Source organism: Mauremys mutica, chromosome 5, assembly GCF_020497125.1.
Source record: "Mauremys mutica isolate MM-2020 ecotype Southern chromosome 5, ASM2049712v1, whole genome shotgun sequence".
Classification (NCBI taxonomy): Eukaryota; Metazoa; Chordata; order Testudines; family Geoemydidae; genus Mauremys; species Mauremys mutica.
In genome coordinates, this window is record NC_059076.1 from 37,156,774 (window position 1) to 37,300,952 (window position 144,179).

The 144,179-nt window shown below is 42.1% G+C and overlaps 1 protein-coding gene across 1 annotated transcript; it reads left to right on the forward strand.

Annotated features, from left to right (window-relative positions):
* Window positions 1-38,996: 38,996 nt before the first annotated feature.
* On the forward strand, window positions 38,997-97,110 carry TACR3 (tachykinin receptor 3). The gene is made up of 5 exons (XM_045019356.1): window positions 38,997-39,472; window positions 66,624-66,812; window positions 67,733-67,883; window positions 95,282-95,478; window positions 96,795-97,110. Exons 1-5 carry the CDS (start codon window positions 38,997-38,999, stop codon window positions 97,108-97,110), a joined length of 1,329 nt encoding a protein of 442 aa, XP_044875291.1.
* Window positions 97,111-144,179: the final 47,069 nt, after the last annotated feature.

Consider the following 144,179-nt stretch of genomic DNA (forward strand, 5'->3'; position numbering starts at 1 on the left):
CTACTCTAAGACTCAGAAAAAAAAGATCCTGGCCATCCTATTGCCAGATTAGGTATGAGACCGAGTTAGAATTTTTTTGCCAAATTTGAAGTTATTCAGACAGGGCGTTCTTGAATTATTACAACCTGCAGCTAGAGGAAAGGCTGGTGAAAGAAGTATCTTGCAGCCATTGATTGTATTTCCTAGAGATTTGTAGAAATGTTGCCCCTCACAAATCAACTGATCATAAAAAATGAAAGGGCATCTTGTCTCATTTTAGCACTAAAAAATAAATTGTAATTGTGATGCTTTTTGAGGTACCCAGGGCCGAGTCATCTTGTTGCCCACCTGCCCCCAACATGAGGGAATTTTGCCTGTGTCAGCTGGGTGTTACTCCCCAACACAACCAGCCTGTCAGCCACTTAAGCACTCTCCTCTGGGCTATACCAGCCCTTCTGGTTGACAGCAGATAAACCCCAGCCCCCGGGTCCCTTCAAACTGGCCCATGTGATATCCAGCCCCTGATCACTGGATGCCCACAGAAATCCCAGATCCTCAGTTCCCAAAGGAACAGTCTATTATAGTTTAGCAGTTTTACCTTGGACCACTTCTCCTGTATCACACAGAGCACCTGAGTTCAATTATAGTAAAACAAAAGGAAGTTTACTTAAGAATAGAGACTGAAATAGAAACAAGTGAGCGATGGAGACAGACAAAACAAAATCATAAGATATGAATTCGGGCCTACACTTAGTTACCTTTCCCTAGCCAATAAAGTAGATTCTCACTCCAAAGTTCAGTCTTTTGCAGTGTTTGCTGGCCCCTAGAATCCAGAACCCAATCTTTCATGAAGCATCCCCAGTCTTCAAGGTGCTTTCTCAGTGACTGGATGCAGAGAGTCTTTCCCCTCCCTATGATATACCATATCAGTCTTGTCTTCATATACAGACAGGGTGAACCCATGGCTGTCATATCATTCCTTTGTACTGCCATGTGGTTTCAATGTTTGTAGTTTGTGTTTGGTGATTTTCCATTGACTTTTCTGAGTTGTTGCCACAGTGGACAATTGAGCAATATGTTCCATAATCAACTGGCCGGGGAGGGTGACAACTCCCCTCCTGCTTGAATGGAGCAGCACTGAGACATGATCCTCTGGTGACTTGCTTTCACTCCAAGACCATAAGGCATAGTTTTCACTATATTTACATTATTCCTTAAATGTTACCCATGTATACAGCTCACAGTGATTATGAGTATCAAAAAGTTACAAATTTTCATTAGAGAGCTCACATACTACCCTTTATGGATAAATACCATTTAAGTAGTGTAGTGGGTGTAATGGGTTTGCCAGGTCTGAGACAGGAGTTGCTTGTGAAGAACAACGAACCTTTTGTCAATGAGTCTCCATATCACGTAATTGACAATGGCCTGTTTGCCAGCTCCGAACTCTATGCTTTTGAAGACACAGCATGAATTCAACCTGAAATTCCAGAACTACCCTGTGTTCAGAAAGCTATGCAGTAAGAAGCTTGACCTCAGCATGTTGAGAGATTATTCCACCCCGCCCACACACCCTTTCTGATCTCAATGATTTTGACAGAGAAAACTCCCCCCACCTCAAAACTGAGCTCGACCAGAGCTCTTTAGATTCCTGATCAAAAGCCCTTTGAAGTCAATGGAAACATTCCTATAGGTTTTAGTGGGTCTTGGATAAGGCCCTAGGAGCCAGTTATTCAAAGGTATTTAGGTGCCCAGTGGAACTTTTATAAGTGCATAGGCATTGGAGTTAGGGGTTAGATCCACATGGGATATGGACATTGCAACTTTTAACTCCTAAGCAACCTGCCACCTCATGGAATCCTGAAAGCCTGAGCTGTTTTGTTTCTCCATGGCTGTTGAACAGAAGTATCCTGCCGCTGTGACTGCCAATTGGCAAAACTTTGGAGTTTACATGGCATACACAACCCAGCATTTGAAACAAAGTATGCCTGGCTATCTGTTGTGTTTAGTGCACAGAGAGGAGAGAGAGAGAGGAGAGAGCTCTTTTCCACTACTAGGAGATGGATTAATATTCTATCATTGTTTCTGTTTGCTGTCTACTTTTCTAAATCTTGTCCATAACTGAGCACTGCTTTCTCTCAGGAAATGTTTTTTTAGAGGTCTCAATTGTAAAGGACAGATGCATGATGATCCAGCCGCAATGATCAACCAGTTGTTTGCCCAAAAGTCATGTTATAACACCATTCTACTTTATTTTATATTTTATTTATTAATAGTATTCCTCTATACAAGAGCAGTAGTATTTTGTAATGAAATGCAAACATACACCCATTTAAAATTCCACTGTAATTTGACCCTCAAAAAAATCACTTTTGAAAAAGGAAATTAAGTAAAAAAATCATTTTACATATCATGGAGAGCACCTGTCTAACTTGTCATTCAAATTAAAGAAAACTGTTCACATAGCACAAGTAAACAGTAGTGCCCTCGTAAATGCCAAGATACTCTTATTGAAAACTGAATCTTTCTTTGATGAAACATATTCATATGGAAGAAAGTGTGGCTTTAACCCAGGTCAATGGCAAAACTCCCATTGACTTTAATGCAGCTAGGATCTCAGCCTGTAAGTAGAAGGCCAAATTTTCAAGTTGGGCAAATTGGAGATAGTTATGCTGATTTACTCTAGTTGAAGATCCATCTTGTACTTTAACTTTATTCCACACAAAGACATCATATTCAGTCTCTAGGCACTGCCACTCAGCCATCTCTGAGCCCCTTAATAAAAGGAAGCTAATAACATAATCTGCATTAAGTGGTCAATATGCCTGAATTAATTCCAGAGTGGGACTCAAGCCTAAAGCGAAGACATAAAAACACACAGCTCTCTAGACACATTAGAGTCTCTGGCAGATGAGCAGGCAGCAAGAAGTTTGAGTGTTAGTCTCAAATTAACAGAAATGTAAATCCTTGGATCATGTTTCCTAACGGGTATAATCCTGTCCCCAGATCTCCAAGTCCTCTGCTCTTCCAGTTTAAGTAGTTGGGATATTATTGGCTTTGACCGAATGGCTAACTGCTTTTGAGTCAGGTCAGTAGTCAAACCCCAACAAAGTCCTGAATTCACCCAGGGAAGCGGTGATGGTAAGCACCTCTGTATTCACACCCGGCCTACATGCTACTGCAGTGGTGTTTGTACAAAATATGCCTTGTTAAGGTATTTAAAAACAACACACTGGTCACTATTGTAAAATGGATGTGCTAACATAGGTGAAGTTATAAATTCCCTCTGTATAATATTACTAGAACACATTTAAGACAAAGACAGCTTAACCTAGGTAAAGGCAATAAACAGATTTGTCCACCTAGACAAAGGAATGTAGGTTTACCTCAATTTATATATTAACCATAAAAACAAAGCTATCAAGCAAACAAGCGGGGGTTGTCTTGAGCCTTAACTCAAGAGACAGAATTAACATGGCTCCTGCACCCCAGGTCATGATAACCCCTTACTGGTCTGGATTGCACCCCAAAGTTGACAGAAGGGCAGCAGCAAAAATAAAAAAAAGGTAAAATATTCTAAACTATATTCTGTAAACTGATATGCATTATATTTTCTATGAAAGAAATTGTATTTTTGTGCATCTACTGGCTGTATATTTTATTCAAGCTTGAACACTCAGACGATATAATGCACACACTAATAATGGCAAAGTCACCACATCATTTGAAGGAAATGCAGCCCCATTTTATTGCCATATAAAACTATGCATAGCAGGATCTGGGACATTTCGATATTCCACTTGTCTTGGATCTTGTTTTTGGCATAGCTAGACAAAACATCTGAGGGCCTGCATGGCATAACTTTACAAGCTTAAAAAATAGTATAGCTCTTTTAGAAGCTCTAATTATTTTCTTATTAGCATATGCTCACACTGTAATGTTGATAACTTTCTGAATTCCTTTGGTTCCTTGGTGAAGAACATGTTGTTCTCAGGTGCACTGAATTGCTCTTTTTATGGTGTGTGGGGTTTTTTTAAAGAGTGCTAGTATGTATTCTTAAAGAATATCCTAAGAAAAGAAAATGTCTTTACTAAAAGTTTAATTGTAGCATTTCTATTCAGATCAGATAATTTCATTAAACAAAATTTAAAGAAACTTGATCGCATAGGTGAAGAGAAGAAAGCAGATCTTCAGCAAGAGTCACAATGTCAGTGGACCAGATTTTTAAGGTATTAGATGCCTAAAGATGCAGATAGGCACCTAGTGGAATTTTCACTAGTGCCTAGGGCCCAGAGCCTCAAAAGGTGTTTAGAGACAGAACTCCCAGAGAAATCTGAAAATCTGTCTCTCTTGTTGAAGTTGTTCAACTATAAATAGAATAATTAATATTAATTGGGTCAGACTAAGTGTAAGTGACTCTAGTCCAGAGGTTAGGCACTCACCCAGGAGGTGAAGAGCCCTTGTTCAAATCCCTTCTCCTTATCAGGGAGAGGAGGGAAGTGAATCAATATCGCTCACATCCTGTGTGAGTATCCTAACCACTGGGCTAAAAGTTAAGGAAGGCTCTCCCATCATATCTCCTTGTGGATCCACATCTAACATGTCTAAAATGCTTTGAGGGTTCAAACATTTCAAGGTCTCAGATGTAGCAGTGTCAGGTCCTATGACTATTTGACTACTAAGGATTTCAAGCTACAAATTTAACTCAGCCTCACTATGTTCTGGGAGGAATGTCCTCCAGATATTAAATAGTTGTCTCAGGATGAAAGATTCAGATCTTGATTCAAAACTTGGTAAGCTTAGGGGTGTTCGGGTACTCTCTTTTGGTTCAGGCTCATGTCTAATTTTAAGGGATGCACTTTCCACCAACAGAAGTCCAATAAAAGATACTGTGAGGGTTTACACCCCTTGTTGCCAGGCAGCATGGCCTAGTGGCCAGAGTCCATGGAGTTGCCCTTGGTTACAGCACCATAGGACCTTGCCACTGGCTCAGTGGGGAGATCCTACTGAACCACACTGAGGCTTACCGGGGGCAAGGTATCAGTCCATCACACACACCCCTCGGGTTGCTTCCTACCATCTTGAGGGTCGGGGTCTCCCACGAATCTCCAGGTTCTCTGCAGGTCTCCAAGTCTGTCATGTCCTCAGGCCTTTCCCGCAGCAGGGCTTCATGCTGGCCAGGGGAAGCTTCAGATCCCAGCGAGTTCAAGGGTAGTGGCTGGTCCTCCACTGGAGCTTCCTGGGTAGGTCCTTCCCCTGCAGCCGCCAGCCCAGACTGAGCTGGATTTCTTCCTTTTATACTCTCTGAGCACTTGGCGCATGCCCAGTATGAGCAGGCCAGAGCTACTGGTCTGATGCTTCCACCACCAGAGCTACTGGTCTGATGCTGCTGGGGCAAGTGTGGGGCAGGGCTGCCCCATCACAGATACTATCTCACCTAGCTTGTCTCTTGCATCTCCACTGAAAGCAAATGGAACTAGGTCAATTTATACCAGCCAAGGAAATGAACCAAAATATTTATTTTATTTTAAATACACTGGTTGTGTTTCAAGGCTTGCTTTTCAGTTGCCAGTGGCTATATGCTATTTCTGTCACAAACCTCATTGCCATACTTGTGTTGAGAGGAGCAACAACTTCAATGATAAGAAAAAAGGGAGCTACATTAGGGGGAAAAATTAGCTCATGCTCCCTAAAAAGAGGGGGAAAGGGTGGGGAGAATGAAGGGGGGGCAGTAAGCTTATATGCATCTATTACAAAGCAAGGGGTTAGAGTTAATAAATCCAACAAGTCCATAAAACCACACAAGTGATGAAATGTTACTTAAAGGACAGTCTGCGTGGATCTTTCTAGCTGTGCTTTTTTATTAGCAAACAAACATGTCAGCAAATGGAACAAAAGGCAGACTTTAGAAGGAAAGATTTTGAACATTTCAAAAGTACTTTCTGAGTAGAGGAGTGTTGGCAGATTTGTCTTAGTTCAAAGCAAATTAAATTTTCCTTCAAAAGTGAATCGTCTCCAAACAACAACTTTGTCCTAAGAATAGCAGAGATTTTTAAAGGTGATTCAGGAGAATTTCCATCTCTGTTCACTGGAGCATTTTTTACATATTACCCCTAACAGGACCATTTCTAAGATAGCTCAAACAACCAAAAAGCCAAAATAATCTACAGTTCAAAGTAAACTTCACCCTACATATCAGAGAACTAAACTGTTCTGTAAATTGTTGTTTTATTTTGAAAACATACCAGAGTACTTAAGGGAGTTAGGAGTCCAACTCATTTCAGGATGCCTAAATCCCTTGGGCTCTTTTGAAATTCCTACCTTGTGTTACAAGTATAATTTTTCCTCTTAGGTCTTTAGCTTCTCTTCCTCTTCTTCTGTTTGCCCTGGTCTTACATATATTCGCTGCTTTCTCTAGTTGCTTTGTACCTTTCTCCCACATTTTTGCTTTTTTTTTTAATTAATTCCTTTTAAACAAATACTTGTACAAAGACAAGGAACAATACTTGTCTTGTGTGCACAGAATTCAAGACGAAGACTTAAGACATGCACAATGTGGTGACAGCTGCGTAGACCACTACAGGGTGCTTTCTAATGGAAAGAAATTCCCATTTAAACACACTGGGCAACTGTAGGAGCACACCCTTTCCTCTAATCTAGAGTGTCTCCCTATGTTCACAGTACAGCACATATCCCCACTCTAAGAAGCCCTCCAGGTCTTCTGGCCTCATGGCCATCTGTCGCCTTGCATGGGCTAATTCTCCAACTAAGTCACTGCTCAGTAATGCACATTGGACAACATAATCCCAAATATACATACAAAATGATGGGGTCTAACTTAGCTATTACCATTCAAGAAAGAGCTCAGGGAGTTGTGGATAGTTCTCTGAAAACATCTGCTCAATACACAGCAGCAGTCAAAAAACCTAAAGGATTGTTAAGAGCCATTAGGAAAGGGGATAGATAAGAAGACAGTAATTATCATGCCAGTATATAAATCCATGGTATGCCAACGTCTGGAATACTTCATGCAGTTCTGGTTGCCCCAATTCAAAAGAGGTATATTTAGAATTGTAAAAGATACAGAAAAGGGCAATTAAAAATTATTAAGGGTATGGAACAACTTCCACATGGGAGAGATTAAAAAGATGGGCTGTTTAGCTTGGAAAAGAGACAAATGGGGGCTATGACAGAGATCTAAACAATCATGAAGAGTGTGGAGAAAGTAAATAAGGAAAGGTTATTTATCGCTTTGCATAACACCAGAACCACCAGTCACCCAATGAAATTAATAGGCAGCAGGCTTAAAAAAACAAAACAAAAGAAAGTACTTCTTCACACAATGCATAGTCAATATGTGGAACTCGTTGCCAGGGGATGTTGAAGGCCAACAGTATAACTGGGTTCAAAAAAGAATTAGACAAGTCCTTGGAGGATAGGACCTTCAATGGCTATTAGCCAAGATGATCAGGGATACAACTCTATGCCCTGACCACTAGATGCTGGAATAGACAATAGGGGATGGATCACTTGCCCTGTTCTATTCATTCCCTTTGATGCATTTGGCATAGGACACTATCACAAAACAGGATACTGGGCTAGATAGATCATTGGTCTGAGCAAGTATGGCCATTCTTATGTTCTTAGTGTAGCCTCATTCAAAGTACACAGAAAAGTCCAAAAATAAGGAACTCACAGTTCAACAGCATCAGCCTCTGCCTAACACTCATAGTCCTTTACCATTTTCCCTCTCTCTCCTTAATCTGGGGAAGAGGCAGCAGAACCCAGGTTCATCTGTCCACTGGGTTCCATCTTAGACCCCTGTTCAGAACAGCCAGAATTAGCCTGTCTCTAGTCCCTTGCTGTTCCCTCAGCAGCTTCCTAGCTCTGTGGGCTTTCCAACTTCTTGTTGTGTCTCTCATATTGGCTTCTCTAGTAGTTCTCATTCGTTTCTTAGCAGAAGCTTCTTGCCAAAGTCCATCAGTCGCTCTGGAAGCTACCCCCACCTACCTGCCTTACAGCCCTTTTATCCTCACACCTGCTCTGGGGCTGCCAATCAGCTCTGGGTGAACTGATAGACAAGTTTTTGTGTTAACACTTTGGTTGCCAAGCCAGCATGGGATGTATAGACTCTGACAGCAATACTGCAGCTTATGAACCAGGTTTACTAGTATGATTTGGCTTCTTTGTGCCACTCTGGTGAAGAAAACCAGCTGTAAACCTGCTTTATCCAGCCACTAACGCCAGCTTTATGGCTTCTTTGTGTCACCAGAGTGGCACAATGTATCTGGAGCATACCAGTTAGTCTTGCCCTCTAGGTCCAATCCTACAGTACATTGAGCGACCTCATCTTCCCACACTTTGCACCTTACGGGATTGGGTTGTATATTATCTCTTGCTAGGTGTTAGTTCAATTAACCATGCAGGCTATACCAGAGAGGTGTCTGAATTCCTTGTTCATTGTTTTTATGAGGATTATTCCTCTGTCATTCACTGTTAGAGAGATTACGAAGAGTTGGGCCAGATTCTGCACTCAGGTGTATTCACTGAAATCAGCAGGTTTCAATGACTGTAACTGAGGGCAGAATCTAGCATGGTATATCTGAGGAAGGAGTACTGTGGAAAAGGAGAAAAATACACATTCAAAACTGCAGAGAGATGTCTACAGTTGAGTATGTCAAACCAGAAAACTGTACTGCAGGTTTCTCTGTGCAATAAACTGAGAAAAACTAACAAATTTATTTTAGCATGAGCTTTCGTGAGCTAAAGCTCACTTCTTCGGATGCATAGAATGGAACACACAGACAGGAGATATTTATACATACAGAGAACATGAAAAGGTGGAAGCATGCATACCAACAGGCAGAGTCTAATCAATTGAGATGAGCTATCGTTAGCAGGAGGAAAAAAAACCTTTTGAAGTGATAATTAAGATGGCCCATAGAAGGTATGAGGAGAACTTAACATAGGGAAATAGATTCAATTGGTGTAATGACCCAACCATTCCCAGTCTTTGTTTAGACCACAGTTAATAGTATCTAGTTTGCATATTAATTCAAGTTCAGCAGTCTCTCTTTTTTTGTTGCAATTTTGCAACAAAAAAACTTCAAAAACAGACTCCAAAGAGAGACTGCTGAACTTGAATTAATATGCAAACTAGATACTATTAACTGTGGTTGGTATGCATACTTCCACCTTTTCATGTTCTCTGTATGTATAAATATCTCCTGTCTGTGTGTTCCATTCTATGCATCCGAAGAAGTGAGCTTTAGCTCACGAAAGCTCATGCTAAAATAAATTTGTTAGTCTTTAAGGTGCCACAAGTACTCCTGTTTTTTTTGCGGATACAGACTAACACGGCTGCTACTCTGAAACCTGAGAAAAACTCTGGCTGGTGTGGAGCCCATAAGAAGCAGGCAAGCTGTGCATACCAACCTTCCAAGAGGCTCAAGAAATGTGGGACACTGGGAGATGGGTCCCAGTGTAGGTGGGGATAGTGTTTCTCCAAAAGTGCCCCTAAAGGACAGTGAAAATATAAAACTAAGACATGGTTACAACCTCTCACGAAATCAAGCATCATCACATATGGCACTTCCCCTTCCCAAACAACAGTTATGGCTTTTGGAGCTATCCTTAGATAAAGGACCGCTCTTTACCAGTGTGTTACTCCAGTTGTACACAAATGTAATTTTGGTGATTTTCAAGCTATGGCACACTCTTTCAAGTGCAAAATAAAGCACAGAAGGAACCTAGAGACTGCCAGGTGAATTAGTACAACAGCAGAAAAAGCAGTGGATGCTCCATTGCTTTGAACATTTAAAAGTAGACTAGGCAAAGCACCCTCCCAGGACACACCCTATAGACCTGCTAATACTGCCCGCAGCAGTAGTGGCTATCCCACCTTGGGGTCATTGCTTATGTATGTAATTTACAGCACTGAAGCTGCCATAAACTATGCCAGGGATAGCATAGAACCAGCACAAGACTAGGGACACCACCACTCCCAGATGGCTACTTTGCAGCTCATCTTGCTCCTTACTGTGTGCAGCTGAGGACTGAGCCAGTTATAATGTTGTTAGAGGACCAGGTTTTAACCCTGACAGATACGTAGGCCAAACAGTTCCCTAACATGGTTCATATGTCATTCCATTGGGTGTTATAACTGAACAAATAAGTCTAACACATTAAGATGTTATGACTATTCCTACTCTTGGAAAATTGCCAGAGGCCATAATTTAGGTGGTTAATTATACACAAGTGTCAAAATATTCCTAGCAGATTGATTTCTATTCATTTACTCTGGTCATTTGAAAGTGATCAGACTTGACAGCACATAGTAGAAGATGGTTATCTTCTTTGGTTAAAGGAGACAAGTAAAAGAGAAATAGATGGCAGTTTGGCATGATATGCTAAAACTATCAGCAATGTCACCCCGACACTTTCTCAACAAAAAAAAAAAAAAAGAAGGCAGAAAAAGTGAAGTCTCAATAGTTCTTGAAATAGAGGTATTGATTGGTTTACTATCAGAATGAATGTTACAACTCATATTTGAGACTGTATGTTACAAGCACTATTGAGGATCCCTTTTGCTTTTAAAGTGTCCTTTGCCAAATATGCCACTACACTGAAACGGTTCTGGTTGGTTTTGTGGAGACTAAAAGGAAACCTGTGTTTGTACAGCACTGCTGAATGCCACTGGACTCTTGCATGTCTGTTCAGGAAATACCAAATACTTTAAGATTTGACTTGGTAGAATGATCTTTTAAGGGCAGCAAGAGAGACCTATAAGTACAGATTTGAGATTCTCCTTTTTCACCTGTTTCAAAACCAAAAGGGAGAATAGACCATAGGCAGATGAATAAGAACTATCGTTGTGTTGTGAAAATATGTCAAAGTGTAGCCTTCTGGAGCAGAGATTGTCTATTCTATGTTCTTACAGCACCAAGCATAAAATGGCCATCCCCACCCCCTTCCGGAGGGCGGGTTAACAACAGTCCTTGCACCTGCCTCAGTAGCCAACCACAACCCCCAGAGTCTAGCCTCTTATCTCAAGGGCCGGTTGCAGTTTGTCTCGGCCACCCTACTGCGGGGTCAGGTGCAGTACAAGTGGGGGGGGGGACCCAGGCCCCCCTCTGGATCCCAACCCAGGCCCAGGGACCCGCTAGTGGCAGCCTCCCTGCCTTCCTTCTCTCCCCTTGTCCAACTGTCCCTGGGCCACTTCCCTTCTGGCCCCTTGCACCCTCCAGGCCCTTTCTATCAGGGCCCGCAGTCTGACAGGTATTGGGCCGGAGTCTTTCTATGCTTTCCACCCCTCAGCCTGCCCAGCAGTGCTCTGTCCAAGGTGCTGGTCTCCTGCTCTGGAGACAGACCTTCCCCCATGAAAGTCTGGGACAAATTACCCATGCCGCTCCTAGGCAGCCTTTATATAGGGCCTAGCCTAGCCCTGATTGGTTGGCTCTAATCTCGGCCCTGATTGACTCTCAGTAGGCCCTTCTCTAATTGGCTTCTGGCCTGCACAGCTGCTCTGGCCTACTCTAGCCCTCTCTCTCATGGGGGTGGGGCCTTTGCCCCACCACACACCCTCCCCCTTAAGAATGCTCACGGAGGGGGGGGAGAAGGAAAGGGATCCTGCAAGGCATTCATTTCCTCTCATAGGCCCTCCACCATCTGGAGCAACCTGCTTCCTACTTCTAGGGTCTGAGTCCCCACTGTAGACCTCCCTGGTCCTATGTGGGTTCCCACTTCTGTTTTGGTTCCCACATCGGGCCTCCCAGCCCCTATGTGGGTTCCCTCTTTTAGGTGGGGCCTCTCTGCCCCAGCCCCTTTCTCCCTAGGGGCCTCGGTCTTCACCACCCCTTCCTTGGAGCTGGTCCCAGACTGAGCCCTTGTCTCGGACACTCCCTTTTTCCTCCTCAGGGGGCAGTGCCTCTTTAAATGACCTCCTTCGTGACAGTGGAAGCACTTTTTGGGTCTTCCCCCTGCCATGGCCCTACTCCTGCTTGTTTGGGCTCTAGCTCTTTCTTCTGGGCTGGCCCAGGCCTTGGGAGCCCTGTAGCGGCACTCTCTCTTCAGGTGTCCCGCTCCCCACAGACCCAACAAGCTGGAGCCCCCCCTATTACTCTCACAGGGGGTACCTTTTCTCTCACAGGGGGTGCCAGTAGGGGCACTCCCTCTGGTAGTGTCCCCGTCGCCCACAGGCGAAGCAGTTCAAAGATCCCAGCCCTGGCCTCTCATCCTTGGTGCAGGATCTCTTGTTTGGTCTGGGTGCCCACCCCCGCAGCAGCTGGAACAACTCCCTCTGCTGCCCGGCAAGCCAAGCCACCCAGGCCCTCCAATACAAGTCTCTTTTCTCCACCATCCTGTCCCTCGGTCTTTCAATGTGGCACAATCTGCCTAGTCCTCGCACTTGCCCCTTGTATCAGAGGCAGACCACTATGCCCACTCTCTAGCCCTCTCTCTCATGGGGGTGGGGCCTCGCCCCACCACAAGACACAATTCACATTAGTGGAGAATAATTTGCACATGTGCAGATGCCCAGTGACTAAAATCAGAGTGGAGACAAGGCCTTTGTGTTTAGTCAACTTTGGATATACATAACCATTAGTCTGGTATCCCCTGGTGAGCCAGGAATGCTTGTGTCTATGTTAGGAAAAAGATTTTATTCCCACGAGAGTCTAGATTTGAATGATAGCTATAATCTCCCTGCAAGGGAGCAACATCCTGTGGGAAAGGGGGTGTTCTGCAGAGGAAAGAAAGCAAATAAACAGCAGGAAAAAGAAGAGACTCAGTTTGGAGAGCAACCAGCATTGTTACCCAATGTATTTTAAATGAGCATTCTCCTCTCACATCAGTACTGATCCAATGACTGTTGCTGCCAGCAGCAGGGAGCGGGATCCTTTTAATACGTTCACTGGGGATTGATCCTGTTGTTGGCTCTGCCTTTACTGGCTATCTGTGGTGTGGGGCTCCTTTTAAATGAGTTCACCTCTGTAGCTGAAAGCCCTGGGGTGAGAGTGGAGCATACTGGGCCAGAGCTACATTATTGTGCTAGCTCCCAGTCCTGACTCTCCTGTTTTCCAACCCCAGTGGTGGCAGTGGTGCTCGTGGTACCACAGGGTCAGGAGTCTTTTAACAGGCTTCTCTTCCCCGCCCCCAACCGCCCCCCAGAAATAGGAGAAGCACACCAAAGCCAAGCCACTTCAGTGGGTCGTTTGGGCATCATTTGTTGGGTCCCAACCCTAGCTCTACCTCTGCTGCTTTTAAATGATTTAACTTCTGCTTCAGGAAATCTGACTAAATCCACAAGCCTGCCTTAATAGCAAAATAAGGGCAAGCATACAAACTAGGAAATACATATATTTTATGTCAACGAGTGAAATGCTGCAAAGGTAGATACATTTCTGCACAGTTGGGCTCCTCGTAGAATTTATTTCTGAAAACGTTTTGCAATAGCTTGTTGGATAAAACTAAATAAAGGGCCAGGAGAGGGATATGCTTTCAGATAGGAATGCAGGATCAAATGTAGTGGCCTCCTCCCTCTAGAAAAAGTCTGATAACCACCACAGTTCTTCCTTTAGAAACGTCCCTTGAACAGTGCTGTATTGTGTCATGACTGGGATTCAGGAACAGTCATAAGTTCAAGGTAAAAAAGAAAAACAGATTGAAACAGAAAAGGCCATTGAAAGTCATCCCGGTTAACGCTGTTTCGTTGTTACCTTGCTGATCAATTAGGGAACATGCTCATTTAAAGTTGTGTAATGCTCCCTTCATCGTTTGGCAGCCACCTGCTTTGTCCACTGCTTGCAGGAAGAGCAGCCCCTTGCAGCTAGCTGGTGGGGGCTTGTAACCAGGGTGGACCAGCAGCCCCCCCATCAGCTCCCTGCTCCCCTAAGTTCCCTGTGCTGCAGCTGCCCAGCAGGCTAGCAATCAGCAGTCCCTCCCCCCCACTGCCATGTGCTGCTCCTGCCCTCTGCCTTGGAGCTGCTCCCCAAGCCTCCTGCTTGCTGTGCAGGGGAAGAGGAAAAGGGGGGCTAATGTCAGGGTGTCCCCCTCCCCCTGCACCCCACTTACTCCTTCCCCATATAGAGCAGGGAGGGGACAGGCACGGAGAGAGACAGAGAGAGCTTGGGGTAGCAGCTGCTGTCTCAAATTCCTGATCCACTTAAAAAGACAATACACTTAAGAGTGGGTCAGTTTACTTAAAGGGGTGGTGTGCATCTCTCTCTCTCTCCCACACTCAAGGTGTGTGTCTGTCTCTGTCTGCTATGCTTTCTCCCCTCTCCTCCATTCCTGCTGTCTTGTAGAGTGTGAGAGGCTACATTAACAACAATGTGTTAATCCTTGAGGGCTCAGCCCCAGTACTAGTTGTGAATGGCTAGCCAACTACAAAAGCAATTTCTCCTCCCTTGGTTTTCACACCTCAATTGCTAGAACAGGGCCTCATCCTCCCTGATTGAACTAACCTCGTTGTCTCTAGCCTGCTTCTTGCTTGCATATATATACCTGCCCCTGGACATTTTCACTACATGCATCCGATGAAGTGGGTATTCACCCACGAAAGCTCATGCTCCAATACGTCTGTTAGTCTATAAGGTGCCACAGGACTCTTTGCTGCTTTTACAGATCCAGACTAACACGGCTACCCCTCTGATACAAGACGCAAATAGGATTTACGTCAATGTAGTAGCTGAGCTTAAAATTACACTCATTCCCTCACCAGGGGGTACCTTGACTAGCTACATGGAGGTTAAAAATTGCTTGTGACATGACTCCAGCAGAGTTTTACATCAGCATAGTTATTTGTAAAAACTCCCTTTTTTGCTATGAAGACAAAGTCATAGGAAACAAGCATGAAGTTGTGTATGGCCTTGCTAGCTGGAATGCTCTGTGCTAGAGGTGCATCTACAGATTTTTTTTTTCTGAAAGAAGAGAACGGAGGTTGGCATCTAACTGAGCAGCTGTTCCAAGCACAAAAGTAAGGAATGAGGGAATATGTGAAGTTACCAGGTGAATGAGGGAGACAAAGGGAGCCACTGGGAGAGCAGAATGGTAACAGTATAGGAAATGGGAGCGTATATAAAAGTCCCTAAGGGATCATTTTCCACAGGATCATCTCCTGACATCCTAGAAGTAGCACAGGTGCTCCCCTCCGCTTTTTCTTACTTTTTTAACCAAACACCCTTATTCCCCGTGATTGGAGGCCATCCTGGATCACATCTCCTGGCAGCATGGCATGGTTCTGCATGTATTCCACCCTCGGCTCTTGAAATGATTTGCTCACACACTAGAATACTTAAGTAAGATCCTCTCTTGTGGGGTCTTATTTATTAAGTCCTATGAAAATGCAGCCCCTTAGTCCCAGACCTTATTCTCCTTTAAGCCAGGAGTCTGACAGCCCCCTTTCTTGAGGCCTGTGCTCTGAATAAGGAAGAGGTCCTCCCTTCCTTTGTTCAGGAATCCCACAGCCCTTCTTCGTGGGGCCTGTGTCAGTAACTTACATCACTTTCCCTTCCTTGTGCCGGGAGCTTCATAGCCTTTCTTCTGGAGCCTGTGTCAACAACTCAGGAAGACTGTGCCCCTTGGTCGGCTTCTTGGAGCCAGCCTCTCTCAAGCTGTCCACGCAGTCTCTCTCCCTGTGCTTCTCTGGAAGCTCCTCTTTTATCCCTGTGTTTGGGACTGTTTTAGCCACATGACCTACCTGTCATAGGACTGTGCTAACTTTTCCCACCTAGGAAGGGAAGCTGAGTGAGGCACAGGTGGGGCTTGACTCACTATCTCTTAAAGGATCCAGTCACCCTGTGACATGCCCTGCTCTCTGAGCAGGTTGGCATCAGGGTTCTCTTATGGCTCTTTCTTCTTTAGCACACCCAGGATTGAGAGAAAGAACTGCTCTTTTCCCAGTTTCCACATGCTGACCTAGTTTGGAGAACCACAGACAGGTGATGGTAAGTTTTTCTGCATGCTTCCCCCTCCTCCCAGTACCATTTCTCCCTGGGAGCTCTGCAGGTATCTGCTTGGTAGGAGGACTAAGAGGAAAATACAGCAGGAGGTGCTGAAGTAGAGAGGGGATGGGTGTGAGAGTAAGGGAAGCTTGCAGTACTTTGTGAAGGAGAAGAAAAGAGAGGTTCTAAGCTAGGCACAGGAGCAGACAAGGACTGTTGATAGGCAGAGAGCCAGAATGGGTGCCTGGGAAAAGATCACATAGGAAATATTTGGCACCAGACTAAGTAATGACAAGAGAAGCAGGACAGAGGGATCTGCAGTCAGTATAGCTGTGGATAATCGGAGGAAAGCATCCCAAGGAGTGGTGGTGATTTAAGGGCAGGCCTACATTATGGGGCTAAGTCGACCTAAGTTACGCAACTCCATCTACGTGAATAATGTAGCTGGAGTCGATGTACCTTAGGTCGACTTATTGTGATCTCTACACCGTGCTGGGTGGACTTACCTTATACTTCTCATTCAGGTGGATGGGAAGTCAAAGTAGATGGGCAAGCGATCAGCGGTCAATTTTGCGGGTCTTCACTAGACCCACTCAATCGACCTGTGATGGATCAATCGCCGCCCTGGTAAGTGGAGACAAGCCCTAAGATGCCTTCCCAGAAAGGAGTGAAGGAAGAATTGGGCAAACTCTGAGCATGGAAGAGTTAGGCTAATTGTCTGCATAAAAGCAGCTGAAACAATTACCCAGGTTTGTGGTGTTCCATCTATTACTAGAGAGGATTGTATGGAGTGGTGTAGCTGTGTTGGTCTCTGGATATTAGAGACACAAGGTGGGTGAGGTAATATCTTCTATTGGCCCAACTTCTAAGCCCACTTTCTCACTAGAGATGAATGGCAGATACCCAATGGCATCTGCAACCTCTTCTACCTACCTACACCCATGTCCTCTCCCTTCACCTGTCACAGTAATGGAGCAGCTGTGGGACATTCTTTAGTAGTTTCAGCATCCCAAACAAGAAGGGGAACTAGCCAGACCTCCAGTTTGCTTAGCACACGTCTGCCCCAATATGAGGGCCTGAGGTATCTCAGCCTTGAAGCACAATTTGCCTTCGACAAACTTCAGCTATTGATTGTCAGATATTTTGTATCTTAACTGTTGAATGAATTAAGTAGTTGTGTAAAAGTAAATCAAGAACGGATTATTTTATTAAATCAATAGGCTGAGTCCCAATAACTTCACTGATGATCCCAGTATTTGCTATTCATCTGGATAACAATAAGCTGTAACTGGGGCCAAGATTATCAATATGATCAAAAGACAGGAAATACATGCTTTCCTTATGAAACATTCTTCACTCAAGAACAAAGATTTATTCATGGGATTTCTCAAAAATCTAGAAGTTTCCAGTTGCATGAGAAACTTTTCTAAGGAACCAGAGCATTTTTCTCAGACAAGAAAGAGAAAATGGTCGATCACATATGTGACAGGTTCCCCTGGGGTGCCACCTGGAACTGGGGTACCACTGAGCCCTCTGAACCACCAGCCTGGGCTCCCTCTCACACTGTGCTGCAGTAACAAGCTGCAGACCTGCTCCTGGTCCTACACTTCCACCAGCATTCACACAGGCAGAGACACACCCAGCTGAAATAACATGCAGGCTCTCTGATCAGCCACTGCATGAACCAACAATGGAGAGGCCGCAGCCAAGATAATCTCCAGAACACCCCCTTGGAATATAACCCCAACATTATACCATCGTGCACTGCACAGGGAACTCTACAAGGTAAGCTCATAGAGTTCGCCACTCCCTCAGTGAGGACAGGAAATGCAACAGCCCCTGCCCCTTGAGCTATGATTCCCAAGCAACTTTTCCAATGACATCTTACATGCCCCATCTTGTACAAAATGCATCATTATATCATAATCAACAACTAAGAAGAATATGGGGTGCAGTGTCACACATACATTCTCCACCACTGTAAGTTACATTTTCCTGTAGAGATAGATATTATGGTGGGATCTAAGCAGCTGCAATAAGGTAACATACATGCGTGAGCTATGCTGTCTATGCCATACCTTGTAACACACACTGAAAATTCAGACCACATTCTATCTATGAATGTGCATCCCTAATTGCAAAGCTATGTTCTTTTCTCCCCTTCCAAATTTCAGAGAGACTCATTTGTCAGAACAGGTATCTGCTGCTAGTGATCTGACTTCCCTCAAATAATTCAGCTTGATCTAAAGGCAGTGTGGGGACAAGAGGAAACACAGGCAACCCGTTTTTGGAGGGGAAGTGATTTATATTAATCTGTTTTTTGAGACCATCCATATGCCACTGGATTGTTGTTTCAAATAAGCAGGGGGAAAGAGTAAAGCAGAACCAAAGAAAGAATATTTCCATACTTGTGCTTGAAAAGAAATATAGGACACTTAGTATAGAAGAAACTACATTTGGGAAATAATTATTTTGGATCTACATGGAAGGCATTCTGTAGAAAAAAAATATTATTAATATTAATCCCCAAATGTTCCTTCATTGTATTTCAGTTCAAAATCATTTAGGTTCACAAAGAATGCTTTTTTGACACAGGAAATAGAGGTTCTTTGAGTAGGATGACTAATGTTATACTACTTTCATAAGAATGGATAAAAAAGTCATTACAAGAGTTAGTGATAAAATTGCTTCCCCTTTAAAGTGTTCCTGAATGGAGAAACATATTTTCATTTATGACGGAGAGCAGTAATTACCATTTTACTGAATCACCATTAAATTCTCCAATCTTCTGCCCACCTCCCTAACATGTACAGTGATGGGGCCATCATGAATTACAACACAGAAGGCCCCTTTTTTCAAAATTTTGCATGACAAATGTTCATCTAAGATGGTGGCATAGGTCAGAGCATAACTTGGTCAAACAACTTCCAGTACTTTCATCCAGTTTAAAATACTTCTGCAGTAACAGTTAAACTGATCAGAATTTGTTTTCCCATGGAAAGAGTCAAGGAAAAAAATTCATTAATATCTTCTGTTGAAAGTTAATTTCTTATTGAAAAAAATGAAATTAAATGTTGGTGGCCACAAGCCAAGAATGTTTTAAGCTTAAAAACTGGAAACTTTTTGATAAGAGATTTGACAGTCAACATGTTCCACATATTTCTTTTTTACAAAGTTTTATTTACTCAAAACCCAGTTCATTAAAAAACAGTTTCGAGGGATTTTTTTTTTTTTACCAATCCAAGTAATAACAGAATTGACAGTGGAATTATTCATTCAAGTACAGTTTAGAAAAGAAGAATGCATGGATATTTTCCTAATTGTTTACACAAATAGGGTACACTCGATAATACTCCATGTCAGTGAGTGTTAGACAGGTGGGTCTTGATCTCATGTCCATTCAGATCCATGGGAATCTTTTCACTGTCTTTGTATCAGGCCCACAGAGCATTTGCATAATTATGCCCTTAGACAATTGAGAAACTTATCAATTTCTTAGCATACCAGGGCAAGATTGTACCCGGAGCTGTAACTGTTTTTTGTACTAACATTAAAATTTCAGGAACTGACCTTTTTAGGCAGCTCTCCATCCCATCTGCCACCAGAGCAGCGCAAAGCAGATAGAGTGAGGCCCAGAATCTGACCCCTAATCTTAGAAAGGCTTTGGTTAACTGGGGATTCCCTTTCATAGGGGAATTCCTGTGTGATGTAAATCCAGCCTACCCAACTCTGTCACTTGCCTCATGAGTCCCGGGCATGATGGAGAGAACCACCGGCCATAAATGATGTGCATGTGTGTATTGGAGGAAAAGGATCATGGCCATTACTATAATGTATGGAAAGTACTTGCAGCTTCCACCAGTCTGTGCAGTTGCCCTACACTATGCCATGGGATGTACTCTGTTTGCCTTTATTCCCTCTTCAGCTTCCTATGGGAAAACTTTGGCTGTGATCAAGAGACCAGAATTTCACACCAAGAGCCCAAATTCAAATCACTCTGAATCACATGGAAGCATTTCTTTTGGGAGTACCACTGGAGCATTTTCCAATAAAATATACATCTTCTCTGGGAAAACATACTTTTAGGACACAATGGGCAGCCATTACGCAAAGGAAATAAAGGCAATGTGAACTAAAGTGCTTTTTGTTCCCTACTTCTATAGCTCCCAGCATGCCTGACTGAAATCCCTCTCTCATCCTCTTTTTCTCAGTACCATAACTCCAGGAAATACTAACTGTAGAAAAATAGTATTTGGAACAACTAATAGCACAAGCGTTAGCAATAATGGTGTCAACACTTTTGTCAATATTGTTAAATTTATCATTACGTTGAGAAATCCTGAGCAGTTACATTAAAGAAAAATGAATTCAGTTATTTACTGTAATTTCCCTTCACAAAACATGATACTCATGTAAAACACATTATGAACATCTGTGTCCTTCCTGATCTTATTTGGCTTATGCCAGCTCTTCCCCTCCTCCTCCTACAGATCTAAAACAAGATGTGCTACAACTAATGACAATACTGAGCCTTTCATTAGCAACAACAATTATAGTCTCATTTTCAAAAATGTTATTGTTATTAAGATAATCAAGTACTGATTAATGTTCTTCTACCTCATTTGGCCATTGCTTGGTGTCCACCACATTGGTGATATTTTCATTTCTGGCTTCATCATTTTTCATGACATGACTAACTGGGGAAGGATGATTTGAGGCATTAGGAGATTCATTTTCTGTTTTTCCCCAGGGATAACTGATTTTGGAAGTATCCCATGGTCTCAGTGTAGAACCTTAGTGTGTCTGATTGAACTTTAAGGATACTGTTTGGAAAAAATTAACAATAGTTGCTCTGTAATTTTATATATATATATATATATATATATATATAGTCTCGTTATACCTGGCTTCATTTTGTTTTATTTTCTTCTGTAGTAGAGAAAGACAGTAGTGTAAGAATAGACATCATGTTACTAGAATCCAAGTGATTATGCTAATTAGGTCATGTATTGTTTGCATTCTGAAGCTTCTGCTAAGCTCTGAGAATGCCTAATGTGAACTATGTTTCCAGAAGTCTAAGCATTCTCAGGCCTAGTCTACATTTAAGTTTTGTCAGTATACCTATACTGCCAAAACCTTCCTACTGTAGACATGGTTTATATTGCCCCCCCCCCAAATACTTCCAAAATTACATCTATTCTAGGGCTTGTGCTGTCCTGGAAAAGTTTAAAAAAAAAAAGTAACCTCTGACACTACTATACAAGAAAATTTCTAGTTAAGGCCTAGCCTCAGTCACAGCTGGGGGCTCGTGCATTTCAAGCATTGAACTTCTCTTCAATCAGCTTGCCCTCCGAATGCAAAGATGACATGGTGTCAGATGTTATATCAAACTGGAAATAGAGCGATTATACACTGAATTACACAGGGAAATCTTCCCCCAAAATGTCATTGGACTGAACAGCAATATTAACATTTTCTCATCATCCTGGAGAGAAAGTACCTAAAATGCAGGATAGGCAATGCTATGTTTTGTATGGTACAATAATGTGCAGCTCTATCATTTTACATAGGAGGAAAAGTAGAGAGTGGACAAATTTGAATATTACAACACCAAAATTACATATGAGAGAGACTTGTTTTGATTTTTAATATGGAGCACTGGCCAGCACAGTATTCTTTTACATGCATATATTAAAGGTAGGGCTCTTTCTAGAAATGTCCTGTGCGGTATTTATTACAACTCTTCCCCTCCCTGCCCATGCCCAAATTCAACAACATATGATTTCTTTTGAGTCTAGCACCAGTTGTAAATTACCTACATGAAGCTAGTAAATGTACTTTCTTCCATGTCCTGGAAGAAAAAAAAATCTATAAATCCTTCCATCTTCAGGGTTGTTGTTTTTTAAAATTTTTAAGCTTTCAGCTCCCTAAATATATGTTGTGACACTGCACCCCATATTCTTTATATTGATATTATGATGATATGATTGTCATAATTATGATGCATTTGTACAAGAAGGTTCATGTAAGGTGTCATTGGAAAAGTTATGATTTCCTTAATATGATTATCCTGTTGTATGCATGTATCATTTTTATATATGAAGTTATAAAGATTGACTATGGATCTGTATTTCAAATGGGGTTACTCTGGAAAACACTCACAGCTAGCCTTTCAGGTACAAAAATGAAAAATCCAGACAGTTTTAATGGCTCATCAACAAAGACAATAGGCTGTGGAATAGCTTAACTTTCCTCAGAAAGCTCCAGGTAGCCTGTAAGTAATGGCAGCTATTACTCAGCGAGGTATGCAAGAGCATGTGACTAGGCCACATGACTCTGAACTACATTTTTGGATGTCTGTATTTTTCCACAGACTAGTCTAGGAACCAAGTTTTGAAACAAAGGGTTCCCGCCCTATTCTACAGCTATATAAAGCAAGGAGTGACATCATCAGGGGTTCTTCATTTGCCACACAATATGACTCCTGGAAATACCTGAGGAACAAAGACTGAACGGGGGGAAGTGCTGGACCCAGGGTAAAGAGATTTCTAGCCTGTGTATGAAAGACCTGGGGATTCCAAGCTGTAAAGCAAGTCCAGCTTCTCCCTTAAGAACCTGAAGTCTGCTTGTATCATCAGCCAGGGTAAGAATTTGCTAATTAATAGCCTATCCTTCTAGTATCTTAGACTTAGTTTCCATTTTTGTTTATTTATTAGATAATCTGCTTTGATCTGTTTGCCATCACTTATAATCACTTAAAGTCTATCTTTTGTAGTTAATAAGCTTGTTTTTGCTTTATCTAAACCAGTGAGTTAGACTGAAGTGCATGGGAAATCGTAGCTCAAGGGGCAAAGGCTGTTGCATATTCCTCTCGATGTTGGGGGCGGGAGTGGCAAACTCTATGAGCTGATGTTGTATAGTTCCCTGTACAGCCCAAGATGGTATAATTTGGGGTTTATGTTTGGGGTGGGGGTGCCTGGGGACCTGAGAGTTACCTTGGCTTTAGCCTTTCTAGTGTTGGTTCATGCAGTGGTTAGTCAGAGAGCCTACATGTAAATGCAGCTGGGAATATCCTTAACTGTGTGAATGCGGGTGGAAGTATAGGACTGGGAGCAGATCTGCAGCTTGTCACAGCAGCACAGTGAGAGGGAGTCCAGGTTGGTGGATCAGAGGGCTGAGTGGTACCTGTCACAATATGTTCCCCACATAATTTTTCAAGTTGACGAGGAGTTTCCCACATTGTCCAGTAAGAAAAATTATTATTTAGCATTGTCTAGTAAACAGATATTGAACAATGTTATGGTGGCCCAGAATTGTGAGGCACCCACAGGATGCAGCAGGATTTCCCAACTAAACAAGAGGCAGTTGCCTTGGTTTTCAACGATGAGGAAGAACTATTGCAAAGGGGCTACTTTTTCTAAAATGTATGGATGGAAATCACTTGTTGTTCACTAGATGTCTCCAGATTAATTTAAGTGTAAGGCTTCAATTGACATGAGTGGAAGTTAGATCAGGCCCTAGTTATTTAACAGAGAGAACCACTGTCACTTAAGTTAGAGAGTTTGGCCATTCACTTCAATGGAATTAAAATCAAACCTAGGCCTAAGATCTACCTATGTGGCACTATCAAACCCCGTATAATTATACTAGTCACTACAGGCCAGGAGAGAATGACCTACTAGACATTTTCCCCATGAGACAGAGAGTTGTGAGTAGAGCTATTAAAAATACAGAATATTCAAGCATTTGGATAACCCCATGCCCCAACTCAGAAAATATTTTTTGCAAAGAATGTTTCATTTTTGACCAGCTCTAATTTCAATGCACTTTTTCTCTCTCTTCCCTTTCTTATGCTTCTGCTATTTGCTTTCATGCTTAAACTTAAATTGGTACTGAAAGTTAATGAGACACTTAGTCCAATACCAATTTTTCATCAACCCAGTTGTCTGAACATTTTACAGTTTGATCATCCATAAATCCTTATGATTACTTGTGTGTAACTGGTCACTTAGTTACATAGTTATCATTTCTAGGCCTTGATCGGAGGATTCAAACGGAAAAATAATTAATGGCAAATACCGAATACTTTTTCTCATGCACAAATATCCTTCTTTCCACATGAATATAGGCAATCAAATGAACAACATTCTGGGTTCTGTTTCCATGTTGTCCAATTATTTGCAGAAAAGAATCTACATATGCAGATTAGTTTAATTTATCAGTCTATTTTAAAACCAACAAATCACATTATTCTGAAGATAGTTAAAATAACTGCATAAAAGCTCTCTCAGCATGTCTCTAAGAAATTGCTATTGTTTAGAAGTGGTAGGACCATTTTTTACAATATGAAATTTCAACAAAATATACTGTTTCAAAGCCAAAATATGTGGTTCTCTATTTAAATGAAAATAAATGTCAAAACCCTGTAAGTTGCTCTGAAATGTAATGGTCATCCTCTGGTCTGCTCTACTATAGTGGATACAATGATATTTTGCAATTGTGAATGGTAGGGCACATGGTCTAGGTTGGAAGTTTCCTGTTAAGAAGTGGTCCACATTAGGAAAAGTTTGCTCATCCCCACTTTAAATTATTATATCAATCAAAGGGACTACAGGTTTGCTGGAAGTTTGTAGGAAAATTAGTACCATTGCTTGGTTTTCATGCTATGGACAGAATCCAGGAAAGTAGAGTGGGAATCTCACTTAAAATCAGACCTTCATTTTTCCATCTTCAAATTATATCAGTTTTATGTAAGCATCCACATATTTAAAAAGTTGTAATTACAATATCAGATTTATTATGCCCATAAGTCAGGAAGACAGGCATAATGAGGAATACTGGAATAATTCAGTTCGCAACATGATCTGAAAAAAATACACATTTTGTAAGATTTACTCTTCCATAAAGTAGACAAAAACAGGCTATAGCTATAATGCCAGGGTATTATAATATAAGAAATATTAGCCTCTACATGATTTTGATTATAGATGGGAAATTGTAAGAAATACTTTTTTATATGAAATGCCTGTTTTACTGCAAAGAACATTTAATCCATCGTGATACTTCAGGAACCACCTGAAGAAAAAAATTATAGGAAATGTTTTAAATAAAGGAAACAGCTGCCACTATCCTCTTGGTTCGACACTGGAATTAAGACAATCATGGGAACATTACTGTCTAGATGTAATGTCATCTGGCTATTCCTTATATGCTTTGTAATGCTAAGAACAAGAGACAACCCCTAAATCAAGACAAACTCATTCAGTGAGAGAACAGCTTAATATTGGTATTACACACAGGGGCGGTTCTAGCCATTTCGCCGCCCCAAGCACGGCGGCACGCCACGGGGGGCACTCTGCAGGTCGCCGGTCCCGTGGCTCCGGTGGACCTCCCACAGACGTGCCTGCGGATGCTCCACCAAAGCTGTGGGACCAGCAGACCCTCCGCAGGCACGCATGTGGGAGGTCCGCCGGAGCCACCTGCTACCCTCCCGGCGACTGGCAGATTGCCCTCCACAGCATGCCGCCCCAAGCACGCGCTTGGTGTGCTGGGGCCTGGAGCCGCCCCTGATTACACAACAAAATATTGGTGAGTGATTTTTTTCATAAAACATATTCTGAACAACCAAATCAAATGAGCCAAGTTCAAGTGCCCCATAGCACAAATGCACAAGGTTCTCTACAGATAAATAGAAAGCCTATATTGAAGTAAATAACATCTGCCAGTTACATTCCATTTCAGGTTTCCCCACAATCTTCCTTACTTTTTGTGGACCCTTCCTCCTGTTTTGCTAAAATAAAATCCTTTGCATCTTCAGGTGTTCAAAATATGTACCTGTAACTTGCATCTTCTATTCTTAGCCCTGGCACTTGAAGACGTGAAGGGATGTATAAAAGAGTTCAAGCTGTTTTTTTAACAGAACAAACGTGTCTTTTTTGTGGTCAGGCTGGAAGTATATTATGGAAAACTGCCAATACACAGTCTATTACATTCCAGTTTCTTTTTATATCTTTTCACACAGTCCCTGATTTTACCCATGACTAAGACAGTCCTGGGATTCAAGGTGCAAACATTTTTATAAGAGGGATCCTTATGGCAGAATTAATCAATCAGAATAAAGTTATCTGAAAGCCAATTAAGGGCTAATTTAGCCAGCTCACCAAGCTCCACTGCTCAGGTACACTAATGATCCTTAAATTTCTTATTCTAGTAGCATGATTTCCAAGTAAATTTGTCTGTCAATCTGGGTACTTATATGGCTCCATAACCATAATATTGGAGCACCTTCAGACACTATTGGGTCAAGACTACAAGCCTCTATTTTATTTTGTTTTCTCCTCATCTCTAGGATTAGACCCCAGACACTGCACTTTCCAGTTGGATATTCTGCCATTCACTTCTTTCATTCTCGGGGAATTCCATTCCAGTTTCTTCTCAATTAAATCTATGGATTTGGAGGTTTTTTAGAATTCAGAACATTTATGCAATTTCTCTAAGATGCATGTTACAGCTGCTTGAAAATGTGCTACGTTCAATTTTAATGAAGAAGAATCAGCTATATTCAGGATGAGGAAAGTGGCTGGCTGCCATTTTTATTCACTGATGTTCATGGCTTAATAAAAGAACATTTTTCTGATACAGATTTAGTGCAAATCAGCACATGTAGCAGTTGGAGATGAATGCTCAGAGGTAAGCACCATTGGCTCCTATACTCCTAGAAGGAAAACAGCAGAGCCAAATGAAATTCAGAATTTCCATCCCATAATAAATTCTGACATTTCAATGTTTTCATTCCAAATCAGGGCAAGAAGTTGAAATTTAAAAAAAAAAAGAGAGAGAAGAGAGAATGGAAATTCTGAAAAAAATTCATTTAAAATGTCACAACATTTCATTTTTACACTTTCAATTACTGTCCGTCATTTAACATTCCAAAATGTTTCATTTCAGTTTGTGGAACTGACCTGTTTCAAGTCAATTAATATTGAACTGCGTTTTCCTACAGTGGCATATTGCCTCACGGGAGTTCTAGTTCAGGAACCATCCAAATCATGCCCAACAGGAGGTATTGAGGATGAGCAACTGCATCACATGCTTGCACTCTGCAGCAGAATCCAGCCTCATGCTCTGTGAGCAACTAATATCTTTCTTCACTGAGATTATCTGCATCAGATGGGCTTCTCAGGAGGGATGGTATAAAATTCCATGCAAATCCCCAAGGCCACCTAGGGAGGAGAAATCCTCAAGATGCTGCTTAAATCAGCTTTAGGTCTGCATTCCACTAGCACAGTGGAACAAGGCTGCTTTAGTTATGTCCTATGTGCAGGAACTAAAATGCATTAGCGCAGATCTAAACACCATTATGTTTTCACAAAAGTGTTCAAAGTTGTTTTTGTTCTGCACTAGACCAAAACCAAAAATTGACATAAAATGCACTTGTCATTTCCTGGTCAGCGCTAATTGCAAATATTCAGCCTTACAGTACGTCCTCTCCTGGACAGTGTGTCTGAGTTCATATTCCTCCTTCCTCTCATGTCTATTCATGTAATTACTCCTGCGTTAGATAACCAATCCTACAGTCAGCAACAGGTGTAAAGAAGTCAATGAGAGCTGTAGATCCTCACTTTTGAATATGTTGACCAATGAAAGTCAATTAAAAAGGTTTCTGACCTCAGCAGGGATTGGATTATGCCCTAAGGCAAGATTTTCAAAGGTATTTATGCACCTCAACAAGCAGATAGGTGCTTTTTAAAAATCACTCTAGACACCTATGTGCCTAACTCCCATTGGCTTCAAGTACCTCACTAAGCACTCATCTGTGTCTTTAGTTGCCAAAATACCTTTTTAAAATCTGGCAATTGTGCCAGCTCTTCAGTTTTGTAAATCCAATTGTCTTGTAGGAAGCTTACATACACTGATGCAATCACATGTTACAGGCGGAATGGACTTATTCTAAATCAGTGATGCCCAGCTAGTGGCTGTGAATGATGCTATACAGACAATAATGATTACTTAATAATACAATAGCTACCTGGGTTGATTCTGAATTCTGCCAACCTGTTGCAACTCTGCTCATGCACACACCTTAAGAATGAACTCAGGGCACAACTCCACCTGTGTTGGGACAGGCACTTCCCAGGTGAACGCTTGCATACTTCATGCTATTTGGTTTTTAGCCATCACAATCATGTTCTTAGACATGCTAGGATTTGAAGCAGAGATCGATCCTTTTGTGGAGCCTCTTTTACCTGCAAAAGAGTCATGGGATCTGCTGGACAACCATAGGGGTAAAAGAGCAATTAAGAAGGATAAGGTCATTACAGAGTATGATTAAATACTTAAATGATTTCTTTGCAGAATATTAAAGAAGCTAGTTCCAACAATGGCATTTACCCAGACCTCCCTCAAAGGAAATGGTGGTGGGGAAATCACTTCAAATACATTCTACCTTATGCCACTTCCAAAAGGGAATCTTTTGAAATAGAGAAAAGGCTTTGAAAAAAAAAAACAGCTCTGCAGCAGAAAATTGAACAGAGGTGAATTTGTTGAAATGAGATTATGTATTAAGGCTGACATCAAGCCCCCAAAATTACCTCATTGTGCCAAAAACAAAGGAATTCTTCTGTATCAAGTCTCCTCTGGTTTCCCCCTGAACTCTCCACACCAAGAGACCCAGAATTAAATGATAACATATTTTACATTGATAAGTACATGCAGGAAACAAGCTCCTGGAGCAGATACAGCCAACTGCCAGATTAATTCATATTTCTCTGAATTATTTTTATCAAAATTATTAATATTCCGCTTTTTCGGGAGCAGACATCAGCAGCTTCTTGATATTGTTGTTTTATTTGTCAAATCAAAAACACTGGAGCAGATTAAAAATACTGGGACAATCTCGGCTCTCAATTGCACTTTGGGAAATCACATTGAAATCAATGAGCTTGTGGCATGTGCTAAATTAGACAATCCCAAAGCTATGACCATTCTGTGCTGAAGATTTTATTTAATGCAAAAAAAGTGTCACATATTAAAAATATTATCCCATAAATAAATCTCTGTACTAGGGAACAAAGCTTGGGGAAATGTGTGTGTCTCTCTAAACACAGGAGGAAAGTTTTTGGTAAATGTTTCTCTCCAGACAAAACCGTTGCAAGGGAAAATGAAATGTCTTTAGGGAATACTTCTCTTAAGAAACCCCTTGTAATGCCAAATGCTTCTGGGGAGATTGGGAGAAATTTTTTCTGCAAATTAGGGTCAAATTTGGTTAATAGTTTCAGCCAAAAAAATATAGGGGAAAAAAGTGTTTTGAAACATCAAAACATTTTTACATTTTCTAAACAAACCATTTCAGAGCCCGGGTTCTAGCCCAAGCTGCAATGTCCACACAGATATTTTTAGCTGATAGCATGAGTCCTATGATCCCAAGTCTGTGAACCCAGGCTCTGAGACTCACAGCTGAACCTGCAGATGCAGCAGGTAAACAAACCGGCCCGGCCCGCCAGGGGCTTTCCCTGCACAAGCGGCAGAACAAGTTTGGGAACCACTGGTGTAGACGTACCCTCTCTTTTTAGGGCCTGATCCAAAGTCCATTGAAGTCAGGGGAAAGATTCCCACAGGGAAAGACTTCAACTGGCTTTGGATTACGCTCATAATGCTGATCTATTTTTGAGAACTCTGAATGAAAATCCTAGTCATTTGAAATGTATTACATTCAATAAACACTTAAGCTAGAAAAACAAAAGCATTGTTCAAAGTCCACCTTTATCACTATGGATTTAGCAAAACATAGCACTGTGACGTACAGTAGGGATGGCTTTCTCAAACTATTTGCTGCCTTTGTTCCTTTATCCGTGGCACCATTATTATTATATATATGATGAAGAGTTAGGGCAGAAGAATGCTATAGACAATGCAAGTACAAAAATGTATAGAGTATACAAAAGTATCTTATCACATTTTCATATGAAAATCCCACTATATTAGGATTTCCTGCATTATATTAAGACTGTCAACTTTAGCCATATTTTGGCAGGCCTGGCATCACACCGCCCCTTTGTGGCAGAGGTGGGATGGGGTGTCGGAACCTCGCCACTCTCAAGTTCATGCACCCGTCTCTCTGTGGGCAGCTGGTTGCGTCCTAATGGCCTCCTTCCACACAATTACCCCTTGGTTGGGGTAGTGGGCCTAGTGGCTAGAGTCCGAGTAACTCAGCCCAAACGTCTGGGCGGGGTGGCCCAATGGCCAGAGTCCATATAAATTGCTCCCCGCATTGGAGCGGCACAGCCTAATGGACAGAGTCCATACAATCCCCCTCACAAGCAGAGTAGTGCGGCCTAGCAGCCGGAGTCCAGGTAACTCACCTCAAGTTTCAGGGCAGTGTGGCCTGGGTCCATATAAGTTGCTCTCCGAGTTGGAGCAATGCGGCCTAATGGCCAGAGTCCATACAATCCCCGTGGTCTGGGAGGGGTTATGGGGGGGAAACCTGGGCCTGCCCTCTCCACCAGGTCCTGACCCAGGGCCCTGGTAGTGGCAAGCTCCCCTTGCCACCAGCTCAGCAGGGATTCACCCCTAACATGTTGAGCGTCTGTGCAGCTCTAACACTGTTTGCCTCTAAAGTTCCCCTGGGTCACTTCCTACCATCAACACCAGGTTCTCTGCTTCAGGGGGTCCTCCAGTCTGTTCTCCTCCTATGGCCATCAGGTGCATCCTGGCTTGGCTGGCCTCCGGATCCTGGTGCACAGGCTCTCCCTCTTTGGGAGCTGGCAGCATGCCTCCTTCCCCTCCAGCGGTCCACCCAGACTGAGCAGCTCTGCAGGCTTTTATACCAATTCTCCAGTTGGAGCATGCCCAGCAGAGCTTCTGGGGTGTGGCTTCCTCTGCTAGGAAGGAAGGGTTAACCCCTGTGGTACTAGTGTGGTGCCACTCTGCCCCGTCACACGTATCCAAAAACTTTAACAGTTTTGATCTCATTTGTATAGAAATATTATAAAACCAATAGAAAATGGGTGTGGTTCCTAATAATTTTTACAGCACTATACCCTTCCTTACTGGGCACTGAGCAAACATAACTGCTGTCTGACAGTCAGTAGTTTCTTTGATTCTGCAGTGATGCACAAATCTTGCCTCCTCCTGTACCGGTGTGTGGGAACCCTTCCAGAAAAGCTAGCGAGCTTCTGCTGCATAAGCTAGGAGGGAAATAGTAAGAGAGGGGGTGAGAGGGAGCACACAGGGAACTTGTACCCCTGTGAGACAAAGAAGTGGTGGCTAGGGATCAGGTAGGGCTGGAACTAGATGATCGGTCACTACATAGTCCCCTGGTCCACTCTCTACTGTGGAGCATGGGTACTGGGGCTGGTGAAGCTTTTCCAGCCACTAGGTAAAGTATCGTCTGCAGAGAAGCTCTGCTGTTGCTCTGTGGTTTAGACAGAATGATTCCTGTCATCTTCCCCTCCCTCCACCCCCACATGTACACATTCCCACACACTCCCTTGTAGAGTTCCCCCTGCATCCTGCCGACTTACTTAGGCTTGGCACAGAGAACAGGATTTTAACATACGTGAACAATATCCAGGAATCAGCATCCCAACAGATTTCCAGCTGTTTTATAAGAACAGCTCCATAAATAAAAGCAATAAAACTATTTGTTCATAACCCAGGTAGGCTGACAGGCTCATGATAATAGTGTAGTGCAAACAAGCTGCCATAACAAATAGGACAGTGCTAAGCATTTCTGAGTGATCGCAATTCTTCCACTGTAAAAATCTGAATGAAAGACTGATAAACAGTGAATTTCAAAACAGCCAAGAAGCAACCCAACTGAAGAAGACTTTTGAAGTATCAATGCATCTTCTGAAAGGTTAATTCCTTGAAGCCCTACCCCCTCCCCCTCACCTCACTCCACTCCACCCTACGCGGGGAATTAGGTGAAAGAGGCTGTGTCTACATTAGAGAATGGAATCACAGACAACTGATCAGGTGGGACAGCACCATTGTAAATACCAATGGTGTAGTTTATCCACGGTACATAGCAATGCTGTGCTGGGTGCAGTTTTGCTATACACCCATACCGTTGCAGTCTAGGTATATAATCCCACTTTTCCTGGTGCAGCTCCCTGAAGCAGTGACTTGGGAGAGATTTTGAAAAGACGTTTGGTGCCTAGGGAATTGTGGAAGATGAAATCAAACTCCCAAAGAACCAGCATAATTTATAAGACTTAAGCATTCATCCTGACTTCCATTTTGTGATAAAGTTTCCACTGCATGCTCAGTATGAAAGGTTTCTGCGCTGGAGCTTTTAAAAAGTAGCTACAAGGTGTGTAGGGCAGCTATAATGAAATCCTGAAGGATGTTCCAGCAGCATATGCAGAGAATTTAATCTTGATCCACCTGGTGTTTCTTTACTATTCACAAATACATAGGAATCCTTGGGAATACAAAATCACAAATGCTTTTAATTTGGGGAAAACACAATAACCAAATGTTTGCATAAAATAAAAGTAACAAAATAAAGAGTGTATGAGGAGTACAGCTAACCCCAAACTCTTAGTCAAGGGCCAAGAACTCAGTCCTTACTCATTAACCTGATTAGATCTAGTGGTGGCCTAGTGGTGGTCAAGTGGCTGATAGGAGACAGCTTTACTCACCTGTCTGCTTCAGTGCATTGAAGGCAACAGCACTCAGTTCTGCTCCACTCCTTTGCTAGTCCCATAGGGTCAAGTACACTTCCTCAGTGTTCTAAATCTCTGGGTGTGGGAAACTCCAAACACAGAAGGATGCAAGATAGTACCCCTAGCATCTCAAGCAGACTCTCAGTAAATCCCCAAAGGGATCCTAAATCCCAAATCTGTGCACACTTGATCTGGCTACCCAATCTCAGGTTGAAAGCACCACTGGACCTGTTGTCCAGATTAGAGTGGTCCAATTCCAGGGCCAGCCTTACCATGAGGTGAACTGAGGCGGCCACCTCAGGTGCCAGACTGTGGGGGGCGCCACTAGGACCCAAAGTGTAAAAAATTGTGTCTGCTGCCGGTGCATATGTATTCTCTCGGCTTTAGATGCACAGAGATGGTGGAGTGCTCTGCTGGAGGAAGGAAGGCACAAGAGACATAACAGGCAGGCAGGAGAAAAGGTGACAGGGAATAACAGAAAGCAGCAGGAGCTGCAGGGAGAGAGAGGAGGAGGAGCTTCTTATGTACCTCTTTAGCACCCCCAGGAGCCTGGACTGATTAACACCAGCTTCTCAGGGAGCTTCCTGTTTCCTACTACTTCCCGGAACCCACTTGAGGAGAACAGGCAGTCAACTGAAGAAATAGGAGCCAGTTAGGCCCTTAAGATGCTGATATCTTCTCTCACTCAGGCCCTGCTACCAGCCTGCTTATTTGTCCCCTTCAATTGAGTGTTGAGAGCCACTATAGCTGGCACAGAACAGCAGTCATGAATGAAAGAAGAAAACGCCCTTCTGGGGCATTCAAAAAAGAAATTAAAAAAGGAAGCTTTTCTATCTAAGCAGGAAGGAGCTCTCCTGAGATACATAGACACAAATGTTCACAATGAGCCTTCTGGCCCCAGTGAGGATGCGAGTGGTGAGAAGATGCCTGATCTTCCAGTTAGGGTACAGGTGACCTGGCAGCTACTGGAGCATCCATATCTCCATCTCAAATGGATGTAACCATGCACATTCCTGAAGAAAAGTGCATATCAGACAAGAGTGTGGTGGAGGCACAAGATACAGCTGGCTGCTGAGTTTAGTTCCTTAAGTCTAGACGATCCAGGACTGAGGGACTTCCTTGTACTGCATGAGCCACAGCAAGTGAAAAACTTCATGTTCCCAAAGACAATGAAATAGAAGTTTCCATCCAACACATTACTGGCGTGAAATCCCCAATGGTGACAAAGTGGAGAGGCCATGGCTTATGTACTCAAAAACCCAGAATGCTGCATACTGTTTTTGTTGCAAACTCTTCCAGTCTAATGTTCCAACCACATTGGGTTCTACAGGAACAAAGGACTGGAAAAATCTGGCTAGAAATCTGGCATGCCATGAGAAGGCAGCAAATCACCAGAGAGCATTCCATAGGTAGAAAGAGCTTGAGATGAAACTAAGGTTAAAGGCCACCATAGATGATCAGCATCAAGAGAAGATTGCATCAGAGTCTCTTTACTGGCAAAATACTCTGAAAAGTCTCACTGCCGTTGTGAAAATGCTTGCTACCCAAAACCTAGCACTGCATGGCACTTCAGATCAGCTGTATGTGCCAAACAATGGAAACTTCCTAAAAATTGTGGAGCTGATGGCTGAGTTTGATGCTGTACTACAGGAGCATCTAAGAAGAGTCACCACCCAAGAAATGTACACACACCACTACCTTGGAAAAACAATTCAAAATGAGATCATACAGTTACTGGCAACAAAAGTCAAACAGAAGATTGTGGCAGATCTGAAGTCAGCAAGATATTACTCTGTTTTTCTGAACTGCACACCTGACATCAGCCAGACGGAACAAATGACTTTAATGGTGCATTTTGTAACAACAACAGAACCTAGTGAAAATGTCCCTGCAATGGTGACTGTCAGAGAGCATTTTCTAGAATTTATTGACATTGATGATACTACAGGAGCTTGTATGACAAGTGTGTTTCTTAAAATGCTGGAAGATACGGGAATTGCGATAGCTGACATGAGAGGTCAGGGCTACGATAATGGTGCCAACATGAGAGGAAAGAACAGAGGAGTGCAGACACGGATCCAAGAGTTAAACCCTCAAGCTTTTTTTGTCCCATGCAGTTCTTATTCATTGAACTCGGTGGTCAGTGATACAGCATCATCTTCTAGTGAGGCTGCTGAACTTTTTAATTTAATTCAAAGCATCTATGTATTTTTCTCTGCATCAACTCATCGATGGCAAATTTTGAAGCAACATCTGGGAACATCCTCTCTGACACTGAAACCACTGAGTGCCACATGATGGGAAAGTTGAGTGGAGGCGATAAAGCCTATCAAACACCAAATTGGAAAGATAGATGATGCCATAGTTGCCATTATGCTATTATGTCATAATGCTATGACAGGAACTGTTTGTGGGAAAACAGTGGCAGAGGGAAATGGAATCACCAGAAACATACATAACTTCAAATTTCTGTGTGGCTTAGTGTTGTGGCATGACATACTGTTTGAAATAAATGTTGTAAGCAAGATACTCCAAGGTGTTGACCTTGATATATCTGGAGCAATGGAACAACTGGACAAAGCAAAGTCATACCTACAGTCTTACCAGTCAGATGAGGGATTTCAAAATGTTCTGAAGAGTGCACAGAAGTTGGCAGAGGAACTTCACACTGAAGCTATTTTCCCACCCATTCAAGAATACAAGAGTCACCGAAGAAGACATTTTGATTATGAGGCACAGGATAATCCCATAAGAGACCCCAAACAACAATTCAAAGTTGAATTCTTTAACCGGGTGCTAGGTTGTGCAATACAGTCAGTTGAACATTTCATGCAGCTCAAGGAACATAGCAGTATATTTGGGATGTTCTATGATATTCCAAAACTCCTCATTATACCTGCAGAAGACCTACACCAGCAATGCAGGGCACTAGAGACAGTGTTGACATATGATGACATGCACAATATTGATGTGAGTGATTTAGGTGATAAACTGAAAGCCCTTTCAAGAGACATTTCAGCAGGATCAACTCCAAAGGCTGTTCTGGAATATATGTGCACAAATAAGATGACCACCCTCTTTCCAAATGCTTTTGCTGCTCTGCGCATATGTCTAAACACTTCCTGTAACACTTTCCAGTGAAGAACGCAGCTTCTCCAAGTTGAAGTTAATAAAAACACATCTACGCTCCACAATGACACAGGAGAGGCTGGTCGGCCTTGCAACCATCTCAACAGAGCATGAGCTGGCCCAGACCGTGGACCTTCAGCAGGAAGCAGTTCAAATCTTTGCAACCAACAAGGCACAGAAAGCACCACTTTGATTATTCAAACAGATAAAAATGCCAGTGTTTACTATGCAGACAAGAAAAGTTACATTTGCTGTTCAGGCGTTTGAAAGTTGTGTTACTTAAAATTTTTGAACAAGACATTTTAAGTTGTTAGTTCTCCTTTATCGGGGTAGGTAGCAGAGCAGTACCATGAGAGGAGTAGAACAGGAAGAAGGCAGAATTGAGACTTTCAAAGTTTTGGCCCAAGCGAGGGGGCATGGGAGCGTCATTTGAGCTCCCCACCTCAGATGCCAAAATGTTGTGGGCCGGCCCTGTCCAATTCTCTCAGTGGACAGGCATTCTCACACTCATCTCCCCTTTCAGGTATCTGCTCACACACAGCAAATATATCAGTTTTGGGATGTGGGGGTAAGAGGAAAGTCTGTGGGTAGAAGCACGTTGAGGAGAGTAATATCCATTGGGCCACTACACTCCCTTCCACACTGGTGGCCAGGCAGCAAGCAGGCAGGAATGAAGGAGTGAATGAAGTCTGGCTCTGCCCCTCCCAAGCACCAACGTGTACAGTTGAGCCAACATGTGAGGGGGGGGAGCAATCTTCTCAGTATATAGGGATGGAGTTGATTGCTTCCCTATGAGAGCAAAGAGGGAACCAGGAACCAGATTGGTGCTCTGAGTCATAATCTGGTTCCTGATTTGCTCCTGAAACAGTGCCACTGCCCCTTAATTGGGGCTTGTGGCAAAGTCACCACTGAGTCCATTACAGAGTACTATTAGCATGTGTAAGGGTGACATAATTTGGTTATAAATAAGCGGAGTGCAAGAGGGGTTGAAAAGGAAAGAATGAGTGTGTCCAAATTACAGATATACTATAGAATCACATAAACAGACTTAAAAAATAAAGTCAGTGCACTTGAATTAGGCCTTTGTACCCAATCATTTGCACTATTATCTGTCAAAACAGCGAAGACTGCAATAATCATTACAGCTGGCCAATCCTGCACTCCTTACTCATTGAACTCAGCATTTCAACACTCCTGCAACAGACTCTCACGGGGCTTGTCTTCACTGCAACGTTATCTCGGACTTGCCTGGCTCCCATCCACAAACATAACTCTCCCCCTTCAGCGCAGTGGTGCTTTCAACCTGAGATAGCCCATCCATCCTTGGGGAGAGACTTAAGCCTGAGTAATAGTCACACACTGGCAACGCTCACACTGACAATGAGGACTCAGGCTGAATCGTTCCAGTGCTGATTGTCCTCCAATGCCTTCCCACAATTTCCACCATGTGCCCAGAAGAACAAACAAGTTCTCCCCCATTTCACTGGCAAAGAATCAGAACAGCTCAATTAGCTGCAGTGCTAAGAACCACTGGATATGATGCACACAAGTGAGTTCTGTATCAGTGTAGAGGCTACAACTCCAGTATGGCTTTGCAGTGTGGCTGCTCGCACCTAAATGCCAATCCCCCCCAATTAACTCTACAGTGAAGGCATGCCCACAGTCAAATAAACACACCACATTCATTGAGTAAATACATCTGCCAAGAGAGAAAACAAAGTAATACTTCATCTCTGACATCCCAAAGAAAATATATTCTGATGCCAAGTATTAGTTCTAAATTGCTGAAGTATGGAGTAGAATGGCAGTGAAATGCACTCATTGCCTGCACGGTGCAATGCCTCAGATAGTCGGTGTTTGACGGATTTGATAGTGCCTTCCAATCAACATCTGCACGAAGCAGAATCTCTATGCCAACTGCAGTTACACAACTAAGAAATATGTCATTTCAGGCATTACATCAGGTTATAAACCCAGCTGCTTTACCTCGTCCCATTGAGAAATTGACAGCAATCAGTGAAGATAGCTATACTGATTGCTCAAATTAATAAAAGGTGCAAGAAGTTCAGGTAAACAAAAAATGTTTACAATTGCCCAGTGAATTCAGAGCAGGTAGGATTTGTACAATATAAACAGTTATTATAAACCTGGACTACTGGATTTTTTTTCAGTACAAAGAAAATAAAATCCTGCTGATTTCCCCAGGTTTAGGAAAATTTTACCTTACTGTCAATTCTACACAAAGGGGTATATCATGTTATCAATTGAAATCAATAGTGGCTGAATAAACTGGTAGCTTTATAAGATCCAAAGATTATTCTTTGAGGAAAGATTCATTAATTTAAACTTTATAAATGTTTCCTGACAGAATTAGATATTACATGTAAAGAAGTGCAGTAGAAAGCAGCAAGATTTATCATTCATTTATCTCATGAAGAACGTCATTGCTTTAGATCTGTAACAGCAGGAATAAATAGCATGCAGTCAAATGAAAACTCTGTGAAGGAGGAGGGGGGAAAGACGAGCATAAAAAGAGGATCTTAATAAATTGTTCTAAAGAATGTGTTAATACAAATCAGGGATGTATCTGATGTCCACTAATACTGCCAGCCAGACTGTCTGCTGCCCTTAGCAAAATGCCCAGCATTTCTCAGAGAATGTTCTGACAGAACACAGAATGGAACTGACAATATAGTGTGTTTTTATTAGCATCTGAGACTTGGAATGTTCAATTGATTCCAACAACACAGAGCCCTACAAAGCTGAGGAAAGAGTATAACAAAAAAACAGGCATGAGCATGAAAGGGTAAAGAGGGAAGTGAAGAGAGGGGAGAGAGGGAGAGGATTTATTCTCCTTGTTCCTTCCTTCACAGCTACTGAAAGTGGATGCTGCTGACAGTGAATGAAAGCTGGGGAGAGGAGGGGGGAGAAGAGAGAGAAAAAAGTGTCATCACCCCACTCCCTTTAGGACGCCGGGGAACACACAATCCTATAAAAGGTGCCTCAGCTCCTGATCCCCTTCTCCTTCAGCAAAGCAGAGAGAGAGCTGGCTGCACAGAGAGGGAAGGGGACAGCGTGTACTACTCACAAGCAGCAGCTCTCCTGGTGTAGCATCCTTTTATAGTTTAAGCAGCATAACCACATGTGGTGTTGCTCAAGCCTGCTCTGATCCCTCTCTCACTTCCACTAAGCTGTTCTCATTTTGTTGATCAACTTTTTTGGGGGGGGGGAAGAAGTGGGGGAGACTTTCATATTGCTGGGACGAGGGAGGACGTTCAAGATGACTTCTATACCTGCATCCAGCTGGAGTGCAAATGAGAGCAGCAGCTGGAACACGAGTTTTTCTGGGTCAGGAGGCAACTGGGGGCAGCCTCTGGGAGCTCAGGCTGGTAACATCTCCTCCCCTTTAGCACCCGCAACAGCTAACTTCTCCAACCAATTTGTGCAGCCCTCCTGGCGCATTGCCCTGTGGTCTCTGGCTTATGGCGGGGTGGTGGCCGTGGCCGTCCTTGGCAACCTGATTGTCATCTGGATCATCTTGGCTCACAAGCGTATGAGGACAGTGACCAACTATTTCCTGGTGAACCTGGCCTTCTCGGATGCCTCCATGGCTGCTTTCAACACCCTCATCAACTTCATCTATGCCCTGCACAACGAGTGGTACTTTGGGGAGGCTTACTGCCGCTTCCACAACTTCTTCCCCATCACTGCAGTCTTTGCCAGCATCTACTCCATGACGGCGATTGCTGTGGACAGGTGAGAGAGGGGAGGGGACAGGTGGAGATGATGGGGTGGAGACAGAATCTCTCTTCTGAAAAATCCCTGAGGGAGAAAGCCAAATAGGTGAGGGGGTTGAGTGATTAATACTGCACCCAAAGTGCTCTGTGTGGAAATCCTGCTGTAGTCCTTGTGTCTGTCAGACAGATCAGCATGGACACTCCACTGTGCCTTTTCAAGATCCCTCTCTAATGCTCATTTTAACTCTTTTTTCTCTCTGTCTGATTTACCTCTCAGTCTCTCTCCTCGTCTTTTATTCCCTCTCTCTTAGTCTTTCTTTCACATTCTTTTCCTGTGTGATGACTTCAGCAGCTGTCTGTGTTCCCATCCTTTCAATAATGATTGTGCTATGCCAGCGCCTGCTCTGGGTGTGCTCTTTACCCAGGGAGATGCTCTGTTCATACGGTCCATGCCATTGTGCTACACCCTGCTGCTGGAGAGTTTGTACTAATGATGCGATTAGAGGAAGCATTTCAAATTTCCTTCTTTATTTCTGCGGCTGGCAGTCACTGAGGACACATCCCAAAGAAGCATCTGCCTCTTCTTTGCTTCCTCAGCAGAGGGAAAGCAACCTCAGAGTGTGTTGTCACTAACTCCCCTAGCAGGAAGCTTCTTTCAGCTTTGCCCCTCCTGATCTTAGCTAATGAAATGATTTACATTGTCATTTGTGTATACCAGTAGGGGTGGCTACAGGAGGTATTATGTTTTTAATCAAGTGTATGATTTCCCTCTCAATAATCAGAGCAAGGAAGCCTGTGATCATGAGAGAAAATAGAACAGGGACAAAACTTCATCCTGATGTTCTTGACACGGATGGGATGGGATTGATACAGAGGTTCCTATTGACGAGAGAGAGGACACCATCAAATCTCTCACAAAAATGTTTCACTAGATTGTTCCCTGACTCTTGCAAGATCAGTCTGTGGCTCTCCCTTAGGAAGCGCTCCCTTCTTCCTGATTGCTTTCACATATACTGAATTGAAAGGGAGACTCGGCACTTCCTTCATGAGCCTAAGCAATTTAGTTTACATTTAGAAAAACTAGTAGCTTAAGATTGCAGATCTGCAGCAATAGATAGTGTAGTTATTTCTAAGACTCTTTACTACGTGTTTGTTACTGCAGTGCATTTATAACTTTTTAAATGCAAGAGAGTACATAAGCTATTCAAAATCATGTTGTGTAGGTTTGCTCACTTAACATGCTAGAAAATATGAAACTTTGGGGTGACAATTTTTTCAAAGGTTCAATCACACAAAGCTTTACAAACACGTGCAAAGACAGCAGCAGCATTCCTACAGAGCAGAAGATCAGAATACTTCTTTGTGAGTTCTACTAAATTGTAAGTCTGAAGGCTGAATTCTCAGCCACAAGAACTCATGCTAGGTATGGCTGACAGAAGAGTGGTTCTAAGCCACCTTTCCACTTCCTCTGCTCCTGGGACCAGTGAGGGCCATTCTACCAGCCCCAAATTGTAAAAAGCACCCTGTGCTCTGACTTTGCTCCTGCTATCAACTCACTGTACCTCACCTACAACACACACCCCTCTGCTGAAGGGGACGTAGAGCAGCTGGAATAAAGCCAGGCATGCCATCCTTATGACAGCTGAGGATTCCCCAACTGCCCATTTAGGGCTAATTTAATGTCCTCAGTGCTCCAAAGAGTCTTTAGTGGGTACTAAGGATCTTGCCCTAAGATTTCATTCATAACTATCCAGATGCCTTGTCTGCATTTTTTGGTGAGAAAAAAAAAGATGTTGCATTACACCAAATATTGCTAATTATTCTAGGAGATTGGAAACAAATATGAAGTTGTCCTGTGTTATAAAGTCCTCAAGAGAGAGAGAGATTGGTGTATTTCTAGAATGAGTGAAAAACCACCTGCCCTGCTCCACACTGCCTAAAACTTAAATGCTTGGCTTGGTTTTAACAGGTTGAAAGGCACACAAGTGTTTGAAATTCATGAGGTGCCATTCTTCCCTCTGACTTATTTCTGAGAACAAGTGACTGGGCTCAGATATCAGAACAGGGGCTGCCACCAGAAGAAATCTCCCTCCCACACAGGCACCTGCACCCAGAAAAAAACCACAATCTACTGTTGGGGGGGTGCAATCAACTGTGCAACAAGTCCTTTTCTTGCCAGAGTATAAACAAATATTCAGCTCTCTGCAGGGTTTATCAAAAGTCTTTTAAGACAAAAATCTCCCCCTTCTGAGGCTCAAGCAGGAAAGCAGCAGCCACTACTGCCTTCTTTTATACCTAAACAGCTGGCCAGACACCCAAATGCACATGCTCTGTATCTTTTAACCCTTCCCCACCTGCTTCTACAGCACATCCCTGCAGACTCATAAGGAAACAGTTTAGCTGGGAATCCCAAGGAGGATCCAAGGCCCAACCCCTCATGGGACCCAGATAGATAGCACATCCATCAAAGGACATTGTTCTCAAAGAGGTCACTTCCTGGAGAAGAAATACAATGTTGGGTTTCTGCTTGCCTTCATGAAAGATCTCGTGCTTTCTGCCAGAGCCAGGTGCTACACGTCTTAGTTCATTACTGTCTGTTATATACTTGATTTCCCCACATGAAAGACACTATAGAAATGCAAAGGTTACTTTACAGCTATTTTATTTATAAATCACTTCCATGTAGTGTGCCAGGGCACTTAGGAAACAGCACTGAAATAAAATACAATACAATTAGCATGTCGAGAAAACAATGTTAAGAAAAAATATTTAAGAACCATATGCCAAAGCATCACATTTAAAACACCGGGGGCAAATGCTACACAAGGTCTGACATTAAACAAACAGCTTCTTTTGCAGAGGTGTATATGTCCCATATGACTAGAAGCTATTAAAATCAAGGTTCTGAGACTCAAAAATGCATACCTGTAACTAAGTTTTATTGATTGTGTGTATTAGTATTCACACAGTACAGGTTATTCTTCACTGACCCAGGTGTCATTAACTATCAGGAAGGGCATTGGTCAAAGTCTCAAATGGTGTGGATTTCCTTCAGTACTTCTAGGACTCTCTGTTGCTTGACTAAGGCCTGGGCTACACTACCCAGGGGGTTCGAACTAAGATACGCATAGCTGAAGTCGAAGTATCTTAGTTCAACCTACCTGGCCATCCTCACAGTGGCGAGTCGACTGCTGCAGCTTCCCCATCGACTCCGCTTACTCCTCCTGCCGAGGTGGAGTACAGGCATCGATTAATGGATCGATTTATCATGTCCAGACGAGATGCGATAAATCGATCCCCAATACATTGAACACTACCCGCCCATCCGGCAGGTAGTATAGACGTACCCTAAGTCAAGTTCTTGGATGGATGTGCTTTATCAATTGTGTGTTCAGTATGAAGTCACTGGAACCCATACCGGCCATCCCAAACTAAGGTGATCTCCTCTGTGAAGCTGATAGAGGTGCTGGGTTCAGAAGTTGAGGATGAAGATATTTTGGGTTAATGAAATTATTCACAGTCCAAATCAGTTCAATGTGTAAATTTAGCAGCCTCTAACAGAGGAGAGTGTAGGCTAAGATTTCTGAAGAGTGATTTGCTTGTGTGCTATTTGTGATGCCTCTGTTCCAGGATGTGTGTGTATAGGATATAGCCAGACTCTGCATCACTCATTTCTCCTTCACTCAAAAGCCAACCTTCAAGGCCCCCGAATTTGCTACTAATCAGCAGAGGGGCAACATTGGCATCAGAAGCAGGACACTGATATGGGAAAGAGAGGTGTGTATATATAACAACTGATTTTTCCCCACCTTATTCATATTTCTGATAAAGCAAAACAAGACCGCCAGAGAAATAAATGCACAAAGTCTGACATAAGTATCTTAACATACATTCTGGATTTCCTAGTCTGGAGATTCATGTTTCTACTTTGTATTTAACTTGTACCATCGTGCCTACATATGAAGAGGTTCACGCACCACAAGAGCACTTCCTCATGGGTAGACTTGGCATAGCAACTCTCTGCCCATATGGCATTCCCTGCTGACAGTTGCTCCATTACTGGAGTGGTCTCTCTCCCCAAAACTCAGCCCGAAGCCCAGGCATGATTTCATACACCCCTTTTTGGGTTACAAAATCCAATAGGACAACAGTCCAAAGGCAATCTCTGGATAGTGTTCAATCCCAGCTCAAGGGTTGATTCCACTATATCAGTAGCTAGGAGAGGAGCCCAGCCCATCTACTACTCTGGGTTCTAACCTAAGGAACCTATAACTAGCAATCAAGGTCCTCAGTACTCATCCCTAGGCTCCTTCCTGCCAACCCTCCCTATCTCCTTTTGCTCCAGGAGCTTACTCTTCTCCCCATGGTTATTTCACCCCCTCCTAGCTTCTTACCAGACTGCTTACTCCAGGATAGGCATTCAAGCCTTATGCGCCCCCTAGACTTCCTTCTTGTCACTGAGTCACCCTCATCCCAGGCAGGGCCGGCTCCAGACCCCAGCGCGCCAAGCAGGCGCGTGGGGTGGCATTATCCCGGCAGGGCGGCATTTGGCTCCGGCGGACCTTCCGCAGTCATGCCTGCGGGAGGTCCACCGGAGCCCCGGGACGAGCGGACCTGCCGCAGACATGACTGCGGCGGGTGGGCTGGTCCCGCAGCTCGGACGGAGCTCCCGCAGGCATGCCTGTGGATGCTCCACCGGAGCCCTGGGACCACAGGACGGTCCGCAGGCACTTCTGCCCCGGCCGCGGGACCAGGGAAGGGCGGCGTGAGCGGCGCGGCGCTGCCCTGCTTGGGGCGGCGGAATTTCTAGAGCCGCCCCTGATCCCAGGAAGTGACTAGAGCCTCCTTCCATTGCAACCCCTTCTGTTTTTCAGTTTCCTGGTTTTATACTATTGTCCCACCCCTTTCCCCAGCTGGGCTTCATTCTCAATTAACTCTGGCCCTCCTTCTCTCAGTTGAGGCAGGATAACCTAACTGGCCTCTCAGAGCTGGTGTGGGGTGCGCATCCCCACACTCTAGGGCTATGCAGTTTTATCTGAAAGCAGGCAATTATGACTAGAGCTGTGTGAAATACTTGTACTGAGCCTCAAACTAGCCAGAGCCTGTAACTACAAAAGTTAGAAGCCAGTGAACTTCCCTCCCTGAATTACACTCCATTGCTACCATTCCCTCCTACAACCCCCATAATGTATTTCATTGGACCTTTAGATGGCTTAGGGCTTAATCAAAACAAAAAACAAAAACAAAAAAAACAACAATGGGATTCTTTTGGCTGATTTCAAAAGGTTTGGCTCAGGCCATTCAGGAGACATTATAGGGCTTGTTGGGGAGTAGTAAGGGGTCCCTTTGGCACAAGGGTTCAGTCTAGGGTAGGAAGGGGCATTTTGTCAGAGTTTCAAATGAGCCTGCAGGGGTGATTTGTCTCCAACCCACAAGAACCAAACTGCAGGGTTCAGTAGATGCCAGGAACCTCTTTGCAAAGCAAAACATGTAAAGATTCCACTGCCCTAATAACCACTCCTTTCTTAAACAAAGAGGAAATAATTAATCCAATCCATTTTCTACAATATAAAATTACTGTTTTAAACAGAAAGAAAGTGACTAATGTGTTCTACCACTGAGCTACACCATTCATTTTAACAAAAGAAACTCTTAAAAGTGCAGCTCTGTGCTCATGTCTTGTGTTCTTGTACTCTACTCAATATTTTCTTTTTCCTCTGTTGCTTCACCCTTCTCTTGCTGAGCAAATTTATCTAACACTCTATTTGAACATATTAATGTTCCATACATCACTGCTTTTGCTTGTGAACTAATTACATAGTGTTAGAGCTCTTTGTTTGCTCCATGTAAATAATCTATGCTTGATGTTTCTCTTGGAAACTGAAAAGCTTGTTTTTTTCCAATAAATTCACACTCCTTTCATAATCAGGCCCTCTTTTAGACAAAACTGTTATTGCCTTCATTAGAGAGACAAGGTGTGTGAGGTAATATCTTCTATTGGATCAACATCTGTTGCTGAGAGAGACAAGCTTTTGAGCCACACAGAGCACTTCCTGACAGTATGATGGCATCCCAAAAGGCCTGGTTTCTGAAAAATCTTCCTCCTAAACAGTGCATTCAAGAGTACCGGTTGCTTTGGGGGAAAACACACAAACAATCCTTGATTTCATAGTTTTTTATACGTCAAGATTAATCATCTTGATGAAAGTGAATACATGATTGATTTTATATGGAAGTTCAATATATTTTGGTTTGGTTCAATATATTTCTATGTGCAATAACTAGCTATATACCTACTTCAAGAAATTACCCTGCTGAAATTGGAATTCTTCATATCAGGAATATTTTGCATATGGTGAGGTGTGCTCTCCACAGACAGCAGTAATGTGTAAAAGGTCTCTCAATTCCTTATTTTTATTTTCCTTAATGATAGCATTGGATTCATACCATAGGCCCAACATGTCACATGGCCAGCCCATTGCCACATGAGCATTTTCAAAGCATTCAGTTCATGATTCACCTTTGTTTGATCTTAAGTCTAATCATAGCATATTACACACACATATACTTCCATGTTTTACTAACCATCTTTATTTTTCATTTCATCTGCTTTGAAAAGTTAAGACCCAAAATGGAATCTACTCAACATACACCTCTACCCTGATATAACGCAACCTGATATAACACAAACTCAGATATAACGTGGTAAAGCAGTGCTCCAGGGGGGCCGGGCTGTGCACTCCAGTGGATCAAAGCAAGTTCAATATAACGCGGTTTCACCTATAACACGGTAAGGTTTTTTGGCTGCCAAGGACAGCGTTATATCGAGGTAGAGGTGCAGTTATTTATTCTGAAACATACCAACCCTCCAAAACAACATTTGTAGCAGAGAGGGGTTTTTTTCAGGAAAGCAATCTGCTAACAAATCTGGGATGCAAATTCTCTTTGTGATTGTTGGAAATGCCTTGCCCCATTCCTCCCACTACATGTGCATATGATTACCCTTTCTGTCATGTCTGTCTGTTTGATTTATTCCTTTGAGAAGCTAAAAAACTCTGTACTTTGACATCTGTACTCAGAGAATATCTGAGTATCCAGATAGTTAATTTCATCAGCTAGGTCAAAGTTAGGTCTCTTGCTTTGAATATCACTTTAATATATTACTCTCCTAGGATTTTATCACAGCAACAAAAATATTCACTTAATAAAAATGTACTTGTATAGTGCCATTCCACCTGAATATCTCTAGCCACTTTGCAAATATTCACAGTTTATGGATTAGGCCTCTCAGCGTCCCAGGGGTATCAATTAGTGTTTCCCCCCATTTCACAGATGCAGACAATAAAGCATAGAGAAGTCAAGGACTTCTTTTTCAAACATGTCCTCTACTTTTGACTGTGCCAGTTTTTGAGTGCCCTATCTGAGACAAATAGGGCTTGATTTTCAGCACTGCTGACTGTCTACATCACCAATTGACTTCATGGCATATTGTTTTATGTTATGTCTACACTAGCACTTTTGTTGGTAAAACTTCTGTCGGTCAGGGGTTTGAAAAAAAATATAGGTGACACCAGCAGCAGTGTGGACAGCACTATGTCAGCAGGAGATGCTCTCCTGCTGACATAGCTATGGCCGCTCGTTGGGGATGGTTTAATTATTCCAATGGGAGAGCTATCTCCCATCAGCATAGAGCAGTTACATGGGAGACTTTCCAGCGGTGCAGCTGCATCGGTACAGTTGTGCCACTGTACGGTCTGTAGTGTAGACGTAGCCGATGAGTTTGAACTCTCAAATGTAGTGACATCCAAAAATAGCAGACATTTTTGAAACTGAGACCTAAATGAACTGGCCAAGGTGACATAGGAAATATGTGGCCCTGCAATGTTCCCTCTAATTTTTTCCATCCATGCAGAATGAATCTTGTTATGTGCACCAATATCGAGGTAATGTGTGGCTGTGCACCACCAATAGAATCAAAATACCTAGATATCATTTTTTTTCAAGTTACCATAGGGATAATTACTCCAGCCACGACAGGTTAGGCATTTTATAATTCACTACTCAAAGAATTAAATTTAAGCATAAAAGAAATAAAATTATGAAATGCATAGACCAGTCAAAAAAAAAACTAAAATAAAAGCACTTAGAAAGAATAGTATTACAGAGAATATATGTACATTGCAGGAAGTGCCAAGAAGTAACACCACCACCACCACATGTGTTGGGAGGTGAGTGTGAAAGAGACATAGTGTGTGTGTCAGAGACTGGGGGTGGGGGGGCAGAGCAGAATTGCTGGCTTTTGGAGAAGTCTGTGAGAGACCATGCACTGTCTCTTTAAGGCACTCATACCAAAAGGCTCAGACCACAGCAGCTCTCCTGCTCCTGAGCCCTGTCGCCCTTCCCCCGCTCTGTGGAGATGGGGTACACTCTGACATCAGCATCCCCCCCACCCCACCCCTCCCGCTCTGCAAAGCAAGCAGGAGGGTCCCGGGAGCAGCTGGCCAGGGGCTCCAAGGTAGAGAGCAGGAGCGATGCAGCTGCAGAGCAGCAGTGGGAGGGGCACCTAAACACACACCGTGGTGTGCCCCTCTGCCAATTAAGTGTGCGGCACTTGATTCACTCCTGGGCGGCCACACAACCACACAGCTTAGAAGGGAACACAGTGTGGCGGTGTCAGAAATAGAACATGGGGCTCATGGATCCCATTTTTCTGGTTTAGGTAAGAAGACTATCTTTCTTCTCTTTCCCAAGGCCCCTACACTCAGCTCCTCACTTTTTTCATTCTTCACATTCCTACTTCATCCTCCGAATACATTGCACCAGATTGTTAGCTAGTATAAACTGGAATAACTTTACTGAAGCCAGGGGAGCTACACCAATTTACAACAGCTGAGGATCTAGCTGCCTTAGCCATTCAGCTCTCAGAATCATTTTCCTGTTAATTGTTCTACTTTTAGCTCCTGGTTTAGATTACTTCTGTTCTACTCTTAGATCTTATCATTTACAATTTAACACTCATAATTTCTGAAGATCTATCAAATTAAAAACTCCATTAGCCTTCACCAACACAATTTAGATAATTTGTTGGTAGATAATTAGGTTGTTTTTTGTCCTCAAAGTCTTCACTTGCTTTTGAAAGAGGATATAATTTACAAGTAGAATGGTTTAGTATCATTAATATATTAGATCTTGCATAAATGGAAAATATAATTTCTTTTTTATAAGCCAAGACTACAGTAGAAAAATATTCTCATATATACCATAATATTTTGAAGGCCATTTAAGACAGCTGATTTTTCCCCAAAAATAATTTTTGTACATTCTAGCCTTGACCCTGCAGGGGTGAGGTGCTGATGAACACCTATAGCTATCACATTTTTCACAATTTTATATAATTTAAATAAGATTTAAATGGATTCACTATTTAAGGTTCTGGTCCAACTTCCAATGATGAGTTAGAATTATTGATAATATCTGAAATTATTAATATGGAAACCACCAAACACTAATTTAGCCATAAATTATTTATTAAATCCAAAGGCCAAATGGTACTTATACAATTGCTCTAAGATGCCTAAAAAACCTAAATAATAAGCAATGGACTACATCCAAACAGTCACAAAACATTTATAAGCATTTGGCAAAGGTACTTACCAACGGGTTAAACCCAGGGGTGCTTAGACCCACATTGGTCAGCTCCAGTGTGGTCAGGAGGGTATTAGCAATGAACCCTTTAAGAGTTTCCTTTTTATACCTTTTAATAAACAAGTGATGTAATTGCCAATTACTGACGTTAACTAAAAAGCAACTTGAGACGGTTCACCCTTATTTCCGGTCTTAATCCAGATAAGATTTAAAACCTCATTACTTCCCAAGGCTTTTTCTCCCCTCTTTCTTGCTGCCAACAGTTTTTCCATTGCACCAGGGTTCAGATAGGATTTAACACTGGTGTGAGGGTTGGGAAGGCTCATTTTAAGACAGATTCTCTTTGTTTTATTTAAAACCATCTGCAGTTCTTCCTCTCAGTCAGAGGCCGTCCTTTTAGAAATTTCCTCTTATCTCATGAGTTACTCTTTGAACCAGACATCCTCCCTACTTCATTTCTTCTGGCCTTATGACTTATTATTTTCAAGGCCTTTCTTCTATTTGCTAATCAGGGCCTTTCTTCACAACACATATATTTCCTAAACCAACATTAAAATAACCCTAATTCTTTAATTTCATAATTATCCTACAGGTTGGGATGTAAATTACACAACATTGGTATTCTGCCTCCTAATAAAATTATTCACAACTGCATGAAATTTGCATTTATGTGATGGTGCTGGAAATAAGAGATAGAATATAATAATTTTGCTGAAATAAGCTTTTTATACCAGAAATTTGCCAGAGTAGCAAATTTTTATTGATTTTGACTGCCCCCAAGGTTCAGATTTTGACTGCCCCCAAAGTTTAGGGGGTGATACTTTTATGCCCATCTCTAGCATACATACATAATGAAACACAAAATATATATAGTGGAATCAGGAGGGTCAGAAGAAGAAGAAGCTCTCCTCAGCCCTTCCAGAGCTGGGAAGGCTGATTCTACGAGACTTTTTCAACACCACCCTGCTGGGTAGTGTGCCTATTTTAAAAGGAATCTCTTTAATCTGAGGAATTAAATTAAGGCTAAGTAAATACATTACCAAGGACATATTGCAAATCAGAATAGCCTGGAACGAAAGATAAGACCACAAAGGAAACTGCAGCTCTTTAGTGAGGGAAATTGACACTTTTTCATAACTAGCTTCAATTTTCCCTCATCTTTGAGAACTGAGGGTGAGAGGAAGATCACCTTTAGTATCAGAGAGGAAATCTGCTTTATCTGCCAAGGTCTCTGAAAATCAGATTTTCAATCCAATATCAATTTTGCCTAGGATTGCATTATAAAAACTTTTTTGAACTTCTCTGCAATCCGCAAAGCCTCGATCAATTGATTTGTTTGAAGAGGTGAATAGCCTGATTATTCCAACCTTCCTTCATGGTGGGGACTGCGGAAATTTCTACAAACTTTACAAACACAGCCCAGAAACTGAAGCCAGGGTGGGTGGGGTGAACTGCCGCAGCCTGTTTATTAAGTGATGTGTTTAAAACAGGCTTAGGATCAGCCTCGTTTAGACACTGCCTTACTCTCCTTGCCACATTGCATTAGCTGTAACCCACAGAGGTACTCCAGCTGGAGCTCCCTCAGAACAAAAGAAAGAGCTGCCCATAGAATGTTCCATGAGTGGCCCTCAACTTAAATATTAGCTATCCCACTTGGTCCAGAATAGCCAGGATTTAGTGATCTTCAGGACAGGCCCAGCTATTTACTCAGGCATTTGGGGAAGGAGAGACATGATAGGGGCTGGTGTGTATGTGTATGTGTAAGGAAGGAGAATATTATTGTTTATTTTTGATTTGGGGGTGGGGAGAAGCTGCTGGCTTTAATTTTGATTGTATTTTTAAATTGGACAAAGAGACCAAGGGCCTGATCCAAATCCCACTGAAGCAGTGGAAGAACTCCTGTTGACTCCAGTGGGCAGTAGCCTCACAATATGGGGGCAGATTTTCGGCTGGTTTAAATGGAAGAGCTCCATTTACGTTAATGGGGCTGTGCCCACGTACATCAGCTGATGATCTGACCCACTGTTTTTAGGTGAAATATTGAAAAAACACTCCTTTAATGGGTTTTTAACACATCAATTTCATATGTTACAGACCTACAATAAAATGCCTTATAACTTTTATAAGTTACATTAAGTAGATTTTATGCCCATTAAGTAGATTAAGTAGTGCCACTCACATGTGCCCAAATACAACTCTAAACAAGGGCTGCTATAAAAAACTGACACGGTGACACACATTTTCACAGACAAAGAACCAGGTTGCCTTGTGACTGTAACTGGTTATTATACTGTTCAGGCAACTACTTCTGGAGAGAATATGCAATTGAGAAATTAAAGGAGCCAATGCTGAGTTTCTGTAAAAAAGTAAATCATGGACAAAATCCATCCATGAAGTCAGTGGAGATACACAGAGAAGAATTCAGCCCAGAGTCTTTGGCCTGGGTTTGGAAAATTCAGAAACCATGTTACCAGGGTCCCACCTGCCCAAAGCTGCAACTGTAACTTCTCTTACATCAGGTGGTCTCTAGTGTGGTGGGGGCTCAATGGAAATGTTCACATAGCTTGAAACAGCATTATCCTTTCTTCTAATTTACCATTGGTGATAAAGGGAGATGGCCCTGCCCAATTTCTGGCCTCTTCCTTCGCTGTGACAAATATCCCTACCGTGTGTCCAGAGGGTCTGTGCATAAAGGAGAACTCACACACCAATCTAGAAGGCATATGGCCCATATGAACTGAAAAATTGTAAGTGAGCATCCATATAATTAGGAATGTTTTCACTTCACCTACAAGTTATTGTTCATTTAGATGGGATTTTCAAAGGCATCAAAAGGAATGACCAAATCACACTGACTTTCAATGGGAGTTGGGGATCTAACTTAGAGATGGTTGAGAAAAGATTCTTCCCACCTGCACCATGAAAAAAAAATCTATTTTTTCTAATTATATAAAATAAAATTAAAAAATTCAGAACATATTCAATTTTCAGTTGCCAAGAAGTATAAAATATTCAGTATTTGGTTTATGATAAACCCTCCCACCCCAAAATCCCAAATTTTTAAACCAAAACAAATGTATTCACAAATTTCTGATTTTGTCAAAAAGTTTTTTTCAAAAAAAAAAGTTTCAGCTGACAATTTTTGACCAGCTGTAACCTAGCAAGTGTTTTTGAAAAATCCCACCCACAAAATCCAACCTCACTGATTTCTTTGTCCCACCCACAAAAAAAGTCGCTCATTTCAAAACCTCACAAATACCCATTTTCGCTTAAAGATCTGATTTTACATTCGCCTGTACTTCTCCCATTGTATCCAAGTACTGAACATATGGTGCTTATTGCATGTTGATTTAGTACCAAAGCAATATGTCAGACATGTGGTACTAGTTATGATGCCGTCATTTTAAATCTCAGTCCCTGAACTCTGAAGTTATACATTGATTTTATGGGTTGAAATCAGACCCGTCAAGCTATTTAAACATACGGTGTTGAAACTTCAGTTATTATAACAGATTATCACTTAATCCCTTTAAAAGGTATTAGTCATTAGAAATTCTGAAACAAGCAGTTTTCCATATAGCAGAGAGCTTTTCATATTTAATAGACTCCATGTTGATATCTATCTCTGCCTGAATTCTATTCTGACAAACCAGTTGAGACATGTATGTGCAAAGAACCCTTGCCAGCTGTTGCTGCCTCCTGCCAAACTCACCTCCAGCAGCTTTCCTGTAGTATAACTTTGCATGAAATTGGGAGCTACATTCTAGAGCATCACCTATTTCACCTTGTCCTTGTCCTTTTATTTCACAGTGTGGAGATCTGAGGTCCAGGGAAGTGTCTATGGACCACAGCTATGTGCACATACCTAAAAATCCTCAGACATATAGTGGTGCTAAAGTAGAGGTGGGCAAACTTTTTGGCTCAAGGGCCACATCTGGGTATGGAAATTGTATAGCGGGCCATGAATGCTCACAAAATTGGGGGTTGGCATGTGGGAGGGGGTGAGTGTTCCGGCTGGGGGTATGGGCTCTGGGGTGGGGCTGGGGATGAGGGGTTGGGGGTGCAGAAAGATGCTCCAGGCTGGGACTGAAGGGTTCAGAGAGTGGGAGAGGGATCAGGGCTGGGGCAGAGGTGCAGGCTCCAGGCAGTGCTTATCTCAAGCAGGTCCCGGAAGCAGCAGCATGTCCCCCACTCTGGCTCCTACATAGAGGCACAGCCAGGAGGCTCTGCACATTGCCCTGTCCACAGGTGCTGCCCCCGCAGCTCCCATTGGCTATGTTCCCAGCCAATGGGAGCTCTGAGGGCGGCGCTTGGGGTGGGGGCAGCGTGCGGCGCCCCCTGACTGCCCCATGTGTAGGTGCCAGAGGGGGGACATGCCGCTACTTCCCGGAGCCACGCGGAGCCACAGCATGCGGGGTCCGGGGCAAGCCCCCAAACCCACTCCCTGGCAGGAGCTTGAGGGCCAGATTAAAACATCTGCAGGGGTGGATTTGGCCCCCGGGCTGTAGTTTGCCCACCCCTATGCTAGAGTTATGGATGGTTGCAGAAGTGATGTGGTATGCAGGTACCATGAAGATATGCATTTGTGTTCATCACCTGTATAACCACTGCGTCTGCTGGATCTGGAAGATATTGGGTCAGTGTGGTGCAGGACATGATGACATGTCTAAGCATTGCTGCCATTGGCAGAGGGAGCTTGAGAAGTAGGCGATGGCTCTGGAGGAACAGGTCAGGGCCATAAAAGATGTGAGGCAAGGTTCTCTTTCTGCACAAGCACAGATGGCTTCCAAAGTTGCAGAATCATCATGGTTCCGTTGCACAGAGAACACACCACTTGCACCAGTGTGTACCAGGGACAGTACATTTTATATAGCAATCAGGGAGGTTTGAGCAGGAGCAAGAAAAAAAAGCAAGGTGTGGCTAGTAGGTCTGCAACTATACAAATCTGTTGGCCAAGACCCCTGTATAGGGTGAATATGGAGGTTGCAACAGCTCCAATGCTCCACAGCCTACCAACAAGGTGGAGAAAGAAGGATTCTTTCCTGTCCACCCTGGCATTAGTGCGCTGTGCTACTTATTTGAACTTGGTATGTGGAAATAGGATCTGGCCCTATTGTAGCATTCTTTCAGGAGGACAGGGATATATCCCTGGGACCTGTTCCTGCCCCACTGCCAAAATAGCACTGCCTATTGTTGCTTTAGACCAGCGGTTCTCAAACTGTGGGTTGGGAACCCCAAAGTGGGTCGCGACCCTCAGGGGCGGCTCTAGACATTTTGCCGCCCCAAGCACGGCGTCATGCCGCGGGGGGCGCTCTGCCGGTCGCCGGTCCCGCAGCTCCGGTGGACCTCCCGCAGGCATGCCGCCGAAGGCCGCCTGCCGGCCGCCCCCCCCAGCAACTGGCAGAGCGCCCCCCGCAGCATGCCGCCCCAAGCATGCGCTTGGCGTGCTGGGGCCTGGAGCCGCCCCCGGCGACCCTGTTTTAATGGAGTCACCTGGGCTTCCATTAGACTTGCTGGGGCCCGGAGCTGAAGCCCAAGCCCAAACCCCACCACCCCAGGCCAAAGCTGAAGCCCAAGGGCTTCAACCCTGAGTGGCAGGGCTCAGGTTACAGGCCCCTTGCCTGGGCCTGAAGCTCTTGGGCTTTGGCCCTCCTGCCCACGGCAGAGGGGCTCAGGCTTTGCGCCCCTCCGCCGCCTGGGGCAGCAGAGCTCAGGTGGGCTCAGGCTTCGGTCCCCCCTCCTGAGTTTATGTAGTAATTTTTGTTGTCTGAAGGGGGTCGCAGTGCAATGAAGTTTGAGAACCCTGCTTTAAACAATGCAAAATGTATGTCTAAAGCAGCTGAAGAAAAATTAAATTGGGAGCCTAGGTCCCCTCTAGGTTTTGGAAGTAGCAAATGTTTCACTGTTCAAAAAATTGTAAAAAACACACTTTTTGTTTATTTTAAGCCAAATGTTTCTCCCATCTGCCCACGGGAAGTCAAAGTTTATGTATAGAAAGAATAGCCATATACAAGTCTTTTACAACAATAAATGTAGATAGGGGCGAGGAATCAAATTTTAGTTACCTTTCATCATAATTGTATTCATATACGAGTACGTAGAAGCAGTACTGTGACTTCCATTATATCTTTTATTCAAATATGTTGTGTGTAGAGGAGTTGTGGGGCTCGGACATTGTAATCAGAAATATTTTGTTGTTAAACTGTAAGAAATATGATAGTGGACTTATCTCTTCTGGGATTTTGCAATAAGACATTTTCTTTTAGAGTCTTCTAAAGTGGTATTTCCAAAGAGATGAGTCAAGGAAGCTGCTGTCTCCCAAACATGCTATTTTCAAGATACAGTTTATGGGTAATTAATTTTATTTGCCTCTAGTGTAACACAATTGTACAAAAATATGTAGTTGCCTTGATCTCTACATTGATGAAACTAAACAACACAGTTGCTTTGCACTAATGGATGGAATTAATATTGTTCTAGCCCAGGTCACTACATGCCAGAGACAGACATTGACATTGATGTTGTGGGGGTTTATGGTTGTTTTCCCCTGATTTGCCAATTAGATCAGAGAGCTCAGATGAAAACCAGCTTCTCCCTGTCTGTGTAGCAATTTTATTGTGAGTCTCATGATATTTGGTGTTTTTCTTATAGCCCCTTGTGATTATATGAGTATCTCAGGTTTCATATAAAATTAAATTTCTAGCCCTAACAGTTGAAGAGAAAAACAAATATGTGAGGCCAAGTATCAAAAGGCAAAAAACCACAAAAGAATATCACATGTATTTTTTTTGTTGTAAAAATCTCATGATTTTGGGGAGTGAGTAATAGTGTTCTCTCTCTGACAACAAGTGAAATAAGCTTCTGCTGATCTTTCCCCCCATATGGTATTAGGGTCAGCCAATCTAAGACACAGGAGAAAGATTGTGTATTTTACTCTGTGTGAGCTTTGTGAACTCAGAATGCGCCTGCAAACATTCATTGCTAACTAGATAGATAGTTTGGGCACAAACAACATTCTTTGTTTTCTTCTTTGTTTTGCATTGAACAAGATTGTTTTTATATCTACTTCATCACATGTAGCCAGGAAAGTGAGGTTGCCCCACCACTCTTTCCAGATATATAGACAATGTTTATAACAGTCTCTCCCCTCAAATTTCCCTATCTGAAGCAGGAAATATCTGATAAGTTCAAACCAAATGCTGACCTAAGAAATTCAAATCTGACAGTGTGTCTCAAATTTCATTTTCTCAGTGACTTCACTTATAATAATAGGAGATATACCTATCTCCTAGAACTGGAAGGGACCTTGAAATGTCATTGAGTCCAGCCCCCTGCCTTCACTAGCAGGACCAAGTACTGATTTTTGCCCCAGATTCCTAGGTGGTCCCCTCAAGGATTGAACTTACAATGCTGGGTTTAGCAGGCCAATGCTCAAACCACTGAGCTATTCCTCCCCCTACTTACAGTCTAATGATAACAATTACAAGGCTTATTTTGGATTTTCCACATATTTCACTCCAGGTTGATACATTTCTGTCTTCTTGGAACAAGGATGCAGAATCATGGGGCATTTCTTCCTGAATACTTTTTTTTCCAGTTCAGTTATGTCCATGTGCTTCTCAAGGATCTGCCAGCCAGAACCTGACACTACACCACTTTCTGACCATGCACATGTGTGACATTTTTGCCTAAAGAAAAGAATATGATTTCAAATGTGAACATTTCCAGTCCTCCTCCTGAAGAAGTAAACTAACCCGCCCCCTACACTCCATGTTTATCTCCTAGTCTATGGTAGATGTTTTCTATTAAACTTGCTTCCACTTTTGGACAGAGATTGAGCCAATTGGCGTCAAAAGTTTGGGTCCTAAATTCACATTTAAGCGCCAGAAAAGAAGTAGCCTATATTTCAAGGTGCTGACCACCTACAGCTGGCATGAACCTCAGTGGGATTTGTGGGTACTCTGGAGTAGCAGTAGAGTTCCTGGGCTTCCACAGTTACCAGAGAGGACAAGATATGGTACATCAGGGAGTTTAAACATAGGAACTTCCTAGCTAGGGAGTTCTCTAAGTGCTGCTTAAAGCATGGATCTTTGTGTCTATGTCCTTAGACTACATGGTTTCAGAAATGAATGAATCCCTCTCTCTAAAGATGGAGTAAAGGAAAGATGAGACCCCCAAATTCCAGAGCACTGAAAATGGAAAATCAGGCAAGAGACTTGTGAAAGGAAGGAGGCAGAACCTTGTCCCAGCACAGCAATGGAGCCCAGAGTACAAATGGCCCTGTGAGAGAAGTCTGATTTTGGCAACCCAGGCAGCTGAGATCCATAGATTTGAGCAAATCTAGATGACTTCTGTTTTAACAGAGAAAGCACAAAAATTCCATGTAATGCCCTGATATTTGCCATGGGTGATGCTGCTGCTGATATACTGTGCACACTGCTCCTTATTGGAGGATCCTAATGCCACTATATAAAGCCATGGTGTGCCCACACCTAAAAAACTGCATGCAGTTCTAGTTGCCCAATCTCAAAAAAGGTATATTAGAGTTGGAAAAAGTACAGAGAATGGCAACAAAAATTATTAGGAATAGGGAACAACTTCCATATGGGGAGAGATTAAAAAGACTGGAACTGTTCAGCTTAGAAAAGAGACAACTAAGAGGGTGAGATGATGGCATGGAGAAAGTAATGTAGGAAGTGTTATTTCCCCCTTCACATAACACAAGAACTAGGGGTCACCTAATGAAATGAACAGGCAGCAGGTTTAACACAAACATAAAAAACTACTTCTTCACACAACGCACAATCAACCTGTGGAACTCATTGCCAAGGCACATAGTGGAGATCAAGATATAAGTGGGTTGACAGGGGATAGGTCCATCCTTCATGAACCCACGCTCTAGGTGTCCCTAAGCCTGTAACTGTCAGAAACTGGGACTGGACACTCAATAAATTGCCCTGTTCATTGCCTCTGAAGCATCTGGCACCAGCCACTGTTGGAAGACAGGATTCTGCACTAGATGGGCCGTTGGTCTGACCCAGTATGGCCATTCTGATGTTATCTTCTTATGAGGAAAAGATAAAATACTCCAGAGTGAAAGAGGCTTTTGATGCCCATTTCACAGGCAGACAGAATATTACATATGAAAGGGCCAAATTTAGTAGGAGGTGCCAGCCCCAAGGGAAAAGTCTCAGACTTTTATTACTGCAGTTAATAGTCTTGTTTAACATTCAAAATATGGAATAAAAGAATTAATAAGAGACACAAGTTTATCAGCATAGCTTCAGTTAGACCCAGCTCTCACACTAGCAAAAGTAAGAATCCAAGAAGCTGTAAAGAAACAGCTTTGTCACTTGCATACTAACAATATATGGGAAACTGCTTCAGACAAAATGGACACAGTAATGAGAGAAAGACCCAGATGTGAAAGGAGCAGTCAGACCAAATTTATACCATAAGAATAGTGCACAACTGGAGAAAGGGAGATCGAAGAAACCTCAGTAGGAGGGAAGCTTAGAAAAACTATAGAAGATGTGGCAAGACATAACTTGCAACTATGTCCAGCTGGCAAGGCGGAAGGTAGGAGATGCCACAAAATGGGACACTGGGCAATAGCATGCAGATCGCCAAGAGTAGTGGAAACAATCCAAGAGGGAGTCTTATCAGATAACAATGAGTGCATACTTCTAGAGACTATATTTCCAATAGAACAGAGAACACCGGGTGCACAAGCATGAATATCAATGGTTGAGATGGTAAATTTAAAATGGATACAGGGGCAGCAGTAACTGCATTCCCAAAAAAGATAATAATTGATTCCAGGATGGAGCTCTGCAAAGACCAAATAAGATTCTATGTGGGACTATGTAGTAGGGTGCACTCTGGTCCTGTCTTCTAGCATCACATAAATGACTAACTCCAGTGATTGTGTATCCACACCAGGCTATTTATTTATGTTCCCTCCATTAACACCTTTATGGTCCTGTGCAGTAATGCTGTAGTGTCCCCTGTGTGTCCAGCCCTTTCCCTAGGGCCTAAGAGGACCAGAGATCTCCCTTTCCAGGGATGTCAGTGAGACTGGGCTTTGCAAGCCTAGTTCTTCTCTCCCTCACTTCCTTCCTGTGCCCTTCTTATCAGTCTTGAGCTGATGGGCTAATTGGTTCTTTAACTCACCCAGCCTCAATTAATTAGATAATTAACTTCAATTACCCCAATCAGCCTTCTCCAGAGGAACTAATTGGTGTCAGGGTACAATCTCACTTGCTGACTGTCACCAGCTAGTAACATTATATTGAATGTTTGTGGCCAGTGCCGTGGGAAACTGGAGAAAGGACAGAAAGTTCTTCAACAAGTAATATGTAATATAAAGATAGACAACTCCTCTACTAGGATTACCAGCAGTACAAGGACTACACCTAGCAGAGAAACTGGAATGCATTAATGGCAGAAAGTAAGCTATGCAGAAGTTTCACAGGGCTCGGATAGCTGTCAAGGGAATACAAAATAAACTGGTGCCATCAACAACTCCTTTTGCTCTTACAGCCCCATGGCACATTCCTATACCCTTGCTAAGGAAAGTCAAAGAAGAATTAAAGAGAATAGAAGACATGGGGGTTATTTCCCAGATAGAAGAACCAACAGACTGGTGTGCAGGGGTGGTTATAGTATCAAAGCCCAATGGCAAAATCCAGATTTGTGTAGACCTTACACAACCTAGTAAAAGCATGTGCAGAAAGACGCACACTTTCCGCAGTTGACCAGACATTAGCTCAGTTATCAGAAGCCAAAGTCTTCTCAAAATTAGATGGTACAGCACACACCTAGCAAATCCCTCTTGCTAAAGAACCTATGCCATTAACTACATTCATTACCCCGTTTGTCAGAGTCATCTTCCATTTGGCATATCTTCAGGACAGAGGAAAAGCACTACCTGATCTGAGACCCAGGAACAGGGTTTGGCTCAAAAGCTCTCAAACATTTGGAACTATTCAGAACTTAGTGGAAACTCCCAGATCCTACCTAGTGGAGACTCCAAAGAGGACTTCTCTGGCAAAATCAGGTTCATCTTCAATATTTTCCAACACAGCAAAGAGAGGATCTGGGTCCTGTGAGTATTTGTCAGGAAGTGAGCCCCCTCCACAGAGAACACCATGCACAAACTCAACAGAAGTGAGAACACACTCTGGAAGACTGATCAAACCTCCTCAAAGACTTGATCCTTAGAATACTGCTCAGTGCTATTTAAATACAATTGATAAGAGGACATAATTGTGTAAATAGTTTTAAGGAATTTGTAGTTTATTTTGAACTGTTGTGTGTATATACATGGCTTTATAATTATATTCTAATCCTTTATTATAAATAAATGGAGATGAATGTTTATAGAGTTTATGGTCCTCCAGAGTTACCAGAGAGGATCAGGATGTGTTGGCAGCAGGGAGCTTAATAAATGTAGGAATTCAGGCTAGGACATCTTCTAGTTGCTGTTTAAAACATGGCTCGTTCTGTTTATGTCCTCCCACTACAGGTGCTCATCATCTTTGAAAGTCAGGCTGCTTATAATTTGTACTTTGTTACTTGTCTGATACATTCATCCTACTCTAAGACATCAAGCTGAACTACATACATGTGTACACTTACATACATTAACAATCATTTGAATCATTCTGAGAATTCCAGAGGGAGGCTCCTTTTTTTGTTTACATTTTATGGTCTCACTTTATACTAAGGGTACATCTATAAATAATTTTAAAGGGTTAATAGTAATTCATAGATGTTTGCTCAGTTGTTATAGAGTATTGAGTCTAACCAGTAACTAAACAGCCTATAACCAGATAAAATACTTTTGACTGACTTCACGTAATTTATCAGTTAAATGATTCAGTGATGTTTTAAGCATGTATTAACCCTTTATAAATGATCACTTAACATAAAGTGTACTTATGTTATGTTAACATAGGAGCTGCTGACTCAACTTAACATAAAGCTCATTCATATGATGAAAGATTTTGAAGTGTATTTCGAAGCCATTTTAGAGTCTTTCAAGTTGGGCTCCCAAAATCATCAGATACTTTTGATAATTTTGGCCATAAAAACTAGGCAGCGACAGTAGTTCAACATCCAAGGGCACAATCCTGGAAACCCTTACTCATGTGGGTAGCCCTTGCTCACTAGAGTCGTCCTATGAAATCAGTTATGCTAAATTGCTTGAGAATGGATTACTCTTATGAGCAAAGGTTTGCAGGCCAAGGGTTGCATGTGTCTGTTGTAGGTGGAAATAAAAAAATGCAAAGGTTAAGGGGTTATTTTGGTCATTTAGAAAATATCTTAAAACCTCCAGGTTGCTAGCTTGAGTTGCTATTCCCAGGCATCCCATGGAGGATTCTTTACTGCAGTGTTTTTAATTAGATCCATCCACAATTAGGATTCTTTCCCTTCTATCCTTGAGTTTCTTAATTACCAGTCAATCCAAATACCAATGCAGTAGACAATATTGGGTAACCAATCACAGCTTTGAGGAAAAGAGCCTGTGCACTGTGAAGAACTGTAGTGGTCTCTGCTGCAGATAAACCTCTTTTTATGCAAACTTTATAATTTTCTTCTAATCTCTTTCCTCTATCAGCATCCCAGTTACCTGATCCAACTTATGCTGACTAGGTTAATTTCTCCCTACCCCCTACATGAGTTTACAAGCAAACTGTAAGTAAGCTAGACAAATCATTTAGCACTTTTAATGGATTCCAGCTGTGACTGCAGATGGGTATTTGTAAAATTCAATTTGGAACTTGGCATTGTTTTTACATGTATGTATTTTTACTGCAATTGTCCAAATAATGTGTTAAATGCGGGAAAATTGCTCTCTATTTACTAACACACAGTTTGCAGTCCCCTATGCATGTTAGCTGCCTTTTCCCCCCATCCTCTGAAGGTTGTAATACTCTTAACTGGACTGAATTAGGCTTTTTCTGTGAGGTGATGGCATTTAGCTTGTTTTAGACATACACATTTCCTGGTTCTCTGACATTGTGGGTTATAAGTAAAAAAGTATTTACTCAGTTGTTTCACAATTTAAAAAATGTGCTAAGGAGACTTAGCACTAGACATTTGAAAGCAAACTGATTTTTCCTTTTCACACAAGTGAAATCAAAATAAGGCTGAGCTATTGAGAGCCTATTCTCTGAACATAACACCTGCAGATCTGGGACTGAATTGTTGGTCCTGTCGTTCCAGACATACTATACAGGACTTTAAACACATGAGTCAATGGAAAATGTACATTATGGATCATCTATAGAAGGATTTTATATTATTTGTGAGCAGTAACAAGCCAATAGAGTGCAACACTCACACAAATATAGAGTGTATCTGATTTTGCTCCAACTGAAGTCAATGACTAAAACCTCTCATTAATGTTATTTGAGTCAGGACTGGACCTTTAATGATTTCTGAGGAGTGAGACAGATTTTCCTGATTTAGGGGACTAAGAAGCAACTACCATACAATAAATCCTGGAGCTTGGCCAGACAAACTGAGCAGACCTGAAGGAAACAAGATTTGTCTCTCTTTTGAGCACAGCAGATAAGATCAGTCCTGAAGGAGAAGGAGTCCAGTGTCTCTGAAAACCATTACACATCAGGTATTCTGGTGCTTGCTCCAGCTCTGATTAAATCAGTTGAAAGACTACCATTAACTTTAATAGGAGTTGGGTCAGTCCAAACTGAAAACTAGAAAAATTTTCAGTAGACATATGATTGCTCTAAATATGGTCACAATAACCCAAATAGCAAAGTTTAATGATGAAAGTTAAGAATTAACTGCCACCTAAAGATTCTTAAAATCAGAAATCTAAATTCAGAACTCACTGCAGAGGATGAATAATTCACAAGTCATTCCTGCAGGTGGTGACTTAATTGAATTTTTCTTTAATACACATATTTACTTGTCATCAGTTCTTAGCTGTATTTACATATATCATTTCTAGATATGTATATCCTATCTTGTAATTACTTTCCAAGTGTTGATTTGGTGTTTATGCTGGATGGGATAATAACAGTTTTCAACTGGCTGTTATGATGAACAAGCATAGAGTTAATTTTTTTTGCACTAAATCTTTTCTGTTGATTTGCATTTCTGATTCACAAACACACACATCCCATTTATTTTTGTTGAATTAGTCATTTGCGGCATGATTTTTCAGAAGCACAGAATATCTGCTTGTTCCCACTGGTGCCAAAAGGCTTGTGAGGTCCAATCTGGAACCAAATGACATCAGTGAGAATTTTTTGCCCTTGACTTCAGCGGGAGCAAGATTGGACATTCTATGGCTCCAATTCTATATTCACTGCATATCAACAGGCCTATTGCTTGGAGCCCTGCTTAAGTAAATTGGCCTCTGCATGCACACAGCAGTCCCCCCATGCACAGCCAATTGAAGAATCAAGGCTTATACTTGCGTGACTACATTGCACTCTGTTGGCTGGTTGCAGCTTAGATATATACTAAGAACCCTTCTGTTGCTGATAGCTAACATACCTTTTCCCTTAAGTCAAAATGTTGAGCTCTTTACAGAGGTCTGTAGGTTTCACCCCCAGCTCTGCATGTGTGTACTTCAAGTAATCTGTAGTGCTAGAAACTACTGCAAAATTATTAGTGGCCTCATTCTGAGAGGTACTGAGCACCTGCTACTCTCACTGACTTCAGTGGCATTTGCTAGCACTCAGTACATCTGAAAATTAGGTTGAGACAGTACATAGGGTTGAAAGAGAAAGAAAGAAAGAAAGAAAGAACAAACTGATGAGTAGGCAGATGCTAGGGGTGTTCACTGGAGGAGAGAGAGGAGAACACCATAATAAATCCCTAGTCATAAATTTGCTGCTGACTTAGTATTTAACTTTGTGACTGGTAAGCCAGTGAAACCTGAACAGACATGTCTTCTTTTTAAGAGTTCAAAAACAGTTAATGATGAATGATCCATATTCCTCTGGGTTTTCTTTTCCCCTTAAGAGGCTATGCTTAATATTTTCATAACAGATAAATACTATGTGGAAGTGAGCATAACCTCTAGTGTTGTTAGTCTACTTGTGATTTGCAATTTACACAACAACTGCAGTTGTTGGTGGGGAAAAAGCAATAGTTTACGAAACCCATCAGTAATTTGGGATCAGAGAGCTGGCCAAAACTACAGATTTCCAGTTCCAGGGAAATTTGGAAGCTTGGTTTTGTTCTGATTTGGACTGAAACAATTTTTTTTTTTAATTTCCCATGAATCTGAAAAAGTTTCATTTCAGGAACACTGACACATGGTATTTCTAAAACAAAATATGCTCCCTGGGATCATAGGAGCTGCTGACTCAAATAGATAAGAATGTCAGTTTTAGGGAGCAGCTGCTGGGGTTTGGGGGGTCTGCAGCTCTGGGGCAGCCCTACTATGCAGACTGCCCTGTGCCAGGGACTCCAGGGCTTCCTGCTTAAGAGTCAGGCAACACAGGGAACCAGTACCCTCATAGCCCTGGGGTCTCCAGGACCTGGGCAAGGTTGCCCCACAGCCACAGACCCGGATGCTGATCCAAGGACTTCCAGGCTCCTGGCTCCATGGCGGAGAGTTTAGAAGCTCTGAAAGCCTCCATGGCTCCAGGCTTCCCATTTCATGGCTGTGAAAACTTTAGGGCATCAGATCAAATAAACGTACTCAGTAAGTCCAGGAGCTATTTTGCTTTTCACAAAAAGGAAATACTTCTTTAAAAGACGGTGATGGCCCATGCCTTGCAACATTCTCATTAATAATGAAAAACAACCCTTTGTGAATCAGTCTTTTAATTTACCAGTGTTGGTAAATGAAATGGGGGGAGGGTGATCAGGGAATTTAGTGGAAAAGGTTTTAATTTGGAACTCAGTTTAGAGCTCAAAGCAGAGCTGTGCAGAGATATGTAAAACGCACATTAAATATATAGGTGTGGACTGGAGGTCCTGGTTCTGATTTGCTTTTTCCATCAAGAGGAGATCAAAAGGCAGAAAGATTTAAGTTAATTTTCACTCTTTAAATCACACCTCTCCCTAGACCCCCTGCTCCTTCCATCATGTTCTTTATTCTGTGTCCTCCTGAAGAGACTGTAATTACTGAAAAGCTGCCTTTTCCTATTTTTTGATAGTTTTCTATGAGGTACCACCTTAAACGTATAGCCAACACAATTACAGGAGACCCAGATAGATGCTATTCTGCCTCAGGCATCACTAACAAAATCGCAAGAGGTTGCAAACATTTTCCTAGCTTAGCCACACATTTCTACTAGTGCCTTCATCTTTTGTGTTGTTTGGGCAGGGGTGCACCAAGAAGATAAAGTTCCTCTCACCGACCTCCCACCTTGCAGGGGCCAGTCACAATCTGGCCTTGTTTGTATTGTTGATTGCGTGAAACTGAAGGAAACTTATGCCTACTTAATAAAATGCATGGGTATGTGTCAGTTTCTCTAGATACAGGGCAGCTCTTAAAGTAGACTGTAGCCATATGCTGGTCTTGGACACCAATGTAACTTTTACAATGTGGTCATTAACTTTAAATTTAACAACAAATCTGTTGTTTGCAGCAAACGATTACTGAAGCATCCTATCTTGATCACGAGCCAAACGTGGTTTGTTACATTACTACAGGCATTTCTGTGAGACCACCGTTGTGTTAATGTAAATGGAATATACAGGCCAAAGCGTTAACATAACCCAATCACTGTCCAACATTAAACAGTGTAAAATAAGATTTAGGGTTTGGTATAAAACGTCCTCAGCCTTAGTACCATGGCAGGTACACTGTTAAAACCCCTTTAACCTTTTACTAGCTACAGAAAAGTAGGGAAAACTGTTAAAGTATTTGGAACATAAAATGTTCGTTTTAACAACATTCCTTATTCCCTTTAGCTGGAAATTAAAAAAACAAAAACAAAAAACCACCTTCTTTGCCATGGTTTTAGCTCCGTGGTTCTCCTCCAACCTCATTCTTAGTTACAGACCGTGTGTTCTGGTAGTGTATGTCTATACTGCAATTAGACATGCATGACTGGCCCATGCCAGCTGATTCGAGCTACAGGGCTATTTAATTGTAGTGTCAACTTTTGGGCTCGGGCTGCAGCCCAAACTCTGGGACCCTCCCACCTCACAGGGTCCTAGAGCCTGGGCTCCAGTCCTAGCCCAAATGTCTACACTGCAATTAAATAAGCCCTTAGCCCGAGCCCTGTGAGCCTGAGTCCACTGACACAGGCCAGCCAGGGGGGGGGGGGTTAATTGCAGTGTAGACATATAGTAAGACCCTGAACCAAATTCCATTCAAGCAAATGGGGAAGAAACCCTCCCCACACACTAACTTTAATGGGAGCTGGGTCAGGTCACTGATCATTTGAAGACTATAATACCATTGGGCCCAAGACAAGAAAATAACTATCTTCTTTTCACTCCTTTGCACAAGCTGGTTTGATACAGGAACAAAGTCATCGCTGAAGATTTCTCACATGAAGGATTTTTGTTTGTTTTTTGTACAGATACATGGCCATTATCGATCCCCTGAAGCCCAGACTGTCTGCAACTGTAACGAAGGTGGTCATTGGCAGTATATGGATTTTGGCTTTCCTGCTTGCATTTCCCCAATGCCTCTACTCCATAACCAAAGTGATGCCTGGAAGAACTCTTTGCTATGTAGCATGGCCAGGTGGTCCAAAACAGCACTTTACGTAAGCTTTTCTGCTTTTAAACGCAGGCATGGCTAGATCTAAACTGCAGGCTTATTTTAATTTTGCAGCAGGACGGCAAGAATAACTTGCAGGCCGAGAAACCAAGCCCTGTATCTATCCCATGCTCACAATGTGGGTTACAGAGATTTTCAGCCATATCCTCATCTGGTGTAAATTGACATAGCGCTACAGAAGACAATGGAGCTACACTGATTAACACCACCTAAGGACCTAGCCGTTAATCTGCATGAGTTTGGGATGGTGCATTACTTATAAGTGACAAATTTATATGGAAGGAGATCTTCTTTCCATTTACCTGTCAAGACCAAAGTTAAAATTCTGTGTTTGCTCTTCAATGGCAGTTCACTACACTGCCACAAAAACTAGGACATATGTTATATAGGTTTTGGAGGCATCCCCGTGCGCTGCAGGGTGAATGACAAAGTCTGTACTCTGATCTCAGTAGTTGCAGATGCCAGTTTTTCAAATATTTTAATTTAAAAAGTTGTTTATGGGTACAGTACTTTATTGTGCAATATTTGGCTACCCAGAAAACTGGTCTCAGTAACACTATTTTACAGTGTTGTAACTCTACTGATTTCAATGAGATACTCCTGATTAATAGCAGTATGCGTTCAGAATCAGAACTATAGGTTTTAATAATGAATTCAGATCTTAAAAAGTTTTCTGTCGTTCTGTCTGCTTTTAATGCAGTTTACTTAAGACTTTTATGACTGACAGTAAAAAAAAAATACTGGGCCAAATCTCCAGCTGGTGTAAATAGGCACCTGTTTACTCCATCTGAGATGCTGATCCTTTAAGGTAGAGAAAATATCTCGTTTATTTCTCAAACATTCAGAAAATTGTATCTGAATAGTCCCTCTCAAAGTGTTTATCAGTTCAATGCTTTTTTATTGCAGGTATCATGTCATTGTGATTGTATTAGTGTATTGCTTTCCACTGCTTGTCATGGGTATCACTTATACCATAGTCGGAATTACCCTCTGGGGAGGAGAGATTCCAGGTGACACATCTGACAAATACCAGGAGCAGCTCAAAGCTAAGAGAAAGGTACTGTTCCATTAAACCTTGCTAAGTAAATTTATATTGATTTTTTTTCCTGCTGAAATCACTAGCAATTATGTTGTAAAGTATTGGAAGTGTTTTATTTCAGACAGAATGGCATTTGAGACAGTTATAAAAGAACTCTCAATTAAAATCGCAATTGATTTTGACAGGGTTTTTTTTTTTCCAGTGTGGTTGTTGTTCAAACAAATGATGTAAATGTTTGGATTTTAACTCTTTACTCCAGTTCCAGGGGGCTCTGAGTAACATTTAGTCAGGCATACAATTGTGTCCTTGAGATGTGAAACAGAAGGCCTGCGTTATTAACAGAACTAAAGTGATGATCCTGGAACTTTGGGTTCAGCTTTGTCTGTTCTCTGAACAGTAGCTCTTTATTGACCTGATCCAAAGCCAGCGGAAGTCAATGAGAATCTTTCTGTGACTTAACAGGTTTTTGACCTGGCCTATTTCAGTACACAGATAAGAGCTGCTTTACCTATTCATCTAATGAAGGCTATACATTAGAAATTAGCACCTTTTATAGTGAGAATCAACAAACTGAGCCTTTCAATTATTTTTTCAATGTATTTCATTAGTTGTAATTATTTGTATAATCAATATTTCAGCTTATACGTTGTTAGTGAACCATTTACTTTGACAATTCATTCAGTAGTTGTGCAATTGGTTACGTGGATCAGGTTGTATTGTTTCTGCTTCTTAAATGAATAACAGAACATTCTAAGTAGGATAGTAACCGAATAAATAAGCCCTTCTGTTATTCATTTTCAGATAAAGAATTATTTGTGCTAAAATTCTTTAAAATGGATTTGCAAACATTGGGCCCAATGATGGGACCCTAACTTGCTTTGGTGAGCACATACTCAATTAGTCTGACTGGTCATCCCAAAGTTATCCCAACATTTGTGAATAATGAACAGAATCCCATGAGTCATAACAAACTGAACAGAACACTTTGTGAAATACTCGTGAATCAGTTATTCCAACTCTCCCACCAGCTCTCCATCACAATTAAAATTCACATAGGAGGACACCACCAAATTCTGCTTGCTACTAGTGTTACAGTGTTGTGTCTTAGACAGCCATGACCTTGGAATACAAAAATTATGTTAATGTAAATAACTATCAGCCTTAATTAAACCCATCCATACTTGCTGGCCATCTACATATAAAACTCTGGCTTGCTACCACTCCACAATAGCGGGGGGGGGGGGGGGGGAGAACTCCCAAAGTCCGATGCAATATGCATTAAACCATAGGATGGATTCTTTGGTGCTTCCGTTGTTTCAAAACCATATAAAGGAACATAGAAGGAGGTTCTCCCAGACAATACAAGTGATCACACTCTTCGAATAGAGGACCTAGGAAGGGAGAGGTCAAGGCTTCCCGGGGTGTTTCTGAGCCCAGGATACATCATATAGCCCTGAGTCCCTCTTTACATTCATGTATTGGTAGCACAGCTGTGTCGCAGGGGATAGGGTGATCATACATCCCTTTTTGGCCGGGACAGTCCCTTTTTTAAGCCCTATCCCAGCCCTCCCAACCTTTTTGACAAAACTGGGCATTTGTCCTGCTTGCTCTTGCCAGCTTGATCAATTGACAATAGCAAATGGGACAAATTCCCAGATGGATTTGCTGGGCAGCGAGAGGCAATGCCAGGCTCAACACCACTCAGGGAAGGGGGTGGGAAGGGCCCCAGGTGAGTGGCTTGGGCTAGCCCCACCTGGGGGGATGGGGGAAGGCTCAGGCTAGCAATACGTGGTATCCTGTTTTCCCTTTGGGACATATAGTCACCCTACAGACCGACTAATGCAATGTCTTCTTTGTATAGGTTGCAACCAGTTTCACTCACCCAAGTCCTGGATGCTTCAGGGCCGCCTGGGGGATGGGGGGCGGGAAGTGAGGCAATTTGCCCCAGGCCCCGGGCCCTGCAGGGGTGCCCACGAGAATATAGTATTCTCTAGTATTGCAACTTTTTTGTATGGAAGGGGCCCCTGAAGTTGCTTTGCTCCAGGCCCCCTGAATCCTCTGGGCAGCCCCAGGATGCTTAAGGAAGTTTAGGCTACCACCTGCAAGTTGGACCCATGTCCTTAATAACGAGTAAAACCCAGTGTGGAAAACATTGGAAAGGACTTTGAACAGCTCCTTTCTGGAGGGCAAAGTGCCAGCATCTCTTAAAGAAGCAAGTGTTAGGCCTGGCTCAAGCAACCATCTCTTAACAGACTCTCTTACCAGTTATTGCCTTAACTCTATTCTTGTGAGAGTGGGGGCGGGGGGTTAATTTTAAACTAAGTGAAAACTGACATGCAATTATCAAGGAAATCTGGAAAATGTACTTAATTGTATTTTCCCCCAAGAAGCTAAATGCTTTAGATTCATTTCAAGGAATATAGAAAGCATTTCCATAGTGCTCTATTTAGATCTTTAATGGGGTCCTTATCTCCCATAGGAGCGGGAATGAATCTGCCATTCATAATATCACCCATCCAAAAACAGGTTTCCTATGTTTACAAAATGAACTTTATTACAAAACCCTAGCAGTGGAAACTCTTTACTGGGCAATTATCAGGCTTATTACCTATACCTCCTCATTAGGTCAGAAAAAGAAACCAGGAATGGTGCCAAGGGTTTGACAGTGAAGATAAACTGAGAAATGACTGTGTGTAACGAATGCAGTTTGCAAAAGGGAGTTTGGAAGGAAACATTAAATTCAAGCTCCTGAACTAGGGGAGCCAAGCCTTCCCACTTTATCAAAGAAATTCAACACATTTGATAGTAGTGGCTAAATGAAATGAACAATTTATGTTGAACGCCAGAAGGCTTTGAAGAGAGTAGCTGGCATTTACTTTGTGTTGCTAATAGTCCAACTAAATCCCTTCAATCCTTTAAAACAATGGCCATTTAGGACTTTAAATGAACGCAAGAGACAAGAAATGCCTCATTAATTAAAGGCTTTTTAACATGATGGCAAGCCCTTGTTTTCATTATGCCTCTCCACATTATCTCTCTGCCTACAATGGGCATATACTGGAATTCATGCTTTGCAAATGTACAATAAGAGGATTAATAGTGCATGGGACGTAAAGTAACGGCATCAGCAGTGTTATTAATGGAGCCCTTAGACAGTTCTTCCATTACACTGCTGTGGTCTCAAGTATGATTTGTGAGGCAACTGGTATTTGGAAAGAGGAATTTGTAATTGTCACTCGAAAAGGCAAATTAATAGATCAGGCTCCAAATTAGGTTCTTATTTGTTCTTCCTGCAACACTCAATAAAAAAAGCTACAGCTCTGCCTTTATTCAAATGAAGAGAAACTTGGCTAGTTACCTGCACTGATTGCATTTTATTATGAAGGGTAAATATACAACAGCACTAGGGGAGTTTGACATTATGCAGTGAGGTACAGATTACTGGGAATGGTGGTCAAAGCATATGAAATGCTAACAGTTAATGAACAGCACATGTAAGACTTCTAAAGAAGTCATTAGAAATTTGCTAAGAAAATGGTTAACACCTAAACAACATATCAAGTTATCAACAGCTTTGAAGACATTCCCATTTTCTGTCTATATGCAGCACTGCAACACACCCACATTCTTCTCAAAGTAACTTCCAAATTATGTGGGAATTCGAGGAAGATCACCTTACATCTAGAGATGAGTAAAACCATTCCTGGTATTCTGGAGGGCCCCAGCTTTGCGGCATTTCAAAAGTTCAGGACAATATGGGTGAATTTTAGAGAGTATCAGTTTCCAAGAGAGACAGAAGAGGATCCACCACCCACATGATGTTCCAGCCCAGGGCCAAATTAACCTGTAGACCAGTGGTCTTGCCCCCTCTCCCTCACTCCCCCCAGCTGCAGCAGCACCTGCCCCAGTATATGCTCAAAATTTGAACTAAGCCCTGCCCTGATATTAGAACTGATTTTTGTCTTGGATTCCCCACACTCTCCATTTGTGAATCTCTCAACTTCCTGTTTCAGCCAGGGCTAGGAGGAAAGGACAGAAATATCCCAACAGAGGCTATTGATGCACTATTTCTGGCCAAGCCAAGACCAGAAATTACTGGAAATGGGGTGAGAGATTTTTTTGCTAACATATACAGGTCTGCAGGATACCGCTACATATACATTTGAACGTTTGGATGCTTCCCTGAATCTAATTCAGTGGCCAACCTCTTTGAGGTTTACCCAACACCAATCTGAACTTTAGAACAAGAACAAGACTGAGACTTGGGAGATATTTTTCCTTCTTATTAAAATCTTTGCCATGAGAATTGATTCATGTTTCTCGGCTGTGCTTTCATTCTATAATCATTTCATGAGGAAATAATTTCCATGCTCAATTGTCTGTAGATGAGAAACTTTGAATAAGTATATAAATATGGGGAATTATTATTAGTGTCAAAGTCACCCTAACATTAAAATGCACATTCATCCCTAGCTTGTCAACCACTACAGTGTTCTTTATTTTATTTGTTCATCAATTCCAATTCCCCTCCTAACTTTACAGAGACTGTAAAAAGGGAATAACCAACATATACTGTAAAGGTCAACCTAATAGCTTGCTTCTATCTATTCTGTGAGAGATGATTGTAATACAAGTCTGGTACAACATTTTTGTGACAGATTGTTTCGTAAGATGAAGTAAGAGTCTTGGGCCAATGATTAGACCAAGAATAGGAAATTCTATTCTTCAACCCTCTGCATTTTTCATCTTTTCTCTAAATTTATCTTTACCTATTAATTTTATGCTAACGATACTCCACTGTGTGTGTGTTTTATGACAATTTTCATGACTCCAACACTTGACTCTGTTCACATTCTGTCTTCTCTTGAAACTGTCAACATGCAGCCTCAACTCAACTTCCTTCTTCACTCCAGTATAAATAAAAGCCAGACGTGGTCTGTGCTCAAAATGTTTAAGTGTTTGTGATCCTATGAGCCTGGAAGTACATATAATGTTTTGTACTGTGTCATAGTATCCCAGGAAGTAAATCGGTAAGCACACAGGTGTAGTAGTGTCAATTATGTGAACAAATTTGGAAAGCTAAATATTGAAATAGTGGTTAAAAGAGGGAAAATGCCATAACCACTAAGATGAGACCTGTCTATTTGATGGATTAACATACTATGTGTGAGATAAGGAAGCCCAGAATAAAAAAATATAGGTATCTAAGATTGCTGTCTAAAGACAAAAAGATACTCCAAATAGTTTGTTGATTGTTTGGATTTAATAAAGTTGTGTGGCTTCTCAAATTCACATCAAGATTATGATCTTTGATGTGAATTTGAGAAGCCACACACTGTGGGAAGCCAAATATAAAAAGAAGACAGAATTACTTGTTTCTGAGGCAGGGTTATAATAACGAGGTGAAAATTGCAAAACTCGCCCAGAATAAAAGAGTGACAAGTTATGGTAGGTAAACAAGACATTTTAAATATTTGTTTTCAAGTGACTCTCTAGAGGCTCAACACAACCTTAGATTAAGGCACCCCTAAGCAAACACTTTACAGTAGTGTGCTGAAAACAAGATTGAGTATAAATTTTAAAAATATCAATAAAGCACACTAAGAAATAGCCACTTCTCCACTCTCCACATGTAACCAGACAGAATTCTGCTAGACTCACCTAGCATATAGAATTGAGCCCTCTCTCCATCACAGCTATAATATTAAGATTGTGATCCTTAAACTCATGAATGAGAAGCTATTTATGAATATAGCTCAACAAATGAATCCTCAGGAAATATTCTTGGCTTTTCTCTGACATTCCACACAACCCATACAGGAAGAACAGGTTGTCCAAGTTATAAGCATACACAGACTAAGGCATTATACAATGCTATTATATAGCACTGCAGAGAATCTATTGGTAATACACATTCATGCTATCCTGTATGAAATACACAAAATACTAAAGAGAAGTAGGGGTGCTCCTCTCTGACATTAGACAGTAGTCTAAAGAGTTTTCACATGTTGAATTCTCATACTTTTTACTTCAGTGTTAGAATTCTCATCACTGGCAACATTAAATAACATTTTTTTTCATGCTCTCACAATTTTTGATCAGCGAAGGACCCTTTCCCTTCATTAAGCTACTGTTTCTGTTTTCAGAATAATTTACATACTATTTAAACTAGATGGCAGGCATTCTTAGTATTTTTTTCCTCTGAAAGCTTTAGATCCTGCCTCCAGTTAAGAGCCATTCCATATGCCATTCAAGTGTGTCTACGTAGATAGAAGAGAAATTATTTCCTTCTTGGAAGTACATTAAATTATGTATTTCCAGCACATCATTACAAAATTTCGTGGCCAAGTGACTGTCACCTGCCTTGACCTGTGCTATTCCTGTTTTATCTGCTACTACCATACCCAGAAGTTATTTCTGGAACTGCCAGCCTCAAAAGTTGTATGCAGTGTTGTTGTAGCCATGTTGGTCCCAGAATATTAGAGACAGAAAGTGGGTGAGATTATACTTTTCATTGGACCAACTCCTGTTGGTGAGCGAGATAAGCTTCAAAGCCATACACATGCCATGATCTTATGCATTTGCCACTATCTCTTTAAACCTAAAGTAAGATACTGCTTGGGAAGCAATGCTTCAAGTCAAATCACTTTTGGTGCTTGGTCCTCCTATGACAGGTTTCAGAGTAGCAGCTGTGTTAGTCTGTATCCGCAAAAAGAACAGAAGTACTTGTGGCACCTTAGAGACTAACAAATTTATTTCAGCATGAGCTTTCGTGAGCTACAGCTCACTTCTTCGGATGCATAGAATGGAACACAGACAGAAGATATTTATACATACAGAGAACATGAAAAGGTGGAAGTATGCATACCAACAGGAAGAGTCTAATCAATTGAGATGAGCTATCATCAGCAGGAGAAAAAAAAACTTTTGAAGTGATAATTAAGATGACCCTATGCTGCATCTCAGACATACGTCATTGACACAAGCCCTTTTTTATTCTGAAAAGGAAATCAAAAAATGTTTTCTCTAAATAAAAGCTTCTTTATCTGTAAGGTAACACCTAATCTTTCCATGAAAAGATAATCTTCCTTTCTGTAGAAAAGATGATAAATAGATGTGCCTGCTATTAAAATGTGTCAGGGAAAGATAATGGTATTCATTATGTGAACAGCTTCCTATAGGGTGTGAAAAGGAAAAAGTCAAAGGGTTAAAGCTTCAATTAATGAGACAATTTTATTATCCCTATCAAGATTTGCCAGACTTATTCTCAAACCTTCTCAGCCTCTAAGTCAAATAAAGCAGTGGCATTACATCGTAGATATGCAACATGCTGGAAAGCAGGGTCAGTGACTATATATTAAAACTTGTTAAGAATAGAGTTGGTAAGAACAGAAGACATAGCTACAAGACAAGAAACTACAAAAAGGACATAACATAAAGTGGACAATAGAATTTGTTCACATGTGTTGACAGAGAGCCTATCTCAAAACCTGAGGCTGTTACTGAAGTTCACGCTGCCACCTATTACATCCATCAAAATTAATTATGGGATTCATTAGGCCATTAAACTTCAATGCCTCATTCACTAAATGTGAACAAGCAGGACAGGTAGCTTGGGTAATGAAGCTAGATGAATGAACTTTGGACTTAATGAAAATTAATTTCAAACTTATGGTATGTGAAATTAGTATCAAGGATGGATGAGCACCGAAGCCATGGAGTAAGTCAACAAATGCAGTCCTCTTGAACTGTCCTTTTAAAGCATTGTCTACGCTAGAGAGCCATAGGTAATTAAATTGGTGGGATAGCACCTGTTAGGTGGCAATGAGGTAACGTATTCACAGTAACCAAGCTATTTCAAGTGAAGATTGGTTGCAGTTTTGCCCTGTATCTGTATGTCACTGCAGTGGCACTGCTAACTGGGTATTCCTTCCAGGAGCAATTTAGTAAGTATGCTCTTTTCATCCAAGGATGAGTTTCAGCCTTTTTTTGATTAAAGCAATTTTATCATCCAGGGGCTAAAATAATTTACACCTCGCTAACTGCAGTACATTATCTATGAAAGACAAACTACTGTGAATTTTCTTCTATTGGATCCGTAAGTAATAATTACAAACATTTTGTCAATTTCTGATCTAACATTAGAAAATGTTACTTGGAATGAACACATGAAGTTTAAGTAGAAAAACGTTTTAGATTATTGTAGGCCTGTAAAAATTATATTGTTCAATGCAACATCCATAAATCCTTTATAGTGATTAGACTAGTAATGAAAGTGCTTCCACAAATGTCCTGAATCCATAAGTGTCCAGTGGGATGTGAGTCTGGAAAAGCAGCTGCTTTTACAGCCCCTCCCAGGAGCACCTGGGGAATTATTAACCCCTTATTTTTCAGACCCAGGGGAATGCTTCTGAATCCTGTCACAAATCTCATTTCCCATGCTTTCATGTAAGTCTCTTCCACTCTATCAAAATTAAAAAAAAAAAATCTTCCCAATAGAAAGTATTTATCTGTGTTTCCAGTATTCAGTCCAGACTTACAAACACCCCATTCATTTCCATGGCATTTCTCATGCAGGTTAGGATGCTCATATGAATAAAAGTTTGCAGGACAGGGACTTTTGAAGAGCGTACTCACTGCTGGCTTGCCTTGTCGTGGCATAGCAGGCTCTCCATATTTGGCTCTCCCTGCCAACAAACACTTTGAAAGAGAAGACTATGATTAGTGCAGGGCCAAAGTGTTACTGGCTTGTGGATAAGGGGGAAGAAATAGATGTGATATACCTGGATTTTAGTAAGCCTTTTAACACAGTCCCACGTGACATTCTCATAAGCAAACCAGAGAAATGTGGTCTAGATGCAATTACTGTAAGGTAGATGCATAACTAAGTGAAAGACCATACTCAAAGAGTTTTGTAAATGGTTCACTGTCAAACTGAGAGGGCATATCTAGTGGGGTCCCACAGGGGTCAGTGCTGGGTCCAGTTCTACTCAATATCTTCATTAGTGACTTGGATTATAGAACAGAGAGTATGCTTATAAAATTTGCACCAAGCTGGGAGTGCTTTGGAGGACAGGATTAGAATTCAAAATAACCTCTACAAACTGGAGAATTGGTCTGAATTCTACAAGATAAAATTCAAAGATAAGTGAAAATATTTCACTTATGAAGGAAAAAGTCAAATGCACAACTACAAAATGGGGAATAACTGGCTAGGTGGGAGTACAGCTGGAAAGCTGTTGGGGTTTACAGCGGATCACAAATTGAATTTGAGTCAATATGATGCCATTGTGAAAAAGACTAATGGTCTGGCATGTATTAATGACAGTTATATGTAAGACCAGGGAGGTAATTGTCCTGTTCTGCTCAGCACTGGTGAGGCCTCAGATGGAGAATTGTGTATGATTTTAGGCTCCAGACTTTAGGACAGATGTGGACACATTGGAGAGGGAGAACAAAAATTATAAAAGTTTAGAAAACTTGGCATAAGGAAAGGTTAAACAAATAAGCTTGTTTAATCTTGAGCAAAGAAGACTGAGGGGGGACCTCATCAGTCATCAAATATTGTAACGGCTGTTATAAAGAGGATGGTGATCAATTGTTTTCCATGTCCATTGAAAAGAGCAGACGTAATGGGCTTCATCAGTAGAAAGGGAAATTTAAGTTAGAAATTTTTTCCTAATATATAAACTATAAGGGTATTTAAGTTCTGGAATAGGCTTCCAAGGGGAGGTTGTGAAATCCCCATCATTGCACGATTTTTAAGAATGGGTTAGACAAATACCTGTCGGGGATGGTCTAAGTTTACTTAGTCCTGCCTCAGCACAGAAGGTTGGACTTGATGACTTCTTGAGGTCCCTTCCAGCCCTACATTTCTATAATTCTGTGACTCATCCTTCCAGCCAGGTCACTTATAGTCACTCCCCCAGGTAAGAGAGTTCACCAGCCTCACACTAAGTCCAATTCCAAACTTACTAGTCCTTTTGCCCCAGTGTCTTCACACCACCTTTCTGAGTGGGCCTGTAGGAGAACCCAGGCCCTCCCTTTCCACTGGGTTTCAGGCCAGGGAATCTATAATAAGCAAGCAATGTCATCTACTCAGACCCATCCTGCTTCTTCATTGGGCTTCTTCCTACCTTAGCCAGCCTACAGACTTTTCACGCAGCCCCATCCTAGGCCCACTGTGTACTTGTATTCTCCTCATGCTCCACAGCCTCTCAGGGTTTACCCTACTTTCAGGGCAGGGGCTCCCAATGGCTTCTCTGTTTGCCTCCTGGCCTCTTGCCAGAGATCTCTACTCAGGAGAGGATCCCAAGGCTAACTCTTCCCCTGGGCTCCCTTTTCAACCCTGCAGTCCCTCTCTTGGCAGTCCTGCAGAGTTCTTTCCCTCCCCCACACTCTCTCTCTCTCCCCGCAGCTCCCACTGGACTTCACCCCCTTCTACTCTGGGCTTCTTTTCTTTATAACAACCAGCTGGGACTCATCTTCCACTGGGCAGAGCCCACCCTCCAGGTACAACCTGGTGGCCTCATTGAATGTTCCAGCTCCAATTAACTATTTCAGTGCCAGTGTGTGGGATACACCGCAGCCGAGGGAGCTTAACTTTATTTTTATTTATGTTCATCACAAGCTTTTTTAATGGCTGAGGGCCAAAATACCATGAGCACAATTCCCAGATGGTGAAAATATGATAAAAAACAGATATCCTGTTATTTTTGCCCAACAATTGGCTCCCTTCGGCATTAAAAAACATGAGAACTGTAAATACAAATACAGTATATACAACTCTATTCAGGTGTTCCTGAATTCCATTAACTTGGACTTTATTGAGGTTCCATGAATAACCTTACTATTCATAATGATAACATGGCCCCAAGCCTACAATGACATAAGGCAGTATGGTTCCTACTCTGAGATAATCCTTTAAAGTGTTTCAAATAACTTATTAAATCCTTTCCATCATATTGTATATGAAGTTTAAATGGACCTAATACCCACTGTAAAAGCAGTTCAGTGTTATGCATCATACTTTTGGTTTTACTGTTTCACTCTTTGTGCACTCAGTAATTGCCCAGGAAAAAAAATGAGACATGAGAATTTGTTAAAAGACACCAAAATTAATATACCCATACCAAAATGTTTTAGGATAATTCTACGGGTTTAGGTTTTTCGAAGGATGAGATTAATCCTCTCGTTTTCATAGGTGATCAGACATCATTTGCTTTCTCCTAATATCTGTCCCTTGCACCTGACAGACCTTTTTGGCCATTAATTTTAGAATTTATCCATAATTATTGCCTTCCTGCAGCAGAAGTAAATGAAGTCACACTTGGTTGATTCTTTCTATATCAGTGTGAATTTTCAGCTCCTAAAATGTACCACTTGACACTTCTGGAAACCTGCTGTTTATCCACAGAACAGGTACAGCACAGTAAGCAGCAGTACACGCTACCCCACATAGCCCTCCACGTTTTCCTAAGCAGAAAGCACCACCATGAGTAAGACGGGAGCTACATGCTCCTGTGCTGCAGAAGGTTTGAGCAAGCTCTGCAGGATGTGACTGTCACCTTTAGCCTGTGCAGTATTGTTGTAGCCATATTGGCCTCAGGATATTAGAGAGACAAGGTAGGTGAGATCATATCTTTCATTGGACCAATTTCTGTCGGTGAAAGAGAGAGAGAGAGAGAGAGAGAGACATGCTTTCAAGCCACACAGAACTCTGCTTCAGGTTTTCTTCAGGGCCTTTAGCCTATCTACTGAGACTGCTAAATTAGCAGTAGTACTGGTATGGCAGCACCTAGGATCCTTTGTCATGGATGCTAAATGCTGTAAAAACACAGAACAAAATGATAGTCCCCGCTCCAAAGCGCTTACTGTCCAAGACGAGAGACAACACAAATGGATACACACAGATGCGGGAGTACAAGGAAACAATGAAACAAAACTGGTCGGCATCACAGGTAAGGGTCCCAGCACAGCAGCATCCTAACCACTGTCAAGTTTTTTGTACACATCATGGCACTGGAGAGTTTTAAGGAGGATAATGAATTAGTTTTGCAGATGTTTAGGTGCAGCTTCTCCCAAGCATGAGGGGCAGCATGGGAGAAAAAACGGAAGTGCTTGTTTGATTTAACAAGTGAGCAATGGCGATGGTCTTATTGGAGACAGGAGTCACACTCTTGATACTGAATCAGAGATGACAAGACAAGTGGTGATAGGTCCTGAAGGGCCTTGTAAGTGAAGACAAGTAGCCTATGTTTGATGCAATGGAGAAGAGGGCCGGATGACATGGTCAAAACAACGGGCTAAGAAAATTATCTTTGCAAGCAGCATTCTGAATGGATACAAGCATGGCAAGACCACATATGACATGGCCAGAGAAAAGGATGTTGCAGTATCTGAGAATTTGGACAAGAGTTTTAGCTGTTTGGATGGATAGGAAAGGTCATATCTTAGATGTTAATACAGAAAGAATCTGTAAGACTTTAACATAGTCTGGATGTGGGACCTACAGAGAGAGGGTCCAAGTTTTAAGATGGTACCCAAATTATGGGCCCAAGTGACAAGTAGAATGGTGGTGGTGTCCACAAAGTCTTAGAAAGGAGATAGTGGTACAGGCTTGGGGGGTGGGGGATTCATAGCTCTGTTTTAGCCATGTTGAGTGTGAGCTGATAGCTAGACATCTACAAGGAGATGCCTGAAACAAGCAGGTTTCAATTAGACAAGAGTTCCAACTCGAGCCTGATGATGTCCACTGGGAAATAGACTGAGATCATTAGCTCATTTCATATAGAACACCAAACAGCCACCAAGTGGCAACAATTTTTGGTCAGAACCTGAAGTCAGATTCTCTAACAAAGACATTGAATTAGGCGGTATAGGATCATTTTAATCCCAGATTTTTAAACATGTATTAGACAAAGCCAGAATAATTGATCCCTCCTCAACATGTGAATCCTAAATCAATTGTGTTTAGTCACATAGGCCTCAATTCAGTAAAGCACTTTAACTTTAAGCACAGGCTTAAGTGATTGCTCTATAGGAATAGGACTTCAGCATGTGCTTAAGTGTTTTGATGAATTGAGTCAGACATTTCTTAACAATAGAGTCAAAATTCCTACACAAAAACCAAATGATACTGCCTCTGTACCCCTACACCTTCCTTGTCCCAGAGAGTGACAAACTTTCCCAGCAGCCCTCCCCCACCTCTTTCCAATTTCCTGCCTTTATAACCCCAGCCCAGTGTGGTCCTCTTCAGCTGGGCTCCCTCATCCCGTCAGGGGATTACCTAACCACCAGAGTCCCCCCAGCTGTGGCCCATAGAGTTAACTAGCCCAATTCGCACTCCACATTAACCTTTTCCAGGCAAGTGTGGGGTGAACACCCCATCACAGCCAGCAGTGAGACTAGAAACTCTGTTGGCAAAGGGAAAAGCCGGGTGCTGAAAGGACTATTACGCTATTGCCACACTAGCCAGCAAAGCTGGGCAGGCACGATTGAAACACATGATGTATCCTGTTAAAGGTTGTGGCAATGGTCATTCCCAAAGTGCCCTCAGAGGTGCTGTTCCACACTTTGGGTGCAAATCTACTATACCTAGCAAATTGATGCTACTGTACAGTCCCTTACTGAATAAGAAGACGAGCCCTTCAATACAATAAGTAAAACTCTGACATCATTGACACTAATTTGCTTCTAACTCAATTTAAATGCAATACCGAACACACGCTTTATGGGAGTGTTTTTGTTTTGTTTTTGTCTCTGCAGTAATAAACCCCTTTGCTTCAACCTTTTGAAGAAAAGATGTTACTACCTTTGCAAATGCACAATTATGGTGGAAATAAAAGAATAGGTCTAACTGCGTTGCAGGCTGCATTAAGCCATGTATTTTGAAAAAGTGCTGTTAGAGGCAAGTGCTGCCTTTATCTTCAGGCAACACAGTTTTGTTCACGTCAGAAGGATAGGGGGGATAATAGCTCTTTTATTAAATGTTTAGCACTTTTTTCCATGACATTTTCATATAATTATAAAGAAATACAGTAATTATCTTAAGTAGTTTGTTATTGTATAAATTTACCGGGCTTACTTCTAAAAGCAGGCACTTAATTCAATTTAGTGAATAAATGAAAAAGGCCTTTATGGCCACTCCCTAGTCATAGTGCCTGCAGGTCTCCAGGGGTACCAAGCTATGCAGGCTACTTTTAATTCTAAGGGAGTTCTTCCCATTGTTAGAGGTCACATGATGAGATCCCCATTTCTAGAGCTAAAATGTGCTTTCTGCTTATCTGCATGGCCTAGATTGATTGATTTACCTATCTCTTCACATTTATTTCCATTTGTGGCAATCCGTGTTCTCTAGAGGTGTCAGGGACCCACGTGAAAGACCCCCTAAGCTTATTTCTACCAACTTAGGTTAAAAACTTCCCCAAGACACAAATCCTTCCTTGTCCTTGGATGAGTACTGCTGCCACCACCAAGTGAGTTAGACAAAGATTCAGGAAAATAACCATGTGGAGTTCCTGTTTCCTCAAAATATCCCCCCAAGTCCCTTCACTGCCTTTCCTGGGAAAGCTTGAGAGTGACCAAGGTGAGAACAGAACAGACCCTTGGGTTTTTAGGACACGAAAAACCCAATCAGATTCTTTAAAAAAAAAAGAACTTTATTATAAAGAAAAAGTAAAAGAAGCACCTCTATAAAATCAGGATGGAAGGTAATTTACAGGGTAATCAGATTCAAAACACAGAGGATTTTCCCTCTAGGCAAAACTTTAAAGTTACAAAAACAGGGATAAACCTCCCTCTTAGCATAGAGGAAAATTCACAAGCTAAAACAAAAGATAATCTAACACATTTCCTTGCTATTACTTACTATTTCTGTTATATTAGATGCTTAGTTCAGATATGGCTTAGGGAGATGTATTTTCCCTGCCCTGGTTCCTCATTGACCTGGAGAGAACACAAAAGAACACAAAACAAAAACCTTCCCCCACAGATTTGAAAGTATCTTCTCCCCTTATTGGTCCTTTTGGTCAGGTGCCATCCAGATTATTTGAGCTTCTTAACCCTTTACTAGGGTAAGGAGGGATTTTATGCTACCCTTAGCTGTATGTTTATGACAAAAGGTGAAATTCCTGCCTGTGCCAAGGGCCAGCCCAAGGCTCATGCACCATTGTTAAGTCCGATGCTGAGAGCTTAAGTGGAGAACAGGCCCCGTGGTGGCCCATTTCACAGGGATGAATTTCAACCTAGGTAGAGTACAACATTCAGAATCACAACAACAAATCAAAAATGTAAAAAAAAAAGAAAAGAAAAGAAAAGAACAGTGTGATCAAGATCATTTTAACAGTGTAGACCAAAATTATGGCTTTTATAGCTGTGGAGCATTGCAGGAAGTAAAGCACCTCATGCGCTCTCGTGATGGCAGGAGGGGGTATTATGAACCTACAATGGACACTGTGGGAGTTGACTGAAGAGTGAATAAGCTGTTCTCCCGCTCTGACTGTGCTTTTTTGCCAGGGCTTAGTAATGGGATTGCAGGTCACGTAGACACACCCAAGATAGCTTTAATCTAGCTGGCTCAGGTACTGAAGTAGTGAAGCTGTGGCAGCACAGAATTATGTGCGGCCTGTACAAGCCTCTCGAATGGCTAACCCAGGGGTGGTCAACCTGTGGCTCCGGAGCCACAGGAGGCTCTTCAGAAGTTAATATGCGGCTCCTTGTATAGGCACTGACTCCGGGCCTGGCGCTACAGGCGTCAACTTTCCAATGTGCTGGGGGGTGCTCACTGCTCACCCCCTGGCTCTGCCACAGGCCCTGCCCCCACTCCACCCCTTCTCACCCCCTCCCCTGAGCCTTCCATGCCCTCACTCCTACCCCTCCCCCACCCAGAGCCTTCTGCACACCACAAACAGCTGATTGGGAGGTGCAGGGAGGGAGTGGGAGGCGCTGATTGGCAGGGCTGCTGGTGGGTGTGAGGCACTGAAAGTGGGGGGCGGGGAGCTGATGGGGGGCTGCTGATGTATTACTGTGGCTCTTTGGCAATGTACATTGGTAAATTCTGGCTCCTTCTCAGGCTCAGGTTGGCCACCCCTGGGTGAGCCTGTGCTGAAGTCCATGCTGTCACAGCTTCATTGCCCTAGATTAAATCTAGCTTGGGTATGCCTACAGGACCTCTGATCACAGCCTATGATTGCAGTGTAGACATACCCTTAGACATGACCCTTCTGACTTGATTAGTGCGATCAGCAATGCTAGAGTTCACCCTCTAGTTCTGCCCTGTCCTAGTAGCAAAATTATGAACGATGCTTACATGGATGTACTGGGAAAAAATTGACTTCTTGTGCCTTCTCCCCTCCCCTATCCCCCCAACGCACAGCTCTGCTGAGCCATTCAAAACTTGGCACTTAGTATGATTAGATAAACGCTATAAGGTCTTCTCCCTCTATTTTCTCTGGTAACTCATAAAAATGGAGGATGTTCCCTCCTCTTTGAGCTCCTTGATCTTCTAAATCTGAGCAATTTTGTTGAATTAAGTCCATCTTCCAGGTCACGAACCCTGCACTCTCCTCCAAAATGGCTACACTGAAAGCCTCTGCATTTCTTCCACTGCTCTAAAGATTTCTGATTTAATTTCAGCCAAGGAGTGAAATACCTATTCAAGTGTAACTTTTTTTCCTCAGGAACAGTAACCTTTTGCCATCTGTGAAATAGCAAGTATAAATTCTGTGAACTGGGTAAAAGTGATTTCCTCTTCAGTGATGTAGAAGAATGTTTTGGCCTCTTGCTTCCAGTTAACTTATCTGTTGAACTTTCTAATTCAAGTATTTGAAGGAGCACATAATGATCCAAGGCCAAATCCTACATTCACTTTCACACAATGCACCCTCATTGACTTAGAGAGACTCATCTGGCCCATAATCAAGGGTTAAATATGAAGTTTAGTGGTAGAAAGATAAATTAAAAATTAAATAGTAAAAAGGCAACCAAGTCTAATGGATCTAAATCAAGAAGCAGCCACCTTAGTTGATCATCACACAGTTCCCACTTAAGTCATTTAAAAACAGGAAAAGCTCTGAATACACTACAATCCTGCATTGGCAGGGGATGAACTAGATTTCCTAATAGACATTTCACATCTCTAGTTTCTGATTCCTTCTGCTTTTTTCTTACTCACTGCCACTCCAAGAGGCCCCATCCCCCTCTTTATATTGTGGATTAAGCCAAATTTGTGACATTTAAGCAAAATCCAACAGCAAATTATCAAGATTGGAGGAAATTCTATGTGCATTTTCTATTTGACAGAACTTCATAAAGAGTCAGACTGGATAATTTTCTTTTGGCAAAACTGAGAGATATCATCTGCTTTAATAAAAGTCCAGAGGACCAGACAACATCAGTGAAGTGCAGTATAACAATGTCAGGAGCCAAATCTGTTTCTAAAAATGTCAGAATGGCTTTTATTTTGTAAAAAATACCACAATTTGTAAGAGATTATTGCAAATTTATGAAGCTAAGAAACAGAAGTGTTACATAGCTGATGGTGAAACCAGTCTACATGAAGATCCTATCTTTTTTAACTTTCCTATTTAAATAACAAAAAAAATTGATCACGAACTTTTATTTTTGGGTTAATCAAATGGAATGTAGAGGTAGATATTTAAAAAACTGGCAGAAAGTGGCTTATAAATCAGAAGAACAAAACAACTTATGAAGTGCTGAAATTGGCACCTGTCTTATCTGATTGAAAGACTATCTGTGCTTTCAAACCTTGTGATTCTTTACTGTTCCCATCCTGCGTACATCACTATTATCATGAAAGCATTGAGGCTAAAAAGTTAACAAAATCACTACATTTGTAAAAATTATGTGAAAAGTCTCAGTGTTTATAGGAATATAGGCAAACATTAACTCTCTGAGTGAATTATATATTTTAAACTGAGTTTGGATTCTGACATGACTGATTAGCTGAAACTATGTGACCAAAAGAATGAGATCAAGAGACAGAGGGATTGTTTGTGTTGGTTCTGGAAATACCAGTGTTATTTAAGGTTTGGACTGAGCAACAGAAATACAGAAAACATGGTATATTAGTTACTAGGGTCAGTAAAATAATTAGGTACATAAGTTTGTTTTGAAAAGAAATGCTCAGTCCAGTAGCTGGGTAAAAATAGGCTATGTGTGATAAGGTAAAAAACCTTGAAGAAAGCAGAATGCAGCCCTAAACTGCTTCAGCTAATATTAGCATAGGTCCAATAACCAGCAATGCTATCACTTGTTTGCTACAGTGATAAAAGTACAGTGATAAAAGTTTTCTAGGGTTTTTTCAGCAGAGTTTTCCTTACCCCTCTGGAGTACACCATGATAGGATGGTGTCACCTAGGCCTGAACCTGTTGTAGGCATTTCAGCCAATATTTATAACTGTATTGTTGCTAGGGTACAGAATATAAGGATGTATAGGCTTGTATTGATATTTCGGATGTAACCAACACTAAGTGGCCAGTGGACTAATAAAGGAATGATTGTGTGGAAAGTAAGTCATGGTAAACCTTATTATGTCCAACAGTGTTTGACTTCTCAAGCACCATCTCATCTGTGGCATAAGTCTATTGACGTCAGCAGAATAATGATTATGGCCTCAAATGCTAATTATCTAAAAAGGGTCAGATTGTGGTCCATCCTACATGCACAGTGCATGGCAGAAAGGGGTGTAATGACACCCCCTTTTTTCTTTGGCTTGCTACCCAGAGAATAGCATGTGGTAGCCAGGGGCAGGGGATGGGCAGAGCCTTGGCTTCACCCCCCAAACATGCCTGCCAAGGCAGCTCAGCCAGCATGTGAGTGGAAGTAATCTATTTCCCCCTAAAGAGGGGGAAGGGAGGAAGGAACCAGGAACGAGACTATGACTCTCTGAATAACTATCTGGCTTCCAGTCTGCCCTGGAGCAATGCAACTAACTGCCACGCCTTTCTGAGGGCCTGTGGCAAAGCCACAATCTATCCTTAGTGAGGAGAAGGGAAGGTTCAAGCCAAGGGTTAGGAGTATGAAGAGTCAAGTGTTAGCAAGCAATGGGGGAAATGGGAGAAGAGACACCAATCACTGGGAGTTGGTCACTGATGGTAATGACTTGGGGATCAGGGGAAGGAAGGAGCAATGGAAGGAGAGGAAGGGATAGTGAAAAGAGGAAATGAGAATAACAGTAGGAGGACAGAAAAGAATCTGCATTTCTTGCTGTATTTTCCCTTCTCCTTATCCCTAAAAAGAGATAGGCAGAAGAATGGAACGAGACATATTTAAGGGAGGAGACACATACTTACTGGTGCCTTGAAAACGCTCCAAGAACTTAATATAGTCATCGGTACCAACCGCCTGTCACTAAAAGTAGTGTGTGTGTGTGTGTGTGTGTGTGTGTGTGTGTGTGTGTGTGTGTGTGTGTGTGTGTGTGTGTGTGAGAGAGAGAGAGAGAGAGAGAGAGAGAGAGAGAGAGAGAGAGAGAGAGAGAGAGAGAAATATTAAAGAATGTAAGCTATTGTGTACAGTTAGCCATTTGTCTCTGGCTAGGGTTAGCAATGGTTAAATAAATTAAAATGGCAAAATCAAGGATAGTTAAACATGTGGCACAACACTTCTAGAGTGGATTAATTTCTTCCCATCAAGAAGAGTTGATCTGATGATCTAGCAGGTGATTTCCATCTAAGTACTATGATTCTTTGATGTAGGAAGCATGCAGGACACATATAGTTTGGTTTTCATAACCAAAGACAAAAACCTCACCACTTTGTAACATAGGGGTTCCTTTTAACCTTCTTTGGGTATGAGAAATCTCATTAATAATAAACCTTATCAGATTACAAAAGAATTTTCCTTCTGGGTTGTTAAGTATAAAGATGAAACAAAAGAAAGGTATAGTATAGTACTTCAAGAGAGAAAGCTGTCTATTAAATAGGGAGATAGGACATCAGAATTTAAAGTCCCTTAATACCTTAAATGGCATAGGTTTTATCTCTTAGAAAATCATTGAGGCAAAAATCTAATCAGTAACAATGAGAAGGTTCTACTATATAGCTATAACAAGGCAAAAATCAAAAGCAAAGCCACACTTGATTTAGTTTTACTTTAAAGTATCCATTTACTTACAAATCTTAAGATACATGTTGCAAATTGTATCACTTTATTCTAGCTAAACAACCCATGAATGGATAAAGGAAGACATACTTACAGAGATATGCTCTTTAATAACTGGACCTGATTCTTACCTACATCTTTGTAACTCCACTGAAGCTAAAGAAGTTACGCAGTACGGTGCAAATGAAATCAGAATCCAATCCCAATCACCTTGGAGAATAACAGGATCAGGTTTGCAACAGAAAGCCAATAAAATGATGCAGTGCAGTTTGGAAAGGAGGATTTTGACCTGCCTAAGAATCTTGTTCTAAGTATACTGAGTAGCTCAGCAAAGTGCAGAGAGCAAGGTGCTGAGAAGCCAGGCTCCCAGCAGGGAGCAGGGAGCTGAGAAGCCCCGGGTGGCAGCCAGGCTCCCAGCAGGGAGCAGGGAGCTAAGAGCCTGGGGGAGCAGCTGGGTTCCCCGTGGGGAGATCTGCCCCCAGTGTCCCCTTCCCGGTGCGGGGAACCGAGAAGCCCGATGTGGCTGCCCCATTCCCGACGGAGAACCGAGGAGACCGGGGACCAGCCAGGCTCCCAGCAGGGAGCTGAACGCAGAACTGAGAGCAGCCCTGGCTCTCAGCCCCTCACGCAGTCCCTCTTAAGTTGATGGAAGCGCTCCCTGGTGAGGATGCGCATCACTGACAGAAGGGCAGTGTGGACATGAACCACCACATAATTCCTGCACTGGCTATAAGTCGACCTAACATAGGTTGACTTGAGTTTATCATGTAGACATGCTGTATGTTACATCTAAATCAGCCAGACTAATTTGTCTATCCATTCCTGGGCTAACCCTTTCCATGTGTGCAAATAAAATAATAATAATACAACAAACCAAACATCATTCTTTGTGAATTTAGCAGAATCCCTTAGTTCCCATTCATTTTTAAAATAGCATCAAATATTTCACAAGGCAGGGGATCCTACAAGTCTCACTCCCATAAGTACCCTTGCTCACACTAGATAAGCATGTTTCGTTCTTTTTGATACACTACATTTCAGCTGACTCTTTCCTTTGCTGTGTTGCACACTGCTGATTAATGAGAAATTGCAACTTGTGCGAGGAAAGGATTTAAGCACTAAGCAAGGCTGCAAAGTACACAGTCTAACTCATTTTTATATAATCTCCATGTTGAGTGAGAAATCTGTATAAATAGTCCAGGATTGCCCTTAAATGAAATTCCTCAGACAGGGCCGGTCCTGTAAGGCTGCACTCATGAGATTAATCCAATGGGACTCCTTGCATGAGTAAGGATCATAGAATCATAGAATCTCAGGGTTGGAAGGGACCTCAGGAGGTCATCTAGTCCAACCCCCTGCTCAAAGCAGAACCAAACCCAACTAAATCATCCCAGCCAGGGCTTTGTCAAGCCTGACCTTAAAAACCTCTAAGGAAGGAGATTCCACCACCTCCCTAGGTAACCCATTCCAGTTCTTCACCACCCTACTAGTGAAAAAGTTTTTCCTAATATCCAACCTAAACCTCCCCCTCTGCAACTTGAGACCATTACTCCTTGTTCTGTCATCTTCTACCACTGAGAACAGTCTAGATCCATCATCTTTGGAACCCCCTTTCAGGTAGTTGAAAGCAACTATCAAATCCACCCTCATTCTTCTCTTCTGCAGGCTAAACAATCTCAGTTCCCTCAGCCTCTCCTCATAAGTCATGTGCTCCAGCCCCCTAAACATTTTTGTTGCCCTCTGCTGGACTCTCTCCAATTTATCCACATCCTTCTTGTAGTGTGGGGCCCAAAACTGGACACAGTACTCCAAATGAGGCCTCACCAGTGCTGAGTAGAGGGGAATGATCACATCCCTTAATCTGCTGGAAATGCCCCTACTTCTACAACCCAAAATGCCATTAGCCTTCTTGGCAACAAGGGCACACTGTTGACTCATATTCAGCTTTTCGTCCACCGTAACCCCTAGGTCCTTTTCTGCAGAACTGCTGCCCAACCATTCGGTCCCTAGTCTGTAGCAGTGCATGGGATTCTTCCGTCCTAAGTGCAGGACTCTGCACTTGTCCTTGTTGAACCTCATCATATTTCTTTTGGCCCAATCCTCTAATTTGTCTAGGTCCCTCTGTATCCTATCCCTACCCTCCAGCGTATCAACCACTCCTCCCAGTTTAGTGTCATCTGCAAACTTGCTAAGGGTGCAGTCCACACCATCCTCCAGATCGTTAATGAAGATATTGAATAAAACCGGCCCCAGCACCGACCCTTGGGGCACTCCACTTGATACCGGCTGCCAACTAGACATGGAACCATTGATCACTACCCGTTGAGCCCGACCATCTAGCCAGTTTTCTATCCACCTTACCATCCATTCATCCAGCCCATACTTCTTTAACTTGCTGGCAAGAATACTGTGGGAGACTGTATCAAAAGCTTTGCTAAAGTCCAGAAATAGCACATCCACTGCTTTCCCCTCATCCACAGAGCCGGTTATCTCATCATAGAAGGCAATTAGATTAGTCAGGCATGACTTGCCCTTGGTGAATCCATGATGACTGTTCCTGATCACTTTCCCCTCCTTTAAGTGGTTCAGAATTGATTACTCTCCTGACTGAGGATCTGCAAGATCAGCCTAAGTAATATAACAAATGTGGATTTTCTTTATAGGAAATCCTGCATTATTCACATTGTCTTTATGCAGATGTCTCACAAGAGTTAAAGAGTTAGATATTCAGGTGACGCAGAAATACAGTCAGAGCAGCTGAGGGAGGTAAAGCAAACTTAGCTCACAGCTAAGGCTGGTTCAACTACTTTTCAATGGAACACTGGGTTTTCAACTTAACAGAGTTTTTCACTGAAAGCTCTTGTTTTCTGTAGACAAATTGGAAACTTCATCAAAAAACCAAACACCCCAAAACTGAAAGGTTTTCAGGTTTTGATGTTTCACCAAAATGTGGAACATTTTCAGCAGAAATTTTTGACAAAAATGGGAAAAAATAATTTTCATCAACATTTTTCATGAGAAAAAAAAATTCCTATCAGCTCTGCTCACAACCTTAGGATTGCTCAAAGCATACCCAACTACCCTCCAGCCCAGGGGACTGGTTCAACAGCTAGGAGTCTACACTAGTGGATACCATTGGTAGCTGGACCCACCGGTTTCTGAGTGATTTGTGGTGGCAGGAGAGCACATAGCAGATAGAATAGGGTTGAGGGTCTGGCTGAGAGATTATGTAGAAGTGAAAAGTCATGTACTTTCCTGGCTTGCTTGCTTCATAAAAATCCTTTCCATCTGCACAAATGGCAATCGGTCGTTAATGAATGTAACATAACATGGAACAAAGGAAAAAAGCAGCTGAAAATGGCAGTTTATCAAAAAAGAGCAAAACATACATATTAAAAAGAAAGAAAATAAACTGAATTCTGTATTGCCAGATGCACTCTATACAATTCAAATAACAAAATTATTAAGATGCTTTCTTCTTCTCTGAAGCTGAATGAGCAATAGCACCAGAGGGATTTTTTGATAAAATGTCTAGTGTATGTATAATCTGGAGATTGGGGAAAATTAGGTACAAGTACTGTTTCACTCTCCTTCTTGTGCTCTAGCTTAACTCTTTGCTGGAGCTCATGCCAGAGTTTCTTCTTTTCAGGATTTTTCATTAAACTGAGTCCAACTAAGCGGCACTGCATTTATAAACCATGAAGGTAGATACTATTTGTTAGCTACGAGTCACTGTCAAGAAGAGAAACACCTACATCTAATGGTATTTGGATAGAGCAAGAGGACTGAATGGATTCACACAATGAGTTATAGTGGATTACATTTTGTTTTTTATATATACAGTCAATACTGAATGAAGAGAATCTAACGTTGCTATTCAAATCATGGAGTGTGCACCCCGAGTTTGAGAACCTGCATTCCTGACAATACAATATTTCAATGTCTCTATCTTCTTAATATGCATGTTTTTCTCTCAGCTGCTTTTTTCCTTTGTTGTATCATTCATTAATGGGAGATTGCCATGTATGCAAAGGGAGAGGTTTTGAAAAGCAAGCAAATCTTGTTCATACAGTTACTTGAATGTAGCCTATATTTTGTGAGAAATGTTTAATTTTTTCTTTTCACTGTAATCCTCTCTCTTCTTGCTCCTTTCCAAATTATATTTCCTCTCCATTTCCCCTATGCCTTCCCCTTCTGTCCCAATATATCCACATTCCCCTCCCCTCCATTTCAACTCCCTTTGATCCTTTCTCCCTTTGATACTCCTGCCTTTCCCAATAGTGATGTGATGATGTGTTTCACCAGGTAAGGAGGTAGGAGTATATTTGCAGGTGAACTGACATGCCTGATTCCCTATAGAATTATAACCGCCTCCATTTTACAGAGTAGGGCAGATTTCTGAGTGTAAACTTTTTCACGCTTTCATTTCATGAAGTCTTGGAACACCTCCCTCTCTCCAGTTTTCACTTGAAGCAAAATATCAATGAAATGTCTGTTTTTCACATTGTAAATACACAAAAAAATGCAAAATTATGCTCAATTTTAAAAACAAAGTTTTTTTCCCCTTGGAAAATGGGGGCTTTTTTGCTTGAGTATTATGTGACATAGGTGAGATATTTTTCTCTCTTAAAATGCCCCTTTTACAAGTTTCTGGCAAAATCTCAAAACCCAGTGGACATCTTCTGTAGACCATACACAACATACATTTCCATTGACTTTAGAGAAACTACTCATGATATACTCTGGTGTGAGAGGAATATCAGATCTTCTCACTTTCAAGTAGAACATAAGAACAGGCATACTGGGTCAGACCAAAGATTCATCTAGCCCAGTATCCTGTCTTCTGACAGTGGCCAATGCCAGGTGTCCCAGAGGGAATGAACAGAACAGGTAATCATCAAGTGATCCATCCCCTGTCACCCATTCCCAGCTTCTGGCAAACAGAGGCCAAAGACACCATCCCTGACCTATCCTCCATGAATTTATCTAGTTGTTTTGTTTTGTTTTTTTGGAACCCTGTTATAGTCTTGGCCTTCACAACATCCTCTGGCAAGGAGTTCCACAGATTGACTATGTGTTGTGTGAAAAAAATACTTCCTTTTGTTTGTTTTAAACCTGCTGCCTATTAATTTCATTTGGTGACCCCTAGTTCTTGTGTTCTGAGAAGGAGTAAATAACACTTCCTTATTTACTTTCTCCATACCAGTCATTGTATAGACCTCTATCATAGTAGTTTTGTCTTTCATTAAGAACAAATTTGTGCATCTGGAATCATTACCAAAATTCAAGGCAGAGACAGCAACAGATTTTTAAGCTGGCCCTACATTCACTGGCTTATTTGTGTTTTTTCAGGAGACCTTCAGACAATCTTTTAAATCGGCAACTCCCGCAGAAAGGCTTGACTTGCCCTTTAAGGGTCTACACGTTTTAACCTGCTTTTGTAACAGCGTAGGTGTTAGAAACAGACAGGCTACTTCCTCTGGAAATTGTGGGGCTAACACATTTTAGTGATGCCAGAATTGGTAACCTGTAATGTTACTGTTGTAGCAATTCCTGCAGCTCCAGGGTATGAGAATCACAGTGTGCAGCCAGTTTAAACCAAATCCATTACAGTACTGAAAGACTCTGCTGCTTCAGTTTCTCAAGCATTGTGTAGATGGGTTGTTTGCATACAATTTGAGGTCTGATTTTTCATTAGCAGCCTCCCACGTATTTTGTTCCACTGGTAAATATTTTCAGGGGTAATGTTATGGGCACATTTTATTAAAATATTGGTTGTATCAGGTTTTTAGCTCATTAATTTTGGTTGCAAATCATTAGACAGCTAAGTGCTATGAAATATGCCTGCAAATTCAAACAACAACAGTTCCATACTGCCATAAAAATGTGGATGCAAAACTGGAGGCCAAGTGGAGGCCCTTCTGAAAATCAGGGGATTCGATGCTACGATGTGGTGAAAGTATGCACCAAGTCTTCTAGCAGTACAATTTATAGTTGCAGGAGTAATTTCATCACAGATGAATAGCTGGAAAGTATGTCCAAAAAAGAGTGAAATATAACCCAGTCTGAACTATGATTGTTTCAACACAATATTTCTGTGGTAGCCTGCTGAATCTGGTAGCAGAAATTTAATGAAAAGTAATTTGTGTGTGAAAAACATGGGCATGTATTCATGTAATTACAATCTGTACCATCATGCATATGTGCCACAGGGCCGGATTAAGGTTGAACAAGCTTAGCTGAAGCTTTAAAAAAAAATCAGCATGAGAGAGACACTTGACATGGAAGATTTTAGTTCTAGCGCTTAAAGTTTGGCAAAGCTGAAAGCAACTGGAAACAGGGTCTTTATAATGGGAAGTGACAGGCAACCTAAAATATAGGTGGCAATCCCAGTTCTGCTTGTAACATACATACACATACATGGCCACCAGATTTACAGTATAAGCCTAATCAGGATAGTTTTCATTTTATACACACAAAATAAAATCTACCATGCTTATATCTTTCGTTTTGTGTTGAGAATGACTGGTCTAGCAATTTCTATAGCTAGAGAGGGCAAGATGGCAGCTAGAAACACTTTTGTTTAATGCTTACTTCCTCTGTCGTGCATGACTTTCTCTCCTTGCCTTTCACACTGACCAAAGCTTCTCTTCATTTGTCTTTTGTTGTGATCTGGAGGCTGCGATGCCACACAAAACCAGGGAAGATGATGATGAAGATCACCAACCTGTCATACTCCTGAAACTAAATTAAGAATGCAGATTGCTGCTGGTGGGCATTTCCTGCTGGTCACTGCTCACTCAACTCCCATTTACTAGCAAGGGCCTAGGGATATATAGTTATTTAGCAGCTAGAGAGGAGTCTCTTCTCTACAACAGACGTTGGGACAATAAAGGCCATGCAGGGGTGGCTAAATGGAAAATAGGATAACCTTATTCTATGGCTAATGACCTAGGAAAATGATAATATTGAACAAGTCCAAGCATTAGTCACTAAGTGTCAATTTTTGGTACAAAGTTCAATGTAGATAATGCTATAAGTCTCTCATACTATTATTGGGGAGGATGCTGTTCTCCAGAGAAAAATGGAAACACAAGAAATTCAGAGTAAAAACAAAAATGCTGTTAAAAAAATGTTCATCCCTGCTTCAACTTCACTAACTTTAACAGGGAGACTCTCAAAGAGGTCCAAGTGGTGCTAGCTGCAGTGGTGCTTGTGATGTGGACACCTCTGTACTAGGTACGAAACAAGATAACATATATAATAAAATGGCCACATTTCTTCCTTCTTTCAGGTGGTAAAAATGATGATTGTCGTTGTGTTGACATTTGCAATCTGCTGGTTGCCCTACCACATTTACTTCATAGTTACTGGGATCTACCAACACTTAAATCGGTGGAAATATATTCAGCAAATCTACCTAGCCAGCTTTTGGCTGGCCATGAGCTCCACAATGTACAATCCCATTATCTACTGCTGCCTTAATAAGAGGTAAGAGAGAATTATGAAACTATTGGGGGAGGAGGGTGAGCTTAGCCAGAATATAAATGATTTGAATGTGAAAGAGGCAGAGTAATTTTCACTTCAATAGTAAAGATTCCCAATGAGAGAAAAAATATATATCATGTAAGGTGAAAGCCTCCTTCAGGTTTCTGTTCAGTGCTAATAGTATTCTTCCAGTGAACACTTGTGGCATTGACAAATGTAAGAGCAAAATTTAGCCTTGTGGGGGGCTTAGTCCGCCTGCCACATTCCACATGCAGAACACCTAATAAAAATCAATGGAAGTTCCAGTTGTCAGGCTTGCAGAACCAGGCCCTAATACACCAAATATAAATTAAGATTGTGGCATACACCACTAACAGCAAAGCAATTTATATATGTTTGCTAACTAATCATTACTCCAAAGATATTTATAGCATGACTTTATGAGGTGGGCAGTCAGAATGCAAGTTAAAATAAAGCTTTTATTGTAGTATTATTGATCACATCACAATATTTCTATTATACATTGCAGTCTCAACTGGATGATAAAATGAATGTTCATAGCGTTATTACTCAGTCCTAAAGCATATGTAGTTGGAGATGCTGGGGGGAAAAAGTCACACATATTCCTAGGTTCTTATTTTCAAGGGGGCTGCATTTGCAGTTGACTTCACTGGTATTTGTGGGTGCTTACCCTGTTGAAAAATCAGGCCATGACTGTTTAAGGGACTCTTTATGGGCATGAGTCACCTCGCCTGGATCAGACTGCACGATCAGGGTCTAAATAAGTACTATTCAGAATAGGTACCATTACACCTCTTCACAGAGAACACTCTACTTTTACATATCTGCTCATTTTTCAGTTTCCATTAGTGTTACTGAATTAAAACCATCAGGAGCTTGAGAGAGAACCTGGCTGGGGAGGCAATGGCCCACCCCCTCCACTCCCCGCCTGGGTCAGGCTGCCAGGGCCAGGGCCCAAGCAAGCCAAAAACATGCTAGGCCTGGGCAGGTGGCAGAGGGGGCAGGCAGCTGCCACCTTCCCAGCCAGGCTGTCTCTCGGCAGCTGCTGCGCAGCACAGAGGCAACGACCAGGAGCGGCCACACTCAGACAACCGGAGAAGTGACTCTGTCCCACCCCTTCTGCTCCCCGCCCAGACCCGGCTGCCAGGGACAGGGGCCGAATGTGCCAGGGAGCAGGTGCAGTAGAAGTACAGAACCCCTCACTCTCCCCACTGGAAGGCTGAGCAGAAATGGGTGGGGGGGACACTTCACCCTACATCTTGCCTATGAATGTTTTCACCAAGTATCTTTCTTCTCAGGTTCCGAGCTGGTTTCAAGAGAGCATTCCGTTGGTGCCCATTTATCGAGGTGTCCAGCTATGATGAGCTGGAGCTCAAGGCAGCCAGGTTTCATCCCACCAGACAAAGTAGCTTGTACACTGTGTCCAGAATGGAGTCTAGCACAACAGTAGTGTTTGATCCAAATGATGGAGATCATTCCAAGTCCACCCGTAAGAAAAGAGCTGTTTCGCGGGACACAAACTTCAATGGCTGTTCACGCAGGAATTCCAAAACCACCTCGACAACCTCAAGTTTTATCAGCTCACCCTATACATCAGTGGATGAGTATTCTTAAGGCCCTGGGTAAATTTGTGATGGGTGTGAAAAGAGCAGTATTGTACATGAAAGAGACAATGCTATTCTACCTTAGAACCAATATCCAAGCTACAGGATGGCAGTCAAGATTCAGTTGATGAACCCTGGTTGTAAATACCATATGACTTACTGGCCCTGCTTACGTTTGTGCTTTGGAAGAAAAGAGGAACTATAAGATGTCTGTTTACATGAGTATGAAAACACAGTGGCATCTTGTACATAGAAATGTTTGTAAGAATTATTTAAAACAATACAAGATAAAACTCTTGTTCCTTCATTAGGATCAAATGCTGACCTATAGCTGACTTGCTGATATTTAAGTTTCACTGACCAAAATGTAACCAGACAGCTTCAAAATAACTACAGTTCAAACTTCACTGAATGTTTATATTATTTGTGAATTCTACAGGAGAAAAGTTACATAAGATTGGGTTAAAAATTCCTTTTGTATCAAGCCCTGATAATTTCCAAATCCAGTCTGCTGTTGTACAAATTCATGTGAGTGATCCTATTGAAGTCAATGTGGATGGGATTCAGCTCTGTGCAGAGGCCAAACTGTGCACCAGTTAAATCCTACTTAAGACTAACTCAAACCCCAAAATAGGGCTTAAGTGGTTCATAGGCCTTGTTCTGGCCCCTGCACATGCAGGAATACCACCTTGTCTGAGGCAAGTAGGACTTATTTGACCCACGGTTGGAGTATCTTTCAGTAGGTACACCAGACTACAACCTCAAAGTGAAGGTCAGAAAACACAGTCTGTATCAAGAGATCTTTGTTAAACATGGATCCAGGGGTGGCTCCAGGCACCAGCGCACCAAGCGCGTGCCTGGAGTGGCAAGCCACGGGGGGGGGGGCGGCCTGCCAGTCACTGTGAGGGCGGCAGTCAGGCATGCCTGTGGGAGGTCCACCAGTCCCGTGGTTTCAGTGGCAATTCGGTAGCGGGTACACCGAAGGCGCAGGACCGCAGGCATGCTGCCAAAAGCCGCCTGTCTGCCGTGCTTGGGGCGGCAAAATACATAGAGCCGTCCCTGCATGGATCAATGCTCTCCCGCTGAAGTATGAAGAGCCACTTCCTCAGTAAGGCATTGCAAATTAATGCCTTACTAGGCAGAGATAAAAATACATAACTGCACTTGTATTCATTTTGACTGTCAGCCAACTTGTATACATAATTAAATTCAGACAAGTGAAGCGTATGGTCAGATATCTGTTTTCCTGCAAAAGCAAAACAGTGATTGTAATAAATATAGTTTGCTTGCTCTGTCCCCAGATACAAACTCAGTTTTGGTTTGGGTTGAATCTCAAACCATGAAGGGTGTATTTTTCAGTGCAGGTTCAGATATGACTAATCTCTCACACAAGCAGCTTTTCCTTGCAAGATTTTGACCCAACGTATTATGATATTTTGATTTAAGATAAAAGAGAAAACTCTTTTGAGATCACGTCATCTTTCCAGTTTTTCCATCATTTTGTGCTAAAAACAGTTTGCAGAATTTTGGCACAATTGACTCCAAACCCAAAACTTGAACTCCAGATTAAAGCCTGAGTCAGGGATGAATGGTAGCCTAATCCTAATACACTTGGGTATGGCTCTTTACACTGGGAACATGAGTCCAACAATCATTTGAGAAATGTGTGAGAGATTTATGGCATATGAAAAAATATCCATCATGAAGGTTTCCAGAGTGCTTCAGAGAATTGCAGTGCTGTTCATTGAACTCTAAGGGCTTGCTTTGGAATCCAGCCTTTATTGGGGCTCTGTTTCTGCACCCACAAAATAGATTTAAAATCAATCATTTAAATGTCTAAACACCTGATAGCTCCAGTTAGAACAAAATTTGTGGGTACAATCTATCTACAGGAAGCCTGCAGCTAGTTGCACCCGCAAATTGTAAAGGCAAAAAACAGATCCCTTTAGAACTTTGTCCTCATAGACCATAGTTTTCCAAATATACATTTCCTTCAATAATGTGCATTCTTATGGGTGTATGTAGAAATCTTGTGATCACATTTTTGGAAGCTCGTTTGTAAATATGAAACAAATCTAAGCATACTATCTTTTTATATTAGATTAAAAAGTATTCTTACTCAGGCAAACTGCCACTGAAGACTGCAAAGTCTAATTGCTTGACTAAGAACTGAATAAAAGGTTCAGGATTTCATCCAACATGGGTTGAGGGTGCTCAGCACCATTTAAGAGACATTCTGAACCTTGGAGATCAGACCATAAATTTGCCAATCCTGAATCTTTAACATCTCAGTCCTATTGTTACTGGACAGCAAGGGAAATTTCTAAGGCATCTGATACTTAGACAAGATGGCAGAGACAACAGCACATTAGGAAATCATTAGAGAATCCAGTATTATCACTGTTCAGGCTGACCATTACCAACACACTTAACCATGAACATAACCATTTAATGTCTTTAATATCAGAATTTTCCCATTTTTCTTTAATGAGAACTATTGTATAGTCCAGAAGTATTAGTGTGTGACAGAGTTTAGATCCATATCCACCTAATACACATCTGGAACAAATACAGTTCTTTTTTATAATATACAGAATCTTTTCTATAATATCCATAGTATCTATTTTTAATCATACAGTACTTCTATCACACAAAACCAGAAGTTTTTTAATGTGCATAAAGACTAAAGGGTTGTGTGTGATAGAAGTATGGTTAAGAATAAATACTATCTTATCCTGAAGCAGAATACAGTAATTCAGAGCAAGGACACAATGGATATTACACTTCAGGAAACTTTGGAATGTGTTTAGAAACATGAATGTGTACGTTATATATATTTTTATTTGTACAAGTATGTTCGGTAACTTTAAAAAAATATTATTTGTTTTCAATTGTGTAATTGTAGAAGATAAAATGTAAATGTCAGGAAAAGTCTACAGTTGAAAATGTCTTTTTAAAAAAAACAAACAGATTATTGTGACCCCCTATTACGACATCTTTTGCATTAACCCCAAAAACTTTGTTCCAAAGGTGAATACAGAAGTCATTTAAAGCCATTACTCTTTTATATTAGAAAATTATAAAAATATAGTAACTTGCAATTCCAGTGTCACATATGGCCTTCCCAGCAAGGACTGGCTCCAAAACCCATTGACATCAAAGTCCCATTAACTTCTGGACCAGACCTTAAGTCACTGCTCATACATGCCAAGTGCCTGTATTTATGAACAGGCTCTGTTTTTCAGCAAAATGTTTATAATTTTAAAAAAACTCAACCCTTTCCTAGTTCAGTATATGTAATGTGATGCATACAAAATGTCTGTTTTCATTTTTTGCCTCAAATGTCCTGATTTAAAGGTTTTAAATGCACACAAGTATGAAGATATACTAACACCTCTGCTGGGAGAGTCCCGACTGGCTACAAAAAGCTAAGCATAGTAACTTTGTGCTTGTATATTATGTGTGTGTATTGTAAAGTCTTTCTGGTTGTTCATGTACAATTTCTGTCTATAAGGAAGTTATGTACAGAAAATGTATAGTTGTTGAATAAACTGTCTTTTTTAAATTGTGGCTATTACAAAAAAAGGCATTGTATTAATACAAATCAGTATATGAATATATGTTGTGTACTTCAAACCGTGACTGTGGTGAGCTTATTTTGTTTTTCCTCTCTCTTATTTTAAGCTTAAAAAAGACAGATGTAGAATTTTAGAAGTAGCTTGTGACAATCCAATGTCAGAAATGTGCCAGGTTTCCTCCTACTCTATATACACTTTTAAAATGCTGATGATAGCAAGAACAATGCAAATGCTCCAGAAGACAAAGAATGTGGTAAATAAGCCTTGGAGATGGGGGAAGCAGTAGATGTGGTATAGCTTGACTTTAGTAACGCTTTTGATACTGTCTCACATGATCTTTTCATAAACAAACTAGGGAAATACAGCCCAGATGAACCAACTACAAGGGGGGTGCACAACTAGTTGGAAAACCATACTCAGAGTAGTTATCAATGGTTCACAATCAAGCTGGAAGGGCATATTGAGTGGGGTCCCACAAAGACCTGTCCTGGGTCTAGTTCTATTCAATATTCTCATAAATGGGTTGGATAATGGCATAGAGAGTACACTTATAAATTCTGTGGGTGATACCAAGCTGGGAGGGGTTGCAAGTGCTTAGGAGGACAGGATTAGAATTTAAAATGATCATGACAAACCAGAGAAATGATCTGAAATAAATAGGATAAAGTAAATAGGATAAAATTCAATAAAAGACAAATGCAAAGTACACCACTTGGGAAGGAATAATCAATTGCACAAGTACAAAATGGGAAATGGCTGCCTAGGAAGGAATACTGCTGAAAAATAATTTGGGAGTTATAGTGGATCACAAACTAAATTAGTCAACAATGTAAAACTGTTGCGAAGGACAAAAAAAAAGCCAACATCAGTTTGGGATGTATTAGCAAGACGCAAATAGTAATTCTTCCACTCTACTTGGCACTGATAAAGCCTCATCTGGAGCACTGTGTACTGGTCTGGGCACCACACTTTGGAAAAAAAAGTGGACATATTGGACAAAGTCCAGAGGAGAGCAACAAAAAATTATTATAGGTCTAGAAAACATGACCTACAGGAAAAGTTGGGGAAAAAATGGGTTTGTTAAGTCTGGACCAGAGAACACTGAGAGGGGACATGATAACAGTCTTTTAAATACATAAACATTTGTTATAAAGAGTAGGGTAATACATTTGTCTCCTTACCCCCTGAGGACAGGACAAGAAGTAATGGGCTTAAATTGAAGCAAGGGAGTTTGAGGTTAAGCACTAGAACAAATTGCCTAGGGAGGTTGTGGAATTTCCATCATTGGAGGTATTTAAGAGTAGGTTAGACAAAACACCTGTCAGGGTTGGTCTAGATAATACTTAGTCCTGCCTCAGTGCAGGGGACTGGACTAGATGACCACTGAGGTCCTTTCCAGTCCTACATGTTTGTGATTCTATGAATGGAGACAGTGGTAGGTAAATAGTTAATATAGGGGCAGACTGTAGTATCCTCATTCGTGTCCAGGAAAGGTGTGGACTGACGACCATATTGCTGCTCTGCGGATGTCCACGATAGGGACATTACCCACATATGCTACAGAGGCTGAGTGTGCTCTTGTTGTATACCCTTGATTGCGTAGTACATGACAATACAGCTGGTGATCTAGCTGGAAAGTTATTATGTTATTACAGAATGTCCTCTCATTTGTTCCATGCAGGAGACGAACAGCTGGGCTTTGTTATTGCCAGATAAAAAAACAAATGTTCAGTGAACATCCAAAGCATGGAGCTTTTGGATATCTTAATGATCATGTGGTTTTGGAAAGAAGACCGGTATATAGATAGATTGGCTGAGGTAGAAATCAGATTCTACTTTGAAGAGAAACTTAGGGTGCTGCCTAAGCTGCACCTTGTCTTTTTTTTTTTAAGCAAAGGGTATGGAGGATCTCTAATTAGAGCATGTAGTTCCCCTACTCTTCTTGCTGAAGTGGTGGCTATTAGAAAGGCCACCTTTGCTGACAGGTGACGCAACCAACAGGTGGCTAATGGTTTGAAACGGGGATCCATAAAGGCTGATACAACTATGTTCAAAACTATGTTCAAATCCCACTGTGGAGTAAGATATCTGATAGATGTGAACAGTCTTTCTAGGCCTTTAAGGAACCTGGTGATCATAGGGTTAGAGAATACCATCCTACCCATAACATGAGAATAAAACACTAAAATTGCAGCCAGGTGCACTTTGATAGAACGGATCACCAAACCTGACTCTTTTAAGTGTAATAATCCAAAATCTTTTGAATCGTAGATTGCATAGAAAATAGACTGTAGCTAGCTGCTCAGATAGAGAAATACTTCCACTTACTAAGGTAAGTAGCCCTTGTGGATTAGTTCCCTATTATGCAGTGGTGAGCTGCAGCCGGTTCGCACCGGTTCGCGAGAACCGGTTGTTAAATTTAGAAGCCCGTTTAGAACCAGTTGTTCCTGGAGGGACAACTAGTTCCAAAAGGGCTTTTAAATTTAACAAAAGCTCTAGCAGCTCCCTGCCCTTCCCCTGGCCCCAGCTCACCTCACTCCGCCTCTGCCTCCTCTTCTGAAGCTCCTCCGGCTTCTCCTCCCCCTTCCCAGCTTCCTGCGAATCAGCTGTTCGCGCGGGAAGCCTGGGAGGGCTGAGAAGAAAGCAGTGGCTTCCTGCAGGTGAGCTTGAGCCGGGGCTGGGGAGCCGGGACTGGGGGGCCGGGGCGCCAGTGGGAGGAGGGCTCCAGGCATCACGCTGCCCGGCGAGGTCGCGGCCGGACCCTGGGGCCAGGCGGCGCGGCTCCTGTCCCCCGGGTCCAGCTGCGACCTCGCCGGGCAGCGCAGCGCGGCTCCTGCCCGGCCCCCGGGTCCGGCTCCGACCTCGGCAGGGCGGCGCGGCTCCTGCCCGGCCCCCGGGTCCGGCTCCGACCTCGGCAGGGCGGCGCGGCTCCTGCCCGGCCCCCGGGTCCGGCTCCGACCTCGGCAGGGCGGCGCGGCTCCTGCCCGGCCCCCGGGTCCGGCTCCGACCTCGGCAGGGCGGCGCGGCTCCTGCCCGGCCCCCAGGTCCGGCTCCGACCTCGGCAGGGCGGCTCGGCTCCTGCCCGGCCCCCGGGTCCGGCTCCGACCTCAGCTGGGTGGCGCGGCTCCTGCCCGGCCCCCGGCCCCAGCCACAACCTCGGCCTGGTGGTGCGGCTCCTGCCCGGCCTCTGGGTCCGGCCACGACCTCTGCCGGGTGGCTCTGGTCCCAGCCCCAGCCCAGCTGGGCCCCCCCTCCAGGCAGCATGGTAAGGGAGCAGGGAGAGCGTGTTGGATAGAGGGCAGGGGATTTGGGGGGGTGGATTAGTGTCGGAGCAGTCAGAGGGCAGGGAACAGGGGGATTGAATGGGGGCACGGGTCCGGGGGGGCAGTCAGGAAGGACCAGGGGTTGGATGGGGCGGTGGGGGGCAGTTAGGGGTAGGGATTCCAGGGACAGTCAGGGGACAGAGGGAAGGGGTGGTTGGATGGGGCAGGGGTCCCGGGGTGCCATCAGGAATGAGAGAAGGGGTTGGATGGGGTGGCAAGGGGCAGTCAGGGGACAGGGAAGGGGGGTGGATAGGGCACGGGTCCCAGGGGGGGCTGTCAAGGAACATGGGGGGGTTGGATGGGGCAGGAGTCCCCGGGGGGGGCATGACCCCCTCATGGGGTGAGGAGGAGGGAACCGGTTGTTAATATTTTGGCAGCTCATCACTGCTACTATGTCTCCCTAAGCGTATGCCTTCCCCGTGGCTTGCCAGCCCCAGATTGAGGGTTATTATTAAGGGCTAAAAGCGAGATAAAGTTTGTGGGGGCAGGGGCTAGACTAAACTACATTTTTGGAAATGAAATGAAAATTTTCATAGAAAAATATTCAGCACTGTATATGTGCTAAAAGCTGGTGTCCGATCCCTCCAGCTAGGTAGCATTAATAAGAGCACATGATTACTCCAAATCCTACAGAACAAGGTAGGCTTGGATGAGTGTAAAGGAGAATGAGCCTGGGGCTGAGAGACCAGAAGGAGAAATCAAAAGGGGAAAAGGAAGACCAGGGAAAGATGCAAGAGAAAGAAACATGAAAGAAATTAAGAAAGAAGCACAGAAGTTAGGGGGACAGGGCAGGATTTAAGGGGGGATTCAATGCTCTATCACCCTGCACAGCAGCAGAATGCAGGTGCGGTAGGAGGATCTGCTGCTACATTGATGCTCCCATCCATTTCTCGGGTGAGCATTTTGCCACAATTTCAAAAGGAAAAATTTCAAAAATACCAAACATTGCTGGGTTTTTCCCCAAAAGGTTTTGCATTTTTTTCAAAAAATGTAATTGAAAATTATTTTTCACTTTTTTTATTAGAGCTCTTTTTCAATAAACAAACAAGAATATCTGTGATGCTTTGCCATTGTCACATAACAGAGGATTCCTCTCTATGTCCCCAGTTCACATATACCTAGCACTTCACCTGGCTACTTAGCAAGGATGCTGGACTCGGGATTTGGCTCCATGTTATCACCCAGCCAACCCTCAAACAGGACTGGCAGAGATCAAATATCTGCCTGATGCGCTGCCTCACTACTGAGTCTGAGCCCCAACCAAATGTGGGGCCCACGTCTCAAGGATCCGGACAATGAGCCATCTAGCCTACCCATTACATCTCCCTTCAGAGAGTGAAGGAGAGAACCAGCATTTGGAACTGATTGTGTTGACTTGCTTGATATGCGTGACACTGTGTAACAAAAATTGCCGGTGTAATTCAGCTGAAGCATTTGTCTCATTGTCTCAATGGAGTGTGTGATACAGCATGGCCAGAGGGCAGCAGGAGAGGGTTAGAAGGGAGCCTTATTCCCTGTAGAGGGAAGAAAGTTTGCTAAAGATTAATTAAAGCACCTGACGCCAATTAAAGCACCTGAAGTCAGTCACCTGATAAAAAACCCCTGCTTCAATCAGACAAATGAAGGTGTTGGAGCAGAGAGCAGTTTGGCACTGAGTGGATTGGTGTTGGAGCAGAGAACAGTTTAGAGAAGTGTTGCAGTGGGCTAAGAAGACCAAGACCCTAGGTAAAGGGACACCTGGCTTGGGCAGAGGGAGGGCAGGAAGCCCCCCACAAGCTGAAGGGCAGGAGAGGGAAGTAGCCCAGGGGAAGGAACCGCTAGTTCAAGTGGTTTACTGCTATTCCTAGGGCCCCTGGGCTGGGACCCGGAGTAGAGGGCAGGCCCGGTCCCTCCCTCTCCACTTCCCTCCTCTAGAACACTAGTGGGGCAGTTAATATCCCAGTTCAGGGGCAAGAAACGGCCCCCCCAGGAAGAGAAAGCACGAGACCCATCATCGTAGTGCCGGCAATTTGCCACAAGTGATAAAAAGCTATCACCTCCATAGATTTGTCTTGTCTGAATGACTGAAACATTAAAATCCCAGCAAGTGGTTTTTTAGTAATGTAGTTAAGTCTCTCTTTCTTCTAAGAAAATATTTTACAAGAAAAGAGTTAAAACCAATAAATTAAAGGAAAGTACATAGTAAAATATCTTTGGACATGATCTAATTAGGGCCGGCTCCAGATTTTTTGCCGCCCCAAGCGGTGGAAAAAAAAAAAAAAAGCTGTGATCTACCACCAGCACTTCTTTCTTCGGCGGCAATTCAGCAGCCGGTCCTTCCCTCCGAGAGGGACTGAGGGACCTGCCGCCAAAGACCAGGACACGCTGCCCCCTTCCATGGGCCACCCCAAGCACCAGCTTGCTGCGCTGGTGTCTGCAGCCGGCCCTGGATCTGATGGAAAGCAACCTGTACTTAAATTTAATCATAATAGTGATAGGGTATATTAAGAAAAAGGGGGTCAGGGAGGAGCGTTGCATCATTCTTGAAGGCTTTCCCCCCAAGGTTACTGTTACAAATGAGGTTTCTTTATTCAGCAAATTAAACACATTTTCAAGACTATTTTTTTTTGGCCCACGCAGTAACTAGAAGCAATCACTGATTAGGTGAAATGTCACAATAATAGTTGTGTGGCACATGCTTTAAAATGAAGTCCCTTGACTCTGTCAAGTTACAGAGGGAGTGATGGATTACACAGCTAAACTTGTAGAAAACAAAAGCTCTGGTTGGCACGGGCCTGAGTTTTCATTATCAGTTTTTGAACAAATATTTTCAATAACAATGAGATACCCTCTCCTCTAAGTTATATGCCAACTGTTAGCCAACTCCTCTCACTAGAAGTTTGTGCACAGCTTGTCCCAGTACAAATATACAAGTAAGGCCCCTGCCTCCCACCACTTGTGCAGCCATGTAGGACCATCTCAGATTCTGTGTTCAGCCTGTGTTCCAAATACTCTCTTTCCCCCATAACCAAGTGGGTGGATAGGGGACAGGGAAAGGCAGAGCTGGCCTGCACTAGAAGACAAAGTAACCACATCCTGAAAAGTGGTGTCACCTCTTACCTTCCCCTATAGCACAAAGGAAAGAGGGGAGGAATCCTGGTTCTCAGAGGCATAATTCCTTCTCAGAGCTCCTGCTGGGGTAGTGTAGCTATTCATCACCCCATATTAGGGTCTGAATCTAAAAACTCAACCTAACCATTAGTGAAGAGTCTTTGTTGAAAGCCTTAGTTGAATTTACTCACCGATCTTTCCCACAGTGGACAGATTATCTCAGTGTAATTCAGGTGGATTTAGCTTTCATATCCATTCGGACAACCAGACTTCCCAAATACTTGATCCTGAACATCAGTTTCCCCAGCCATGCCCATGGCAGTCTTTGATGGCAAAGGAACCAGTATAACAAGAAGATAAGCCTAACTGGTGCTCAACCCTGAGTTAATAAATAAAGATCTATATCTTCTTTGTAATAAATTGAACAAGTGTGAGAAGCTGGGGTTTCTGCATATTAAAAGCTAATTAATGAAGTAAAGAAAGTAACAGCTTTAAGAAGAAAAAAAATCATTTTAACTCAGAACAAACTAACCAGAATTCCTTGTTAAGATGAAGGGGTGGTTACACTAACAAGAAACTGCATTATTACAGGATATATTTAGTAAATTGCAGACTGCTGACGGGTAATCCCTTGATGGCTATTGTCAAGATTAAGGCACACTCTCAGAGCATCTGCCTACACTGTGTCTGTCTGGAGTTACCCTGACTTAATTAGTTGCTAATAATGCTCAAATCTATTTACTCTGGGTCAGACCAGTCCCTGAGTGAATGTGTAACTCACTAGTGAATATCTGATGATCCACAGAGGATATGAGTTGTTACAGCCCCTAGCTATGAAGCCCTGTGTAACGGTTCACTCACCACTCTGGCACCTCATGCCAGCTGTCATGGGAATTAGCTCTGCATGTTAGTGCATGCTCTTCAGGTGATGCCTCACTGCCATCACTACTGCTCGAGGACCAACATCTCTCCAAGGACTATGGCATCCTCTTCAGAGACACAGCCCTCCAACCATGCCACACACTTTGTTCCTCCCTTCCAGGGGACCTTCAGTCCACTGTTCAGCCACTTCCCTTAGTAGTTACTGCAGCAAATTGTCTGGACACTTCCTCGTGGCCCCAGCATTCTCTTTGCCCTTACCTAAGGGCCTCAGCCTGCAAACCCCAGCAGCCAGCCAGGATCTGTCTCTCGCTCCCCTGGTCCCTGCTAGAAGCACTGCTCTGTCCAGGGTGCTGGCAGTTCTTGCAGCCCTCCAGAGACACTTCCTCCCTGGGCTCCCAGCAGAGAACTGTCTTCCTCTGCCCTGCAGCTCCTTTTTTATATGGGCCTGCTTGGCCCTGATTGGCTTCAACCCTTCTCTGATTGGCTGCCTCCTGCACAACCTCCCAAGGGCTCTATTAACCCCATAGAGCCCAGTGTGGGGCAGGTGCCCCATCACACCTTGACTCTTTAGCTTAAGCTGTAGTGACTTATGATTTTATGTCTGGAGGTCCCTGGTGTTTCAACCAAGACAGCAATCATCACAAATGTGCATGGGAAATGAAGTATCATTAACCCTCCTTCTGTACATCCTCTAGGCATAGGGGTTGTATCCAGTTGCAGGTACTGAAGATAGAGATTGCTCCCTGACAGCATCCTGATAGGCACTAGCCACCCCAAATGGTGCAAGAAAGTAGGGGCCATGTCCTTGTCCCACTCTGCACCAGCCAACATAATTGGTGGAATGCAACAGAAGTACCATGATGTGCAGTCCTAAGGGGTGTAACTGTGGGTGTAATCCCTCGGTACACCATGGGAAGGTGCTGCTCTGCACCAACCCCAGTGCAGACCAGTGCCTAATAGTCACAATCTGTCCCAGTATCCCTCTCATAAAGTAACAAGGATAGCTTGTCCCTTGCCCAAATGGAGTAGAAAGGAGTAAGGGCCAGCTCCTCCCACCCCAATCAATGGCAGCATTCAGGGTTCCAGACTTCACCTCTGAGCATTCTGGAGAGAGCAGGAATCCGATGCTTCCCCCTCTACCCATAAGCAAGTGGAGGGGAAATGGAGGACAGAGCCATGGCTGAAGATCTAGGCCACAGTACATACATTTGAATACTAGAGATTTGTTTCTTCTTTCTTAGCTGCCAAGGCCTGAGTCCAAGGACTGAAAAAGAGAACTCTGACCTCAGGTTTTGGCAGGTAAAAAAAGAAACTTCCGTTTGCTTTTTAAAATATATTTATTTGTAGTTGTGACAGGGTGCGACTCACCACGCTAGCACCTCCTGCTGGTCCTCTTGTGAATCAGTTCCACAGGTCAGTATGCCAACTCCCGGTGGTGTCTCACCTGCCATCACTGGCACAGTACCACAGTCTGACAATCCAGCCACTTCCTCAGTGGCGAGTGGAGGTGGGGACCCAGGCCCACTCACTACTCTGGGTCCCGGCCCAGGGACCCTGTAGATGTCATCCACGTGCTTCATCCCCTCCAACCTCTCAGTATACTTCCCTTGACCACTTGCCCGCAGCACCAGCACCTTCTCCGCCCTTATCTCTGGGCCTCAACATGCCAGTCTTAGCTGTCAGCCAGGAGTACACTCTCACTTCTCTGATCCTGCCCAGCACTGCTCTGCCCAAGGTGCTGGCTTTCTTCCTCCAGCAAGGCAGCTAGTGTTCCATCCTCAAGCTCCACAGAGCAACTGAAGCTGCTCTGCCCTACAGTCCTTCTTATATGGGCCTCCCCGGCCCTGATTGGCTGCTCCTGACAGCCCCTCTCTAATTGGCTGCCTCCTGTGTGGGCCAGACACCCCTCACAGTAATAGGTATACATTTATCTTTCTTTAAAGCCAAAGGGACCGTTTTGGTAATCTAGCCTGACCTCCTGTATAACACAGGCCATAGAATTTCACCCAACTGATTTCAACATTGGGCTCAATATCTTGCTTTGAACTAGACCACATTTTTTTAGAAAGATAGCCAATCTTGCTTTAAAAACCTCCAAGGCACAGAGAATTTAGCACATCTCTTCCTTTGCTGTTTAATGGTTATAGTCACTTTTGAAAATGCATGTTTTATTTCTACTTTGAATTTTTCTGTTTTGAATTTGTCTACACTACACAGTTTTGTCAACAAAAGGCAACTTTCTTCGACAAAACAGTGAAGGTGTACACACTGTAGTGCTCCTCCCACTGATGTAACTCCACTGCTATGCCCACATAACAAAACCATCTTGACGAGAGGTGCTAGGACTTATGTCTGTGTAGTTAGGGTAACACAGTGTCTGTGTAAACACTGTGTTTCTTACATTGGCCAACATTCTTGCCAATAAGAAAGCCAGCTATAGGCTCCCCAGCCAGGCTGTTGCCAGGTCTCTGCTCCAAGCCGGGCTGCCACCCAGGCGCCTGGCTTGGGACGATACCCGGGGTCCCAGCTCCCTGCTGGGAGCACAGCAGCCAACCGGACTTCGGGGCATGGATCTTCCGGCCAGAGGCAAGAAACCCCGGGTGGCTTCCCTCCCCCGGGCCCAGCTGGGAACATGGAGGCAAGAAGCCCTTTGGAGCAGTGGAGCTCCCAATGAGGAGCTGTGTGCAGCTGAGAACCAAGGTTTTCAGTCCCCCACACCACCCCTCTTCAGTCAGTGGAAGTGCTCCTGGTGAGAACATGCACCACCAGTAGATGGAGGGTAGTGTGGGCATCAGCCACCACAGTAATTAATGTAGTGGCTATAAGTCGACCTAACGTAGGTCGATTTAAGATTATAGTGTAGACATAGCCTAAGTTCAACATCCAGCCATTGGATCTTTGTCTGCTAGATTAAAAAGCTCTCTAGTATCAGATATAAATAATTGTAAAGGCACACATTCAGTTACAGCAAAATCCTGCCACCTTTCTTCAGTCTTTACTCAAGCAAAACTCCCACTGACACCACTGCATTTCAAATTCAAACAAGTATTTGGAGCAAAAGTTCCCAGTATGACTCAGCAATACCAGTCATCTGCAAATTACCGTTAACCTTCAGTTTTCAAAACTGTAAAGGTCATTTTTTTCTGGATCTTGCCCTTTAAGCTATAGAAATCTGGTTTCCACCTCATCATTAATTCCCCTTGCTGGGATAATAAAAATAATTAGTTTCCATGGATATAACTTTGCACTTTTAAGATGATTAACTTCTGCTTTTTTCCCTTTCAAGGATTCTATGGGTGATAAAGTGCTGCTCTCTCAGCTAAGCCATTGGTAGCTTTAGCCTTGTTGGTTTACTTTTTCCTTAAAGTATTATATGGCTTAAAAGCCATAGACTGTAGTTTAGCTGCCTGATAAATATATGACTGGTAACTGAAGAACATTTGTCCTATTTATAGATATTATTATTATGCTTGTTTTCTGAGGGGTGAATAGGCATACAACATAAACTAAAGTACTCTAATTAAGTGCAGTTTTAATTAAGTGCAATTCTTTGATAGAATAATAAACAAACAGAAGAAAGGCTAAGCTTGTTGAGAAATAATCAATGCCCATATTTTTTAAAAATAATTTGAAATAAGATTTAAAAATCTGGGGAAACACTGCTTATACCATTCTATGCATCACCTTTAGAGTTGTGCACATAGCTTTTTTGTTCCTCTGGTAATTCTGAAAAAATGTTTGGGTTGAACCAAAACCAGGCTTTTTTCCTAAATTATTGGTGTATCAAAAATTATTTTAAAGGGGTAGTTTTGGGTTGAATAAAGTGTTTTGCTCAGATAGCGCACTTAATGTTTTTGAATATTTAAAAATAAAATTTAACGAAGTTTCAAACTGAAAAGTCATTTTAAACTGAAAAATCAAAATGGTTCATTCTGAAAATATCAAAACACAACATTGACTTTTCTGGATTCTGGACTGCTCCAACACATACATACAACACACACAATTTGGCAAAAACCAACACAAATTTGTGAAACATTTTGGTGATACCAAATCTGCAAAATGTTTTTGCCAAAAGAATTCACCAGCTCTAATTTCATTACTTTAGTGCTTGCACAGGGAAAAAAAATAATAATAAAGATCATGTTGACATCTTTAGGAACTATGCCATGCAGGGTCTGTGTGTTCCGGGTCCAAATTCACTTCCATTGTGTTTGGGTGTGCAGTGTGCACAGAGTAGAGATCTACCTGTTGTGAAAGGATATGGAGACACTGCCTTTTGAATGTCTAGCCCTAAAAGACGATACAAGATTAAGTAAACAAACTTTTTTTTTTGTCTTTGGAAAACCGAGTCATTGATATTCAAGGTCACAAAAGCTGAATTACAATGCAGTACACTAATTTGTGATCAGCACCACTCTTTTTAATTACAAAAAGAGAACAGTCGACACCTCTTGTTCATTTCCCTTTGAACAAACAGCATAAAAATGAAGCACTGTGTATCAATCAAAGCAACATTTTAGTTGAATTATATTTCACATTTGGAAAAAGCTGTGAATAGAAAGCAAATGAACAGAAGTTAATTTCCCTGGGGAGAAGAATCTCATTTGAACATGGCAATCATTTAACACAATTGTCCAGCTTCAGAGCCCTGTTCCAGCACAGATACAAGCACAAAAGGGAACGTGTTAGATTGACAAATAGTTTCCCAAATAGTTCCAAAAGTGATGCACTAATAGTTCGCAAATGTGGCAAAATAATTACCACTGTTTAGAGGGTCTCTAACAGAGTCCTTGGAGTGCCAGGCAGCCAGCGGTAGGATCACCTGATCTCCAGCCCTCTGCTTCCCTGATTGAGGTGCCTCAGTTTAGGGACCCGTGTGAGTCAACCCCTGAACAGGGGGGGCCCTCCAAGCAAGGAGTCTAAATCTGCTGCCCAGGGCTACCACTCTCTTGGGCATGGCCCCCATAATCCAATTCACTGGGGTGGCTTGCCTCCAGTAGCGCCCCCTCTTGGAACTTTGGTGGCACTCTGCCACCATCCCAGGCTCCTTCGGGCAGGGCAGCTGTAAGTTTGGTGAGGCTGAACCCCACAATGTCTCTGTGCTTCAGTCACCCAGTTACCTCAGTTGCCAGTCTTCTCCACAGTCCCTCTTGGACAAGGGGACAATACTTACTCCCTGGTGGCTGCCTTAGCTGGCAGCTAGTGACTCTTCCTACAAGATAGGGAGGCAGCTAGCTCCTGCCTCTTCAACATTCGGCCCTGACCTGAGCCATGCTCCCTCCTTTTCTCCCCCGTCCAGGCCTGGCATTGAATGCACACAGAATGGGACAGGGTTAACTGGGTCCAAAGGCTCTCTTTAACTCTTGCCGTGCTGGCTGACAGTTTCTCTGCTTCATCATAGGGCCTTATGATTTACTGTTCAGAAGCATTCAGATGACCATCTGTTTACTCATGAAAGTGTTCATTAACTGCAGGAACATCTGGATTTTTAGCAGAAATTATTGTCTGAAAATTCCATAGAAATGGCTTTTTAATTATTTGCTATCATCATTACTATTCCACTATTTAAATCATTTCAGTCATCTAATTGGGGAACAAAAACAATAGTATGTGACTTAGGTGACCAGTCATCACCTATTATGAATAGCAAATAATGAATTGTTGAGTGAACAGTTCACACACAAAAAACTAGCCTGAAATGTGTTTGCATAAAGCATTCAGCAAATATTGATAAATAAATACTTTTAAAAAAAAAATCGAAAATTATCAGTGAACAATTCAGGAACAGGAAAACATAATGCAATCAGCTCTAGTAGCAAACAACTCCAACAGGTGCCACTGATGAGAAAAGGTTTTCAAAGAATTCATGTTACTAATCTACTGAAAGGTGTGCCTCTTTTTCTTTTTTTTTTTTCAAAAGTCAATGAGAACTGTTGGATGTTCTGTGCTATTGAATATCAGGCCAGTTATTTAGGAACCTAACTTTGGGCACTCATTTTTTAATATCTTGGCCTAAGTAAATTTCAGAAGTGATGTCTGTGGTATTTTATCATGTTGTCACTTCTGAAATTTACTTAGGCCAAGATTTTCAAAGATGATTGCCTATATATAGTATGCATTTGTACAGCTGTCTTATCTTTCATTACTGTTTTGGAGCTGACAGTTTTGCCAGCTGAGGATAAGCCATTGTGTGTTTAAGGATATTAATCTCTCTTTATTCCATTTGCATGTGTTACCTTCTTGTTCAAAGCACACGCAGTGAAATGTTTTGTTCCATCGTACAGGAGGGACATAATCTTATCTCAATGATAACACTGCATTCTGTAGTCTATGGAAATGCACCAGTGTGGATAGCGTTTGTTTGGTATATTTGCAGAAATAGAGCATGCTAGAGCAGTGTCAAAAAAAAATGGACAGAACAGTTTTCTGTCCCAAAAATGCGATTTTGTCAGACTCCAAACACTTTGTAGAAACTTGTCAATTTCAGCAAAACTTTCCTATGGGAAAAAGTTGAAACATTTCATTTTGACTTTATTATGTTGATTCATTTAAACATTTATATTATATTTTTAAAGTATGTATATATTTCATATTTGATTAAAATATTAAGTATTAAAGTCTAAACTAAATATTTCAATAGTTCCAAAGCAAAATTGTACAGAATTTTCTTTTCATGGAAAATTTGGTTTTTATTTCCCAGAATTGGACTGGGTTGGGGTTGGTTTTTTTTGGAAATGTCAGAATTTCCAATGGAATTGAAATTCCAGTTCTCAACCAGTTCTACTAATGAGGAACTAAGAGCACTTAGCATTGGCATAGAGAAAGAATTCTGACCAACAAATAGGTGTCCTCTTGTACCCTTTTTCTTCTTCCTGCTGCTCTTTATAGGGAATCAGCTGATCCCTGCTGTAGTTGCCTCCTTAGTAGAGACCACTGGCACTTAAAAGCCCTTACAGCATAATTTCACCAGATTTAAGAGGAAGGCAGTGTGCTCCCATATGCCACCTCTTTTTGGACCATCTCTAATGAGGTGACCAACCCAGGAGCAGGCACGGACATTCTCAAAGCAGCCAACATTCCCACCAGTTGAACACTGGGTTGGATGCAGACATGGAATTGGCATATGTGATTAACTCGCTCTCATCTGAAAATGATGCACTGGGTCAGACCCATGCTTCAGCCCAATGTGAATAATCAAATGGATGCTTTACTTTTGAAAATCCCTTGGGTACGTTGGGTGTGATAGAAAATCCTGTCACCATGCTGTGTAAGCATTTCCCCATGTAAATGAGATCTGAATAGTGACAGCCCTAGTAGACTTCCTGAGTCTCCTGCCCTTCTCTGGTAAGGCTATGAATTTTGTGTGTGTCTGCACATATAATCCCCTTCCTTTTATACTCCTACATTGAGCTGGTTATTATATGAAGACTCTGCTAAAAAGGAGGGTTACCTGCCCCCGAAAGTAGGCAGACTGGATTACTCTTATCTCCCTTTGTTCCACAGCCAAGTTCCTGCAACTGGGAACCATTTGTTTCCAGCTCTTGTCCAAGGTTTGGTGAGAGGCCTTGTCCCAGAGGAGGATGGACATATGGTCACTGATGTAGCTGTGTCCTGGCCTGTTAATGGTCCTGAAAATGAGGACCAAAGCCTTGGAGTGCAAAAAATACTGTAGTACTTGACAAGCAAACAAAGAATTTCAGTGTTGAATAGCAATGTTGCAAACAGTTGATGAGGCTCTTAGTTTTACATCCTAATGTATTCCTTCCAGAGCACACCAGGGCTTTCCATTTAATTTCTTTTCATTGGAAACTTTAGAAATATCTGAGCATTCAGTTTTATCTAAAAGACTGTAAAAAAAAAGGAAAAGTTAAGAAGAAGATAATCACTGGCTGTCTAAAAGAAGATTAATGATGAGTCTTGCTCATTCTGAATAAAAGCACTAAGCCTTTGATGAGGTATATAAATAAATAACTCATGTCAAAAGCTCACTGTCTCACACACACACACACACACACACACACATATTACACCTGAGGAACAGCTTTTATTGAAGCCAGATAGATGGGAATAGTCATAAATACTAATGTCAGAAGCAGATGTCCAGATCCCAGGCCCAAACCTGAATGCTTATTAAGTTGTCCACCCACCAACATGTACTGCAAATGCATTTTAGTGCTCTCAGGTCTAGTGCTTCAAAAGAGAAAATGCTTCTATGCCCTTCTAATGAGGACAGCCAAACATTAGGAACTCAGGCAATTCCAGCAGAGGCATTTTTTCTCCTTTTCATACAGAGAGTGAATTAAGTACTTTTAAAAGGCTCTGGATAGACAGGTCCAAAATAGACAATTGATCTTTGAAGCACAAATATTATTTACTATTTGTATTACTGTAGTGCCCAGGAATACAATCAAAGCATAAGACAAGAGACAACAGAAGGATACAAATAGGTGTTGCTCAAAGAAACAATGAGACGATATTTGTCAGCACAAAAAGTGTGGTCTCCAAATATCTCTTGGTTCTCCCAATGGGTAAACATGGCTCCTCACAGCCCCATTAGAGCTTTTAACATACATTGATGAGAAATCGTATAAAATAGATTGTAGGACTAAATTCTGCTCTTATTTAAATTCAGTATAAACTGAAGTCACCAAAGTTACTCTGGATTTACATTGGTATCACCGAGAGAAGAATCTGGCCTAAAATCTAAATCACAGAAGTATGTTTTCATTATATGTTTGCACGTGTATTCATTCTGGAATGTACAAAAGAAATCCTACCAAATATTTTTGTTTTTCATTTGTTTTCATTTCTAAGCCACCCATATACATGATACCTGAGAATTAAAACATGTTTCAAACTAGAGAGCTACAGGGAGATGAAACAAGAGGTTATGTGGAAGAGAAAGAAAGTCGATGGAAAAGGAAAGAACACTAAGACCCTGTCCTGAGTCAGATTTTAAGGATTGGGCCCCTGACCATTAAAGTGAATTAATTTAAGAACATAAGAACATAAGAAAGGCCGTACCGGGTCAGACCAAAGGTTCATCTAGCCCAGTATCTGTCTACCGACAGTGGCCAATGCCAGGTGCCCCAGAGGGAGTGAATCTAACAGGCAATGATCAAGTGATCTCTCTCCTGCCATCCATCTCCATCCTCTGACGAACAGAGGCTAGGGACACCATTCTTACCCATTCTGGCTAATAGCCATTTATGGACTTAGCCACCATGAATTTATCCAGCCCCCTTTTAAACATTGTTATAGTCCTAGCCTTCACAACCTCCTCAGGTAAGGAGTTCCACAAGTTGACTGTGCGCTGCGTGAAGAACAACTTCCTTTTATTTGTTTTAAACCTGCTGCCTATTAATTTCATTTGGTGACCCCTAGTTCTTGTATTATGGGAATAAGTAAATAACTTTTCCTTATCCACTTTCTCAACATCACTCATGATTTTATATACCTCTATCATGTCCCCCCTTAGTCTTCTCTTTTCCAAGCTGAAGAGTCCTAGCCTCTTTAATCTTTCCTCGTATGGGACCCTCTCTAAACCCCTAATCATTTTAGTTGCCCTTTTCTGTACCTTTTCTAGTGCTAGAATATCTTTTTTGAGGTGAGGAGACCACATCTGTACACAGTATTCGAGATGTGGGCGTACCATGGATTTATATAATGGCAATAATATATTCTCAGTCTTATTCTCTATCCCCTTTTTAATGATTCCTAACATCCTGTTTGCTTTTTTGACCGCCTCTGCACACTGTGTGGACATCTTCAGAGAACTATCCACGATGACGCCAAGATCTTTTTCCTGACTCGTTGTAGCTAAATTAGCCCCCATCATGTTGTCTGTATAGTTGGGGTTATTTTTTTCAATGTGCATTACTTTACATTTATCCACATTAAATTTCATTTGCCATTTTGTTGCCAATTTGCTGAATTGAATAGTAGATTTGTATGATGTGCAATATGGGAGTGTGTGAAGGAATCTTAGAATCACATAATGTAACATCAGGCACCGTTCTCAAACCATATTGCTGCATGATGCTGTGAGGTAAGGATGGAGCAGAATATTTAATTCTGATCAATATCTTTGTTGAACCAGCTTAGGCTGGAAATACTACTGGTCACCTTTTCTTCCTGTGTGTTGTCTATTAGATAGTCCAGAGGGACACGTCTAAAACGGTCACTCTCCTTTTCCTAGTTACAGTTCAGAAGTGGCCCTCTGGGCTATCTAACAGAGAATGCATGAGACGAATGGTTGACCAGCAGTCTTTGCCGCCAGAGCTGAGCTGCTGTGTGGCGTAGAGGCAGATCCAGATACTTCAGGAGCAACAGTTATTCACATTGATATCTTACTACTTGCAAACCCTAACAGAGATGTACTAAAAATAGCCATCCAAAATGTCACTCCAAATAACAGTGAAGTAACTGTTAACCAAACTAGAGGCACCAGACATGTAACCGGCTGAATAATGTCTCCTAAAATCCCCTGTGAGGAATCACTGTCTTTAATGTAAGTAGAACTGCATGAGTAATGCGGAACAAAGAATTTATCTGATGATTTTTGCCTCACTTTCCAGTCACCACCTGGTACATGATCATTGTGGTCTAATGGATGTGAGGGGACCTGGCTTCTAATCTTTGTTATGCCACTGACCTTTTGTGTGACTGTGGGCAAGTCACTTCACCGCTCTGTGCCTCTGTAACCCTTGTCACCTTTTGTTTGTCATGACTAATTAGATGCTAAGATTGTTAGGGCAGGGAGAGTCTCTTGCAATGTATTTGTACAGCACCCAGCACAATGGGAACCCAATCTATGTTGGGGTCTCTAGGCTCCATAATAAAATATATAATGATTATTGTAATTTCCTCAAATGTATTCATTAATCACAATTATTTGCAATAAATAGTTTGTGAATAGTTTTTGCTTTTTAGCTTGCCAGTATCTTTCCATTGACCTCAGTGGTCTTTGAAACAAACACCCTCTGACTTCATTGGGCTTTCCATCAGATCCTTTGCAAGCAATCTGGTGCCAGTGTTCATTATTCTAAATCCTAGCTGTTTTGCTTGGACACACAGCTCATGTGGTATGCATAATTCATAGAAACAAACTTTCACTATGAACACTCACGATTATGAGCTCAAAATTCACTCTGCACAAACATTCTGCAATTATATTCATTTCAGACATGCTGGTTTTGGGTGACATTGCTGGCAGTGAACTCATTTGCAGAAAGTGAATGCAGAAGTGATGCAAACACAGCCAAAGGACATTCAGTTTATGATTCTAATAAATTTCTAATCATAGAAACTTTCAGGGCTGGAGAACTGCTCTGACACAGTGAGAATGTAGGTGGCATAAAGCTGGCACAGGCTGCTCAGCATGTCCTGCTTCCCCTCCAGGTGTAGGAGACATTTCTGAATGGGCTGAAGGCAGGAGGAGATAGACCTGGACTTTATTTATGTTCCAATGATCTGCAGCTGCCAGAAAAGTCCCTAATCTGAGAGTCACCTTTCTCCCTTCCCCACATCCTGCATGGAGTACAGCTCACTCAGGTCCAGGGATCTGGTCCTAGCTATAACTTTTCTTTCTTTTTTTAAATGACACATTCGATTCTGGAAGTCATGACACAAAAGAACTGGCTCACTGAGCCACCACAAACTGGACCAATCCAATCTCTGAGCTGCAGTGAACAATGCAGCAGGTTCTCTGGCCTTGTCTATACTAGATTTGTTTTCCTAAGATTTTGCCTTGTTGCTATCAGAGCAGTGCAGACATGGTGCCAGCAACCACTGGCAAGGGCTTAGCAGGAGTCAGAAAGGATTGGACATTTATATAGATAAGAAAATCCACTGTTATCATAGTAAACATAAACAAAAAAAATCCCCAAGAACTCTGGCAGAGATATAAACCCCCAAGATTTGGGTCATAAGCCAACTTCTAACCACCAGAAGGCAGGAGGAGGTTTCAATAGAAACCTTCCTATTGCAGAATATTTTCCTCTGAAACATCTTGTGCTGGCTGTGGTCAGATACAAGATGCCGGACTAGATGGACCACTGGTCTGATCCCGTATGGTAATTCCTATGTCCCTAGCCACTATGTCATCTAGACCTAACATTCCCACGGCTGCTACTACTGCCGAACTGGTGTTCGCAAGAGTAGGATATTTTAGGGGTAAATAAGCTAATGCAGAAACAGCCATTAAGTTTAAAACACAGGTGATATGCCTTTCAGCAAAGCTATTGTATCCTTCAGCAGTCAAAGGACATTTCAGGGCCTTAGGTAGCAACTTTGTAAAGCTTATGACTTGAAACTCTTCAAGAAATGTTGAATGCTTTAGTTTTCTTCTTTAAGTGTGTCTTTTCAGCTAGGGAAAGGACTTCTGCAGCTACGTGTGCATTATGTGACAGTTTGTGAGTCTACATCATAGAACCTTTGTCCTTTTGTTTCCTTAGGACACAGTTCTTGCCATACCCTTGCAAGTTCCTTCAGGACCACACTTTTAAATTCTTATATACTTACAAGTATCTTAATATCCACCTTCTCATTTCTTAGAGCCTGTTTAGCTGCTTTGTCAGCCATCTCACTTCCAGCTCATCATCCAGCATCTTGAGAGGCTGGCCTGGGATTCTGGTAGCCCTAACAAGGAGAAGTAGAAGCAGCAGCCAGTGCCGTAACAAGGGCAAGGAGAGTGAGACACTTGCCTTGGGCATGCAAAGCAGAGGGGCGCAGCTCTACCGCGATCGGCAGCGCTTCGGCGTCAGCTCTACCACCGCCGCTTCTTCAGTGGCAATTCGGCAGCGGGTCTTTCCCTCCAACAGGGACTCAGGGACCCGCCGCCGAATTGACACCAAAGAGCCTGGAGCCGTCCCTTGCCTCAGGTGCAAAAATTCCTTGTTACAGCTCTGGCAGCAGCTATAAATATGAGGAAAGGCTGAGTTCACAACATGAACTGAAAGGGTAGGAGGGGGATGCTTGTTCTCCATGAATAGGAAACAATCTACTGTTGTGAAGTCCTTCCCTTGGAAGGTAATGAGAGACCAAAATCATTTTCACATTCTCTCCTTGTACCATCACAGGTTTCTCCAGATGGTTGAATTAGCCTCAGAATTTTGGCTTGTAGATTTTGGATCCTACACATAATTTGCAATGAATACTGTATATTTTAGTAAAACCTAAAGATCAGATTATTATCCTTTAGAAAAATTTATTTTAGAGCTTTAAAAAAAAGACAAACAAAGCAATACATTGTATAGCTGTACAGAAACAATCATTGAACATAAGCCAGGTATTGTTTCAACCATATAACCATGGAAATAATGTTACAGGCAAGTTGCAGATCCAGGGAAAACAAAGTTAGATTTGATTTGTCTCAGTAAGGTGCAAGGAACACTTTATTAGGTGATTTAGCTGTCTCAATATCCAAATCAGCCTGGTTGATAAAAGGCAGCCAAGCTACAAAATATTGATCATTTGTCTTTTGTTTCAACAAGTTAGATTTTCCAATCCCCAGATTTTCCATTCCCATACAATTTTCTAAAGTGGGGACAAAGGCGCTTGTTATATGACTATTTAAAGGAGTTAGGTTCAGTCCCACCAATGCCTTGTCATCGCAATGGATTTGGGTTTGGGCTGGGGCTGGGCTGGTGGTTGGGTCATGTACCAGGATCACATGATAGAAGCCCGAGGCCCAGGTTTCCTGTAAGATGTAGCCTGCTGAATCTGAGGAAAGAAACCTCTAGGGAGCAGGAAGGAGACCAGTCAGGAAAGGACTGTTGGAGAAATAGGCTGTGGTAGGGTCCTTGGACTGGAACCCAGAGTAGATGGAGAGCCTGAGTTCCCCTTCAAGCTTCCTGTGCTGAGGAAGGTGGTATGAAACCCACAAACACCCCCAACACAAAAGGCAGGAGGACTGTTGTGTGACAGTACCTCTCATAAGGCTTTATGGAAATATGCTTAGAATGTGTTTTATGTTACACATGCCATGTAACATATCTCAAAGGTTATGATCTACCGAATGTATTAATCCTATTTGTACGCATGTATCATTTTTGTTTTCAAAGTTATGAATGTTATGAACATTGTCTGTGTACTGGCTTGATTTCTAAATAACCTTAGTAGAGCATTTGGTCAGTTCCTGGAGAAAGGAATGTTGAAATTAAGTACCTAATCAAGAAACACTTTAGAGGACAATGGATCTTGGAATGCTCCAATCCATGTAAGAAGCCTACTTGAGGACATTCAAGGTAGCATGTAAACAACGGATGCTACCTGTAAAAACAACAGGAGTATTTGTGGCACCTTAAAGACTAACAAATTTATTTTAGCATGAGCTTTCGTGAGCTGCAGCCCACTTCTTCGGATGCATAGAATCCATTCTATTTGTTAGTCTTTAAGGTGCCACAAATACTCCTGTTCTTTTTGCGGATACAGACTAACACGGCTGCTACTCTGAAACCTGTAAAAACTGTGAGTCATGCATAGACATGTGACTTGCCCAGGTAACTCCTAAACTCCATCTTGGAGCTGGACTTTGCACAGGAGTGAGGATGGGGTCTTCACCCACAAGAGAAAATCTATTTAAACCCCTGGAAGACCCCTCCATTTTGTCTTCAGCTGGCTAAAGTATCCACCCCCCAGGATACTTGAAAGAAACTGGAACAAAGGACAGTGTGCAAGGGGGTGAGTGATTGCTGGACCCAGGCTAAAAGGAGATTAGTCTGTTAAAGGGAGCATTCCGGAACTGGTGAGGATCTTATCTGTATTCAGTTTGATTAGACATAGATTTGCGCATTTTATTTTATTTTGCTTGGTGACTTACTTTGTTCTGTCACTACTTGGAACCACTTAAATCCTACTTTCTGTAGTTAATAAAATTACTTTTTACTTATTAATTAACTCAGAGTATGTATTAATACCTGGGGGAGCAAACTGTGCATATCTCTCTATCAGTGTTATAGAGGGTGAACAATTTATGAGTTTACCCTGCATAAGCTTTATACAGAGTAAAACAGATTTATTTGGGTTTAGCCCCCATTGGGAGTTGGGCATCTGAGTGTTAAAGACAAGCACACTTCTGTTAGCTGCTTTCAGGTAAACCTGCAGCTTTGGGGCAAGTAATTCAGACCCTGGGTCTTTGTTGGAGCAGACGGAGTGGCTGGCTCAGCAAGACAGGGTGCTGGGGCCCCGAGATGGCAGGGAAGGCAAGGGTAGAAGTAGTCTTGGCACATCAGGTGGCAGCTCCCAAGTGGGTTTCTGTGATCCAACCTGTCACAGTTATTGATCAAGGGCCAGTCTGAAGCTGCTGAAAGACTCAGTTCTCTGGAACATTTTGGGGGGTTTTTGGACTTTATGATTTGAACATACAGGAATCTGCCCATCCAAGAACAGCAGATGAAAGGGCTGGCAGCAAGCAAGGGGAAACTGAGGCATGGAACACTAAGAAGAGTAAGGTGACCATATCACAGGGCTACAGCAATGGCCTGCAGTAGTGAGAGAGTGTAAGGAGAGAATCAACTTTCATCAGTGGTTGGACATTATCCACACCCAATAAAGCAGCAGATATTAATTTTCATGGGGGAACCTTAGATCAGACTGCTTTCCCTGAATATATGTCCTCAGAGAATCTGTATTAGGCTATAATTTTAACTTTTCTTGAGAAAGAGGCAAATTCTGCCTTCTAGCTTCCAGATCTTAAGACTTGGTACTATACAATTATGTTCTTATTAACTTTATAGCAGATTAGCTATACCTGGGCTATTACACCTACCTGTTTATCAGTGAACTGGCCCAGAATTGCCAAAGGTGCTTCTGCATCTACCCTTGGATCTCTTTTCAAATACATTTCTGCATAAACTTTGTAGTTCTGGGTATGATAGTAAAAGTGAAGTTAGAGCCTTGTCTTAAATGGTTTGAAAACTTTCTGGCAAGTTGCTATTAATTCAGACTGTGTTCCCTTTTCTTTCTGGCTCAATATAGGCTCTGCTATTGAAGCAAAAGCAGAAAGAAATTTCCTGTGATATGGGACAAGGCCCAGAAAGTTTCTCCCTGCTGTTACCATTTTCAGAGATTAGGCCATCTGTGTTGGGGTATCCATCTTGGCTTTGTGGACCCACCTTCTGCAGAAATTACATGGTCTGAATACTGCACCTGGGACTTCAAGTTACATTTGGATGGCTTAAAATTCAAAGCAGCCTGCTGCAGCAAGCTGAACACAAACTCCAAGCAACTTTAATCCTCTTGGATATGCCTCACCAAACCAATCCCCATCCAGAAAAACTGAGTATGTGGCATCCTGAATATCTGCCAAATTCAATCCATTAACTTTTGAAACCTTTGGTGGAATTAAAGACCACAAGGCATCACAGTGAATTCTAAATGGTCCTTCTTCTGAGAAAAACAGCCTTTGATGGTCTTCTGAATACAGCTCCACTTCCCAGCACCCACTAGGACTATAATATCCAGTGTAGGGACACTGCACCTTTAGAAGTTCAACTATAGTCAAATGTAAACTGTTGAAAAGACCTCTGTATTGAATACAAGTTTGTGATACAAGCCGTGCTACCCTGGTATCTCTGGGCTTGTAAGTTCATAGCGCTGGCACCTCTGCTGTATCAGTTATGAAAGTAAACAAATTGCTTGAGCCCTGGCACCTCTTTCATTTCAAATTAAACACCGGATACAAGTATAAATGCTCCAGTTAGAGAATCTGGATCTACTTTGTTTTATTCTGGTTTTTTTTAAGGGACTGATTCAGAATTTAAGGACCATGGAAGCTTGGAGTTTGTAAGTAAAAACTACTTGAGTTCAAGTATAGTGAATACAAATCAGTCCTGATTAACTAAATTTTACTTTTTCAAAACTCTAGCTTAGACCTTGGGTCCATCTTTTTTGGCCTATTGGCTGCTTTTGACACTGTCAGACATACTCTTCTTCTTGAAATCCTATCACCCCTAGGCTTTTGTGGCTCTATCTTCTCCTGGTTCTTTTATTAACTGTTGTTTCAGTCCTTCAGTTCTTGTTTGGTGGGATTTATGTTTCTGTGATTGAGTATATTCCCCAAACAGCAGCAAAAGGGTAAACTGGAGCAGGAGAGCTCAATTAAGGCTGCACCTGAAGGGCTTAATTAATAATGAAACTCAGCTGGGGATGAGCTGAGCCATTAGTTTAATCAGAGGAAGTTTGGAGCTAAGGGCACTCTATGCTATCCATATGCCTGGCCAAGCTGGGGTGAGATGGAGGATTTTCTGACCTCAAATGAAGTCACTCTAGAAACTGAAGAAGAGTCTATTAGAAAGGGAGAGTGGATACAAAATAGGGGGAAAAGAAAAAAGAGTAGAAGCAGAATCAGGTAATGATGGTATCAGCAAAAAAGTAAAGCTGAGGAAAGGAAATATACCAAAATGTTGTAATTGTAAAATCCCTAGCTAAAGAAATAAAATTAGGTGATTTTAACCCTGTTCAAGTAGTTGACTAGATTAATATTCCCATAGGGAATACTGTAAGAGCCAGGAGGCTGCAAGATACTGATCTTTTAGTGAATGTGAAAACAAAGAGAAAGTTGATGAAGTCCTAAAAACTAAAATACTAGGTGGAGTTGATATAAATTACCAATAGCCAAAGAATTTGATTGAACTAAAGGAGGTAATATATGGTGTGCCATTAGAACTGACCAATGACCAGATTACCAAAAGCACAGGAGAAGATAAAGTGAGTGTCTAATTAGTAAATGAGGAAGAGAAAACAAGCCAACAACAGCTGTACTTATTGCATTTAAAGGAAGGAGTCTACCTGAGAGAGCCAGATATTCTGGACCAAGCCACCTTCCTTAAGGTGTTATAAGTGCCAACTATATGGGCATGTTGCAGCTGTTTGTTAAGGGAAAACAAGATGCAGTAAATATGGGGGAGAGGATTCCTATGAAAATTGTACAGAAGGGACAGAGGTCAAATATATTAGCTGTGTTGGTAATCATAGCCCAGCATATAGAGGGTGTATTGAGGCAAGGCAAGCTAAAGAGATACAAAAGACAAATTGTTAATAACCTATTTTATGTAGAAGCTGTAAGCAAACAATCAGCTCAGGAAAAGGGGAACTGCAGATGGCCTCATGAGACCATCAAAGTGAAGTGGCTAGTTAACACCTCTCCAGTCATGGAGGCATGGTGGGGGAAGGAAGCTGAGGCAGGGTATTTATCTGCTAAATCAGAGTTGGGCCTGCTTTTCAGTCTAAGAACTAGAGTGGGTCTGAAGCAGCAATTAATCCCCAGAGCATCAAAAGTGCTCACTAATTTTGTCTGCTTTAGGGCTTGTCTACACTTAAATTACTCCAGTGGCACAGTTGTGCTGCTGTAGCACTTCAGTGTAGATATTATCTAGGCTGATGGGTGGTAGTTAATCCACCTCCCCAAGAGGCTGTACCTAGATCTGCAGAAGAATTCTTCCACTGACCTACTACTGGCTATGCCGGGATTTAGGCTGGCTTAATACCACTGCTCAAGAGGTGTGGATTTTTCACACCCCAATCAACATAGTTGAACCAATCTAATTTTCTGGTGTAGACCAGACCTTAATGTTTGGATACCCAACTTGGAGCAATTTAAAGCAGCCTGATTTTTAAAACTGGGCACCCAAGAACTGAGGCACCTAAAATTAAACAAATATAATTTATTCATTTGCAATTGCTATTTAAAAGTGCTTTAATGTAATAGAGATATGTAATAAAGTATTCTGTTAACTCATAGTTCACTAGTAAACAGGAAAAGGAATATGTATCTCTTGTAGAGGAAAGTTTTATTTAAGGTAAATATCAGTAGAACTTCCCCTCAAGCTAGTCAGACAGATTTGGGAAAATGAGCAGATGCTGCAGCTGTGCAGCGAGAAGGCAGGGAAAGGCTACAGCATGCCTGAGAGAGAATAGCACTCAATATGCCAGAAATGCTGCCTTACAGCCCCAGAAGAGAACAAGTACTGGCAGTTTATTTTACTTGTTGAACAGGAATTTTCTCTGTCTCTGACCAAGCAGCTGGTACTGTGGTGAATGTCCTGTTTGGGGACTTTTTTTTGCCAGTAGTATTGTACCAAGGCCATAACTTTAAAGACATTTGTGCCTGGATCAAAATAAATACAACCAACTACCCCATATCACTCACAATCAGATGGGCTTGTACAGAAATGGAATAGGAGTCTAACTTCCATGCTGTCAGTGTTTCTGTAAGACCTTAGATCTTCCCCAGCCTCTCACCCTATGTCAGTCCCCTGGGGAGTTGAGCAGTCTTTCAACTTTCTACATATTTAGCACACCAATAGATCACTACCACTGCCAATTAAAGTAGCCACTCACCTGCATCCCTCTTCATAGCAGTGTCTGGAAAATAGATTCCTATAAATGGTTATATCTAATCTTGTGCAAACACCTACCTCACAAGCTCCACAAACACCAGGGACTTCTGTCTCATGAGACTTTATCACTGATTAATTGAACTGATCAGCATCACAGACACCTGACTACAGAGTTGGTGTTGGTGTCACCTCATGCACACCCATACTCATAGGTGCTGGAACTTGGGGTGCTGCAATGCCTCCTGGCTTGAAATTGTTTCCATGATATACAGGGTTTACTGTTTGGTTCAATGGCTCTCAGCACTCCCACTGTACAAATTGTTCCAGCACTCCTGCTCCTACTACCCCCCAAACTCAATTTAACACAAACACAAACCTAGAGAGGAAAAATCTGGAAGTAGAGTAGCTGTTCTATTGCCTTTCAGGCTCAAACATAGGAGAAGTGAATTCAAATCAAAATCCTTTTGAGTGAATCCACTTATTCTGTGAATCCAAAAACATGGCTAACTTGAGCATCTTGTGAACCTTTTGATACCAAAGGCTTCCTAGAGAAGCTGTTAGAGACATGGTTATGAAGTTCAGGAAACTCATTATCTTTGGCAACTCCAAAATCGACTCCAGTGATGCCTCTAATAGGATAGTCGAAAACCACCTATCCTTGTGTTTCTCGCACATAATCTCCAGACTCATATATTCTGCTACCCAGTCCATGGACAGGATCCTCTGGCTGAATGTGGACAGAAGAAAAAACCCATTTCCTCTGGAAATAACAAATCTCGCCACTGCAAGAGAAGAAACTACCATCATGATCTGCCCCTGAAAACTCTTGGACCCTGACGAACTTCATAATTTACTTATAGAAAACTCTACCAAACTAAGAAGCCAAAGAGTAGAAGAATTAATGAGGCATTATATCCATTTCCTGACTCCTGCTATAGACACCTGTGACTGACAATAGGCTCTGGTATAGGGAATTTCTATACAACTGCTGAAAAAGAGGCAAAGAAAGCCCATGTCTATAAAGCAAAGTTATAACTGGCAGAACTTCTGGCCTATAAATTGTTTTTGCCTCCACTCACCTCAAGAACACAGCACCATCTGCTGCAAATAATTATCTTATTTCACAGAGATGGTCACCCAAATTCAGGATGACTTCCAAGTCCACGAAGAGGAAGCCAAAAGCAACACAATCAGTTTCTCTTTTTCTCAGTGTGATCTAGGAATCAAACAAAACTGAAGAATGTTTCTGTCTTTAACTCCTTGAAGCAGATCTGGTCACCAAGAGCTGCTTTTGTCTTATTTTCTTTGGTTTAAATCTCCTCTGCTGCATTCTATAACAATATTTCCTCTCATTTTAACCACCTTTTCAGATCTCTGCCAACACTGTGTGTTCAATTCACCAATTTCCTCTCATGAAGGATATATAGGTCTATTGTAACCTGAGGGAAAAATCACCCACACTTGCTTCCATTTTAGGCTCTTTCACAAGGCTGTTAGAAGTGGCATTTATTAGTTCCATGCTAACGGGTCATTGACTCACTGACAACTTTGGATCTCTTTTTAATAGAAGGCAAGGTGCCTGATGTCCCATACAGTACGCAAACAAGGATGACCTGATTCCTTCTCCAGTTCAAGGTAACAGCATTTCAAACACTAGTGCTGAAGAAGTTGTGTTTAAAGGCAGTGTCAGCTGGTGAATTTATGCTTCATGGGTGAAGGATGCCTTTTATCTATTATATTCTTTAAACAGGAATTTTAATAGTTTACAAAATAAAATGTTTGTGTCCGCCGAGCTGTTAAGTTTGCAATACTGAGCACTGAAAACATATTTTAGTTTATATTTAAAATTATATATCCTATACTGTATAGCATCCTCCAAGGATGTAGCATGAGATCTGCTTTCCTTTTAAAGGCTAGTCAACACTGAAAAGTTACATTGGCATAGCTATGTCTCTCAGGGGTATGGAAGAATTCTTTGGTCAGTCTCACTACCTAGCTTGGGAAGGTGGATTAACTACAGTCACGGTGGGTGCTCAGCGCCAACCACTTTTTCCCTGTGTGGGTGCTCCATGGCTGGAGCACCCAGAGTCGGTGCCTATGCTAAGTCCAATATTTTTAATTTCTTCAATAGGTTAACAGTGTCCCTTTGAGGTTATATAAGTAAAAGGCTAAGGTGGTCCCTGATACAGCTGGGCAAAATGATTCATCCAAAACTTTTTTTCAGGGAAAAAAATGCAGATTTGGGAATGCCAAAACATTTTTTGAGTTTTGCTATTTTCCCTGAATTGTTAGTATCTAAAAACCCAAATAAAAAATCCAAAAGGCAAAATGTTTTATTTTCACCATTTTTAATTTAAATATTTTTCTATTTGGGTTTGAAACAATTTTGTCTCAAAATTTCCTTCCAAGCTGAACCTGTGTATCTATGATTTGTGTTCCATTGCTTCCCACTGCTCATGTATTATGTATGTTGTTGTATGTGTAAAATGATTAAAAAATGGATAGCTAACTGCTTTAAACCCTCCTTTGGCTCCTCCAGTTCTTTTTGTCAGAACCATTCTCTTTAGGTCGAAGCGCAAAACCCAGGGCTCAGAATAATAAGCAAATATGTACATTTTACAATACTCCATCACTTGTTGGATTAACACTGATGGCCCACACGAAATACGGGAGATCAAAGATGCGGTCTAGATTGTGAATGATCTCTTTGTGGATGCATGGGAATGAGGAATGGGCAAAGTGCCTTTGCCGTCCTTTTTAACACACGCTAGAGCCGGGATCTCAAACTCAAATCACCCCGAGGGCCACATGAGGACTAGTACATTGGCCCAAGGGCCCCATCACTGACACCTTTTTTTCATTTAAAGGTACAAAAGCCCCCCCTCACCGCCGCTGCCCCAGCCCCGCCCCCACTCCACCCCTTCCATGAGGCCCTGCCCTGTCCCACCTCTTCCTACCCCTTCCTCGCCCCCATTCTAACCCCTTCCCCAACGTCCCCACCCCAACTCCACCCCCTCCCTGCCCCTGTTCCAACCCCTTCCCCAAATCCCTGCCCCGCCTCTGCTCCTCCGCCTCCTCCCCCCTCCCTCCCTCCTCTAAAGCTCTAAGCGCTGCCAAAAAGCACCTGGAGGTAGGCAGAAGAGCAGGGACGTGGCGCGCTGTGGGGGGAAGGGGGCGGCGGGTGAGGGGAGCTTGGCGGCTGCAGGAAATAACTCCAGGGGGTGAGGGGGCATGGGGAGCTTCGCAGGCCACGTGTTTGAGACCCCTGCACTAGAGTGAGCCACATTTGCCGTCCTTGCACTCCCTTGAGGCAGTAGCCCCTTCAAAGGGGACAGGGAACTGCATATGATTCACCTGCCTAAAGAGTGGTGCACGAGGCAAGTTGCCTCTGCCCACCAGGGAGCTCCAAAAGCCCCCTGTAAGCCGGCCAGTTTCCCTAATGCATGCCAGTTCCCCCTTAAAGGGGAGGAGACGCATTCAGCACATACCACTACACAAACCTGATTTTTCAAAACTTATTTGCAGGAAACCTTTAAGGAAACCCAGCTGAATTATTTGAGCAGAAAAGAAAGTCTGAAATTTGCTTATTTTGTTTTTATGAATGGAAGACACTTCTCCCTCATATACACAGACATTTGAATGAAATTCCTGCATGTATTTCATTGATTCATAGATTCCAAGGCCAGAGGCTACTATTGTGATCAATTATTCTGACTTCCTTCACAACACAGGCCATAGAACTTCCCCAGAATAATTCCTAGAGCAGATCTTTTAGAAAAACATCCATTTTTTATTTAAAATTTGACAGTGATGGAGAATCCACCACGGCCCAGGGTAAATTGTTCCAGTGGTATGTTAAAATCTAACTCCTCTGCTTCTCCCCATATTATCATTAGATAAAATATATAGCCAGTAGTCCAAACTGTGTTCAGTTCATGTCAGCATACTTCATGTGGAGTTCTATCCCTTAGGTTGATTAGGATCGCAGTCCCACAAATACACAAGTACGCATGAGCAGTCCCATTGAACATGTACTTTACTATAGAGCTAGTCACTTGCATTCTAATTACTCACATAGGCAACTGTTCATGGGAAGAGTCCTAAACTTGTTGCCTTTATGTTTTTTAAGTTAAGAACTCACTCCAAGCTTCTCCCATGACAGCATAGTTAGACAAAAGCAAAATAAACTGTCCCACCCCACATCAGATCTTTGCACCTGAACACATTGCAACAGCTCCCCAAACAATACAACATTCAAAGATCAGGGTTTTTATGAATCTCTCTAATTACAGCACTGCCTCCTGCCAGTTTCTGGGCAACTGCACCTATCTTTCCCCCTCCATGGTCCACCAAGGCAACCCACTTTAGGTTCCTGGCTCCTAGTCATTACCTCTCCTAGACACAGGCCTGCATCTCTCACCCCCTCATAACTGGGGATTATAAGGCTGCACAGCTCCCTGGATTACACTGTGATAGCCCCAGCAAGCCTAACTGCCTAAACAGGCCAGCGCCTGCCTTTCGCTTTCTCTCTGAAGACTATAACCAGTGTATTGCCTGCAGTATAAGCAGGGGCGGCTCTATGTTTTTTGCTGCCCCAAGCACAGCAGTCAGAGAGCCTTCTGCGGGAGGTCCACCGGTCACGTGGATTTGGCGGCAGTTCAGCGGGTGATCTGCAGGTCCCATGCCTTTGTCGTACCCGCCGCCGAATTGCCACCGAAACTGCAGGACCAGCGGACGTCCCGCAGAAACGCCGCCGAAGGCTGCCTGACTGCCGCCCTCACAGTGACCGGCAGCCCGCCCCCCGCGGCTTGCCGCCCCGGGCACGCGCTTGCTGTGCTAATGCCTGGAGCCGCCCCTGAGTATAAGCTGCCACACAGATCTTTCTAAGCAAACACATTTATTTTGAAGGTGAAAGCATTACAGAGAACATGTATAAAAAACAACAGAAGTTCCTATACACATGCTGAAGCTTACCAGAGATCACCCATCAGTCTTACGGTGCCCTAGTAGGCCAGGACCTTCAACAAGGACTGCCCCGCCCCGTCCCGCCGCGCCCACTTTAGACAGAAGATCCTGTCCATTTGCTGGATCAGAAATAAGGCACCTAGTCAGTTTAAACTCAGGCTATTTATCCAAAAATTCTTTTATTGTCTATGGTGTCTGGAGACTCCAGTTTGAACTAGTATATAATACCCTCTGCAAGTGGTGGTATTTCTCTGGAGGGGTCAGTACCCAAGTGGATTTATCTAATCAACCTGGCTAATTTGCCTCAAACACACCCACTGTTTTTAGTTCTTGGAGGAGCTGTGGTTAGCTCCTCTGTAGAGTAGAAACAATTATACATAAACCATTCCTTTAATACAATGGATCCCAAAGATACTGTGTGGGATTGCAGTATCTGCCAAACCTTCACATCAGAGCAGACCAGATAGATGTAAAGCAACTCAGGTCCAAGCTTGACACAAATTGCACAAGCTCAGAAAAGCAGGCAGATATTAAAGCACAATTAGCATTCTCTATGCAGTCTGGAAAGGTACTTGAATACATAAGCCAGAGCGCACAAGAGAAAAATGGGAAACCAAGTTTCAAGGTAGCATAGAAAATTATTCCTGGGCAGACATCCTCCAGAATGCTCACATCTGACCACCACATCGACTAATCATGAGTTAAGATATTGTAATGGAGAGCAGTCACATGCTTCTCCTGTGTGCCAGTGTTGGAAAGCTTAAGGAACTTGGTAGAACAAAGGATGTGTATTCACCTATGTCAGCTATTTTGCTTATCTTGTTTGGCTCCGGGGGCCAAGTATATGTTGGCTCCCCAAGTGTATGCAGCTGTGTTTCCATGTAAGTCTCCAAAGTATTTAGTACAAAGGGTCAACGGATGTATCTTGTGTCTCCTTTAGAATGATAAATGTATCCTCAACAGATGTATCTTGTAGCCCCCACAAAATGATATATGTATCCTGCGTATCCAATTATCCCCTAACAGATGCATGTACAGGTTCTACAGGTCAACCAAATGACGTAGACGAACGTAGGCTAAGTTGTTTGTTACTGACTATAAAGGTGGGCCGTCTGGCCAGGGAAGGTGTGTCTCTTTCTCTGGCACTAGCCGAGAGGAGCACCCGCTCAGCTGACCGATCAATAAAGGGTGTGGTACTCGTCTTCCTGTCTCCGTGCCTCCTTGGTGTAATTAGGTAAGCTCCAGGGGGAAACGAGCCCTTTTGGCTAACACCAGTGGTACATTTGTTGCAAGAAAACCAGAAGCAGAGAAATTCATCAGTACACCATACCACATTTTGTAGGTGCATAAAAAAGGAATGTATGTTGATTTAACTGCAAGCACTTGTACATACTTTTAGTTATAACCACAATTTTGTGCCCTCAGTTGATTGTGGATATAAAATCAGGTGCCATTATAAAAAGTTAGGCTCTTTTTATCTAAGTGCTGATGAAATATCTCTATATTTGCAGCCCACTATTTCTAATGAAAGCGACTGTCTAGGTATACTGTGAGCATTTATAATCTGCAAATCATAAACTACGAAGGGTCACCATTAAAATTGTTAAAGCTTTGTCTTTGCAAGTAGGTAATAGTCCCTATACGGTATTTCATATAGAGAATACTTCTGAAGCATTAATTACTTTTCAAAGGCATCAGTAAATATATTAACGGTGACTAGTTTATCTTCATCTGCATTACATTATGACTGTAGAATTTCTAGCGTACAAACATTTCTGTATCAGATGATAAAGGACCAGAAAAATAAATAAATCCATAATATTCTCTCTAGACCCAGTTCTATTCCAACTCTGCTTGACTGCTTGACATTTTATTTGACCTGTAAGCTACAAAACAGGATAAACAGACAGTGTGTTTTTCAAACATCTTATTGAAACCAGACAAAACAGCAGCAGCTATAATTAATGAAGAGAAGCTGAGTAAAAATCCATAGATTTATAGAAATTAAAAATGGAAAAGACCAGTTAGGCCTTCCATCCCTCTCTCTGCTAATACAAAAATATTCCTTACAGTATATTTTGCAGAACTTTCTCTAGAATCACTTTAAAAGTCCCGGCCAACAGTATTTCCATCACTTCCCTTGAAAGACTTTCCACAATACACAACAGATCTCACTGTTATAAGGCTTTTTCCTGTTAGTGAACCTAAATTTCCCTTTTCTTAATTTCATCCAGTTAATCTTAGTTACCGTATACCCCTCTACTCCACTTAAATAAATCCTCTCAGCCATTGGTCTTTGCAACCTTTATGTAAGTGTATACTGTCATTTCCCCTTAATCCTAGCTTAGCCAACCTGTATGTATTTAGCTGTTTTAATCTTCCTTCATAAAACAGTCCCACCATGCCGCCCAATGTTTTATTTTTTTATTTTTCTCTGAGCTCCCTAGAATATATCTCTATCGTTCTAGCAACGAGCTGGCCAGAGTTGAATGCAACACATTATTCTAGGTACTGCTTCACAGGAGCTGTGTAAACAAGGATGTTGTCTCCTTTTTCTGTGATATGATGATCTGTATGCAGCACAAAACTTCATTGGCATTATTTCTTGCCATATTATTTTGCAAACTCATGTCTATATAGAGTTTATCAACATGTGCAGTGTTTTACAGGATCAGGGCCTTATTTTCTTTTTTTTTTTTTCTTGTTACCAATGGACTTTAAAAAAGAAATTCAGTATCTCAACCATTTCTGAGGGTACGTCTACACTTACCTGCCGGTTCGACGCGGAGAGTTCAACTTTTTGGAGTTCGAACTATCGCGTCTGATCTAGACGCGATAGTTCGAACTCCGGAAGCGCCGCGGTCGACTCCGGTACTCCACCTCGGGCAGAAGGAGTTGGCGGAGTCGACGGGGGAGCCGCGGAGTTCGACCCCGCCGCGTCTGGACGGGTGAGTTGTTCGAATTAGGGTACTTCGAATTCAGCTACGCTATTCACGTAGCTGAATTTGCGTACCCTAATTCGAACCCCCTTCTTAGTGTAGACCAGGCCTGAGTCATCATTAATTTCAACCCCCCTTCTCATTTATTAATGAGCCTGTAAATTTTTCTCTGGGTTTCTTATCCCCCTGAAATATTTGTAGAAGTCCTTCTTATTCCCCGTTGGTCCTTTTGCTGCAATTTATATAATTTTGTTTTATTTTTGTTAAATTTTACCCAATTCCAATGAGAGTGAAAGAAAGAAAGAAAGAAAGAACAGAATGCAGAAAAAACCCTGTGCACTGCTTTAAGGCATTATCCTTTTGGGGCATTATCTGCTTCAGTTGCACAGTGCTCATAGCTCTCTCTTGAAAATGTATGGAACAGCACATAGCAATATATTACAATATAATCAGGTATGGGGTACATGCAGACAGACCTTAGAAATTCTTGTCACACACTGCACGATGACTGAATCTTTGTCTCAGTGACTTCTCTAAACAGAAAGTACTCTGTCATTCTGATTCCTCCATAAGCTATACAGAGGCATTGGTCTGCTCTGTGGACTAAGCTCATAAAACTGTAGGCCCTTGTATGTAATTTACAAACTACTAAAATTACTTTTAAGCAGAAACATTATCACCTACAAAATTACTGGTTCAAAATGGGAGAGCAGATATAATACGCGCTGTAAATCTGGCCCCACACAGTATGTCAAGTTTCAAATAAGGAATATAAATATATTTGGGTCCTGGCTATCTCCTTATGATCTGTCCCAACAGCTGAAATCAACTGGGATACTTTTATCAACAGTCTTCACAACTGACCTTTGAGGATATGTCTGCACTGCATCTGGGAACAAGCCTCCCAGCCCTGGTTCACAGTCTTGCACTGGCGGGATTCATTCTAATACTCTTTAAAAAAGAAAGAGCTGTGTGGACATTGCAGTTTGGGCTGGAGCTCAGGCTCTGAAGCCAAATCACCATCTACACAGCCATTTTTAGTGCGCTATAGTGAGCCCCGCGAGCACAACTCTGTGGACCCATGCTGGGAGGCTTTCTCCCAGAAGCAGTGTGAAAATAACCTTTCTCCTAAAGAAGGCGCATACAATGACACAACAACACATACACAATTGCATTTTAAATACAAAGCACCCCAAAGATATTAAAACTAATTCAATATGGTTAAATTTAATTCAGTAAAGTTTTTCTTAATTCCATACAGTTTGTTCAGGACATTACAGGATATTATCTGTGTGTTACACCATATAATTTATTATTTTTCAACAAGTCAAGGACTTTGCATTTGTGAATGTGAAGAGTTGGCTATCTGTGAGCCTGATGGCCATTTTTCATACTCATTCATGTCACGACTGACTAGATCAGTAATCAAGCAGTTCTTAGTTTGCAAAAGCTGAACCACATGTTAATTCATTTGGCAGTGGTTTAGCTGGTGGGATGTGTTTTATGGTTAACACGGCATATTTCAAGCTGTCATTGACAGCTGCTAAAATATTATTATCCGTAAATCAGCATCCTATTGAACTTCAGAACCATTACTGCTGTTCACTGATTACCATCTCTGGAAAACATCTATTTCTAAATATCCATTTGCTGCCAATTTAACATGACTTGCAGCCACTGAAAGTCTTGCTTGAGCTCACTAATCTCATTAACTGGAAGACAGAGACTATAGGAAACATGCACTGGCACAAATAACAACCAACATATAATAAATCTGTGTATGAGTGTGTCATTATGATGAGATAATGAAACTTAACATAAATCATTTGAGCCCTATCTATGTAATTGCAGATGCACTCTTGGGATCAGGGACATTGTGTGAAGTGAAACAGTCTACCATGTGGGTTATAAGAAAACACCAATAGTGCCCATGCTTGTGAGTTATGAGCATTTCAGATCGTACATAACACTGATGACCCTGTGATTACAGACAGTACAATAGTAGCCAGAGGAAGAATTCACACTAAGAACCGGTTTTGACATTTTCTTTGAATGGCCCTGACAAAATAATTTAATGCTAAAGTGAAAGAAAACACATTGTTTGACCACAGGGGATGGCTTAGTGATCTAACCCTCTGGTTTGAAACACCCAGAATAAAGTACTAAGCTGTCTCTTTGATCTGACTTGCATATGTTTTCTTTATATCCTGGCTAACTTTATGCTTTTTTTCTACTTTCACCCATTACACTTCTTGGGATAGATTCTTGGTGGTGGTGTAAACTGGCAAAAACTCAGTTGACTTTAATGGAGCTATGTAGCTTTACATCAGCTGAGGTTGTGGCCTTTGTCCTAACTGGTGCGCTTTGTGAATAGTTCTTTTCTTTCCTCTGTATTGTTGTTCTTTTGGTGCAAAAGCAAGATCCTCAAGAATGATTAGAGGATTAGAAAACATGGCTTATGTGACAGACTCAAGGAGCTCAATCTATTTATGTTAACAAAGAGAAAGTTAAGAGGTGACTTGATTACAGTCTATAAGTACCTACATGGGGAAGAAATAATTAATAATGTGCTCTTCAATCTTGCAGAAAATGGTATAACTACAATCCAAAGGCTGGAAATTGAAGTAAGACGAATTCAAACTGGAAATAAGGTGTAAATTTTTAACGATGGGAGTAAGAACCATTGGATAGGTTAACTCACACAATTAACTCAAAAAAAGAATTGTGATTTTAAAAATTAATTATGATTAATCGCAGTTGTAATCGCACTGTTAAACAATAGAATACCAATTAAATGTATTAAATATTTTGGATTTTATTTACATTTGCATATCTATTGTATTCTGGGTTGTAACTGAAATCAAAGTGTATATTTTCATTACAAATATTTGCACTGTAAAAATGATAAAAGAAATTGTATTTTTCAATTCACCTCATACAAGTATTGTAGTGCAATCTCTTTGTTGTGAAAGCGCAACTTACAAAGGTAGATTTTTTTTGTTACATAACTGCATTCAAAAACAAAACAATGTAAAACTTCAGACCCTACAAGTCCACTCAGTCCTACTTCTTGTTCAGCAAATTGCTAAGACAAACAAGTTTGTTTACATTTACAGGCGATAATGCTGCCCTCTTCTTATTTACAATGTCACCAGAAAGTGAAAACAGGTATTTGCATGTCACTTTTGTAGCTGGCATTGCAAAGTATTTACATGCCACATATGCTAAACATTCATATGCCCCTTCATGCTTCAGCCACCATTCCAGAGGACATGCTTCCATGCTGATGATGCTCATTAAAAAAGCAATGTGTTAACTAAATTTGTGACTGAACTCCTTGGGCAAGAATTGTATGTCCCCTGCTCTGTTTTACCCACATTCTTCCATATATTTCATGTTATAACAGTATCGAATGATGACCCAGCACACGTTGTTCATTTTAAGAACACTTTCACTGCAGATTTCACAAAACGCAAAGAAGGTGAGAATGTGAGATTTATAAAGATAGCTACAGCACTTGACCCAAGGTTTAAGAATCTGAAGTGTCTTCCAAAATCTGAGAGGGATGAGGTGTGAAGCTTGCTTTCAGAAGTCTTAAAAGAGCAGCACTCCGATGCGGAAACTACAGAACCTGAACCACCAAAAAAGAAAATCAACCTTCTGCTGGTGGCCTCTGACTCAGATAATGAAGATGAATATGCATCAGTCCACACTGATTTGGATTGTTATTGAGCAGAACCTGTCATCAGCATGGACGCATAGCCCCTGGAATGGTGGTTGAAGCATGAAGGGACATATGAACCTTTAGCACATCTAGCACATAAAAATCTTAAGATGCTGGCTACAACGCTTCCAGGAGAACATCTGTTCTCACTTTCAGGTGACAGTGTAAACAAGACCTGGGGAGCATGATCTCCTGCAAATGTAAACAATTATTTTTTTTAATTGCTTGACAGCCCTACCATTGGAACAATTTATCAAGAGTGGGAGTGGATTCTCTGTCACTGACAATTTTTAAATCAAAATTGGATGTTTTTCTAAAAGATATGCCTTAGGAACTGTTTCGGGGAAGTTCTACACCATACTTCTGATGGGTGAAGCCAAAATAACCACAGTCTCCTCCCCCATTGGAAGCAAAGGGGTGGGGCGGGAAGCTTAAAACTTATATGTACAATATATGTGAAAATGTACAGCTCAGTTGGGAGAAAGGAGTAAATGTATCTTGCCCACTGCCAAGCTTTGCAGCTGACACTGAGCTCTACAGCACCAAGGACCCCAAGGAGCTGCTGGGACTGTTGACTGACCAGTCCCGGAGGAGTTTGCTGGGAGGCCGCTGGCTATGTATTCTGGGGAGACCAAGGAACCTGAGGAGACAGAGGTACACTTAGAAGGGTAGTAGGAAGTAGCCTAGGGAAACTAGACATTAGTTTGGTTGTGTGGCCAGAATGAGTCAGCGAGTTTCACTGGGATCCCCACTGGCACAGTGGCAGAAACCTCCCCTACTGTTAGGGCCCTGGGCTGGAGTAGGGTGTGCCTGGGTCCCCCTATCCTCTCCAACCAACCCCACCACTGGGGTGGCTGCTTACCCACCTTAGGCCGAGAGACCTGTGTTTGCATATTGGCTGACTGAGCCAGGAGGCCAGGTGCAAGATTAATGATTGCTCTGCTCCACCCAGGAGGTCAGAGCCCCTTTACAGACTGTTTGCAGGCTGTCTGCCTGAGCCAGGAGGCCAGGCAAAAGACTGCTTCTTGCTCTGTCCCATCCCCAAGGCCAGAGCCATGAACTCCTGAGTGCTTATCAAAGACTGTTAATCAATGTGCTTATGGGCACCACATAGTGAGGTGGCGTAGCCTCTCTTTGAGGCTGATGGTGAGGGAGGCAACTGACCTGCTACACCATATATAAATAGAGAACATTAATGCAGACTGTCCAGCAACTTTTGTTTCCATTAAACTCACTTTAAAAGGAATGTTACCGGTTCCTGTGGGAGCTTGACAGTGTAGCAGGGGAAGGGTAGTCCTGAGATGAGGCCCACAAAGATCAGGGAGATCCCTAAGGCAAGCTACCAGAGTTTGCGGTGAAGGGAGGCAGCAGGGAGTTTGTAGTGAAGGGAGGCAGCACTGCACCCTGGCACAAGGAGTTGCTATAGGTGGTCAGCACACTACCTTACATGCCCTTTAAAAGAGAGCAGCCTATCTAGGAAGTAGACTGACCTCATTAGAAAATGAGAGGTAGAATGTCTTCTCTCTGAATTTATCACTGGATGAGTCTGATTTTGTTTGCTTTGACTGGTATGAATTGTGAGACAACAAAATACTCTTAAAAATAAATATGGAATATTGTTCTATGGTAATAAATATGGAGATAAATTTTCAGACTGCCTAGTTAGTTTTATACCTTCCAAAACATGTCTAATGCTTTGAGTAAATATAGTAGAAGATTGCATTGAGAGTATATGCTAGAAATCAAACAGAAATTTAGTCAATTTTTCTTGTTCTATGTCTATTGAACCAAAATCATGTAAGTAGTCTTATAGAAGACAATAGAGCAGATCCTCAGCAAGTATAATTTAATGTATGACCTCAAAGGAACTATATTGATTTACACCAGCTGAGGACCTGTCACATTGTGTTGACCTTTAGGCCATACCAAGAATCCCAGGAAGTCTACAGTCAGACTCAATACCAAAGGGTAAGATTATATAATGCAATAATCTTTCTTCTCTTACCTTGGCCTGCATCTGCTCTTCAAGGATATAATGATTCATGGTTTTGTGCTCAGATGCTTACACTGAATGTGATCTGTACTCTGAAAGCTGGCACTAAATCCCATTGGGATTCTCTCTCTGCCATCTTACCCCTCTTTAAAAATCATTAAAATTATTTGTATTGGAAAACAAATGTGAATCCCTAGAGGAGAGTCTAAAAATCTGAGATATGAGGATTCACAGACTACATAAATGCTGGAGGGATTTATCCAACAAAGCTTTATTACCAAACAAGAGGTTTTCAAATGGAAAGTGAAAAATGAAGGTCAATATATATAGAGGCTACAGAATGTCAGCTAAGACCCACAGTTTATATGAAGCAAGATCTAATTATTACTAACTTGGATCAGATACTCTTTCCTCTAATAGAAAAATATGTTGTCTACTATAATTTTGTATCAACCTCTCAATGTTTTCTATTTACTTCCAGGGACTGGGACCAGTCCCATAGAAATGGTATTCTGTTTGTTCATAAAAATAGACAGCAATGTTCCAAGGTCAAATAATACATCTTTCTAGTTATTGCAAAAATGCAGTTTAAATTATACAGATTTTCATCTTTTAAGAAAAAGACTCAGACTCTTTAGCCCCTATTATATACTCAGCTAAATTGAGTGCAAATTTTCAAGAGAAGATATCCTTTTGCAAAGTATAATGATGATAAGACACTTTTTAATATGTATTTTGAAGGAAAGCTGAGCAAAATTCACCCTAGCTAGTTTTAAATTGTCGAAACAAATCCAAAATGTACTTCATCATTCACAGTTTTTAAATGGGAACAATCTGCATTTGTGTCATTTATCTGGCAGAAAATCACTATGCTATTTCACCCTCAAAATCTAAACAAAAGATGAAATGTTGACTAATCCACAAAAAATAGAATAGACATTTTAAATTTGTAACCATTCTATTTCACAAATGAAGTAAAAAAAAACAATTCAAGTTGGCTTTCCCGGTGTTGAAGAATTTCTTAGCACTGGTCTACTGGAAGTATATGACCCATCATAAATGGAGGAGGATACTGTCCAGACATATTGACAGTGTTGCTAAACCAACTGATATCACAATAACTGTTTATAAAGTAGAATAAAGATCAGTCTTTTGCCAGTCTTTATTCCCACCACACCAAGAACAGCTGTGTGATAATACCAGCATGGATAAACAGAGCAAATGGCTAGAGTACTTTGTGTGAGGCGTAATTTAGTAGATATGATTGTTCTGAACAATACTTTCTCTTTTCTCTCCTGGTTGATTTTAACTCTTTATGATCGTGCTTGAGCTTTGGCTACTAAATCATGAATTTTGTCATGAAAGTGGCTGAGAGGCATTGGCAGAATTATTTATTTGTATTATATTTAATTCAGTGGAAGTGAATGTATTTGGGCTATCACATGTGACACGATGCTGAGGGATTGAAGCTGCAGATGCCTTTTTCTTGTCTCCAGAAATCTCCAGTGTGCTGGTCAATAGATCAGATCCTACTTGCTCTGTTACTCTACATTCTTTTATGAGAAAAATCAGAGGCTGATTCGGGGTTTGTGGGGCCCTGGGCCAGAGCAAGTGGGGGCCCCTCCCCACCCATTCCACCTGCAGTCCCCTCCGCCCCACCTTCCCAACGCTCCTGATGGAGAGTGGGGTTGGGGCATGGGAGCTTCCCCTTCTCCCCGATAGGAGTGCTGGGTGGGCAGTCAGAGCAGGGCAAGCCCCCGAGCCCACTCCCAGCAGGAGCACTGGGCAGGCAGAATGGATCAGGGTATGGGGGCACCCATTTTTCCAGGGGCCCCGCCCCGTTGGCCCAGTGGCTAATCCACCAGGGAGGAGAATAACACACAAACTCAGTGAGGCCAAATGGAAACAAAGACATAAAAACAGTGATTAAAAAGCATAAGTAATTAAGAGAGGGAGATGGATGAAAGAAGGAATGCAAACCAACAGAAATCATACATACCAATAGGAAGCAATTATATATATCGGCAGAGAGATGGGCTAGATGTCTTAGTAGGTTTATTCCTTCCCTAGTTTCTACGACGTACAGATCTCCTCATATTATCCAAAAGAATCACAAAATCCCTTACTTGATGGTTATAAAAGTGTGGACCCAGTGAATGGGGATAAAGAATATAATAATTTTCCCAATCTTAATATTACGCCAGGCATGCAATGCTAAAAATACAGGTTTTGTTGAATATAGCTGAATTTCTCTCAAAGTAATTGGAATTTCAGCAAATGTTGGAAGTCAAGAAATGACAGAGTTTAGGAGAATGGATATTAATATTCTGGTGGAGTACCCTTGTTAAATTAATCATTTTAATTTTAAATAAATTTCTTCTCTCTAAAGTATCATCTAGATTATTTTAGCAATTTCCATATTCCTTCTATTGAAATAACTAATGTACAGCCATCTCACCCAGAGCCTTGAAACATGTTTCTATTCTTTTATTGAATTAGTCTTTTTTTAAAATGAAATGCATGTGACAGTACTATTAAGGCAGGATTATGCTCCTTGGTTTGATTTCATTATCTTAATTGTCAGCTTCAACATGGAAAGTTGTAAGAGGATAAGGTGCTCTCACTGAATGCTCTGGGAGGAGGGCAGAGGGGCAGGCTGACACACCACTCTGTGCTAATTTGGTTATTAGGTGCCAGATCCACAGTGCCATTGACTTCAGTGGTCTTTGGCTGAGGTCCCAAAATATTTTTTTTAAACAGTTAGGTAGGAGCACTGGCTTTCAAGATGCACAGTGTGCTATCTGAATGTGTGATGGGCTGTGTTTATTGCCACATGCGCATCTCCAGCTATGCATGTGATTGCAAGCATGTATATCTGAAGACCTGCACTCTGTCTTTGCTTAAATATCATTTTCTGTTGATTCTAAAAAATCTATTTCTCAAGCAGCATTTTCACATGCCTTTTTGATTTGTTATTGAAAAAAATCAGGAACATAATGACAATACTTTGTTAACAATTCTAAATTTATATGTTGTAATTGTTGCACCCTAGGAAACAATAACCAAAAAAACCCAGCCACCATAGCTAACATCAGGAACACTAGGTGGAAGTTGTCTGCCTCTATTCTGGCTCCTAAACCTACTGGAGAGACTACTCCAGCCCCTCTATGACAGAAGCTACAGAGGAGCATTCTAGACAGGACCTGCTAGTTAGAAGGTATTGTCCATGTTTCTACACATGC

Excerpts from the sequence above, each read along its gene's own strand:
- TACR3 (XM_045019356.1), top strand. The coding sequence starts at position 38,997 with ATGACTTCTATACCTGCATCCAGCTGGAGTGCAAATGAGAGCAGCAGC. Across the intron at positions 39,473-66,623 it reads ACGGCGATTGCTGTGGACAG|ATACATGGCCATTATCGATC; the intron begins GTGAGAGAGGGG and ends TTTTTTGTACAG. Across the intron at positions 66,813-67,732 it reads GGTCCAAAACAGCACTTTAC|GTATCATGTCATTGTGATTG; the intron begins GTAAGCTTTTCT and ends TTTTTATTGCAG.